Here is a 131,542-nt window from a genome sequence, read left to right as displayed (position 1 = left end):
TTAAAATCTAATTGATCTGATATAAGGATTGCCAATCCTGCTTTCTTCTGATGTCCATTAGCATGGTAAATTCTTTTCCACCACCTCACTTTAAATCTAGAGGTGTCCTCAGGTTTAAAATGAGTTTCTTGTAGGCAACATATAGATGGGCTTTGTTTTTTTATCCATTCTGATACCCTGTGTCTTTTGATTGGGGCATTTAGCCCATTAACATTCAGGGTAACTATTGAGAGATATGAATTTAGTGCCATTGTATTGCCTGTAAGGTGACTGTTACGGTATATTTTTTCTGTTCCTTTCTGATCTACTAGTTTTAGGCTCTCTCTTTGCTTAGAGGACCCCTTTCAATATTTCCTGTAGAGTTGGTTTGGTGTTTGCAAATTCTTTCAGTTTTTATTTGTCCTGGAAGCTTTTAATCTCTCCTTCTATTTTCAATGATAGCCTAGCTGGATATAGTATTCTTGGCTGCATGTTTTTCTCGTTTAGTGCTCTGAATATATCATGCCAGCTCTTTCTGGCCTGCCAGGTCTCTGTGGATAAGTGTGCTGCTAATCTAATATTTTTACCATTGTATGTTACAGACTTCTTTTCCCGGGCTGCTTTCAGGATTTTCTCTTTGTCACTAAGACTTGTAAATTTGACTCTTAGGTGACGGGGTGTGGACCTATTCTTATTGATTTTGAGGGGGGTTCTCTGCACCTCCTGGATTTTGATGCTTGTTCCCTTTGCCATATTAGGGAAATTCTCTCCAATAATTCTCTCCAATATACCTTCTGCTCCCCTCTCTCTTTCTTCTTCTTCTGGAATCCCAATTATTCTAATGTTGTTTCGTCTTATGGTGTCACTTATCTCTCGAATTCTCCCCTCATGGTCCAGTAGCTGTTTGTCCCTCTTTTGCTCAACTTCTTTATTCTCTGTCATTTGGTCTTCTATATCGCTAATTCTTTCTTCTGCCTCATTTATCCTAACAGTGAGAGCCTCCATTTTTTACTGCACCTCACTAATAGCTTTTTTGATTTCAACTTGATTAGATTTTAGTTCTTTTATTTCTCCAGAAAGGGCTTTTATATCTCCGGAGAGAGTTTCTCTAATATCTTCCATGCCTTTTTCGAGCCCGGCTAGAACCTTGAGAATCGTCATTCTGAACTCTAAATCTGACATATTACCAATGTCTGTATTGATTAGGTTCCTAGCCTTTGGTACTGCCTCTTGTTCTTTTTTTTGTGGTGAATTTTTCCGCCTTGTCATTTTGTCCAGGTAAGAGTATATGAAGGAACAAGTAAAATACTAAACGGGTGGCAACAACCCCATGAAAATATGCTTTAACCAAATCAGAAGAGATCCCAAATCGTGAGGCGGGGGGGCAAAAGGGGATATAAAGAGGTTCGGAAAGAAAAAAAAAAAGAAAGAAAGAAAAAAGAAACAAAAAAAGAAAACCAATAATGAAAAAATATAAAAAGGAAAATTATATATATATATATGTATATATATATATATATTAGATAAACTAGTTAAAAAAGAAAAGGGTAAAAGTTAAAAAAATTTAGCAGAAGAAGAGAAAAAAAAATTGAAAAAGAAAAAAAAATTTAACTGCAAGGCTAAAGAATCAAGGGGAGAAAGCCATGAGTTCCGTGCTTTGCTTTCTCCTCCTCTGGAATTCCGCTGCTCTCCTTGGTATTGAAACTGCACTCCTTGGTAGGTGAACTTGGTCCTGGCTGGGTTTCTTGTTGATCTTCTGGGGGAGGGGCCTGTTGTAGTGATTCTCAAGTGTCTTTGCCCCAGGTGGAGTTGCACCGCCCTTACCAGGGGCCGGGCTGAGTAATCCGCTCAGTTCACTTTCGGGAACTTTTGTTCCCTGAGCGCTTTCCGTAGAGTTCCGGAGTATGGGAATGAAGATGGCGGCCTCCCAGTCTCTAGCCCGGAGGAGCCGAGAGTCTGGGACCCCACTCCTCAGTGCGCTCTCAGAGAACTGCGCCCAATTGCTCCCGTCACCCTGGCCTCTGGCAGCGCTCCGAGCTGACCGAGCCTGCGACCGGTTCAAGGTAAACCCGAGCTTAGAGCTCACTCCTCGGCTCTGTCTCTGTAGCCGGCTTCCCCGTTCTAATACCTGTAAGCTCTGCGACACTCAGACACCCCCGATCCTTCTGTGACCCTACGGGACCTGAGGCCACGCTGACCCCGCGTGGGATTCACCCCGGTTAAGCCTCTGGAGCGATGTCCCTCAGCAGAATAGACTTTTAAAAGTCCTGATTTTGTGCTCCGTTGCTCCGCCGCTTGCCGGGAGCCGGCCCCTCCCCCGCGGTCTATCTTCCCGGCGCTTTGGATTCACTTCTCCGCCAGTCCTACCTTTCAGAAAGTGGTTGATTTTCTGTTTCTAGAATTGCTGTTCTTCTTCTCTTCGATCTCCCGTTGGATTTGTAGGTGTTTGCAATCTTTAGATAAGCTATCTAGCTGATCTCCCACTACCTGAAGTAGTCTCAGCCTGCTACTTCTCTGCCATCTTGACTCCTCTCAAGATTTTATTTATTTTATTTGACAGATAGAGATCACAAGTAGGCAGACAGGCAGAGAGAGAGGGAGGAGGAAGAAGGCTCCCTGCTGAGCAGAGAGCCTGATACAGGGCTCAATCCAAGGACCCTGGAATCATGACCTGAGCCGAAGGCGGAGGCTTTAACCTACTGAGCCACCCAGGCACCCCTAAAGAAATTCTTTTAACTGACTTGATTTAGTAGGTCTGCTGGAGATAAATTCTTCCACATTTTGTCTGAAATGTATGTATTCATTGATCTTTATCTGCTATTTACAGTTCTCTTGAAAGCCCAAAAAAATAAAAATGCCTAATGTGATTTTTTTTTATCGTAACATTTCTATTCAGTGCTTTTGAAAATTTCCATCTCTTTATTGAAAGGTATTATTTATTCCCTCATGATACTTACTTCTCAAATTATTTAACATGTCAATCATAATTACCTCAATCCATTTCTGATAATCCCAAAATCTGGATATTTCTGGGTCTGATATCATTTTTATGATAGTAATATGTTTTCACATTTCTTAATATTTCATTCAACGTGAGGGACTTTGTATAAAAAAGCTGATAAAAATTGTTTCCCATAAAAATGAGACAGTTTCATCTGCCACGTTACTCCTCTGGGATTGAAGGACAGAGTGCCTGATGTCTTGTGTAAGGTTCGGCCACCTGTTAACTTTCTCCTGCTCCTCTATATACATCCTTACTCTACCAGGCCCCTTGCTGTCCCTTGACAACAAGTGACCCTTATTCTCATGCCTCAACTCCAGGGAAAGACAGTCATTCACCATGTTTAAATTTCAGCTGCTTTCCTCTTAACAGCATTTAGGGAGGTTTCTTCCTCCTCTCACTTCTCTGTTAAAGGTTAAATCCACCATCGATCTCATCTAGCAGGGGACTTGTTACTTTTCTGTATTCACAGGGTTCATATTCCCATGTCTATATTCTAACGGCATAATATAACTATGACTTTGAGTATTATTTGTCTTGAAATAATTACTGGGTCTCAAGTGGCATTCTTTAATGATCCCTTACTAGCCTGGTACTATTTTAAAAATGGCACGTGGAGATCGGGTCTTAAATTAGTTGTACTTGAAACTACTGTGAAAATGTGTATCAGTACTTGTGCTAAAATACCCACTATGGGTATTTTAGTCACCCCTGACTGTGTCCCCAAAACTTGTAGTTTGCTTGAGCAAACTGTTGGGAATAGAAAAAGGAAAAGACCATGTAACATGTACACTGAGAAATACAGGTTTATGTTTTCTAAGGAATCAGGCCATAAGGCTTCCCAACTGAGTCTAATAGGTGCTGAAAAAAATAGAGTTGATAAGTTTGGGGCCACTCCATATAAACATTCATTCCTGCTATTAGAGTAAAAATGAAAATGAGCCATCTTATAGGAGGTCATTGAGTGGACAATTCTTATATCTTGCCAAATACATATTAATAGAAACACTCTGATTATATACTATGCAAATCAAAAAAAGATGATAATCACCAAAAAATAACAACAAACATAAAAGACATTGGGGTGTATCTGCTTGATCAGTAAAAAGACTTGTCAATTTGAAAAGAGGGAACCAGGCCATACTTTAGAAAAGATAGTTGATTAATAATCAGACGACAACTTATTTTAGTGAAATCCCATTGCTTTAACTTTTGTTTCTCTTGCTTTAGGAGACCTATCTAGAAAGAAGTTGCTATAGCTGATGTCGGAGTTTACTTCCTGAGTTCTCCTATAGTACTTCCATATTCTCCTACGGTTTTATGTGTCACATTTAGGTCTTCAACCCATTTTGAATTAATTTTGGTGTATGGTATAAGAAAATGTTCCACTTTCATTCTTTTGCCTGTTGTTATCAAGTACTTTGTCAAAATAAATCCTTCTGCACAGTGAAGGAAAAAACACACTAAAGGCAAATTACAGAATAGGATAAGATATTTGCAAGTGACAAATTTGATAAAGGGTTAGTATCTAAAATGTATGAAGACCTTAAACTCAAACCCCCAAAATGAATAATCTAATTCAAAAATGGGCAGGAGACATGAATAGCCCTTCTTCCAAAGACATACAAATGGTCAACAGGCATATGAAAAGATACTCACTCAACATCACTGATGATTAGAGATATACAAAACTATAGTCAGCTATCAACTCAAATGTGTCAGAATGACTAACCTCAAGAACAGATGAAATAACAGGCATTGGCAAGGACGTGGAGAAAGGGAACCGATCTTGCATTGCTGGTGGGAGTGTAAAATGGTGAAGCCATTCTGGAAAACAGCATGGAGTTTGGTCAAAAAGTTAAAAATTAAACTACCGTACAATTCAGCAATTTTACTACTAAGTATTTACTCAAAGAATCCAAAAATACCAATTCAAAGGGATACATGGAGCATTATCTACAATAGCCAAATTACAAAAACAGTCCAACCATCTGTCAACTGATGAATGGATGAAGGGGTGGTGCATGGGTGTGTGTGTGTGTGTGTGTGTGTGTGTGTGTGTGTGATTTCATTATTTTTATGGCTGAGTAATATACAGTGGGATATTATTCAGCCATTAAAAAAAAAAAACTTGCCATTCGCAGTGACATGGATGGAGCTAGAATAAGTAATGCTAAATGAAATAAGCCAGTCAGAATAAGACAAATAGCATAGGATTTCAATCATGTGTAGAATTTAAAAATCAAGGGAGCTGAAGAAAAGGAGAGAGAGAAAGACCAAGAGACAGACTCTTAAGAAAAGCAAAAAATGGATGGTAACAAGTGGGAATGGGTGAAATAGGTTACGAGGATTAAGGAGGGCACTTTCGTGATGAGCACAGGGTATCTTACAGAGGTGTTGATTCATTGTATTGTATACCTGCAACTAATATTACACTGTATGTTAACTAGCTAGAATTTAAATAAAAACCTAAATTCATTTTAAGTTACTTTTTTAAGTTCATAGTAGAACACAAATTCATGTAATTCAAGCAAAAATTCATAAGGGAAGAAAAGAATGTAAGAAAAAAGGAAGTGAGTGAATAATGCAGAATTCACATTATTTAGTAATAAAATTATGTATTACGTTGCTATTGTAAATGAGGCAGAAATTGGGCTTTAAAAAATCAAAAAGAAGGGCACCTGGGTGGCTCAGTGGGTTAAGCCTCTACCTTTGGCTCAGGTCATGATCTCAGGGTCCTGGGATCGAGCCCCGCATCGGGCTCTCTGCTCAGCAGGGAGCCTGCTTCCTCCTCTCTCTTTGCCTGCTTCTCTGCCTACTTGTGATCTCTCTCCCTGTCAAATAAATAAATCAAATCTTAAAAAAAAAATCAAAAAGACACTCACCATTGAAAATAGTGAGGAAGAAAAACATGGCTGTCAAGGTGGTCATATTTCCAGAATAAGTTTTTTCAACGATAGATGATAGAACAATTCGAACAGACAAATGTAAACCATAATTTTGAGATGAATGTAATGTTCTAAGACAGTTTTTGATTTTTTGTAATAATGGCCTTACTATATTTTACAACATTTTTAACAACCACAGAAAGAATAAAGTTCTTATCATGCAGAAATCATCATGGTTTTCAAGTACAAAATTCTACAAAATTGTCACCATATCAAATTTATATTTTCAAATAGAAATTACTCTAATTTTATAATCAGCATAATAAAGACTATTGTGTTCACTATTCAGAACCTAAAACAATAGCTTCGATATAGTAGTTGTTACTAAAATTTATAAACAAATAGTTTTTGTTTAAAGGACTATCATTTCTAAAAGCAAAAAAGGAAAACACATCTGTAATCACACTGCAGCCATACTGTTAATTTTTTATCTAAAGCTTCCCAGACTTTTATCATAAATGTGTATGTATATTTAGAATCCTCTTATATCTACACTAAAATGCATATTTTATAGGATTTGAATATACTTCTCAATCCTTCCTAGCACAGTATTTCAGAGATTCTCAAAGCCCGAGCTGGGTTGAAAGAAGGGATGTTTAGCTCTAAACGGTGCTGGAGTCCAAGTATTTAAGGAGCTAAACAAAAACCATTGAAGGGGCTTCCTCATCTTCCTCTGATCTTGCGCACGCTTGAAAATGAAATCCGTTGTTTCACTAATATCAAATCTTTTTCCCCCAAGGGAAAACGTGAATATGAGTGTCCTCCAGCAACTCGGAGTTACATATAAAAATGTTTGTTTTCGAGTTCCAGCACAGAGCGAGGTGAGAAAAGCAGCGCGCCCATGGATCCCAGAGCCCTCCAGGCCCTGCAGCGTGAGGCCGGTGGGTGAACTGGGGGGCCTGGGGACAGGTCGCGGGCTGTGACCTGCAGAGACCCAGCGCCCTCGCCGTGGCTGCCCACTGGTAAGGCCCAGACTGAAGCAGCTGCGAGCTTCTCTGCACCCCGACCTCACCTTGGTGCTGATGGCGGCAGCTTCTGGGACCCCAGACCTCGCCTGCTGCTTACACCTCGGGCGCAACTCTGAGGGGCCTCCGCCAAGCCCCTGCCCAAGCCCCAGGCACGCGGCGCCTTTGGACATCGGGTGTAGAGGAGCGAGAAGAATGGCGGCCACGCGAATGCCGCCCACTAGGCCATCGAGGGTCTGAGAAGGTGGGTCTGCGGGGACGCTAGCTCGGCCACCTTTGGGCCTTGCAGCCCCATAGGTCCGGCCCTGGGAAGACCGCTCTGTCCCCACTGGACGAAACCTCACCTTCCATAGAGAACGGTGGACAGAGGCCCTAACTGGCCAGGAAGGACGGGTGGAACGGTTAACGGGCCACAGGCAGTTGGTCTTCGTTCCACCAAACGTTGATGTTGGAAGATCGACGTGGGAGAATTAGGTACGGCGTTTGGCCAATGGGAAGACCACCCTTCGGGAAGATTTACTGGCCGTTTTAGAAGGCCTGTGTACATAATATGAAAAAGCTGCTCTCAGCTCCCCGCCGCCCAACCTTTCAAAGGAAAACTTTTGCCACATCTAGGCCTTCTAGATGTGAAGAGGTTGAACACATATGATAAAGTAGAGTTAGAAAAATCACACGTCTTGTAAATGCTTATTTTTTTTTTTAATCATAGAAATGTCTTTTGAAAATGACTTTGAAATGGAATTGCTAGACCACCTCTTGAAGGGACATCAGGAGCAACACACATCCACATTTGTTCAGTGGTTAAGAGGACATGAGATAGACGACCTTGAGGAGGAAGAAAAGGTTCTGTGCCAGACTGGTCATATTTAGAAGACATTTTAAATTACAACCATTGTTTTGTGTCTGCATTTTATCCCTCAACTACTGTATATATAGATGACAATGCTAAGTACATTTTTGAAATATCTACTCTTTCCAGATATTCTGAAGTGCCTGATAGGTGTTGAAAATAGAGGTAGTAAAAAGACATGCTAATAAATATCTTTTTGTTAACATTCATATGGAATGCTGTTTAATTTGGGGGGAATGGCCAAAACACCTCTTTGAATAGTACACATTGTGTTTGTGCACTGGTTCAAAGGAGGAGGGAGGAGAGCTCTGCCAGTGTGTTTATAGTGAGGGAAGATTAACCATTGTCCTTTATGTTTCTGCATTTTGGTTTACTTAGTTGTGTATATAGTGTATATACTAGACAAATGAGTTCTAATTTTCAACATCTTGTCTTTCTAGATCTTAAAGAGGTTGGCAGTGTATGACAAATTAGTAAAATTAGCATATTCTGTACACATTGCATTGAAATTCAAAGGAAAGCTTTTCTTCTATAACTGACTTTTGGCTATGAATTTGTTCAACCACCTTTAAACATTACACTTGCCTGTACTTGTCTACTGGATTTGTGGTGGAGAGAAGGAAGTGAGGGAGAGAATAGTTTAGTCCAAAATAATGGTCGTATTTAGAAGATATCTCCGATTATATCCATTGTTAGGTGTGTGCAATTTTATTTTAACAGTGCTGTTGTGTACATAGTGGACAAGTACCTATATGAAATATCTAGTCTTTCTAGTTATTTAGAAATGCTTGATGTATTTAAAAGTAGGGTGATGCTTCCTATAAATAGCTTTTAAAAACTGATGGGAAATATTATCTTTGGAAGTGGAATTTCTAAACCACCTCTCTGAACAGTATACTTGTTCCTTGGTTTGAGGGAAGTGGGAGGGAAGAAATTGCAAAAGATGCTTGGCTAGTGTGTACTAGGAAATTTCAGCTTATCCATCGACCTATATGTCATGTGCATTTAACTTGATTGTATATTTCTTACACAGAAATATACAGAATATACAGAAATATATAGAAATAAAAATAAATTTCTATATATACTAGACAAATAGGTCCTAATTTTATAATATCTAGTCTCTAGATGTGAAAGAGGTAGCCAACATATGACAAAAGTAGAGTTAGTAAACCAACACATTTTGCACACTTTGTGTTAAAATTCATCGAAAGGCTGCCTTCTGAAAAGGACTTGAAGAGATGACATTGTAGTCACATCTAAGTGACACGTGCCTATTTGCACTCACCCGCTGGGTTGCCAGTAGAAAGGAGTTGTGAGAAATGAAGGGTTCTAGACTGGAATGCTCCCATGCAGAAGACACTTTCAGATATAACCCATTGTTCCATGTGTGTAGTTGATTCAACACTACTGTGTATAGAGTGGACAAACTTAAGTCCTTATTTGAAACATTTTAGAAGTGCACAAAGTATGTTAAAAGTAGAGGTAGTAAAATAACACATTTTGGGGGCGCCTGGGTGGCTCAGTGGGTTAAGCCTCTGCCTTCGGCTCAGGTCGTGATCTCAGGGTCCTGGGATCGATCCCACATCGGGCTCTTTGCTCAGCAGGGAACCTGCTTCCCCCTCTCTCTCTGCCTGCCTCTCTGCTTACTTGTGATCTCTCTCTCTCTCTCTGTCAAATAAATAAAATCTTTAAAAAAAAAAATAACACATTTTGTAGATAATCCTTTTGTTAAAATTCATATGAAATATTGTTGTCTTAAAAATGGAATGATCCAAGTGATCAAACCACCTCTCAGAGCAGTACACAATCTATATTTGTGCTGGTTCAGGGAGGAAGGAGAAGAAAGAGCAAAGGAATTTATACCAGTATGTTTATAGTTAGGGAGGATTAACCATTGTCCCGTATGTCTGCATTTTGTTTTACTTAGCTGTGTATGTAGTGTATATAAAGGACAAATGAATCCTAGTTTACAACATCTAGTCTTTCTAGATGTTAAAGAGGTTGCCAGTGTATGACAAAAGTAGTTAGTAAACAAATGCGTTGTGTATGCTTTGTGTTTAAGCTCATAGGAGAGACTATTCTGAAAACAACTAGAGGAAGTGAAATTGTTAAAATCCCCTCTAAGCATTACAGATGCTTATACTTCCCACTAGGTTGATAGAGATGAGAAGAGGAAGGGTGCTAAGCCAGAATATTCTTTCAGTGCTACTATGTATGTAGTGAGCAAATTTTAAATAAATCCTTACTTGAGACATCTAGTCTTCTGGATGTTTCAAAGTGAACATGTTAGAAGTGGAGTTGCAACACCTTTTGTTGTTAATTTATGGGAATGTTTGTATTTTGGGAATGGAGTTGTTAAACTTGATGTCTTGGAGAGTATACTGACTTTTCACTGCGTTCACTAGGGGATGGGGATGGGGGCAGGGAAGGAAGCGAGGAGAAAATGGTTCTGTGCCCATGAGTCTTCAAAGTTCTGTATGTGCATTTTAGTTAACATTGCTGTATGTCAAAGGATAAACAAGTCATAATACCCAAAGTATATTAAAAGTAGAGGTAGTAAATACTCCTTTTATGAATGCCCTTTTGTTAGTTTTTAGGAAGGACTGTTCTGGGATTGTCTGTCAATCACCTCTTAGAGCCAGGTGTAGTCCTAGACTTGGTCATTAAAATGGTGGAGGGAGCAGAGGAGGGGTGAAAGGAAGGGCTTTTTCCTAGTTCTCTCCACATAGAGAAGACCATTTTAGGTTATAACCATAGATCTGTGTGTGCATTGTTATGAAGTGCCTGTGTTTGTTGTGGGCAAGTTTCATTATTTTGTAACACCTAAACTTTTTGGATGTCCTGAGGTGACAATGTGTGATAAAATGTACAGCTAGTAAATCAACACATTTATAAGTTTCTTTTTGTTATTGTTGATAGGAAAGAAACATCTTGGACATAGAATTGTTATGCTGTCTTTGAAATGTCAGGACTCACTAGGTTGGTAGCAGAGGGGCAGAAGGAAGTATAGAGGGAGAGATGTATGTGGATGTGTTCATTCTTCTATTGTAATAACCGTTATTGTGTGTGCATCTCTTTCAATGGAAACATAATAGTCTAGACTGGATAATGAATTATTTTAGAAGCATTATATATTGTGTACTCTTACTTAGGTCTGTTTTAGTTGCACATTAAGGGAATGCAATGTTTTAATTGTAACCCTGCCAGTATCTTTATCTAGAGGCCTGTTGCCATTTTTGTCTTTTCTGAATTTTTTGTCACCAAGAAAGGCAGGATAACATTTTTTTCTTTCAGATGGAGTTGGCATGGTGTATTCTTGGTTATCAAAATACTCATAGTTTGGGGGCTTTGAAATGGTAAATACTCATGGTGTATAAAAAAGCATGATACAGGGGCACCTGGGTGGCTCAGTGGGTTAAGCCTCTGCCTTCGGCCCAGGTCATGATCCCAGTGTCCTGGGATTGAGCCCCGCCTCAGGCTCTCTGCTCAGCCTATGATCTTAATTACATTAAAATGCTTACTTTTGTAGATACACACATGGGACCTAGAAGTCAAACTGTAAACTGCTTGTGATTATGGGTGACTTTGTTCTTTGCTTCTTGTGGTTTTCAATTTCCTTTTATGCACATGTTAACTTTTAAAAAATAAATTTTTTAAAACCTAAAAAATGTTTGTTTTCTTTCTTTCTTTTGCTTACTTTCTTTTATTTGCTTTCTTTCAAAGTTTATTTCTTTGAAAAATGGTTTGCTTTCTATTTAGCCCATCTGGTGTCATAAGAAAACTCACTTTTGGGGCTTCCGGGTGGCTCAGTGGGTTATGCCTCTGGTTTTGGCTCAAGTCATGATCTCAGGGTCCTGGGATTGAGCCCCGCATCAAAATCTGTGCTCAGCGGGGCGTCTGCTAACATTATTAATTTCATAATTAAAATTTCAAAAACAGATATGTATATAGTACATTGATTTGTTTTTTCATATTTAATATACAACAATGGGTATATACATGGCACAAAAAAAATGAGGGATCATAATTGAAACCCGGAGTCCTAGCCCAGTCCCATACTACTTCTCACAAATCTGTTACCTCCTTATCACTGAGTAACATGGTCTGTGTTCTTTATTTATCTTTAGAAATTTTCTCATGACTTACAGCTAGGATGGCTAAGAGTGCAGATCAAATTCACCATCCTGTCACTACTCGTATCATTTTAAATTTTTTACTTCTGGGACATTTAAAAGATATGTTGCAACTTCTTCTTTTTTTTTTTTTTTCCTAACTGGTTAACATGCTGCCTCTTGATTTGCCTCTCAGATGAAGAAAATTCCTCCATCTACAATTCTTTCTCCTTCCCATCAATCCTTTTCTGGCAGTTATAATCTTTATTTTCATGTTGCCTAGGTTGACTAAAATTTACACTGCTGAATATTGACATTTCCAGCCAAGATGAAAAACAATAAATGTTAAAATTCTATGACGTAGAACCATGGTACTTGCATAGGCAGCAGTATCCCGATCTGTGGGTCAGTGTCCTAGCTCTGAGCTACTCAAGAATGGAACTCACATGTTCCTGAAATGGATTCTCTCTTCTTATTCATCATCAAGGTCTCAAAGGTGTGATTTGTTACAGTTAGTTTATACTCAAATCGGGTTTGTATTTTTCCAGATTTTCTATTTCATCTTTTCACCTTTATGCCGTCCTTATTGACTGAAGTAAAGAGAACTTTCTTTAGCGTGGACTATTTATTCCATACATACTTTTTGGTATCTAATTGGTTCCTTTTCTTCAAGACTATTTTTCCTTTAGATGTCACACAACTTATGTTCTTATTATATTAATAATAATAATATGTTCAGACAACATCCTTAAAAAGAAACGAAGATAGAGTAAGAGGCAGGCAGGCAGGAAGATGCACAGAGCGTGGAAGACACAGGAGGAGAGACAACATAGGAGGTAAAATTTCTGTCTGGTGGTCTTAGGAAACAGAGAATTTTAGGTTTGAATCATATTTTACAATCAAAATGTTAAAGATACACCACAATTTTATTTGTAGACTCCACTCTGATGAAAATTTGATGCAGTTCTCCTGAACTTTCTCTCTAGAAACTTAATGCTCTGCATTTCAAAGTTATGTATCAAGGGGAAGGTTTAATTAGTTATATTTTCCACCCATTCTTAAGGGCACTAGGCAATCCTTTTATTGTGAAATTTGTGGGGTGTTTTTCCCCCTCAGCTTTTCTAAATGACTTCTCTGCCTGCTGTAGGTATTTGTCCTTCTCCTTCTTTTCCCCTTTTCTCCACAGCTCAAATTCATGCCATTCATATATGGACACTATTGGAATGCTGCATTAGGCTGTTTTTCTCTCAAAATCAATCTCTCTTAGTCTTCTTAACTCTGAATAAAATTTCCTTTTTTTTTCATTTTTTAATATTTAAAAATTTTTAATTTACATAATGAGAATACAATTTTTAAACTCTCTTCCCCACCCCATCCTACTTTTTTGGTAGTTCATTTTGTATAATATTCTGGCATTATATAACAAATACATTCTTGAGTCATTCTGAAAATATGAATTTGAAATGTTTAAATTTTCTCTTGAAGCCTGCAATTCTAATTGTTTTCATTCCTTTCATGCTATTAGTTCTTCTTGGTCATTCCTTACCCTGCTGCTGATTTGCATCATGCGTGTAGCAATAAGAAGATAATTTAGATTCTGGAACCAGCATCTACCATAGGATCTCTAATTCTTTCAGGAATTGTGATAAATTTCTGTTGAGGTATGTAGTTCTCCACTGACCTGAGTAAAGTCTGTCCTCTGGTTAATCTCTGTCCTCAGTGGAATCTAAAATGGACAGATACAGGATATGGGACCAAGAGTGTGAGTGGAGGGGTGTCACCTATTCCACTTGTTCCATATATGGAATTCCTAGAAACCACTCTCAATCCCTGCTCCCCCCCCCAACCTTTCTGCCTGTCTTGCTTTTTCCAGAGCTGGATCCAGGAGCCTTTCCAGATGACCTGCCTGGCCACTTCCTCCTCTGCTTCATCAGTAAAGAAGTGCCCACCATCTCTTATTCTCCTATAAATAGATTTAATTCTGTTACCCACTGTGCTTCCCATCTCCAGGAGACTCCTACATCCCCAGGTTTCTTGGCTGTGGCAAGTACATTTAATGACTCTCATTTCTAAGTGGGTCTAAAGATGGACACATGTTGATACATGGGCTCAGATTCCTCTTCAACAATTACCTTTGTTCCTATTTTATCCATTCCTCTCTGGAATTTTCATTTTCTATTTTTTGATGAAACATATTATTTTGAAGCTACTGCCTATTTAGAAATAGCACAATAATTTTCAATTAAATAATGTCTTTTAAAAACGTATTACTTATTCTGTCACCATTTCTTCTTAAATCTCTTGTTTCCATTCTAGGCTTAGTTTCGTCTTGGCATAAACCATGTGTAATATGTTCTACCATAGTCTACTAGTAGTAAACATTCTTGTGTGTTCTTTTGTCTGGATATGCTCTTTTTATCCTTATCTTGAATGATACCTTAGTGGCATCTGAACACCTAAATTGTTATCACTGAGCACATGGGAAATGTTCTCTAGGGTCTGGTCTGTATCGTAAACGTGAATCCTGACACTGATCTAAATTTTAGTCACGTTATGTTTAGAATTACTACCTTTCTCTCTGCTTTAATATGCTTTGCTTTAATTTTCTCCTTTTTTTACTATAATGTACTCATATAAGGAGTTCTTACTTATGTGTGTGTGTACATGCATGTGTGTATGGAGAGAGAGATCCATGTATCTCCCTTTCAATATATTTATGGAGAGAATAACTTAAGCTTCCTTAGTGTGAAGATTGATATTTTTCAAAAGCTCTATAAAATTATTATTTTAATGCTGGCTCTTGAAAATTTCTTATTTCATTTTGTTTAATTTATACTATAATTTTCCATTCTATTTTGGTGTCTCTTATCCCATTTTTTCCTATTTCTTGTATTCTTTTAGAAATGATAGTTATTAGATGTGATGGAACCACGAGCTAATTATACAGTGGTAACTGCAGTGCAATATATAGATGGATAAAATCAATATATATACAATGCTGTATGTGGAATAAATGTAAATGAATATGGGGGAATCCCTATGGGACGTGTTGAGGTCAGTTGATCCAGGGCTCCTCACTTACTTTTTAGACTTTATAAAGATACTCTTCAGTTTTGCCCTTTTTTCTAAGTATTCTGCTGAATTTTTAACTTACAAGAACTGTATTTTAACTTGCATAAATTCTAGTGGTTATATTACCCATCTCCTTCCCAGTTTCCCTGGTGTTTAACTTTTTAATATATTTTGTTTTTTAGTTTGTAAGCTAAGTCATTGTAGAGTATTTTCTGTTAATCCCCCCCAATGTTCTTAGATTCATTGTCTATGCCTCCCCTTTTTTTGTTGTTGTTTTTATTTTAATTCCAGCATAGTTAGCACAGAGTGTTAGATTAGTTTCAGGTGTACAATAGAATGAGCAGTTCAGCAATTCTATACATCCCTCAGTGCTCATAGTGATAAGTGTACTCTTTAGTCCCATTGCCTATTCCCTCCTTCCCCTCCACCGGACCTCCACTCTGGTCACCATCAGTTGGCTCTGTATAGTTTGTTTCTTGGTTTCTCTCTCCCTATTTTTTTCCTTGTTCATTTTGTTTTTTTAAATTCTTCCTGGGGTACATCTGGGTGGCTCAGTCAGTTAAGCATCTGCCTTCAGCTCAGCTCATGTTGCCTAGGTCCTGGGGTTGAGTCCTGCATCAGGCTCCTTGCTCAGCAGGGAGTCTTCTTCTTCAGCCTGCTGCCCCCACTGCTTGTGCATGTTCTCTCTCTCTCTCTCTCTCTCACACACACACACACAAATAAATAAATAAAATATTTAAAAAAATTAAAATAATAAATTCTACCCTTTGGGAGTTATATGGTATTTATCTTTCTCCAGTTTCTTTCACTTAACATTATATTCTCTAGCTCCATCCATGCTATGCACATGGCAAGATTTCATTGTTTTTATAGCTTAATATTAATCCATTGTGTGTAATAAGTATGCACACACACACATACATATATGTACACACACACATGCACACACATATACCTTCTTTATCCATTCATCTATCTGTGGACACTGGCTGCTTCCATTCCTTGGCTATTGTAAATAATGCTACAATAAACATAGGAGTGCATGTATCCTTTGAATTAGTTTTTTTGTATTTTGGGAGTAAACACCCAATACTGTGATTACTGGATCACAAGGTAGTATTGTCTTTAACTTTGTATGGAACTTTCATAATGTTTTCCACAGTGGCTGCACTATGAAGGCTTGATTGTAGAGCAGGTGGCTCTGTAGAGCAGGTGGATTTGATCATATTAATATTCTGGTTTGACAGTGTAAGTTCAGACTCTGACTTCTTGGTAGCATAGGCCAGAAGTTTGTTTGTTTGTTTGTTTTCCATAAGTGACAATTTACTTTTTATTCTCTTACCCCTCCTAGAGAACCTTGACCTTGAGTGTGTATTAACCTCCCTCATGGTTTCTTGATCAGTGGCTGGAGCTCTGTCTCCTGTCACTTGGGGCAGACTCAGGTGAATCTGTGTAGAAATCTCATTTGCAGTTCTCTGGTATGTGCAAAGGTAAAGCCATATTTTATAATTTTCTTCCATATTATCCATCATTGTAGGATCTTTTGGTAGAAAAGGGTCTTATTCGGTTCACCATGCCATCAGAGCATTCTTAAGAATAGGTTACAAATAGAATTTTCTGTTTCCCCACACATAAAGATTTTTGTTCTAGATTTGGCTTTTTCTTTAAATGGCTAGATTGCAAGTACTTAAGGCTTTGTGGGTCATACAGTCCTGTATCTACTCTGTAGTTATAGCATGAAAGCAGCCATAAATAATACACAAGATAACTGATTTAGGCTGTATTTCAATAAACCTTCATTTATAAAATCAGCAACTGGGCTGGATTTTTCCCATAGGTCATATTTTGCTGACCTCTGGCTAAGTGAAATTTTTATTCTGATTCTCTAAACAGAAATCAGGAATATATGTTTCTTTATAAGAACATATGAATTTACAAGAGTTTTTTTTTTAATGTGTACAAGTCCAAATATATGCAAATGGGTATAATAGTGTCTGTGCATGAGTATATGGATATAGGTAAGAGTGTGTTGGATGGGATTATGTACATGCGCCAGTGATTTTTTTCCTCTGGAGAAAGTCTATATCTTTTTGCAAATGTTTGAAAATCCAAGGCTTGAAAGATATTAATGACATCATGCAAATATTTCCAAATTCTGAAACTCAAGAATTTGCTGATAAGCTTTTATCTTAACACATTCTCTTTCCAGCATAAAAATAAATCATTGCATTTTAAATGATTTTAATACTCTGGTCCCCCTTTTCACCTGAATGTGGGCAAGGAAGGGAGATCAGGTGGGAGAGAAGTGAAAAGCAGTTAGATAAGACAAGAACATCATTTTTGGTTAATTTTAAAGCCATGCCATGCCATTTAAAGAACTTAAGGTCAACTTATTGAACAAAATACTTGTCTCTCACTAATTTAAACTGCTATTTTTAACCTCCTATCAGCAAAACCACATACTTGATGTTCAACTTGTGATGCAGAGTTCAAACCACCAATCTGGACTGACTACTATGTTCACCATTAATTGTTGGCTCCAAAAATAAAAAAATTGCGTAATTTTAAAAAAATTACACAATTTAAAAAAAAATTTTAAGTACATTTGTAGATAGACACATCAGAAGCTCAGACAGAAATTTTAAAAGAAATTTTAAAAAAATTTTTTTAAAAAATTAAAAAAATTTTTTTTAAAAAAAGCTATATGTAATCATAGCTTTATCTTTTGAATGCAATACACACTTCTCTTTCTTTCTCCTTCCTTCCTTTCTTCTTTCCTTCCTTCCTCTTTCTTTCTTTCTTTCTTTTTCTTTTTCACTTGGGCTAAGATAGATCTACTAGTAAATGCAGGTGTTTATTTCTGACTTTTCTCCAAAGTTTCTGTGTAAGGTGATTGAATCGGATAGGTCATCACTAGCAGGTATTTTTTTGCTTAAGTTGTTTCTTTTTTTTTTTTAATAATCATTTTTTAAAATTTATTTTCAGCATAACAGTATTCATTGTTTTTGTACCACACCCCCTGCTCCATGCAATCCGTGCCCTCTCTAATACCCACCACCTGGTTCCCCCAACCTCCCACCCCCCACCTCTTCAAACCCTTCAGATTGTTTTTCAGAGTCCCTAGTCTCTCATTGTTCACCTCCCCTTCCAATTTCCCCCAAATGCCTTCTCCTAACTCTCCATGTCCTCCATGCTATTTGTTATGCTCCACAAATAAGTGAAACCATATGATAATTGACTCTCTCTGCTTGACTTATTTCACTCAGCATCATCTCTTCCAGTCCCGTCCATGTTGATACAAAAGTTGGGTATTTATCCTTTCTGATGGAGGCATAATACTCCATAGTGTATATGGACCACATCTTCCTTATCCATTCGTCCATTGAAGGGCATCTTGGTTCTTTCCACAGGTTGGCAACCGTGGCCATTGCTGCTATAAACATTGGGGTACAGATGGCCCTTCTTTTCACTACATCTGTATCTTTGGGGTAAATGCCCAGTAGTGCAATTGCAGGGTCATAGGGAAGCTCTATTTTTAATTTCTTGAGGAATCTCCACACTGTTCTCCAAAGTGGCTGCACCAACTCGCATTCCCACCAACAGTGGAAGATGGTTCCCTTCTCTCCACATCCCCTCCAACACATGTTGTTTCCTGTCTTGCTAATTTTGGCCATTCTAACTGGTGTAAGGTGATATCTCAATGTGGTTTTAATTTGAATCTCCCTGACGGCTAGTGATGATGAACATTTTTTCATGTGTCTGATAGCCATTTGTATGTCTTTATTGGAGAGTGTCTGTTCATATCTTCTGCCCATTTTTTTATATGATTGTCTGCTTTGTGTGTGTTGAGTTTGAGGAGTTCTTTGTAGATCCTGGATATCAACCTTTTGTCTGTACTGTCATTTGCAAATAGCTTCTCCCATTCTGTTGGTTGCCTCTTTGTTTTGTTGACTGTTTCCTTTGCTGTGCAGAAGCTTTTGATCTTGATGAAGTCCCAAAAGTTGATCTTCACTTTTGTTTCCTTTGCCTTTCGAGACATACCTTGAAAGAAGTTGCTGTGGCTGATATCAAAGAGGTTACTGCCTATAATCTCCTCTAGGATTCTGATGGATTCCTGTCTCACGTTGAGGTCATTTATCCATTATGAGTTTATCTTTGTGTACGGTGTAAGAGAATGGTCGAGTTTCATTCTTCTACATATAGCTGTCCAGTTTTCCCAGCACCATTTATTGAAGAGACTGTCTTTTTTCCACTGTATATTTTTTCCTGTTTTGTCGAAGATTATTTGAGCACAGAGTTGAGGGTCCATATCCAGGCTCTCGACTCTGTTCCACTGGTCTGTGTGTCTGTTTTTATGCCAGTACCATGCTGTCTTGGTGATCACAGCTTTGTAGTAAATCTTGAAATCAGGTAATGTGATGCCGCCAGTTTTATTTTTGTTTTTCAATATTTCCTTAGCGATTCAGGGTCTCTTCTGATTCCATACAAATTTTAGGATTATTTGCTACAGCTCTTTGAAAAATACCAGTGTTCTGGATTTTTCCATTTTTTTGAGGGAGGCTTGGATGGCTATGTATTTCCCCCTTAGGGCCGTCTTTGCTGTATCCCATAGGTTTTGGACCGAAGTGTCTTCATTCTCATTGGTTTCCATTAATTGTTTCAGTTCTTCTTTGATCTCCTGGTTGATCCAAGCATTCTTAAGCAAGGTGGTCTTTAGCTTCCAGGTGTTTGAGTTCCTTCCGAACTTTTCCTTGTGATTGAGCTCCAGTTTCAAAGCATTGTGATCTGAGAATGTGCAGGGAATAATCTCAGTCTTTTGGTATCGGTTGAGTCCTGATTTGTGACCCAGTATGTGGTCTATTCTTGAGAAGGTTCCATGTGCACTTGAGAAGAATGAGTTTTCTGTTGTTTTAGGGTGGAATGTTCTGTATATATCTATGAGGTCCATCTGGTCCAATGTGTCATTCAATGCTCTTGTTTCTTTATTGATTTTCTGCTTCAATGATCTGTCTATTTCTGAGAGAGGCGTGTTAAGATCTCCTACTATTAATGTATTCATACCAATATGACTCTTTATCTTGATTAACAGTTTTCTTATGTAATTGGCTGCTCCCATATTGGTGGCATGGATATTTACAATTGTTAGATCATCTTGGTGGATAGTCCCTTTAAGAGTGATGTAGTGTCCTTCTGTATCTCTGACTACAGTCTTTAGTTTAAAATCTAATTTATCTGATACAAGAATCGCTACCCCGGCCTTCTTTTGAGGCCCATTGGCATGAAAGATTCTTCTCCATCCCTTCACTTTCAGTCTGGGTGTATCTTTAGGTTCAAAATGGGTCTCTTGTAGACAACATATGGACGGGTCCTGTCGTTTTATCCAATCTGCAACCCTGTGTCATTTTATGGGTGCATTTAGGCCATTCACATTGAGAGTGATTATTGATAGATACGTTTTTATTGACATCGTGTTACCTTTGAAGTCTTTCTTTCTGTAGATTGTCTCTATATTCCTGTTCAATGCTATTCTTAGGATTTTTCCTCTTTTATAGAACCCCCCTTAATATTTCCTGCAGTGTTGGCTTGGTGGTTGCATAGTCTTTTAAGCCTTGCTGGTCTTGGAAACTCTTTATCTCTCCATCCATTTTGAATGTCAGTCTTGCTGGATAAACTATTCTTGGCTGCATGTTCTTCTCATTTAGTGCCCTGAATATATCTTGCCAGCCCTTTCTGGCTTGCCAGGTCTCTGTGGACAGGTCTGACGTTATTCTGATGGGCTTTCCTCTGTAAGTAAGGAGCCTCTTTGTCCTAGCAGCTTTCAAGAAATTATATCTACAATTATGATTCCTCAATTTGACTATGAGGTGCCTTGATGTTTTTCTGGAATCTATAATCTTGGGTGGAGATCGTTCAGCCTCTAGTACATGAATGCTGGTTCCATTTGTGAGACTGGGAAAATTTTCATGAAGAACTTGTTCCACTATATCTTCTAGACTTCTTTCTTTCTCCTCCCCTTCAGGGATTCCAATAATTCTGACGTTGAACGTTTCATGGCATCATTTATTTCCCTGATTCTGTTTTTGTGGCTTCTAAGCTGTTTGTTTCAGGCTTCCTCCTGATCCTTTCTCTCTATCTGTTTGTCCTCCAGATCACTAATTCTATCTTCTGTCTCAGTTACCCTAGCTTTGAGAGAATTTAGATTAGATTGGAACTCATTGAGAGCATTGTGAACCTCAACCCTGGTAGCTTTCCACTCTGCCCTAACATCGTGAACATCATCCGTGGTCGCTTTCAGTTCTGCCCTAATCAATTCCGTTTGGTCATCCATGACTTTCTCCAACCTAGCTATTGCCTGGATAATTGTTAGCCTGAATTCTCTTTCCTACATGTTGTCTATGTTGCAGAAGGCCTATCCTCTGTATTTTTCTTCTGTTGGGCATTCCTCCTTCTAGTCATTTTGGTGAGAGATGGCTGAATGGATGTAGCTGGATATATTGACCGTGGTGCAGTCAAGGTGCACCATGGAACACTTCTGAGCAATCAGGATTCCCCACCCAAACGAGAGAAAAAAGAAAAGAAAAAGAAAAAAAGATAGAGAGACAGGAAAGAAAGGGAAGATAAAAGAGAAGGTTCAGCCCAAATGGGCCCCAAGGTAAAGTTTATGAAGTATACAAACAAAAACAGACAAACCAAAAGACTGATAAAAGTATATGACAAGAGAAAAAAAAATATATATATATAAGCAAATAAAGGAAGAACCTCGTCAAAAAGAACCCCAAGTGTAAGATTTATATACTATCAGGACAAACACAAAAACACAGAAACACTGGTGAAAGAAAAAGATGGGAGAGTGGTTATAAATTCTCAGTGTGGGCGAGGAAGGTTGTGTTGATTCTTCCTGGATGTATCTTGATATCTTTGTTAAAGGATTCAACTTTCCTAAGATAAAGAGGGATTAAAAATTGGTTTACCAAAAAAAATTAAAAAAAAAATTGGTTTACCTATAGGGGTAGCATTGATTGGGGAAAGTGGATTACTTTGAAGTTTAACTCTATATGAATATTAGAAAATAAAAGTAAAAAAGGAATAAACTAAACTAAAATTAAAAAAAAGAAATTTAGGGACGCCTGGGTGGCTCAGTTGGTTAAGCGGCTGCCTTCGGCTCGGGTCATGATCCCAGCGTCCTGGGATCGAGTCCCACATCGGGCTCCTTGCTCGGCGGGGAGCCTGCTTCTCCCTCTGCCTCTGTCTGCCTGTGCTCGCTCGCTCTCCCTCTGTCGCTGAAAAATAAAATCTTTAAAAAAAAAAAAATTTTAAAAATAGAAATGCAAAAGAAAAACACAGGTGTATGTATCAAAAAGTTCAGGTTAGAAGGTTATTATGGAATTTGATGTACTGGACATCTCACTGTGATAGTAAATAGGTTAAAAAATTATCTATATAAAAAAATGAGCCAGAATAGTGGGAACGAATTAAAAATAAAAGTTGTCCTATGAAGTAGTGGTGGTGGTTCTCTTGTAGTCTCTCTCTCTCTCTCTCTCTCTTTTTTTTTTTCTTTCTTTCCTGGTTGGTTTTCTGGGGGAGGGGCCTGCCACGTGGGTTTTCAGTCTCTGAGTTAAGTCCTCCTGCCCCCCCCCCCCAAGGGGATGGGCTCTGAGGAAACTGGTTTTTCCAGGCTTTTGTTCTCTGGAAGTTTTTATGTTTGTTCACTTCTCTCTCTCTCTCTCTCTCTCTCTCTCTCTCTCTCTCTCTCGCCTTGACCGCTTTTGACGGTTTTTGTAGGTTTAGAGGAAAGCAAACTGCACCCTGACCTCCCTCTCAGAGAGAAGCCTCAGTCTGGATGCAGAGCCCAAATAAATTCCCCCTTGGCCACTGGCAGAGCAGGTTCTGAGTCGCAGTCCCTGGGGACGCAGGATTTTTTGCTTGTACCCAAAACCATGGCAGCGGCGGCTGTATGGGGAGCTCCAGACCGCCAGAGAGGTTCCAAGCAGGGATCGCACACTGAGATTTTCCCACTGGCCCGGGCTGGAGTGCCTGGTCTTTCCGGTCCGAGAGCACAGGGCTGGCGCCTATGCGCACCTCTCTCAGGGGAGGGCGTGGGGCGCGACTTGGACTCTGATAGCATGGCACTCGAGTGGGGACTGCAAAAAGGCTGTGCTTCTGCTGGCTGGCAAGGCTCCCAGGCCCTCACGGGAGCCGGACCCCAGGCGCTCTCAGGGATAGTGGACCCCACGCACTGGTGGCTCAGGGACCAAGACCTGGTTTCTCCGCCACACTCTCTCTGGCTCTGCACCAGGGGTGGCTGTCCTGGGTCTGGGGACTTAAGCCCCTGTTCCTAGCCGCCCCGATTCCCACAGTTCCACCCCATGCCCCACCATGATCCTTTGCTCTTTTTGAGTGCTTTCTGCCAGACTGCAAGTTAATGCTGGTCCCTAGACACAGGGCACTCTCCTATTGGGATATTACTTTCCAATGGGTCACCTCTGATGGCTCCCTCCCCCTTTTGTTTATCTTCTGATATTAGTCTGACGTTCCCACTCCGCTTTACCTGCCCACTGGTGTCTTTTGCTCCTGTAGAGATCCAGACGTGTATAATTCTGATCTCAGGCCGATTTCGTGGGTGATCGGAGTTCTTTGGAAGGTAATCAGCTCACTTTAGGGTACAGGTTGAAAGGGCGCCTCCTCCTACTTCCCTGCCATCTTGTCACCTCCCATAAGAGGAGTTTTAATAGGTTGGTTGCCGAGGCCAGAATCAGAATGATATCTCAGGTTTCTCTAACTTAGGCAGTTTCTATAAAACCTGTTCTGTAGACACGGGGAGTGTCATGGTAGATTTTCTTTGGTGTTAAAATGAATTAACCATCATAAATTCCTCCAACTTCAGAAGAAATCAGTAATGTGGGCCACAAATCTTAATCTAAAATTGGATGGACAGTCTTTTATTATAACAGATATGGAGAGGAAGAAATGCCCCAGCTTTGTTCTGTCCGATATGGTGGCCATGAGCCCTGTGTGCCTAGCTGAATTTAAATTTGAATTAAATAAAAAAAAAATTAGTTCCTCAATCACCTTAGCCCATTTTGAGTGCTCAGTAACCACATGTGTCTACTGTATTGGGCAGCACATGCATAGAATTACAAAAAGTTCTATTAGCCAACAGTGTCTCAGATCTTTGCCCAGACCACAAACTGCGGCTATTGTTCCTCCCTTAGTGCAAGACATGGATGTTTGTGTCCTCGGATGACTATGTCCATCTTTAAGAAACAAAAGAATGTATTAAAACTCACTTGGAAGTAGAAGAACTATAAGAAACCCTTCAGGCAAAAGATGGTGGAGGCATTGAACAAGAGTTTGAGAGAGGTGGGGAGGTTAAAGGAAGGAATTAGGAAACACTAAAACCATTCTGTGCCTTGAGTCTTGACTGGTCCTGAGCTTCTGTAGAATACACAGCCCCTAGAGGGGTTTTCCTCAGAGATATGGCCACCCCATGACCCCAGAGATGGAAAAGGATGAGAAAAGCAGGTCTCCCTTAATCAGGGACCCTCTCAGTACTCAATGGTGGAGAAAAGGTTAGTCATGTTGGGCCCATGTTTCAAAAGACAAAGTTGTTATATAGCCAGGCTGGCAATACAGGAAATAGTTCAGGCTTTCTGGAAATAGGTGAGGCATAACCACTCTATCTAACAGCAGCTCCTTAGGTACAGGTCCGTGCAGTCAAAGTCAGTGAATGTTTTAACTCTTAAGCTTAAATATTAGAAAGTATCAGTGATATAAGTCTTTTCTGCAGATTTGGTACAGTGGTTCCACCTTCAGCCCTGCTGGCTAGGGGGCCATGCATATGGGGAAAGGAAGAAATCAGAGGCAGATGGCAAAAAGTGTAATTTTAGCTGCTGTCTGAAAGCCACCTGTGAAGGGAATCACCTTTCTCTTCTGGACTCACTTCCAGGTGCAACTTCAGGGGACGATACTGAAGACACTAGCACCGAGTTCACAGACAGTATCGAGGAGGAAGCTGCACACAGTAGCCAGCAAGTAAGTCCAAGTCAGGTTCTGGGTTCCCAGGGTGGCAGGCTCATAGCCCTTTGGGGTCTGGTAGTCTCCTACAGCCCTTGTAAGCCTAGAGTAAGAAGCTATCTTTTTCTCAAAACCACTTCCCTGATGGCTAGTGATGATGAACATTTTTTCATGTGTCTGATAGCCATTTGTATGTCTTTATTGGAGAGTGTCTGTTCATATCTTCTGCCCATTTTTTTATATGATTGTCTGTTTTGTGTGTGTTGAGTTTGAGGAGTTCTTTATAGATCTTGGATATCAACCTTTTGTCTGTGCTGTCATTTGCAAATATCTTCTCCCATTCCATGGGTTGCCTCTTTGTTTTGTTGACTGTTTCTTTTGCTGTGCAGAAGCTTTTGATTTTGATGAAGTCCCAAAATTTCATTTTCGCTTTTGTTTCCTTTGCCTTTGGAGACATATCTTGAAAGAAGTTGCTGTGGCTGATATCGAAGAGGTTACTGCCTATATTCTCCTCTAAGATTCTGATGGATTCCTGTCTCACGTTGAGGTCTTTTATCCATTTTGAGTTTATCTTTGCATACGGTGTTAAGAGAATGGTCGAGTTTCAAGCCATCAGGGAGATTCAAATTAAAACCACATTGAGATCCCACCTTACATCACTTAGAATGGCCAAAATTAGCAAGACAGGAAACAACATGTGCTGGAGGGGATGTGTAGAAGGGGAACCCTCTTACACTGTTTGTGGGAATGCAAGTTGGTGCAGCCACTTTGGAGAACTGTGTGGAGATTCCTCAAGAAATTAAAAATAGAGCTTCCCTATGACCCTGCAATTGCACTACTGGGTATTTACCCCAAAGATACAGATGTAGTGAAAAGAAAGGCCATCTGTACCCCAATGTTTATAGCAGCAATGGCCACGGTCGCCAAACTGTGGAAAGAACCAAGATGCCCTTCAACGGATGAATGGATAACGAAGATGTGGTCCATATACACTATGGAGTATTATGCCTCCATCAGAAAGGATGAAATACCCAACTTTTGTTGCAACATGGATGGGACTGGAAGAGATTATGCTGAGTGAAATAAGTCAAGCAGAGAGAGTCAATTGTCATATGGTTTCACTGATTTGTGGAGCATAACAAATAGCAAGGTGGACAAGGGGAGAGGGAGAGAAGGGAGTTGAGGTGAACCATGACTCTGAAAAACAATCTGAGGGGTCTGAAGGGGCGGGGGGTGGGAGTTTGGGGGAACCAGGTGGTGGGTATTGGAGAGGGCACGTATTGCATGGAACACTGGGTGTGGTGCAAAAATAATGAATACTGTTTCACTGAAAATAAAAAATAATAAATAAATAAATAAACAAATAAACCCACTTCCCAGTCTTCTTTCTACCCTCCCTGAGCTTCCCAGCCACCTTGCCAGCCAACCCCTATCCTCGCTCCACTTTTCTCTCCAATCCACCTTTTCTCCCCCCCTCCTTCTATCTCTTGCTCCTCCTTCCCACCCTCGCCCCTCTGTACCACCTATGTACCACCTATAGTTCTAGCTTCAGAAAAATTTGTACTTACAACAAGACCATGGACAGTTCCCCTCTTGGGTTTTTGTATCAGAAACACACCACAGAAGACAGGGAGTCATCAGAAGGCTGCTGGGGGAGGTGGCAGGCCTAAGATCCACTTCAGGAAAAGTGCTGAGAACCTCCAAGAGGATTGGAAATGCTTCCAAAGCAGGGATCTGTCTTGGTGAAATCTCGTTACACAAAACAGAAGTCTGTTGGACAACCTGACAGACCACCCAGGTTGGGACACATCAGTGACAAGCAGGTGACACTTCAAGAGCAAGCCCCCATCAAACCTCAGAACTTGGTACCCAGGGCTGAAATACTGTTCACAACAGCCATCACTGAAGGTGTAACCAGCAATTCATAAGCTCAAGAGTTGAATGCCTTGGGCCTCAGAGATTAAGTCACTGACAGTGATCCCAGTGCACTCACTGGCACTCCTGTGTGTCTCCACCTTGCCCAGTGACACTTAGCAATCACACCTCCTGCATGGACCATGCCTGTGGGTCTCTGAGTTATTAAGGAGAAAGTGGATCATTTGGTATCTGTCCTTCTGCAGAAGTAGCTGGGCTTTTCCAGAGATAGCTTCCTTGGAGCTATTAGAGAAACTGCTGGGAAAATGAGGCTCTCGGGGTCTGCCTCTATACCTCCTGTATAATAAAAAGAGGAGACCAACAAAAAGAACCTACATGAGCATTCCTCAAATCTCACTGGACTCAGCACAGTCTTTGGCTCTTGAGGACATGAGTAGTTGGTTGTCTGGGATACCTCACGTCCTCAACACCATTTCTTCCCCTTCTACCAAGATCCCCTTTTTGTTGCTCTAGCTGTACCTGACCCTTACTTCTCCCTTAAATTCTTGCATGAATTCCACTTCTCCTTTTGCTTGAACAGCTTCTTCTAAGTTCTCCTAACCAATGCTTGTGACTTTAATTATGTACAGTATTGCCTCTCCGGACAGATTCCTCTGCCTCCCACTCCTCCCACTGAGGGGCTCTGGGGAGAAGAGAGGGATATGCAAGATAAGCAAATGTCCATTCTAAGAGTTAGATTGGGGTATCAGCCAGTCATGTGATTATTGCTGCTGTGGACAGGATTAGTTCCAGAAAAAGTGAACAAGAGGCACAGATGTGAAGACAGCCAAATTCTGATTGACACGATCTTAACTATGAGTAGTCATGTGAGCCCTTTGCTCTAGTTCTCAGTTGTAGGCAAACAGGTTTGTAAAGTTATTCCTTCTCAACCTTCCTTCCTATAGCCTAGCATGGAGCAAATAACCAGATGACATTTTGAGAAGGTCAGTTCTCAAACTAAAGGACTAAACCTTTTGCATTGGGGCAAGTATATTTCCCTTGCAATGGCTGCCCTACTGCTAGGCAGAGATACTTAATGAATTATTTGTTAGCCTTTGGATAGGGCTCATGATGGACAAATATATATACCTGCTGGATGGAGATATCTTGGGTAAGCATAATTTTTTTTCCATCACCTTTCCATGAAAATCAATGTCTAGTTTTGGGTAAGAGGAACCTTATTGTATGAAATCATTGTAAATTCACTTCAGCTTTTCTGGAGTTTGAGGGCGTGACTGTCCGGCTACCAAATAAATAAAGCTTGTTTTGCCATAACTGTTTTGTGTCCAGATTCTCAAAACTGTGTTTGCTGGTTTCTGGTGAAATAGACTCTTACAGTTAGGTTCTAAGTTCCTCTTTGCCGCATCCTTGGAAGGTAAACTTTATTCAACACCAAGCTACCTTCCTACCTCAAGTATACACAGACGTCCCCTAACAAACGCATCCCACATTGTGTTCCTTCCAAGGTAAGAGCTATCTTTTGGCCAAAGCAAGTTGCTTCATCCTTATTTTTAGACTCATTCACATCTGGAAGTCTCAGGTCTGGCTATGTTGGTAATTTTTCCCCAGGTATCTCCCACAAAATCTCATTCTCAAGCAAATGTAAGGTCTCTAATAAATAACTAGGAAATGCCTGTGAAATGAATCAACCATTGCCTTTCTGCATTTGAATGTGTGCAACAGAAAAAAGTTATCAAGTGTCAAATGCAATGATGGAGAAAAAAGTCAGGAGACTTCATGTGAAGAACTTGAAAAAAATTTATCAATACCTTTCACATGTGTGAGAACTGATTTACATTGTGAAATATATGTCATAGGGTAAAAACAAAACAACGTGATTCAAACAGGAGATCAGACTTGCATATGAATTTCTGTAGGGTAAAAGGAAACCCAGCACACACAAAAGAGGTTTAATTTTACCATGGAAGCAATAGAACAAATGAACTAGGAACTGGCCAGTTGGGCGGAAACTGTATGAGATATAATTAACAATAGACCTAAAGGATTTATACTAACACCACACATACTGAAAGCCCTGGGATTTTATTTGGGAAAAAATATAGAAATGTCAACTTTCCATAGATGAGCAAGAAAAACTGATTAAAAAGCTAAATTCTGAGTCATTTTTCATGCATTTACATTTCAGTTTTAAAGATGTTAGCCTAAAGTAAGCTTCCGCTGACTCAGAACCCAAATTAGCTGGGAAACAAATCATAGCTCTATTTTCTAATTTTAAAGTGGGAAATTAGACCAGGTATACCTTCAGGTCCTTTCTGGTGTAGACATTCCATCGTTCTTTATTTTTTTTTAATTTTTAAAGACACTATGTATATTTAAATCAGTGAAAGATACCATACATTCAGAAGGCAGTATAAAAATAGATAGGTATAGATGGAGAACCTGGGTGGCTCAGTCAGTTACTTGGGCATCCAGGTCTTGATGTTAGCTGAGGTCTTGATCTATAGGTCATGAGTTCAGGCCCCATGTTGTGCTCATCGCTGGGTATGGAGCCCACTTAAAAAAAATATATCATTAAAATGAGATTTTTTTTTTTTAGATTTATTTATTTGAGAGAGAGAGCATGAGCAGGGGGTAGGGGGAGAGCGACAAGCAGACTCCCTGCTGATCAGGGAGCCCAACATGGAGCTCGATCCCAGGACCCTGGGATCATGACCTGAGCCGAAGGCAAACACTTGACCAACTGAGCCACCCAGGAGCCAGAAAGTGAGATGTTATTTTTAAAGAGAAAGAACACTTAGTTTTTAGCAAAGAATAAAGTGCCCATATTCAAAGCTGATGGTAATGTATGTTTATTTTTTTAAAGGTTTTATTTATTTGAGAGAGAGAGAGAGCACAAGCAAGGACAGGGGCAGAGGGGAAAGCAGACTCCCCACTGAGCAGGAAACCCAATGTGGGACTCAGTCCCAGGACCCTGAGATCAAGACCTGAGGCTGAAGGTGGATGCCTAACCGACTGAACCACCCAGGTGCCCTGCCAATGTTTATTTTAGTTAAGTTCGTTGGAAAGGGTTTATATAGAAAGGTAACATCTCATAGTTTAAATGATGGGTTGAAGTCCTAAATTTTCAGAAGTGGTTTTATCCAGTCCCCCTTTCTTTATTTTGTCCCAATTACTTGGTGGCCCATGTGGAGATAGGCCAACCTAACTGAGCCTGGTAGGAGAACAAGAGAGGCAAAAGTCAGGCTCAGAACCCGAGAAAGGCCTGGGAAATGAGCAGCTGTGTCTATGCATCTTTCTTCATTCTCTTTCTTTGCAACCTCAATGGCTGTGTTACTGGCAAATTCATGCTGTGAATCGACTCCACCCATGCAGCCTAGATCTTACCAAGCTCCATTATAAGCAGAAGTCTGTGGCTTTGTGTCAGGCCAAGCAGCTCTGTCAGTCATTGATCCATTTAAGTGGCTCTGGGCCCTGTTCTGTTCTATATATTTGTAACCCGAATGAAGGTATAAAGCATGTAATTAATTCTACAAATCATGCCCAGTTGAGTGGCTACTACTTGATTTATGGAGATGCCCATAAAATATTTTGAAGACTTTGATCATTGAGAAATGATTCTGGATAGCCAGAATGAATTTACCAGTGACAAGTACAAGTCACACTGTTAATACAGATAGAAGAAATACCACAAGCCTGCAATAGCTGTGGTAGCGAGGTGGGAAATTGGGAGGTCAACATAGACCCGAAACTAAGTAGAACCCCAAAGTGTAGTCACCGAGAGGAGAAAGAAGCAACATAGCTATGGGATGTATTAAGATTAATATTGGATGGATGGACAAGAAACCCTAGTCATACATGGAGTGGGTTTTCATACTCAGGTTTTGGTTTCTATACTTTTAAGTGTGTGGGGGAAATTGGAAAGGAACCCAAGATGAACAATAAGAAAGTCTTTAAAAAAATTCTTTGAGGAAAAGCTACATGATCTGCTTGAGTTGATGCACTGAAGAGTAACTTCAGGAGTATCCACGGAGCATAGAAAGGTGTTGGGAAGTTGTTTCCACCTTGTTTTCTCCTCAGGTGCTTAGATTTGTAGAGAGAGTTTGCCTGTCAGCATCAGCACAAGAGTGATAAGCAACAAGTGGGCAGGTGGCCTCACTTTAACTTCTCCAAAGTTATGGGGTGTGATTCTCCTGCTGCCAGTGAAATTAAACTGTTGTTTTACCTGTGGCTGAGTGCCTCCTGTCTCAGTCTTCCTTTTTAGGCATGAGGTGCAGGCTTGGCCTTAGGCTCTGAGAGCTAGTGTCTCAAGCCAAGATCTTTATAGTCAAGGACTTGGATGTTGTGGCATCAAGGAAGTTTCCTGTCTTGTAAGAAGCATCTCAGGATGCTTCTCCCGGTTCCCCAGGGAGAAAAGAATCACAGCATCCACACTCTCTGGTCCTGTGTAAACCTCAATTGTTTGCATTTGGGTTTTTATTTATGATGGGCTTGTGTTTTTTTTCTGACCCACATCTGGATGCGGCTCTTCTGCCTATGGCAGCAGTTCCAAACACTGGCTCTCTCGTGTCCTCCCCATCCAGACCAGTCTCCAGGGCCCTTATGGCTGAGGAAGTCCTTAGGATGAGCTCATTTTAGGGCTGTTTTTTTTTGTTCCCATTAATGGCTGCCTTTGCAATCTGATGTTCCTCTTGAATCCTCTCTCATGACCTAACTTCTTTATAAATTATGATTTTCTTTCAGCTCATCAAGGTGGCCTTGGAGAAAAGCCTAGCAGCTGTGCAGACCCAGAATGTATGTCTTCCCCCTCCTTCCTCAGCAGGAGGGAACAATAACAGAGGTCTTCAGGAGGACTGCGATCCGAGATCCACCAACACTTAGAGGAGAAGAGGAGAGCTGAGGGGGAACTGAAAGAGCTAAAGGCTCAAATTGAGGAAGCAGGATTCTCCTCTGTGGCCCACATCAGGTAGAACACTGCCCAGAGGAGGAGAGTCTGCTAATCCGGATGTCACCAGAGGCAAGGGAGTTCACCTCACTGCAACGAAGGCATTTGTGCTGCTCCAGGGCTTCCTGGTCCACATCCCAAGCTCTGTGCATTAATGGTTCAAATTCTTAAAGAAAACTCAATAATATTGGATAATGGTGATGATTCAAATTATTTAAATCTGGCCTTAATTCCATGTAATAATGCCCATTATTAGCCATAGAGTCACAAGTGAAAATCTGCCAGTGTATGACTGGAACATTTTGAAGAATGTCCTACTACCCATGACTACCCTACATGACTACCCATGACTACCCTACTGCTGCGTGTGGAACCAGAAGAGTCCCTGAGGGAAGATGATGTATACAGGGGCCTCTTTGCTTCCACTCAGCTCTCTCTTAGCAGCATGAATCCCTAAATCATGGAACAGTACATGTAACAATATCTGCTGTTTGTTAACTTTACATAAGTGGTATATAGCTGATTCATTGGTTAGATTGACCACCGTGTGTTTTTTTAAAAATATTTTCTTTATTTATTTGAGAGAGAGACAGAGATAGAGCACAGGTTGGGAGGAGAGGGAGAAGCGGATTCCCTGCTGAGCAGGGAGCCTGACACGGGGCTTGATCCCAGCATCCTGGGATCATGACCTTAGCCTACAGCAGACACTTAGCTGACTGAGCCACCTAGGTGCCCCTGACCACTCTGTTTTTCATGACATTTTTCAAAAAATGCTTAGGGAACAGACTGATAATGTAGGACTAATCCATTCATTTGTTCATCCCTGAGGGTCATAATCATCATGGGGCCTGTTGTTTAGAGCACAGCAGTGCAATTGTACAATTTCTAATTCATGTTCTATAGTTTCCCTGCCTATTATGTGCCACTTACAAGTCCCCAAGTCATAGAATAATATTAATGCTGAAGAGGACCTTGGATTCTAGCCTAATCCTTATTTCATAGTCAAGGAAACTCCAGTCTAAAAAGTTCTAGCAGCTTGCTCAAAGTTGCATATTAGTCCGTGGCTAGATGCCTGCCTCCGAATTTTTAATATCTAAGTCTTTTCTTCTATGCTGTATACTTTTTAGAACATTCTTGGAAATATTCTTGTGATCATCATTCATGCTGGTTCTTTTACATTGAATAATGACATCTCTTCCTTTTTTTAAAGATTTTTATTTATTTGATAGAAATTTAGAGAGAGCACAAGTACATAGAGCAGCAGGCAGAGGGGGAGGGAGAAGCAGGCTCTCTGTTGAGCAGGGAGCCCAATGTAGGGCTCGATCCGAGGACCCTGGGATCATGACCTGAGCTGAAGGCAGACACTTAAAGGACTGAAGACACCCAAGCACCCCTTTCTTCCTTTTTATTTCTTTCTTTTCTTTTTTTACAGAGAAAAAGAGAGTACATGTGAGAGCGTATGCACAAGGAGGGGGAGGGTTGGAAGGAGAGGAGAGAATCTTCCAACAGCCTCCATGCCTGGTGCAGAACCTGATGTGGAGCTCAGTCTCACCTCTGAGATCATGACCTGAGCTGAAATCAAGAGTCAGATGCTTGACAGATTGAGTCACCCAGGTGCCCCCATGATATTTCTTCTACTGAAATGAAATTCTACTTAAGTGAAAGCCTAAGTCATTGTTGTTTAAGTAATCTCTCTGCTCACCATGGGGCTTGAACTCACAACCTCGAGTTCAAGAGTCACATGCTCTTCTGACTGAGCCAGCCAGTTCAGGATTCTAAGAAACTCAATCTAGGGGGAGAACCAACTGCTAATTCTTTAGATATGAATTACTAGTTTCTTGTGCCTCTTCTAGTCAGCAGTTCTCAATACAGCGTGCTTATGGATCACCTGCAGGACTTAAGTAAAATGTAGATCCATAGGCCTTAGCTCTAAATTTGTGGGGGGTTTTGTTTTGTTCTGTTTTACAAGTACCTCATAGAGTTCTGATGTTAGTACTTTTCGGGTCTGCAGCTGGTAGAGCAGAATAAAATGACTCATCTGTTATAGACGCTGAACTGACTAGACCATATATGCAATTCCATTTAAGCATCCAGTAGCTCTACTAGGTATGAGTTATCCTTATTTTATATAAAAGGATACTGAGTGGGGCACCTGGGTGGCTCAGTGGGTTAAAGCCTCTGCCTTCAGTTCAGGTCATGATCCCAGAGTCCTGGGATCAAGCCCCAAATCAGGCTCTCTGCTCAAGTGGTCTCAGAGTAGTTCCACTTCTGTTTGGCAGCTGGCTTCCAAAAGAGTGGAAGGAGAAGTTGCCAAACAGTTCAGAGCTACTCCTTGACTTAGCACAGTGTCACTTCCCTTATTACCTCAGTCACAGTGCTCACAGAGCTCGCCCAGATTTAAGGAGGTGGAGAACAGCCTCTACCTGCCAGTGAGAGAAGGAGCAAAGGCACATTGGCAAAACAGCATGTGGAACAGGAATGTAATGGCCATCTTGGCAAGACAGTCTGCCATAATAGAGATGATCTTCCAAATAGAATAGAATAGGATAGAAATAAAAGATCTTATCTAGACTTAGGATTAAGTGATTCCTTTTTCCCCCCCAAGTTTATGTATTTATTTATTTTACATAATGTCTCCACCCAATGTGGGGCTTGAACTCCCTACTCCGTCATCAAGAGTCGTGAGCTCTTCTTACTGAGCCAGCCAGCCAGGTGTCCCAGGATTAAGTGATTCTAGTCACTGAACTTATTTTTATTTATCGTGTCTATTGAATATCTACTCAAAAAATACATTTAGTGTTTCTTGAGTATCAGCTGTGAATCTACACTCTACTAGTCCCATGAAGAATGTAAAATTGGGCACCATATTTACCTCCACAGGACGTAGTATTTTCCTGGACATAGGGCTAACTTGCACAAAACATTGTAAGAATCACTAAATTGCTAAACTGACATCATGTACCAGAGCAGGATTTACTCTTAAATACTTTGGTTTCTGTGCCAGAATTTTGCCTGGGGAGCTCCTTTGAAATGTTCTCATGGAAATCTCTACTGAAGGCCCATAATTTCACATTCACTCATTTTCATTCTTACTTTTTCCTCTTCTCCCCTATATTAGGAAATATGATTCCCTGATTCAGGATCAGGCCCGAGAGCTGTCGTACCTACGCCAGAAGATACAAAAAGGGAGAGGCATCTGTTACCTTCTCACCCAGCATGCAAAAGATACAGTAAAATCTTTTGAGGACCTTCTTAGGAGCAATAACATAGACAACTACCTGGGGCAGAGCTTCCGAGAGCAACTTGCCCAGGGAAGCCAGTTGACAGAGAGGCTTACCAGCAAACTCAGCACCAGTAAGTTGGCCACAGGGCTTTGGCACACACTCGGTCACTCCCATAGCCCCAGGCCCAGGTGGTCACCACACCTCCACCACAGTCTTTTAACCCAGGTCCTGCTTCCACTTCATTTCCTGGGGCCATTACAGGATCAGAACTAGTTGGTGAGGAACACTGAGGAGAAACACAGGATTTGGAGATTGCAATGGCAGAAACTGGAGCACTCATGGCAAGTGACCTTTATGGAAGCAGGCTGTGTCCATCCAGTGCTAAGGGGGAGAAAAGGAGAAGAGATCGGAGGATGTCATCATAGTGAAAAGAGCCTGACCTGAGAATTGCAAGACCCAAGTGGTAGCCTGGATGCTGCCATTAATTTGCTTTGGGCAATGGTTTAGCCTTTCAGTGTCTCTTTGTTTATCACACGGTGTCATTTGTGAATATAATTCCAATATAGTTAAAGCACCCTGCCCTTTGGACGTGGCTTGGGCACTGAATGTCATAGTGCAAGAGCTAGGAATACGGACTATTATTGGAGTTCTTTACTTAGAAAACATTTCCTGAGAGTACCAAGAGATAGCAGGATCAGTCTTGGGAGCTAACCATCCCACACACTGGTGGCAGGTGCAGAGGTGGGACAGGACAGTTTGTCATCTCTCAGAGCAAGAGTGTGCTCTCCATGAATGCTGTGATGGGACAAAGAGCATGCATCTGGGAGTGAGTCTGTGGCAGGCTTAGAAGGTGGAATATTCCAGAGAGAAGCTGAGCAAGTGCGCTTCAAACTTCTTTGCATTGATTTAGAGTAGAGGAAGTCCTGAGGCTGATCGCCAGCGAGGTCTGCCTGGTGAGTTCAAGAGAGCCCACAGGTCTCCTACATGTCTTGGACATACACAGAGGAATCACCATTCTGTACCCACAGATGCTCTTGCATTTATAATGTAGGAAGTGTGATCTGTTTAATTTCTTACCATGTCTTTCTGAGTTTGGCTTTCAGAGGATCATAAAAGTGAGAAAGATCAAGTTGGACTTGAACCACTGGCCCTCAGGTAACTTGAAATAGGATCTGGTAAAGGAATCAGGAACAAGACCCAAGGGGTCCAGGGTGACTGTAACTTTACAAATTGGGGCAGGGAAATGCTGATTATAACATGTTCATTTATTCATGAGACACTTTAGACTCTCTTTTGCTATAATTCTGTTGATTTCTATCATGTAATTATTCTCCAGGTTGGGTAACCTAGACTCAGTCTGACCCAACAGGAAACTAACCAGGTTCCAGGGGTCTTGGCACCCCCAAGGCTCTCCTCTGCTTTCTTCCCAGGTGTTTAAAGATGAGGCTGTGCTGCTAAGTTGACTTACCCTAAGCTAAGTTGGCAGCTCATTTAGTAATAGTCCAGTTCCCCCGGAGGGAAAAAAGAATTGAAGAACCATAATGTAGTTCCTTAGAAGGGAAAGGCCTCAGTATCGCAGATGCCTGGGAGGCTACAGTCTCTCGGGAACCAGTTTTCAATGAGTCACTGCAGAGAATCTTACCATGTACAGTAAAATATGGGCTCAAAATCCATAGATGTAGCCTCTAGTCCAAGCCTCTCTCTGTCAGAAGCCTGCTTTAGACCACATGGTGCTGCTCCGAGTCCCTGTGGTGCAGAGCAAAGGGTTTTGGTTTTGTTTTCATTGCGAATCCATGCCAGACACATACCTACGCTGTACCTCAATCATCCACATGATCCCATACATCCTGCTCTCGGTTGTCAAAGGCGATGCCAGACTGCTGTGTGTTTGTCACTGCTTACCTTCAGTTATTGTACTTACCTTCTTGGAGACTGGTAACCAGCAGTTCTTGGGGCTGCACTTGGAGCAGCTGTGCCTTACAGGGCTGGCTGAGTCTCTGCTAGTTCCCAGCATCTCCCGTGACCAGTGCCCTGGGTGGTGATTGCCCCTCTTTCTCCCACTGCACCTCACCTACTCTCCGCCCCTCATCAGTGATAGGTTATTTTGATGGTTCTTCAGAGGAAAGGTTCCCTTGACTTAGGTGTTTTTTCCCGTGTGCCTTGGTCAGGACAAGTTGGGCCGGTGCCCTTAGCTTTACCTATTGTCTCCTTCCACCCCACTAGGCTCAGCAGAGAACTGCAGGAGAAGGAGAAGGTGATCGAGGTCCTGCAGGCCAAGCTGGATACCCGGTCCCTCACACCCTCCAGCAGCCATGCCTTGTCGGACTCCCAGGGCTCTCCCAGCAGCTCCTCCTTCCTGTCTGATGAGCTGGAAGCCTGTTCTGACATGGATGTAGCCAGCGAGTACACGCACTACGAAGAGAAGAAGGCTCTGCGTGGTCACTCAGGTAACCTCCTGTTTCTCTAGCCAGGTATTATAGATCCTCTCTGCTGTGTGTCAGGCTGAACGTGTCCCTGGGACCAAGCACCAAGTACAGGCCCCAGTGCCTCAGGATCTTTGCTCTGCTCCTGACTCCGCAGGGTGTTGCTGGGTCTCCACTGCATTTGCAAGCTGGTAGACCCAAGGGGAAGCGCAGTGGGAAGAGAGAACATCCAGGCAGGCTCTTCCCCATTGTCTCATGAGCACAGACCATCTGTCTGACTTCCTTCTTCAAATGGGACATCATCTCCCTCCTGCAGAGGTCTTGCTCATTGCATGTCCTGATCTAGTGTCCCCAGGGTATCTGTCAGCAGTCACGGATGCTGTCATTCCCACCTGGTACTTTTGGAAATGCCATTTTCATGGTTTCTGGGTCTGGGCCCCACTCTCACCTCTAAGGTGGTTTGCCTCCCTCAAGAAGCTATCTGCAAGCAAGGAAATGAACACGGCTCACAGTGTTTGTGCTTGGTGCTTTCCCAGAAAGCCAGGTCCTGCCCTGGTACCCCTGGCTCAATAGAAGGCCAGATTCCAGTTCTTTGTCGACCACCGAACATTTTCTTTCATTCATGGGTTTTGTAGATTCCATCCATCATTTGAGTCATTCCACTGTACTGTCTTCTAAGCCATCAGCAACCAGTGCACCTCGGGGGGTTAAGGCTGAACCGAGCAGCAACCCCATCAGCTTGCCAGCTCCCTAGAACTGCCCCCTCCCCCCAGAAGGGCAGCCAGGCCCATCCAGGTATGCAACAGCCAACACAGCGGGAGGGCTGTCTCCTCTCCCTCAGCAGCCTATTTGACTTTTATTCAGGGACAAATGTTTCCACTGTCAGAGGCTTCTAGGCATCAGACCTAGATGAAATCAAGAGGCCTTCCTAGTCCACCAAGTGTGTCTGCATTTTCTTGGTTCTAAATATTTTAGGCAAATCAGAGATCTGCAGTAGACTTTGATCAGAATACCAATTTTGACCAGTAGTCAGCGAATCCTTTTAAAGTAAACATTTTCATTTCTTTCTTTCATTTCACTCTGGGGAGCAAAGAGGCAAAAGAAGTCTCTCCCATGGTTATAGTCACCACAGAACAAAAAGAAAGTCAATTCATGGCTAGCCTGGAAGCATTACCCGTTTATCTTCAGGGCAAGCCTCTGCAACAACTCGGGATGCTTCTGGATCCTACAAGATTCTGTTCACATTACATGGTCATTCATTCATGGATTTACGAACAGCTGGGCAGCCCTCGATATGTACATAGTGCCTGTCCTGCAGTAAGTGGGAGGGGTACATTTCATTTACCTGCCCCAACCTAATTGCCAGGAGTGTGCTGTTCAGTTAAAGCCCCACACCAATGATGGCAAGAAGAAGGCAAGCCTTGTCCCTGCCTCCTACCTCTTGCCACAACTGGCTGGCTGCCCTCGGTGTGGTTTGTCATAAGGTGCCCACAGAAGGCACATGCTGTCCTTCTGTGGCTCCCATTTCTCCTGAGAGCCCATCATCCAAAATCTTAAGAAGGGGATGTTTCTGACCCTTTCTGAGCTGGGGCTTGAAGTTTTTGGGCCAGAGTAAGCAGCAGCTGGCCCAGGAAGTCATGGGGAAAACCTGTTTGCCTAGTGCTTTAGACATCTATGCAAATGCTCTGGGGTCAAAAAGGAGCAGAAGGCCAGGGGTTTTAAAATCAGAATGCCTACCTGAAGGATGCCTGTGTCACTGGGCAATGTGGGTGTCTTTGCAGTGTTTCTCCGACAGTATATCAGCATCCCGGGGTGAGGGATGTGATTAGAATGTACTCATTGTTTTCCATGGAGGCATTCTCCACAGATCAGTCTTGGTTTCTGCTCCCTCCACAGGCTTCCTGCCATATAACTGTTTTTAGGGAAGAGGAGACAGATTCAGACATCAGAATGTCCCAGGGTCCCTAAAGACTTGTCCATAGATGGGCTACATCATGGTCATCTGTGCAGATCTACTTTAAATGCAAGTTTCCAAGCCCTCCTTCCAAAGTTAATGACTTAGTAGAGCAGAGCCTGAAGCAACAGCACGCATTAAGAATTTTTCCTAAGTGATTTGAATGCCCAGACCGGCATGCAAGCTATAGTGTCTGAGTCACTTTACCAAGACCTTGATTTTTCTTTTGGTGAATGAAAGCATTGATTTGAGATTCTCAGGTTTGTCTCCATGAGACTCAAATGACACGCATGAGGAATGCACATTTCCCCACAGTCCTAGCCCGCTTCTGCCCTCCTCAGGGTGAGCCTTCATACTCTCAGAGGAGTTCCAGGTGTAGAGAGTTTTGTCACAGGGACAAGGACCGACTCACACCCAGGGGTGATTGGGAGCATTAATGTGCGGATGTTCTGACCCCTCTGTGCCTGGGACAGCTGGGAGAGGCTCTCATAGCTGCCTGGGATATAGCTATGCCACCTTGCCTGCTCTAGCCAGTTGTTTCCAAGATGAGCATAGAATATGTATGCCGGAAGTCCCCAGCAAGGGAGAAGGCAGAGGGGTCCGCTAAGCCTGGCTCTTGGGTGGCAACCCTGGCCCTTCGCCTTGTTGGCCATCATTATGCTGAATGATAGCTGCCCCCAAGGAGACATCAGGACAAGAAATAGTTTCATTTTCTCCATCTTTTCCCCATTCCTTTCGTTCTAATGATGTGTCTCCTTTCTTCCCAACTCTGTGTTTCTAGGCTTTCACTTTCCCTCCATACCCATGCTGATTAGCCTTCCCCAGGCACCACTGCCCTCAGCAGCACCCAGCTTCCTGCCTTTCAGCCCCACTGGCCCTCCCCTCCTTGGCTGCTGTGAGACCCCCGTGGTCTCCTTGGCAGAGGCTCAGCAGGAGGTACAGATGCTGCAGAAACAACTGGGAGAAAGTGAGCACTTCCTGTGGCCTTCATGTGCTTGGGCCAGGCTGCTCTGCCCCATGTGGCCCTGCATGGCTTTGGCGTGGCAGCGGAGTTTTGAAAAATGACCTAGGGTATGCACGTCACCAGCAGGGGACTGACAGGTGGCCCTGCTTGCCTTTTTTTTGGGGGGGGGGGGAATACCTTTACTGTTGTCTTTCTGGTGTGTGTGTGACTCATCATTTCATCAGGCCCTACACCTGCTCCTGTCCCACTGCTGCCAGTGTGGGGTACCAGCAAGTCTGCTGAAAGCCTGACACGCCGGAGACATGTCTGCAGGCAGGACACGGGTGAGAGCTTTTGTGCCTTGCCTATATAGGCGAGACAAAGTGGTCATTTCCAGGGGTTCTTTCCATGCCTATGATAGTCTTCTGCTGTGAAACACGCTCTTCATCAAGTTCGGCTCCTGACATCATTAGGTTGAGGGTATGAAGGGTAGTAGCAATAGAGGGATTCAGAAGAGGTGACAAAGCCCCCCTTCCTAGGGCACAAGATTCATTTCTACCCCGGGACAGGTGACAGGTTGGTGGCTCAGACCGGAAGCACAGGCTGTGAAACCTGATTGTAAATTCTGTCCTCTGACTCCCAGAGATCATTGATCGTATTGATTGTAACCATTACAGGCTCTGTATGGTCATCTTTTTGGAAAGGCTTTGATATATGTCTGGGCTGGATGACTCATTGTCAAAATTGTTGGTGGGGTCATTTATAGCTTAGGAAAAAAAGGAAAAACTCAAATGAGGAATTTGCTCTCTAGTAATGCTTAAAAAAACAACAACTAGAAATCAGTTTGATGTTACCTTATTTGCAAATGACAGTACAGACAAAAGGTTGATATCCAGGATCTACAAAGAACTCCTCAAACTCAACACACACAAAACAGACAATCATATAAAAAAAAATGGGCAGAAGATATGAACAGACACTTCTCCAATAAAGACATACAAATGGCTATCAGACACATGAAAAAATGTTCATCATCACTAGCCGTCAGGGAGATTCAAATTAAAACCACATTGAGATATCACCTTACACCAGTTAGAATGGCCAAAATTAGCAAGACAGGAAACAACATGTGTTGGAGGGGATGTGGAGAGAGGGGAACCCTCTTACATTGTTGGTGGGAATGCAAGTTGGTGCAGCCTCTTTGGAGAACAGTGTGGAGATTCCTCAAGAAATTAAAAATAGAGCTTCCCTATGACCCTGCAATTGCACTACTGGGCATTTACCCCAAAGATACAGATGTAGTGAAAAGAAGGGCCATCTGTGCCCCCAATGTTTATAGCAGCAATGGCCACAGTTGCCAAACTGTGGAAAGAACCAAGATGCCCTTTAACGGATGAATGGATAAGGAAGATGTGGTCCATATACTCTATGGAGTATTATGCCTCCATCAGAAAGGATGAATACCCAACTTTTGTATCAACATGGATGGGACTGGAAGAGATGATGCTGAGTGAAATAAGTCAAGCAGAGAGAGTCAATTATCATATGGTTTCACTTATTTGTGGAGCATAACAAATAGCATGGAGGACATGGGGAGTTAGGAGAAGGCATTTGGGGGAAATTGGAAGGGGAGGTGAACAATGAGAGACTAGGGACTCTGAAAAACAATCTGAAGGGTTTGAAGAGGTGGGGGGGTGGGAGGTTGGGGGAACCAGGTGGTGGGTATTAGAGAGGATACGGATTACATGGAGCACTGGGTGTGGTACAAAAACAATGAATACTGTTATGCTGAAAATAAATTTAAAAAATGATTTAAAAAAAACCCGCATTCTGTGCCTTCAATAAATAAATCAAATAAATAAATAAATAAATAAATAAATAAAATAAAATAAAGGCTCAGATGAGCCAGAGATTGATGGTAAGGGAAACCAGGCACAGTGTCCAGTGACCTAGGACCACAGATGAGAATTCATATACCTGAAGCCCCAATTGTCATTTAGTCCAGCTTATTTCTTATTTCTTTTTTTATTTTAAATATGGAATGCTTCACAAATTTGCATGTCATCCTTGTGCAGGGGCCATGCTAATCTTCTCTGTATTGTTCCAATTTTAGTATATGTGCTGCAGAAGTGAGCACAGTCCAGCTTATTTCTTATGTCAATTCTGAAAGTGACCACACTCTCTAGTCTACTCTGTCCCAGTTTGATTTCCAGAACCAATTAGATAACACCCTTTTTAGGAGAGTTTGTACAGCTCCCTTTTTTGCAGGCAGTAACATCTAGAAGACTGCCTCCTGCTTATCACAGCTTTACCCAGGTGTAGCAATCTACACTAACCTAGCAACACAAACCTGGTCTTCCTAAGCCTCACACCACTTGCATGATAGGTGGAGCCCGGGCAGGGAACTAAGGGTCAGGGAAGTAGAGCTACTTGTTTAAGGTTACTAGTAAGTGGGAGAGATGGGCTTGAAACCAGGTCTTCAGCTCACAGTCCTGTGTTTCCATGATACCTTTTCTGTCTAGGATGGTTTTGTTACCATCCTGTTCAGAGATAAGCTCAACAAATTCTGGAAGCCCCTTGAAACAATCTTTTCTCTGTCTCTTTAGAGATCAGTAGATGATTTATCAGGACCTCTGATCTAGAATTTGACATTTTAGCAGTTCTGGAACCAACAGTGGATGGAAAACAATTTTGTCCCATATCAAAATGGCAAGAGAGATCTCTAACTGACTTTTCTTTTCCTTTACCTTTCCATATTTGTCAGTTTGTCCAAAAGGAGAGATAGGAGACATCTGTGCATGAAAAAGGGTCTGTTGATGGGATCAAGTCATACCTAGTCTGACCAATGGCTGGTCCATTGACCGTTTGGATGGTCCCAGCTTTGGTGAGCAAGATGACAGCCCTGTCTTTTCTGTCCTGAAGCACAGGCCTCTCTGAGGGATGGCAGCTTACCAGAGTTTCTTGTCTGCTTGGAAACAAGCATCCTCATGGACACTGGTGCATGGCGGGTTCTTGGGGCACAGTGGGGCAAAGATCTCCTTGTGTTAGAGTCTGTCTGGTGTCTTTTCATGGTTTAGGGCATGTGCTCTCTCATATGTGGCCTGGGCAACCAGGAACGTGAGAATGCTGATCGCTTTTACTGATAGACTTGGAACCTTCTACAGCCTTGGTTAAAATGTAAGCTGTCAACAACCCCTGATTTCCCCCTTTGCCTTGTGTTGGTCTGGGGAGGAAGGGGGTGTGAAAGATGCAGGAAATCACATCTTTACAAATCCCAACTAAAATCTAGATGCTGAGGGTCATGTGGGTAGCCCAGTGACTCTCAGTGAGTTAGGCATCTGACTCTAAATCTCAGCTCAAGTCCTGATCTCAGGGTGATGAGTTCAAGCCCCACACTGGGCTCCACACTGGACATGGAGCCTACCTTTAAAAAAAAGATTCAGATGCTGACACAGTTTATCCCCCAGTTATCCTAATGAACATCTATTATTTTGCAGATTGAGGAAGGAGAGACCCGTGATGGGTGCTTCTCAAACTTTGCTGCCATTAGAATCACCTGGGATGGTTTTAAAACATCCAGTGCCCAAGCTGTATCCCAAGTTAAGGCAAAATCTCTGGGAGGTCCAGTCATCAGTATGTGTTTGTTTACATTTTCCAAGGTGACTGTAGTGTGTAGATAAATTTGAGAACCAGTTACAAATGGAGATAAAAATTGACCAGTAGCCAATTGCATTATCCCCTCTGAGGAGTTTGGCTTAGTTGGAGGGAATGATGACCTCTTCCTCTTTGCTTAGGTCAAGTTACCTGCTTACTATGCTGCCCATGCTGATAATCCTTGAAGGAAAGCCGTCTTCTGAATAGGAATATCCTAAACTACAGACCTGCCCACCTCTCTCTGTCTCTCCCACAGCCTGGACTTCTTTTCACAAAGAAGCAGAGATGATTTGGCCCAGGGAAAAGCCCATGATTTCCTAAGATCTATGAGAGCATCAGCCTATGTTAAATGAAAGTTCCCACATCCCTCCATGGATGCCAGCATTGAGCATATCTACGAATAGGAATGTACTATATCCCCCAACTTTGGGACTGAGTTCTCCTTCCAGAACTTTCCTGGACTGTATCATGACGAATTATAGTAGAAGCCAGGAGTGCAGCCTCTGGACTTTTCCTTTGTGTACACTGGTGACTTCCAGATACTTTGTCCATCCTCCACCTCTTGGTGTCTCATGCCAGCAAACACATGAGGTGAAAGTTATGGCTTCTAGGTTATGGTCTTCATCTAACTGGTATTCCACAATGGACTGGGATTTCTGACATCGTGCATGTCCCCTTTAGTGTCCACTTTTAGCAATCCCACACTTTCTTGCTGGTCCTTCCCTTCCAATCCTCTCTTCCTCACTCTGGTTTCTTTTTGCCCAGGTGTCAGCACCATCCATCCTGCTTCCCCAGCTGCACTGCCAAGCAACCATTTAGAAGCCAGCTCTTCTCACTATCTCAACCCCGCCCAGCCCCACTCTCCACTGAGGGGTGGACCAGAACTGGGCAAAATCCTGGAGCCTGGCTATCTGGGCAGAGGCAGCCAGTGGGATGTGATGAGGCCTCAGAAAGGGAGTGTATCAGGCGACCTGTCCTCTGTGTGTCAGCTTAACTCCAAACCCATAGGTAAAACATAAAGCCAAAAAGGTCGGTCTGCGAAATGAAATCTCATTTAGAGTCTTCTAGCTGGGCAGGGGCATTTTCCATTTCTCTAGTCCCTGGCTCACAGAGTGGGGGTAAAATTAAAGGGTCCTATCTGTGCTGGACCTTCCTAAGTGCCCCACTTCAGCCTCCCTGCCCCAGGGCCTCAGTGCTGTTCGGGGAACTAGGAAAGTCAGGGACACACCTTGTGCTCTCACGTTCATGTCATTAACCACACAGGAGAAGTTTATATCCATGGTCTTCTACTTTATGCCTCCTTTCTGAGGCTGGAGGAAGGGCTTGATGTCTCGGTAAGAATATTTCATCAAGTAACCATAAGAATGTTATCAGGCTAGAGTGAAGTCTTCCCTAACACACTCAGGAGAGAAAGTCACACTCAGGTCACCACACCTTTCCCGATACTTCAGTTATTTTTCTAAACCATGTAAAACTCCCTCACCATCACCAGTTACACTGGTCATTGTACATTTACATTTAAAACTCCCTCACACTTTGGGGTGCCTGGGTTGCTCAGCTGGTTAAGTATTTACCTTCAGCTCAGGTCATTATCTCAGGGTCCTGGGATCAAGCCCCGCATTGAGGGCTCCCTGCTCAGTGGAAAGTCTGCTTCTCCCTCTCCTTCTGCCCCTCCCCACTGCTCATGCACTCTCTCTCTCTCTCTATCTCTCTGTCTCTCTCTCTCTCTCTCTCTCAAATAAATAAATAGTCTTGAAACTCCCTCACACTTAACTGTGTGTAGGAGGAGGCCCCTGGTGCATGCTTCACTCGGGCTGTCCTGGGTTTGACAGCCCATTTCCTCTTTAAGCAAAGTCTCTTTGTTCTTGAGTGCCCATGTGAGAGAATGCAGTTGTTGGAAGGGTGGGGATATTTAGGGATCATGCTGAGGAGCCATTGGCCGTGCCCCACTTCCACCTGAGCCTCGCTGGTGACCAGGATTCCTCATCTCGCACCTCTTCCCGGTCCTGACGGGATGGCTGCAGGGGCTGACGTTCTGGAGGAACATCTCAGAGAGATCCAGAACCTGTGCCAGTGCCTGGAGGAGTCCATCTGCATCAACGACCGGCTGCGGCAGCAGCTTGAACACCGGCTCAGCTGTGCAGCCCGTGGGAGCGGTAGGAGAGGCCCAGAGCCGCTCACACTGTCACAACCCGGGAGCCTCCAGAGGCTGGGCTTCACGCTTTCCAAAGCATGTTCTGGGCTTTCCTCTAATTGCTCCTTCCAAACAGTCCGGCAAGGCAGGGGGGGCAGGTGCTCTTATCCTCTCTTAGAGCTAAGAGAGAACTTTCCTCCTGGCAGAGCTAACGAGGCGTGTCCCAGCCCGTCCTTAGTCTGCTGGTATATGTGCCTGCTGACCTCTCTGCCTTGTCATGGGATTGGCACGTGGTGGAGCCCGCTCAGCGGGCGCCCTCCTGCAACCATTCACCAAGGCGGCCGTTCTCCCAACACTCTCCTCTCAGGCTGCGGTCCCTTGGAGGCCATTCCTTCTACATGCCCTTGTCCTGCCCCCAGCCCCACAGTGGCTCCTGTGGGGACAAGAGCCTCTGGAACAGCTGCAGCTAGGGCATGTGGTAGGGCCCACACGGAAACCAGGCACTTGGCCCACCAGGCTTGAGGTCCAGGCCTTGGGGATGCAGGCACTCCTGCTGGGTTGGGACAGTATTTCTGGAGGGACAGAATGGGTAGTTTCCGGAAAGCATCTGTTACCCTAATGTGTAACATGTCTGCTTACACTTTCTGGAACAGGATCTACCTCCAATTTCTACAGCCCCAGCCTGGAACCCACACCTCAGCTCTACAATAAGAACAGAGTTCTTAAGGAAGAAAACCAGAGCCTTCAGGCTCAGCTGAGTCGTGTTTCTAGAGGTGGGTGGTAAAAGCCACACACTGCGCTCCTTCCCAGTCCCTTTCCTCTGGCCACACCAAACACCTTTTGAAGCCAAGAGAAGAAGGTGGAGATAACAGCTAACCAGATCCACCAACCCAAGGACCCATGTGGTTCTCAGTCTAGAAGGGGCTACTTCCTGAGAGGTCCCAACCATGGGCCCTCACACTCCAAGGTGTAGGGACAAAGATAGCTCTAGGAAACCCACCACCTCTGTGCAACCTATAGATATTCAGATACTCAGTCATTAGTTATGAACTGGATACCAGTTAGATATCTGTTCTACCTGTCCAGACTTTACTGCAGCCTCATGTGTCTCTCCTGGTACTGAGCTGCCATCCCCGTCTCCTCACTGCTTCCCCTCACTCACTCAGGCCGGGCTCCTCTCTGCTTAGTAATCCTCAGGACTCTGTGCCTGGAAGCACCAGCCAGATGTCCTCCAGAGCATTCCCAACACTATTCAATGGGCATCTAAGGGAGATGGGGCATCACTTACTCTGTGACTTGGGGGACAGCTGACCTTAGTGTCAATTGACCTGATCAAATCAATATATGGTCAATAAAAATTATATTTATCTGCAATTATTTATTGAATAGTCATGAAAGACTAATACTTTCCTAAAGGATTAAGCCCAGAATGTTGTGGAACAGGAAGAGACAGCAAGTGATGTTTCTAAATCTGCCTCTTCAGAGCAGGAAGATGTGAGGGGAGAGGTCACTGATGGGGAAGTAATGAGACATCACAGAGAAGAGAGAAGACACAACTGCTAAACCACCATCTCATGCCAGGACAGGCTAACACAGACCTCAGTGGGGAGAAGTCACTAAGATGTGAACAAGTATGGTCAGCCAGGCCCAGGGACTTCCCCCTGGTAGACTGACAGCTCCTGCAGCCTTGTTCTCAGAGTCCCTGTCCTTAGTCTCTGGGAAATCATGCAGGTTATTGAGATTCCACAAGCCCAGAAAAGGACAGATGTGCCCATTTCAAATTGACAAATATAATATATTCTAAAAACTATAGACAAGAAGTCTTGATGTTGCTCTTTAGCAAAATTAAAGAATGGATTATCATAGAGAGGGTATGTGAACTTAGAAAATAATGAGCATTAGAAACCACAGTGTTTGGGGCTCCTGGGTGGCTCAGTGGGTTAAGCCTCTGCCTTGGCCTCAGGTCATGATCCCAGGGTCCTGGGATTGAGCCCCACATCAGGCTCTTTACTCAGCGGGGAACCTGCTTCCCCCTTTCTCTCTGCCTACCTCTCTGCCTACTTGTGATCTCTGTCTGTCAAATAAATAAATAGAATTTGGGGGAAAAAAAAAGAAACCACAGCTTTTGGGGCACCTGGGTGGCTCAGTTGGTTAAGTGACTGCCTTTGGCTCAGATCATGATCCCAGGATCCTGGGATGGAGCCCCCTGCTCAGCAGGGAGAGAAGTCTGCATCTCCCTCTCCCTCTGTTTCCTCCCTGCTGCTCCTGCTCTATCTCTCTCTCTCAAATAAATAAATTCTCAAAAGGAGGGAGGAAGGAACAGAAGAAGGAATGAAGGAAAGAAGGAAGGAAGGAAAGGAGAAAAGAAAGAAACTGCAGCATTTTCTCTAATAGCAGGGTAGACCTTATGAAAGCAGAAGATCAAGGGCATTTCAAAGATGGAGGCTCCACATTCCCCAGGGCATGTGGATATAGTGAGCTGACACCCTCTGCTTTTCTGAGCAACTGCAGCATCAGCTTGCATTCCCGTTGCCTTAGTTCTGCATGTCAGGATGGAGGAGCTTGGGCTCCTTGTCCTGCCAGCCTCTGCCCCCACAGTGTAAGTCGTCCTGTGTTCTGCTCCCCAGAGCACTCCCAGGAGACGGAATGCCTGAGGGAAGCCCTGCTGTCCTCTCGATCCCTGCTTCAAGAGCTGGAGATGGAGCTGGAGCACCAAAAGGGGGAACGGCAGCAGCTTCTGGAAGACTTGAAGGAGAAGCAACAGGAGATCTTGCATTTCCAGGAGGAACGCCTGTCCCTCCAGGAGAAAGAGTCCAGGTAAGGGGGAGCCCAATAAGAAGGAAGGGGGCCCTGTTTTCAGAGTTAATGAGATATTGGCAAGACAGGTATTGGAGCCTTTTGGGGTTCTCAGTTTCCCCTCTGCTATTCCTGATTTATGGATAAATTCGAGCAGAAGGAAGGACTTCTCTGAGAATGCCTTTTCACTCCAAATTTGGGAGAGTAAAACCCTATTTTAGAAGGCTCAGCATATCAGGGGTGGCTGGGTGGCTCTGTCGGTTAAGTGTCTGGCTGTTGATTTTGGCTCAAGTCATGATCTCGGGGTCATGAGAATGAGCCCTGCACTGGGTTTGGCACTCAGCTTGGAGTCTGCTTGGGATTCTTTCCCTCCTCCTCTCTCTCCTCCTCTGCCCCTCCTACCGCTTGCAGGCAAGTGATCTCTCTCTCTCTCTCAGATCAATGTTTTAAAAAAGTGGGGGGGGGGGACGGCTCAGCATATCAGGTCCTGGAGAAAAAAATGTTCTCATCCTTCCCATTAGTTTAAGGATATTGGTCTCACTGTAATGTAGGAAGCATCCCCACCAGCCATCATGTGCATCCCCGACATAAACCCTATGACTGCCTGTCACCGGGAATAGAGCACCATAGGCGCAGGAAGAATACGGAGGTTGAGTGTCTGCTCCCAACTAATGTAGCTAATGGCATGACATCAAGCAAAGTTACTTCACCTCTCAGAGCCTCTGTTTCCACATCCGTAAAGTAAAAGTAATGGTCTTCATGACCTCTGGGTTGACATCTAGGGCTAAAGCCCCGTGATGCGAAGGCTGGCTGACAGCAGGTGGCCTAGAGGGGCAAAGGGGTGCCAGGCGCTCAGAGGGTCCTTGCCTCCCCCGTGCAGGCTGCAGCACAAGCTCGCCCTCCTGCAGCAGCAGTGTGAGGAGAAACAGCAGCTCTTCCAGTCCCTCCAGTCAGAGCTACAAATCTATGAGGCGCTTTATGGCAATTCCAAGAAAGGGCTGAAAGGTATGTGTTCTCCCTCTCCCCTCCCCGGTGAGTTCCCTGCGCTTGCTTAGGATTCTGGTGTGGTCCTTACCCTGGGAGTTGTAGAGCTCTGGAAAGCTACAGAGTTCTGCCTCAGCCAGGTCTGGGGCTCCCAGTAAGAGCAAAGTGGTTCTCTCATGTGCAAAGCCCAGAGGTTGGTGACATGTGCAAGATCCAGCCAAGACATCCTTAAAAGTAGCTGGACAAGAGTCCAACTCTGCCTGCCTAGGTGGCCAGAGAAAAGTTGAGCAAAGTCCAGGTTATATAGGGACTTAAAAAAAAATTCAAAGAACTGTCCTGATGGCACCATCATGTGAGAAGCTCTTGAATATTGTGAGTAATACATATTGCCCCCATGCAGCCAGTAGAGCGGGTGCCCTGCTCCTACCCTGACACATTCCTCAGGGAGAAAGTTAAAAGATGCACAACATTTACAGAAATACCTCTGTTAGGATCTAAATTCCAAGCCTGGATTTAAATTTTAAACTGTTTTATTGAGGACTTTTTGCCACCTGCTAAGATACTGATCTAATGTTGGAGAATCTTCTTCTATTTCTCCATTGTTGTTCAAATGGGGGAGGGTATTGTAAACATCAAGTTAATAACTCCAACCAGGCTGGAACAGAGTACTGATGTCAATATCATGAAATTTAGAAAAGATTGGGGCGCCTGGTGGCTCAGAGTGTGAAGCCTCTTCGGCTCAAGTCATGATCTCAGGGTCCTGGGATGGAGCCCACATCAGGCTCTGTGCTCAGTGGGGAGCCTGCTTCCCCCTCTCTCTCTGCCTGTCTCTCTGCCTGCTTGTGATCTCTGTCAAATAAATCAATAAATCTTATAAAAAATTAAAAATAAAAGAAACTTAGAAAAGATAAAAAAGAAAGAAAGAAAAAGAAACCCTGACTTGATTGAAAATATCAGTGGTAGAGGTACAGGATCAGAAGGTCTGGCTCTCTAGCCATTCATGGACTTGAGAATGGGGAGTTACTTAGAAACCCACTGGGCCAAGGAACTTGTAGGCAAAGGTTGCTACAAAAACCAATTCAACCTGAGACCACAGTAGAGTGAAAGACCATGTCAGAAATATTGTTAGATTGTGGGACACCATCTTGTAAAAGGGACTTTGGCAAACCAGGGAGCAAAGTGAAGACAGGAGCCACCATGCCGGGTGACCAGAAATCTTGAACGTCAGAGAAACTAAACAATTTTCGGCCTGGACAAGATCACAAGGAGATGAGAACTGGTTTTAAATATTTGAAGAACTATCAGGTGAAAAAGAAGAGCTGCTGAGTTTGGCATTGATTTAGACAAGGGTCATCAAAGGATAAAGGGCAGTAGAATTTGGACTTACATCATTCTTATGCCTTCCTGACCACTAGAGATTTCGAGTGATAGAATTGCTAATTTATGAAGGAATAAGCCTCCCATCCAAACCCCATTTAAATAGAAAGGGATGACTTGTCAAGGATCCCATAGAAACAGCTCTTGCTTTGGATGGGATGTCTAAGCCCTTCAATTCTAATTTTTTTTTATTATCTGTTTAAAAATTCCTTAAGCAATACAGAATTTTCAATATTCAGCCAAATTTGAATTTTCATTAAACCTGATTGGATTTCCTAAGTTGCTGATGAGAAGGTGAACCAGAACTTGAAGAAGCATCAGGGGCACCGCAGGCTGAGAGAATAGCTTCTGTGCACTCCTGGGAGCATCGGGTCCAGCCTTCCCCGTGGAGAGCTTTGTATGAGGGAGTGTGAGAAGTCCAGTCAGTTGAGAAGGCTGCTGGTATACAGAGGAGCTATGAAGTACCATGAAAGTTTACATTCTACAGAGTGGGCCATGGAAAATGAGTACGTTTTTCCAAACAAAACAGATAGTTGATGGGAACAGAACTCTCAGACTAGTGGGACACACTGGAGTCGGGAGACACTCCAATCAGGGAAACCCACTGAGTGGGTGTGGTTATGGGGTACTTACATGAGGAGAGTCTGATCTAAGGTGCCGTTGGGAAGATAGAGGAATGGATAGAAGACAACATTTTTAGGATGAGGCAAAACTTTGTGAAGATTTGGATATAGGGAAAGAAAGATAGGAAGGAGCTTCATGGAGCTTTGGGGTTGGTAGATACTAACCATAGACTGCAGGTGCCCCGTGAGGACTTCTCAGGGGGAGTTTCCTCCCGCCTCATGACCTCTGGCCTCCTTATAAGATGCTATAGCAGTATTTAGATACTATGGTGATTATAAAAACATAATGCAAATGAGTAAAAATAGAAAATATGGGATGTTTCCAGAAAATTTCTCATAGTAAACCCTTATCCCTTATAACTTGTAGTAACAACTTGGATGAAGCCTTTCTATACTAACTTCTTGGGAACAGTTTTTCGTTTGTAAATTCAGTATTTTTTTTTCCTTTCAATTTCATTTTTATATGACAGAGGGGGAAAAAAGTCCCTTCATTCTGACTACATCCTCTTTCATGCCTTTCTCCCTTCTTAGAGTTGTTTTAGGAGTCATTTCAAAGCTCCTACCACTGAAACCCCATAGTTTCTTATCCTTAATTCTGTAATCCCATGAGAAACATGAATTCTTGTGGTAGCTCTTTCATATACTCATTTGGTCACAAAACCTGTCTGAACTGACCAAAGACTTTACTTAAACCCACTCAGTGGTAATATTCACCCGGCTCATCACAGAAATATGAATGTATTTGACTAAAGGCCTGTGGCCTAGAGGCAGCCTGGTGTATGGGCTACGTGAGAGATGGCATACGGATCCTATGGCCTTCCTAAACACCAAAACAAATTCTACTTTTTGAAATATATTTGGCTTCAACCTTTCAGATAAGTTATGTGGTTTTGTAGAATATTTCTTAGCTGTCTTCACCTCTAGTACAAAGAAACAGACTGTGGTAACAAATAGAGATTTAAAAAACAAAACAAAACAAAAACAACATGGTGAAGTAGAATAGTTCAGTGAGTTGTGACCCCTGGCCTCTAGCAGAGGCTCCCATTCCTCTAAGCTGCCAAAGGCCTGGTGCCTCCTCTCCTCTCCCTGGTGACCTCTTCCTCCTCTCCACCATAACTCCTGAGGACAGAGGCATCAGCTTTCCTCCTCCTGAACCCCCTGGCTTTCTCTAGCCCAGTGCTGACCCCCCCATCTCTGAAGACCCTGCTCTCTGGCCTATAGGACTAGGGTGACTGTAGAAGTCAAACAATAATAGGCTTTGACCCCACCTGCTCATGGAAGGCTCTCCAGATGCAGGTGGGTCACGTGAGTCTTGGGGCAGTTCTGGTGTGCGGTATCTCTCTCAGTGAGTGCCGAGACCCACGCAGGAAAAGGAGGCAGCTCCGTCCCAAATGCGTTGCCTCCTGGGGCCCTAAGAGGACAGCGGGGTCCCGAGTAGAAAGGAATGCTCCGGAGTGTTCTGACAAATGCTTGGAAAAGCTTGGATCTGAGCCACCAGACCCATTCTCTCTCTATTCTTTCAGCTCCCACCTGGGATGCCTGTCTCCAGGTCCCTTTGAGCAGTGAGCTGAGCCACCTGATGGCAGAGATCCGAGCTTTGTGAGGGCAGCTGGAGCAAAGCATCCAGGTGAACAGCTGTCTGCGATTGCAGCTGGAGCAGCAGTTGCATGGCGGGGGGAGCAAAGCCAGCCTCAGCCCCTCCTCCGCCCACCAGGAGGACCCTGGAAACAAGCAACTGCTCCTCCAAGGTAGGAAGGCAGGGGGACCAGGAAGCCCGTGGCTAGTGGGGCAGTAGCCAGGATGTCTGTGGTGGAAGGGATCTTCCCTCTTCCACACTCCTTAGGGTCCAGGTGAAATCTGAGTCGTTTCAATCTCCAGTCTTGGGTGAGAGGGTGGGATTGAGGGTCCCAGCTGGCTCAGGCCCCAGATTCTGTTTGTGGGTACAGGTTGCTTGCCTTGGGCAAGGTGTTTGAAGTCCCCAGGTACTGAAGCCTTACTTTCCTCATCTTCAGGATGAGGATAATAATCATATGTATCTTATGGACAATCATATGCATGTTATATGGTAATATGGTAATTAAGCCTTAAGTGCAATAATTTACAAGTGCCTGACATGGTAAGCATCACTCAACAGTTGATATCTTGTGAGTTAATATCTATTCCTTGTATTTGTGGAGTGCTTTAAAATTTACCATGAGTTTTCAAACAATTTTCCAAACTGTTTCATCTGAGGTAAAGGAGGTTTTACTTTCATATTTCAACGTGGGAAAACTTCGGGATTGAGACATTAACCAGCTAAGACCCGACCCAGGATTCGAACTGGATGTTTTTATTTCCAGCTACTGGCTTCCTCCTCATGTCCTTCCTCCTCACCAGCCTCTGTCTCGGTGTCTTTTGCCTTCCAGATTCCCATTCCCTGATTGGAGGGGAGCTCAGCTGAGTGGAAACCATTCCTGTCCCGCAGGCAATGCTGGTTGTGGAAAGCAGTGGGATGATAGCCCCCTTTATTCCCAGTGGCTGTCATCCCCTTCCCCTCCCCTCCACATCTGCCCTTCCAGATACTGCCTTGCCTGCTCTCTCCCTCTCTACTCAATGTCCTTCACCCAGCCCCCTTCACCTAGCTTCAGTCTGAATGTTAGTACTGTCCCCCCTCCATCTTGACACACTCATTTCAACTTATTCTTTTCTTTTTTTAATTAACCATCTTCTCTCACCTCCAGGACTCTATTTTCAATTTTATTTCAGTAGGAGCCATTTCTGCTCAGGATTCTCTAAAGATGAGCTTTCAGACACGTCCGGCCTGCTCTTCCTGGGACATGTTAATCCTTAGCTTTTCCCCCTTGTCCTGCTAGATTTTCACTAATTAGGCACTGACCTCACTTGTCAAATGAAGGTGACACTTCCAAGATCCTGTGTTGTGGCCATTAGATGAGAAAGTGTCACATGGACTATGTCCCATAGTAACTGCTGGGCCATAATAGGTGAATACCTGGCTCCCCCTGGGGAGCCGTGATGGTTGTAGTGTTCGGTTATAACTCCCCACTCTGCCCTCCTGGCCAGCTTTCCTCCGTTACTGCATCCCCATGACCCCAGCCAGGACTCAGCCCCAGTGACTCTGACACTGTGCCCGCTCCTTACCCACCACAGTGGCCTGAGCTGGAGAGCTGGTTCTAGGCCACCTCCTGAGCAGGATTTTCTGCCTTCTCTGATATTTTCCAATTCTTCCACTGTAGGATTGCTGCCTGGTCTCCAGGACTGCATCTCTAACCTGCCATGCCTTCTGTCTCTACCCGTCTCATCCTGCTACATTTTTCCGATCACTAACTCATCAGAATGGTGATTGGAATGCTAGTTTAATTGCCCACAAGTCCATTCATACTTTGATTCAGTATTTTTGACACATGTAGTACACATATCTGATGTGGAAATATTGGGGTTCAGAGCTCAAGAAAGAATTCTCGAGAACTTTTCAGTGCAAAAAGGTGTTTTTACGATAGCACAGGGACAGGACCAGTGGGCAGAAAGAGTGGCACTGGGTTTGGGAGGAGCCATTGATTATATACTTTAGAATTGGGGGAGATACAGGCAAAGGGAAGTTTCCAAAAGGACTTTAATATGCTAAAGGACGTTAATATCATGGGATCCTGGAGGCCTGGCTTTTGTCAAGCTAAGACTGTTTTTCCCTTTAGTAGGTCTTTAAGATTAAGACAGTTGGGGTTCCTGTAATGTCTTATTCTACCTGCCTCAAATGTTTATCAATGGACTTCAGGTTATAAGGAAATTTAACTTGATGTACATTTCCTTTTGCCTTTGTTCTCCACATCATGGGTTTAGTTACAAGGCAGTGTACTAAAAATTGCACACATAATTATATTCAAAATGCAGGCTGGAAAAATGCACCTAATAATCTTTCAAACCAGAAGTTGCTTCTCATGGAGCTTGCTTCCATTAAAAGGACATGTTCTTGTTCCAAACTAAGGGATTTGTTTGCTGTTGCTTACCGTCACGGTTGGGGTGTAATGAGGACAAACCATGCTGCCTTAGGTCTCTGCTGGTGACAACTAGGCTGTGTGTGGCTTTGGTTAGTGGTGGTTCCAGGGTTCCTGAAAATAGTTATTGTCTTTATGCCCTAGACTCCATTGCTTCCCTCCAGCCTGAGCAGCTGGCATGAACTCTCCAGCGCTCACATTCCCTAGCCTTTCTGCCGCTGCTCCTGGCTCAGAGACCACCATTTTCAAGAGGACAAATGGTAAATATGGAAATGGAAGGAGTCAGGTATTGATGATGGAAAATTACCAATACAAGTAGCCTTTAGTTACTAATGGGCACATTACCTGATTGTAGAGATTTTTCTCCTTGGGTCCCAAAGTCCTTAGTCCTACTCATTGCACCTTCTGTGGCCACCTGTTTTGCCATTATTCTTCCTCCTGTGGTTTTCCTATTGCTCCGTTGTGCTTCACTGCGCAGTGATCTCTCCGTCCTTGAAAGTGCTGTGTCCAGCTTAATTTCTTTGTCTGTGTCTTCTTTTTTTAAATGGGTTTATTTTTTATTTATTTATTTTTATTTTTATTTTATTTTATTATTTTATTTTTTCAGTGTTCCAAGATTCATTGTTTATGCACCACACCCAGTGCTCCATGCAATACATGCCTTCCTTAATGTCTACCACCAGGCCCTCCCAACCCCTCCCCTCCCTCCCTTCCAGAACCCTTAGTTTGTCTGTCTTCTTAACTGGAAATTTAAAATTTTTTATTAAAATAATATTTGTCCTGGATATTTCATTTGTCAATAAGGATAAAATTTTGCCTCCTGGCAATTTGATCATTATGAGATGATGTAAAAAAGATCATAAAACCATAGAGCCCAGAAATCTATGGACTTCACACCTCACTGTACTTTTTCCAGAGTGCCTTTCCTATTCCTGGCCTCTTTCACTCCTTGATGTCTATTTTAGAATGAGGTGGACTGAGGATATGCTTATCACTGTGGATTCTATGTTGTTGGGGTCTTGTTTTTCAGAGCTGGATTTGGATGCTTCTCCAGTGATGAAGAAACCTCTCAAGCTGGAGGGTGAAGCTACTGATGGCTCCTTTGCCAATAAGCATGGCTGCCATGTCATTGGCCACATTGACGACTACAGTGCCCTAAGACAGCAGATAGGGGAGGGCAAATTGCTGGTCAAAAAGATAGCAGCTCTTGTGAGATTAGCCTGCCTTGAAACTCAGGGCACAGAGGTAATCACACTGTGGTCACATGTAGGTCTTAAGTGCTCCTTTTCCTTGTGCCCTTTCTCCTTCTGATCTTAGCTCCTTCTCCCACTGCATATCCCCCATAGCTGAGTCTACATCTTCTGCTTACACCCAGCTGGGCCTTTCTTCTCCATCTCCTGTTTTCACTATACACTCTGCCCTGACTGACGTTTCCTCTCAGAAACACAGAAGAGCCAGAGGAGAATTGTCATCCTCATCTGTAGGGGATTTGCTGAGTATTGGTTTACGTGTTGTGCTCTACTGAGTACCCTTTGCTCACTTATTATCTGATCCAGTCACCCTGGCACATGGTCATCCATTGGCAGAGTAAAATCACTTAATCAGGTGGCTGGAAATTCAGGATTTGCATCCGCACAGGCCCCATGTTGTGGAAGGGGTGAACCCTGGCAGCCATAGGATTTCTCTGGGCAGACTGAGCAGGGCAGGGAAGCGGGCAGCGCACCTTCTCAGAGCGCTTCCCTGTTCAGAGACCAGGTACCAGCTGCTGTGCTGTTTGAGGCACTGGAGATGCATGGATGTGCAGGGACAGCCCTGTCTGCAAGAGCCTCCACCCCAGAGAGAAGACCACATATCCAAGTAAATAAGGACAACAGAGGATCTGGGCTCAGTGTCGGAAGCCATCCTCTGAGTTGGGACGGTGCAAACACAGAAGGGGTCCTTGGGCCAGGCAAGGAAAGTCACAGGGTTCTAGAGGAACCACTGGCAAGATACACAGCTTCTCTGGGTGGTGGAGGATAGCATTCCAGGTAAAGGGAATGGCATCGCAGTCCTTGGAGCTACAAATGGTTCAGCCCAGTTGAAGCAGAGGTATGATTTAGAGATACGCATGGGGGTGCCAAAGCAAAAATCAGGGACCTTAGACCCGAGAGCACGGAGCAGGACTAGCAGCTTACAGAGAGTATGAGAGAAGTCAGAATCTAGTGATTCTTACAAGTTGGAGGTCACTGCTGAAGTGGAGATCCAGGGCTTCCAGGTTTCAAAACGGTTTCACAGGTTCAAGCAGGTCCATGCCTGTGCCTCACACATGAGGGAAACCTGAGCCCTGTGCTGGGGGAGCCTGAGCAGGGGGAAGAGAATGATCTCTCAGTCTGGTGCCCAGGGCTATCTCCCCCTTCTCCCAGGTGCCGGGCAGCAAAGGCATCCATGAACTTGGGAGCAGCGCCCAGGCCCTGCAGCACACGCTGGACGAGTCGGCCTCCCTCCTCACCATGTTCTGGCGAGCGGCCCTGCCCAGCTCCCCCAGCCCTGTCCTGTCTGACAGCACAGTGAGTGGCAGCCTCCTTCATCACTTCTGCCCCAAATGCCATTCTGCCTCCTCAGTTCCCAAGTCCTAAAGGTCAGGAGCTGGGCAGTTGAGTTGGGACAGGGGGGCTTTAGGAGAGCATCCCGGGGGGGATACCTGTTGTCCATGGTAGTGGCTGGCAGGGCTCCTCCCACCACCAGCAAAGAGGGAAGGACAGAATACGAAGAGGGCAGACATGTGAGAACCCCAGCAACCAGGAGTGTTTGGGTTCTTTCACTTTCTGAACTTAGCTGAGCCGAAAAATGTAGGGACCTGTGAAAATGTCGACATCCCCTTTCCCCACGCCATCCCCACAGAATGTCACCAAGAGATGAGCACCTTCCTGGAGCCACCCACTGCATCCCACACACAGCTTTCCTCATCCCTGGGCCAGGCCCAGAAGAGTCAGCCGCCCCACCACCAGGTGCTCTCAGATATAAGGCCTGGACTCTGGTCAGGGGGAGTGTGACCAACAAATTTTCTCCATCTCCCCCCACCAGCCCTTCCTAGGAGCCTGAGGCCAGATTAAAGCACTAACACCTTATGGGCCCCAACTATGCCGGGTCTGAGGCAGAGGGTGTTCTGCCATCTTTAATTTGCTCCGAAGATTTACAGAATTGCACACTGTCTCCCCGGGCAAAACACGCCCAGCTAGCAAGTCTTATCTGTGAGGCCCGGGTACTAGAACCAATGTCAGCGCTGAATGTGTGCTCTTGGTCCACTGCTGGGAGTCCTGGCACTACCCGGGGATCAGGGCCTCTACAGCCACAGGAATGGAGGCCCGTGTCCATGTGCATGGGGGCTCCCAGGGTCTCAGTGTACTGACCTAATGGCCTTGGTCTAAGCTGGCCTCAGCTGGAGCCTTCTAGTGTCTCTCCTGGAGGGACTCCAGTCCAGAAATCATTGTGAGAGGATTATAGAATCCTGCTTTATATTTTCAAGAGCCACAAAGCGTGGGGAGCTTGAAGTCTTCTGACCTTTGACAGAGAGCCTGTTTCCCTTCCCCAGGGACAGTCCCTGCAAAGGGAACTTCTAGAACTGAGAACCAGACTGTCCAGACAGGAGAGCATCCTTCAGAGCACAGCGGAGCGTCTGACGACCGCCAACCAGCAGAAGGAAAGCATGGAGCAGTTCATCTTCAGTCAGTCCTGAGCCAGGGGATGAGAGAGGAAAGTAGGGGTGGGAAGACTTCCAGACTCCCCACTTGTGCTGCCGATGGACCCTGACCAGACAGACTGGGTGGGGTGGGGAGGAGTGCTGCAGACCAGTGTGATGTCCCCAAACCTCCTGTGCCATGAATAATTGGGGATGCAGAGGGAGGGATGCATGGGGCAGCAGGAGACCCTGATCTGAGCTGCCAGAAAGACCCCCTTTGGAACACAGTAGACAAGTATGGCCCCAGATGGTCACTTCTACCTATTGGGCTGTTTTGTTGTTTTAGTGACCAGGACACATGATATTTTGAAGAAGGAAAGGACTAATTTGGAGGTAAGGACACCACTGCACCTGCCAGAGCCACAGAACCCAGCCCAAATCCATCCCCACCTGTCTCCAGAGTCTGCAGATGATCCCCGACCCACTCTGATCTTTCAGGAGATTTCCAGTTCATTCCTAGGATTCAGTTCCTCAATAAATGTTCTTCTAGCTTCACTCCCCATCACCTCTCCCACCCAAGTCCCTCCCGTGCCATCTCATCTCCCTGTGACATCGTGACCCTCTTCTCTCCTCACCGCACTTCTTCCCTCCTTTAGGCCAAGTCAGGAGTCCGAGGAAAGCAAGTGAGTTGATTCCCAAGACCAGAGGACATGGGGAGTATGCCTCTAAATTATCTTCTAGGAAAGGGGCTCTGGGGCCACTCTAGTGTTTCCTGTAGCCCTTTTCACTTCATGAAAAAATAAACCCGAGATGCCATCAAATCAGTTGATTCTGTTGCACACTCTATTGGCAGAGAATAGCCATTCAATCTTGATCTTTCTTTTTCCAAAGGAAACCAACCTTTGGGTCTTCTTGACCTAAAAGAGAATTTGATAATAAATAAAAATGAAACTTGAAGGGAAACATTTTGTGTATATGGCAGGTATTCTGTACATTTACTTGAAATACTAACCCGATCCCTAGCAAGTAAGCTGAAGTGTACCAAATGGCTTGTAAATCAGAAACTAAACCTTTAGGGGAACCTGGGTGGCTCAGGCAGTTGAGCATCTGACTTGATCTTGGCTCAGGTCTTGATCTCAGGGTTGTGGCTTCAAGCCCTGAGTTGGGCTCCACGCTAGCCATGGAGATTCCTTAAAAAAGAATAGGGAAAGAAACTAAACCCTTCACTGGACATTAAAGTTCTGCCATAAGCAATTGGACCTATTCCTAGGAATGTTCCTAAGAGAATTTTGATCCCATGGCTTGAAAATGGGTTGGGCCATGACTTCACCCTCCCCCCCCTTTTTTTTTCCTAATTCCCTTTTGTTCTTCTCTGATGATTCCTTTCTTTCTTGAGCCTCTTTAGAAGAACACATACAAGATGGCCTCTGTAAAGCCTTATTCCTGCCCCACACAACCACTGGCTTCCCCATGTTTGGAAGTTTCCTCTGCACTTCCCAGAGACCAATGGAAAGGGCCTGAGGCCTGCGTTCCAATCCCAGGCTTGTCACTAACCGGCTCTGTGGCCTTGGCCCATCCATCTGTAAGAGGTGGCACTAGGGGCTGTTGGAGGTCCCTGCTGATGGGGCCCCTCCCTCTCCTCATTAAGTACATGGGACATGAACTGAGCAGGGGACTTCCCTGCATGATGTCCTCTCCTTCCTACAACAGCCTGTTTCTTCATGGGCATGTTTCATACTAAGCACTTCGGTTCCCGCGAAGTCACAGAAGCCATCATTTTGCTCCAAGTGAACTGGGGAGTGGACTGGCGCATGAAGAGGGAGTGTGGGATCTGAGCATCTCATGTGCAGTGGCTCTGAGCGGGACTGTCACTTGCCCGAGGTGGTGGGGAAGCTTCCCTCTCACCTGGTAGCACCAGGGGCTCCTCAGGTCCACACCCCCTCCCCTGGGCTCATCCTTCTGACAGGTTCTCACTGAGCTCCTGGCTCAGCCCCCACCCAGTGCTCACTGCAGCTCAGGGAGCCACCAGCAGAACCTGATACCAGGTTCTCACCTTGTCGTATTTCTGTCTCCAGGTGAAGTCCCTAAGGGCACTGCTGTGCACCCCAGGCTTGTGACCTTTGCCTTCCAGGAGCCACGGAAGAAAAGGAGCCACTGGAGGTCCTTCAAACAGCAGGAAGACTGGGCCTGCCCCCCTCTGGTGCAGATCCCAGTCTGCTGAGGAGACCTGGAGCCCAGTCCTCCACACCTGCCAGAGGGTCCCATCCTCCTCCTGAAGGGCAGACAGCTTCTCCTGTGGCTGAGGAACACCACCCACCAGGGTCTGCTCAGCCCAGCACTAGTCTGTAGAGAAGGTCCTGACACTGCTTCTGTGCAACTCACTGGCCTGGGAACTGGCTGCAGCCAGTCCTCGCTCCGACGCCTGCCCTCAGATGGTCAGCTCAGGGGACACAGGACCCTGCTTCCTACAGATGGGACCCCTGATCCCCAAACAGGAGTTCCTCAGCCCTTTCCGAAGCCCACGAGTGACAGCAGTGCCCTGAGGGCCAGTGGGGCTCAGCCAACACAACTCCCAGATCCACCCTTCCCTGGGTCCGGCTTAGCCCGGCCACCGTTCTGCTGGGCATCCGTCTACACCGAGGCTCCTGAGTGCTTCAAATGCTCCTGGTGAAAGCAGTGGCTTCCCATGTGCCATCTCCTGCTTAGCCTAGCACCTCCTAGTCCCCTTCTTTTATGATCTTCGAAGTGTGGCCACCTCACTCTGAATACGCCATTCCTTTTCATCACCCTAACTCCTCTCTAGGAAACTTGGGCTCAGGGCCAGCCCAAGCCCATTGAAAGTCCTGTAAGACGGGGCGCCTGGGTGGCTCAGTGGGTTAAGCCGCTGCCTTCGGCTCAGGTCATGATCTCAGGGTCCTGGGATCGAGTCCCGCATCGGGCTCTCTGCTCGGCAGGGAGCCTGCTTCCCCCCGCCCTTCCTCTCTCTCTGCCTGCCTCTCTGCCTACCTGTGATCTCTCTCTGTCGAATAAATAAATAAAAATCTTTAAAAAAAAAAAAAAAAAAAAAAGAAAGTCCTGTAAGACACACCAGTGATCATTTTTAAGTGGCACCTGAGAAGCCCCAGTTGTGGGAAATCCTAGTCTGTGTCCTGACAGTGCTTTAGAAGGTGTGTACGTGTGTATAAATGTATGATAGATATTTATATATGTTGCTATAGTAATTTGTCGAGGGCAACATAACTGGCGGACAGGGTCTGTTAGAGGAAATGAAACACAGTCCTTTGGGTGGCTATGAAAGTAAAATGTGTACAAAGAAATAAAAGGTTTTCCTCACCTGCTCTGTTTCTGATTTCCACACCAGTCTTTAGGCTGAGCATGTAAGAGTAGGAAAGACACACTGTCCCTAAGAAGGTCATAGACTATACTGTTGAGGTCTACGCTTAAAAGGAGTTTTGCCTTCTCTGCCATTTTGTAAGAATCCCCAATCTAAAAATATTAGAGAGTGGTTCTTAGGTTTGGGGAGCCTTAGAATCAGCAGTGGAGATCACAGGAGCCACTTCCTGGGCTCCAATCCCAAGTATTTCATTGATGTGTGGCCCCAGAATCTGCATTTCTTACACAAATACCTCAGGTGATTCTCTCTTTTTTTTTTCTTTTGGGTTTCAGAGCTTTTTGTTTTTGTTTTTGTTTTGTTTTTAGCCTTTTTAAAAAAAATTTCTTTTCAGTGTTCCAGAATTCATTGTTTATGGACCACACCCAGTGCTCCATGCAATACGTGCCCTCCATAATACCCACCACCAGGCTCACCCAACCTCCCACCCCCTCCTCTCCAAAACCCTCAGATCATTTCTCAGTTTCCACAGTCTCTCATGGTTCATCTCCCCTCCCCAATTTCCCCCAACTCCCATCTCCTCTCCATCTCCCCATGTCCTCCGTGTTATTCCTTATGTTCCACAAATAAGCAAAACCATATGATAATTGACTCTCTCTGCTTGACTTATTTCACTGAACATAATCTCCTCCAGTCCCATCAATGTTGATACAAAAGTTGGGTATTCATTCTTTCTGATGGAGACATAATACTTCATAGTATATATGGACCACATCTTCCTTATCCATTCATCCATTGAAGAGCATCTTGGTTCTTTCCACAGTTTGGTGACCATGGCCATTGCTGCTATGAATATTGGGGTACAGATGGCCCTTCTTTTCACTACATCTGTATCTTACCCCAGGTGATTCTGATGCAGACCACAGTTTAAAACTGTTGTTCTCCAACATTGACCCAAAAGTATAAATAGATTTGTCTCACTTTGATTGATAACCTTTAACTGAAAAGCATGTAAGTCCTTCCATAAATGTTGGCACAGAGATCTGCAAATATTCCTTGGGAAGAGTCCTTAGTTATGTCCTTTTGCCTTCCAAGAATTACTATAAAGCTATCACTCCACAATTATTTCCTAGAAAGAGGCACAACCAGGGACAACAACAAACAAAATCCTCAAATAGTATCTGACAACCATTACCACCACTGCCACCAGTAACAAAAAGACCCAAAAAAAGACTCCCACCTGAGGTAGGGATGCCCTCTATTTTATTAGTCGATGGAGTGACTCCACATCTGCTCTCCTGCTCTGTTATTCAAGTATTTCCACGAAGGCCTTTGGCTGTCAATACAGAGGAACTCCATGGCCCAATCGGCTGAATGGATGAAAGTCAATAAGCTATTAAGGCAAAGAAACCAAGCATGAGACCATGCCACCCTGTGCTTATTCCAGCATCCCAGCGATTTCTCCTCCATCCCTCTGCCACCAGGGCTGCTGCACTCTGAAGGGATAGTCAGTAATCAGTGAAGAACTCAGACACTGCTTCTACAAAATTCACTTTAAGTACATAACATTTAGGAAAGCAACAGCGTATGATGTCACTCCGCTCAGGATCCAGTCACAGATCAGTTGCTTTTCACCCTTTGTGAAAGGCTGAAAAGTAGCTTTGTGCCTTAAGAGAACTCGTTGCAACAAAAATGTACCTTTGATGGGAACATTGTCCAATATTCACTTCTTTGTAAGTTATGTACTAACCCTCCCTGTGAGAATAACAGAGCCCACTCTTGAAATATCTTTCTGTGTGGCCGCCAATGTCTTCCACTTTGCATAATTCCCATAAGAACCTGGCTGAGCCCCTGCAGGGAACAGACTGTGAATCCTACAGAAAAGAATGGAAAGAAAAAAAAAAAAAAAAGCAGGTGATGAGGAAAGCAAAGGCCAGTGAAATGTAAATAAAAGTAAATTTCCTTACAACCTGCAGCCCATGACAGAAAGAGCAGGATGTCCTCCAGGAACACACAAGTACCCTAACGGTAATGCTTTGCTAGAGGCAAAAAGCAACCTTAGCTAGAAAATAGCCAGACCTCTAGGATCATGAAATCTCTGATAACACCTAAAAATCCCTTTGGAAATGCCTTTATCTCCACCCTCCACTCCCAACATACAGTATATGATCAATCACTCCTCACAATCCCAGGGCACCTCTTCCTGTCCAGGGGTCCTGTCCCTGAACTTTAATAAAAACACCTTTTTTTTGCCCTGAAGAAGCCTCTTGACCATTCGCTCCTGGCCCACATCACATTGGCAGGTACCTAAAAGTAAGACATAAACACGAATAAAACTAGCTCTTGACCTGTGGACCTAAGACAGAAAACCTGCAGAGTTTGTACAGAATTTATCGTATTCCCCAGAACTCATTACCATTGAGTTGAATGAGCTAGATGCTTCTTACTGTGACATCAAGTCACCATGAATGGAGCACATTAAAAGAATATATATAATATATATCTATATAGATATATAGATATATATATTTATCTTACAGTTCTGAGGGTGCAGAGTCCCAACAAGGATCTCACTGGACTAAAATCCAGATGTCCACAGGGCACCTTCCCTTCTAGAGGCTCTAGGAGAGGGTGGAAATTAGTCAAGGGAAACCACACTAAAATGCAGTCCCAAGGTTTTAGCAAGGGAGCTCCTCTGCCCTCCTTACCTCTTAGGGCATTGCAGCCCCAGGGGAGGGACTGATCTGACCTTACAGGGACTTGACATTGCACAGGCATAGGCCTCTACTAACCAGGCCAGAGTAAGAAATGCTAGCTTTGTCCCCCCAGGGAGACGCCAGCTCTCTTCCAACTCACAGTTCACCCCGATGGACTTTTAGAACAATCTTCCCAACTGACCCCTTTCCTCCAAAAAGAAGAGCGTCCCTCCCATTTGTTCTCTGGAGTTGCCTATGGATTTGCCAACGCTGGTTTATCCCTGATCGCCTTTCCCTTTTATTCTCGACAAGTCTCATTTTTGCTGGTAAAATAATTGGCAGTTTGTATTTTTCAGACAGTGTGTCTCTTTGCCTGTTCCAGCTTTTAGAGGCCCCTCCTCCATGCTTAGCCCCAGCCCCAGCAGGGAGAGTCCTCCTCATCCAGCATCCTTTTGACCTTCTCTGCCTCTTCCAGTTTTAAGACCCCCTTGTCATTCAGGGGGTTGCCTGGAGAATCCAGAATCATCTCCCTATCTCAATGTCCTTAACATAAGCATCTCTGCAGGGTCCCTGTTGCTGCTGATGGAACATGTACACAGGTTCCTGGTGATGGGTTTTTTGGAATACAGGTGAGGTTTGGTGGAGTGAGGTCGGGATCCAATGACAAAGAAAGAATTCTTGCAACATCTCTGGTGCAAAATGTTGGTTTTACTAAAACATGGGGACAGGACCCTTGGGCTGAAAGAGCTGCTGCCCTGGGGTTGGGAGCCAAAGCTCATTATACACTTGGGCATTAGGGGTTGGGAGAAAAGGAGATTTTCAAAAGAATATGCTAAAGAGGACCTTCAAGATCCTAGAGGCCTTTGGCATTGTCAAGTTAAAGTTGTTTTTCTCTATAGTTGGTATTACCAATAAGACTGCTGGCAGCTTCCTGGAACTGTCCCAGAGATCTCACCCAGGAGTGGGAGGTCAGGGGCTCAGGAAGTCAGCCTGTGCTTTGTCCTTTAGCTAGCCTTCTGCTTCCTCCTCACTGGCATTAGCATGGGCACCACCTAGGGAGAGGGCATTATTCTGCCCCCCCACCACACTACGAACTAGACAACAACTAATGTTGAATACCCTCCATCCCCCAATCTTTTCAAATTTCAACAATCCAGTAAAAGCAAAGCAGTCCCTCAAGGTGCAATCAAGATGAAGGCAAATCAGGACCCTAGGACACTCCATCCACGGCCATACAATTGCCCAAGTACTGGTCTCTTGGGAGTATTTGTTTTGCTTTGTTTTTCAGACCTGACTTTTTTCCATCAAAAGGCCAACTTTGATGCAGAAATTTCATCCAAGGGAAAGAGCACCTCGGTGGAGGGAGGGAAGGTGGTGGCAGAGCCGGGCCCCTGGAACCTAGCTAACCCCCTGATGTGAACTCTGAGCCCTGTCTAAGGGAGCAGAAGGGATGGTTTCCTTTGGCACTGTCCTCAAAAGCGGGATCCTTGGGCATTCTCTCTCTCTGGCGGCCATGAGGGGCGCCGCATCCCTGCCCTAGGAGCCCGCCTGGTGAAGAAGCCAGCCCTGGTGGTGTTCTCAGGGCCTGGGATGTTGCTGCCAGGTTTCAGCCCAAGGGCTGGCCCAGAGGTTGCTGACTTTGGGTTCCCCGCCCCCTCCCATGGGGTGTCTAGGCCTACGGGTTGTGTGTGGGACTGGCTAGGAGGCTGAGCCCCACAAGTGCAGCCAACGCACTCTGTCTCCTCAAAGCAGGTTCTAAGGAGAGGGAGAGAGAGAGAGAGGGAGAGATGGATCTGTGCTTCTCTGTCTGCTGGAAAGTCCTCCCTCATGTTCCTCTCAGGCTGGGGCAGCCTTCCCTGTGCTGAGTGCTCTGTGTGCCTGCCTGTGTGTGGTGGCGGGGAGACGCCCTGACATCATGGATAGGTGGTGTCTGATGTAAATCAGTTACCCTTAGGTGGCGGTTCTGGGCTGGAGAATTCCTGGGGCAGAGGATGTAGCTTCCATTGCATTAGGAAGACTCCTGTGGAGGGTGAGGATGCTTGGGGCAGGAGTGGGTGCCGAGGGTTTTGGGATGTTGGTTGGTGAGTGAGCGTGTGTGCAGGGTGGACTGTGGGTGAGGCTAGGGTGAGACAGAGGCGGAGGCGGAGAGGGTCAAACTTACCCGGCAGGGGAGATACCATGATCAAGCAGGTCGTTTTCCCAGGATGAGGCTTGTCCATTGCACTGTGGACGTGCTGACCCCTGCGATTTCCCCAAATGTGGGAAACTCGACTCCATAATTGATGGCAGTGGGGGACTGCATTCATGCTCTCCCTGAGTAATAGGGGAGATGCTCTGATTTTTTTTTCTTACAGCTTTATCTTTTAAGAGAACGTTTGCAGGTGTTGCTGTTTTAGCGGTGATTACTCAGTGAATGCATGATTTATAACCCACTTAACTACATTGCTGGTTGATGGGTCTTTCTCACCAGAGACACGCAGGAGTCCTCTATGCACAGTTTTCAGGAAAAGATTGGTCCTCTTGTTTTTCTTGAAGTCTCTCCTGGAGCAGCGTGCCCAGTGTTCTCCAATATTTTGTGTGATTCTGCTTATGTTTTGGTGTCTTGCAGCCCAAGGATTTAGGCGAAGAAGGTGCTTTCTTTCACTCCCCCAGGAAACACAAGCCAGAGTCTGTCCCCCTCTGCTGCCCTCTGGCTCCCCTTTTCCCACCAGCACCCTACAAAGCCTCATGCAATCCCCAGACTCCCTATCCTTAATCAGGCCACTTCTTACCCTTGGCAGCCTTCCTCCAGAGGGCCCTTCAGAGAATATAGACTTTGGAATTTGACGTGCTTTTGTTTATTTATTTAAGTTTATTTAAGCAATCTCTATACCCAGCGGAGGTGGGGGGATCCCGAGCTCAGGACCCCTAGATCCAGAGTCTGGTGTTCTCCGGACTGAGCCAGCCCAACGACCCTTGACAGGCTTCTAAAGAGGCATGTCTGTCCACTTGCAAAGGACACGTTCAGTTGGCACCATAGACCTTTCCCAGACAGCAGGTTAGCTCTTGGGCAAGGGGTGGTGGACCTTCTCCTTGCTCTCAGGCTCAAGCAAAAACTGTCTTCACAGCTGTGTTGCTTTGTAAATCCGAGCTTGAAGGGGTTTCTGGCTTCGTGCTTTCACTGGAGCTGGGGCTTTTTCCCTGTAAAAGCCTCTACTCAGAATCTACATTGACGCTTTCCAACTTTGATTTTTACTTGGGGGGGGCCACACAAATAGGGACCCAAAGGAAGTGGTTTACTCTTCTGGACCATTTAACAAATCAATAAAGCTACACCGGAAATGTTTCCAAATAATTTAAATGCATCGCTAAACAAAGCTTAATATTACAGAAAACAAAAATATGCGGAAACCAACATGATAGCGTTCACAGTGTGTGGCATCCCATCCAATGGTTTGCGGTCTGCAGACAAGTGGGGGAAATGAGCCCTCATGAGGTCACTCATCTGAAAATGACCCAGAGCTGACACCAAGGTGAGAATCACCAGAGGACAAGAAAGCGTTTGTTATAACTGCATCCCATCGGTTCAAAACACTCAGCAGATGCATGGAAAATGTAAAACAAAACAAAACAAACAAACAAACAAAAAATTCACATTAAGAGATGAAAACCACAATGTCTGAGAGGAAATATATTGCAAGGTGCTGGCAGCGATTAGAGAAGGCAGAAGAAAAAAGTTTGATAGGAATCCCACGGAATCTGCAGATCATGGTGTTGCCTTCTTAGCCACTTCAGTTCTTCCAATTGGTGAACACAGGATGTCTTTCCACTTGTTTAGGTTTTCTTTAATCTCTTGCAGCAATGTTTTGTAGTTTTCAGTGGACAGGTTTTGTGCTTCCTTGAATCAATTATTCGTAGATACTATTCTGGTGGGTGCTGTTATAAATGGAATTGTTTTCTTAATTTCCTTTTCTGATTGTTCATTGTTAGGGTATAGAAACACCTGATTTTGTCTGTCTTATACCCTGCAACTCTGCCGATTTAAGTTATGGACTCTAGTAGTTGGGTATTTGGTGTTTTTATCTATGTAGGAGCACGTCGTCTGCAAATACAAATAAAAATTGTCCTTTGAAAAACCCGGGGGTTAGGCATACAGGTTCCCACAATTGAAAATCTGTATATGACTTTCGACTCCCCAAAAACAACTAGTAACAGCCTACTAAAGCCTTACAGATAACAGAAACAGTTGATTAACACATGTTTTATGTTGTTTGTATTACATACTTTATTCTTTCAATACAGTGAGTTAGTGTAAAGAAAATGTCATTGAGAAAATCATGAGGAAGAGAAAATAAGTTGGCAGTACCATACTGTATTTGTAAGAAAAAAAAATCACCCCTTAAGTGGACCTACATTGTTCAGTACAATTCAAACCTGTGTTGTTCCCCAGTCAACTGTAGTTTTCTTGCTTCTTTTTCAAATGTTTCCCCTTGCCTTCAGGTTATTTTAAAACTTGATTTATAGTTGATACACCATGTGACACCAGTTTGACTTGACAAGATAGTGATTGGACAACTCTATAAATTATGTTATGTTCACTGCAAGTGTAGCTACCTTCTGTCACCACCACTCTACCTTGCAGAGCTGTTACTGTATCACCGAGTATATAATCTGACATCTATCCTCTTAATATATTTTTTTTAATCTTCACTGTGGACGGTGTTTTGACAGAGTGTAGAATTATAACCCTGCCTCTCCCCCCACCACTACCATGGGCCTCCTTTGGACTCTGCCAGAGCGAAGCAGTGACACACAGGAGGTTCCCCACATAGGTCACTGCAGCACCTGATCTTGGACGAGGATGCTCAGCCCAGGCCAGGGAAATACAGATTAGCAGGAACCCTTCTTCACAAGCCCAGCTCCAATTTGAAGGACCAGGGTGCCCCCTCTAAGTCCCTGCAGAGATGGCTCAGCACCCAGAAGCTGGCCATATTTAGATGGCCAGAAATGGGAAGATTCCCCTAAACCAGCCCAAACTGTTCCATTTAGACTGAGAAGAATTTTAATAGCAGCATGGGCTCCTTTCCCTATTCTGATGGGGGGAGGGGGGCCTCAGTGCCAGTGCAGGAAGAGCATCAATCATGTCATTATGTCTTTGGCTGTTAACCTAATGGTTGATGGGTAGAGCCCAAATGGCAGACCAAAGCTACTTCAGATCTATCCAGGGGCACCTGGGAGACTCAGTAGGTTAAACATCTGTCTTCAGCTCAGGTCATGATCCCAGAGTCCTGGGATGGAGCCCCCATCAGTCTCCCCAAGCCTGCTTCACCCTCTCCTTCTGTGGCTCCCCCTGCTTGTTCTCTCTTTCTCTCTCTGTCAAATAAATAAATATATAAATAAATGTATAAATAAATCTTTAAAAAAGAAACCTTTCCAGATCTTGCCAGCTGCTTTCATGTGTTCTGCAGCCCTCACTTCCTCCCCAAATCTCCAGGGAGCTGGTTTCCCCCCTTTTTGCCTCCTGCCCCCTGATCTCCTTGTGCCACCCGGAGGTTCCTCCCTTAAGTCATCTTCCCCCTTGTGGAGTTCAGGGAAATTGCGGGGGCCAGAAGCTGAAGGCACAGGCCATGAATCCCTGACTCCAGAGGTGACCTCGGACACCAGGCTCTAAATCACCAACTCCTGGACTCCAGGGTGTGGCACCTCACCAGCTACTGTTTGCCTGGGGACCCCAGGACACACTGAAGTGGGACTGTCACCTTCTTTCTTTTTTTTTTTTTAGGTGAAATTTACATACAAGAATTTCACCCATTGTAAAAGTATCCTACAATGACAGAGTTGTTCAGCTAGGACCCTAGTTTGTTTTAGAGGCTTCCTTCACCTCCCCACACCTCCTCCAGCCCCTCTGCAGACAATCTCTGCTCCTTCTTCCAGCCCCAAACAACGCTGATCTGCTTTCTGTCTCTATACATGGCTCCGTTCTGGACATTGTACATAAATTGAATGAGACAGTGTGTAGTCCTTGGTGACTGGCTTCTTTCACGTAGCATGCTTTTCAGGGTCCTCTATCCTGTAACTTCAATCACATTTCTCTGCCTGTTGTTGCCAAATAGAATTCCATGGTACAGATGGGCCACATTTGTTCATTCACCAGTCAGTGGCCCCCTGTGTTGCTGTCAGGTTTTTCCTATTCTGAGTCTTGCTGACCCGAATGTTTCTGAACAAGGCTTGAGTGGTCAAATGCTTTTATTTCTCTCATATTTCTGGTTTTGGAATTGCTGGGAACTATGGGAAGCTTGTGTTGAACTCTTAAGAACTCTCAAATGACTTCCAAAGTGGCTCTTTCATTTTCGTTCCCCCCCGTTTTATTCCACGTTCTCAGCAACACTTAGTATTGTCTTTTGATCAGAATCGCACTTGTTGATGTAAAATGGTCCCTGGTTTTACATGCATTACCCTGCGGACTAGTAACATTGATGACCTTTTTCTGTGCTTATGAACCATGCATGTGTCTTCTTTGGTAACGTGTATCCAAGTCTTATACTGGCTTTTTATTAACAGTGTGTTCCTTCTGCCCATTCAAAGTACTCTTATGTCTTGTAGATGTGAGTCCTCACTGGGTATTTAATCCACAAATATTGTCTCCTTACCAGTGACTTCTCTGTTCCTTTTCTCAGTGGTAAAGTTTGATGCAAAAAACATGTTTGTCTTAAGTTTTTCTCTTCCATGTTTTGTTCTTGCTGTAGCGACTGAGAACTCTTCACTTAATGCAAAGTCCTGACCATTTTCTATTGTGTTATCATCTGGAATTGTTGTTAAGGCTCTTCTACTTAGGTCTGTGACCATTTTCAGTTCATGGCTGTGAAAGGGGTGGTTTTCAGTAACAACCATGGGGAGAGCTTTGTCCTGACAGGGGCAAGAGAAGCTGGAGGTAATGTGTTTCTCAGTCTCCCCGAGGCCAGGAAAGGGGATTTCACCCTCCTGTACCTATTAATGAAGGGCTGAGTGCCTTTGGGGAGGGGAGTTCAATGGGGCTGGTGGTCATATATGGCACTTATTCCTCATTCTCTGGGACTGGGTACAAAGTAGCTCCAGGAGCCCAGGGCAGTCCTAATCAGAGGTGTCTTTAGGAGCACAAACACACTGAGAGCAAGAGAGGATTACACAGAAAGGATGAAAGAGATCCCAGGGGATCTGATATGGTTTCCTACAGGGTCTTCAATCAGTGGGTGGGAAACAGGACTCCCACCCAGCAGGAACTCAGGAAACATGCCCAGAGGAAGGAGAGCAGATTGAAGGCAATTCCCAGAGTTTGATCTATTTTTGCCAACGTGAAAATCATATGTGCCTGGATATCAAAGGTGCCTGAAGGGACACATGGCTGGCTCAGTCGGTAGTGTGTGCAACTCTTCATCTCAGAGGCCCCACGTTAATAATGGAGACTAGCTAAAAAACAGAAACAAAATAAAAAACAAATAAAAAATAAACAGGAGTGTGAGTCAGGAATCCAGAATTACTCCCCCTAAGGAAAGGACGAGGCAAAGGTGATGGGTGGCTCGGTTGGTTAAGCGGCTGCCTTCAGCTCAGGTCATGATTGCAGGGTCCTGGGATCCAGCCCCACATTGGGACGCTGCTCGGCAGAGAGCCTGCTTCCCTCTCTCTCCCTCTGCCTGCTACTCTGCTTATTTGTGCTCTTTCTCTATCTCCCTGCCAAATAAGTAAATAAAATCTTTAAAAAAATAAAAGAAAGAAAGGATGGGGCAGCTTGGTCCTTGCAGAACAAGAGCCATTCTGAGCCCTAGAGAATCCTAATTGTTGCTATACATTTCCCAAGAGAAACCAGAGACCCTACTTCTTTAGTATTTGCTGGGTTTCCCATGCGTGGTCAGAAGTCCACTGGCTGACTAAAGTTGGCACACTAAGAACAGAAGTAGACCAAGAAACAGAATGTTCCCTGGATGCAACACATTACTCTCTGCGCTCACTGCAGTCTCACTGGAAATGAGAATGGGCAATCGAAATCCCTGGTATTCAGCACAGGTTAGGAAAAAAACGGAAAGTTTGGGTTAACAGATTAAATTATTGTGTCCTTGGAATGAATTTGAAGGCAAGTGTGGAGACTCTGTTGAACGTTTTGTAGCTTCTGTGGTGGAAATGAAGGCTAACAACAAAAGAGTTCTACAAGTCAGAGTAACTTTGGTCACTTAGTATCTTCCCACTGGACAGAGTTTTCTTTCAATCTTCTGATCCCATGGTCTCATGCTTGAATCTAAACATACTTGCACAAGGAAGTTGATGTCATTACCACACCTAAAATCTGTACCACTGCATGTCACAGTGCTCATTCCTAGTGGTACTTTGGGCTCCTTTCTAACTGCCTGTAGCTTCCTTGTGGCTGACTCTGAAGTTAGCCCATTGTACCATTTGTGCTCTTCTCTCTGGCCCCACCTCCAGGTTAAGCAGTGCATCTAGCTGTTTCCATCACTGTGGAAGGATGGAGGTCAGGTAGGTAGTAAAGAGACTTGGGGGTAAACTGGGGGCAGCAAAAGGAAAGTAGGCCTGTAAGTGGGTTGATTCCAGAGAGGACCATTGCATTGTTTTGTTTTGTTTTAGTTTCTTTTCATTGTTCCAGAATTCAGTGTTTATGTACCGCAGCCAGTGCTTCATGCACTATGTGCCCTCCATAATACCCACTACCAGGCTCACCCAGTGTTTTTTAAAAATTATTTTATTTCCTTATTTGAGAGAGAGTGCTTGAGAGAGCAGGAGTGGGGGTGAGGCAAGGGTGAGTAAGAGGGAGAAGCAGACTCACCACTGAGCAGGGAGCTGGACATGCGGCCTATCCCAGAACCCTGGGATCCTGACCTGAGCCAAAGACTGACACTTAAGAGCCACCCAGGTGCCCCTTGAAAATTAAAAAAAAAAAAAAAATCCGCTACACTTAACATACAGTATTGTATTAGTTTCACATAAGATTGTGATTTTTTTCTTTCATTAAAATTTTTATTTATTTATTTATTATTTATAACAGGGTTGATGGGCAGAGGGAGAGGAAGAAGGCAGATAGAAAGAAAGGAAGGAAGGAAAAAAGGAAAAGAAGGAAGGAAGGAAGGAGGGAAAGAAGAAAAGAAAGGAAGAAAGAGAAAGGAGGGAGGGAGGAAGAGAGAAAAAAGAAAGAAAAATAAGAATGGAAGGAAGGAAAGAGGGAGGGAGAGAGGAAGTAGGGAAGAAGTGAGAAACAGAAAGAAAAAGACAGAACTAGAAAGAAAGAGAGAGAGAGAGAGAAAGAAGAAAGAGGAAGTACCCTGGTCAGTTTTCCTCGTTAACATCTAGTGAAGACCCTGTTAGCAAAACCCGAATGCTGGTGACCCCTGGGAGGGCCCCTCTCTGGCATGCTCTAAGGATGGTGTATATGATGTGTATAGAACTATTTAAGGAACAAAATTTAGAATCTATTGATTAATATGGCCACATTCCCTAGGAACTGTCACATCAGCTATGTAAGCATGGCCATGGGAAATCACCCCAAACAGCTCCATTGTGTGCACCTGGGTGACTCAGTGGTTAAGTGTCTGCCTTTGGCTCAGGTCATGATCTCAGGGTCCTGGGATTGAGCCACACATCAGGCTCCCTGCTCAGCAGGAAGCCTGCTTCTCCCTCTCCCACACCTCCTGCTTGTGTTCCCTCTCTCATTGTTTGTCTCTCTCTGTCAAATAAATAAGTAAATTTTTTTTAAAAGTTAAAGAAAACTTAGAGATAATCTATGTTTCGTCTGGGTCAGAGCGTGTCCTCCTATGGGAAGCAGGTTCCTGCAGTTAGTGCAGCTGGGGTCTCAGGTGCTTTGCTGGTACCTCAACATTTGAACCCTTGAAAATGTGAGTAAAACTTGATACTGGAGATGATTTATGATTTAGGGGGACTGATTTGGCAATACACTCCTTATGTCACCCCCATATTGGTTGGATGTAATCTTATGCAAGTCTCTGATGTTTTCTGAAATACTTGCCATTGGCCAAAGTTAAAGCAGGATAATCTCTGTACAGAGTAACTGGTGGGTCATGGATTTTGTGGCTGTGATGGCCAAGTTTGTTGCTGAGCTCTCTTCCAAAACCAGGTATCATGCCTTTGCACGTGCCCATTTGCAACTTGAAAAGCCCAAAGTCATATTGGCCTGCAGCTTTGTGGTCCTTGTCATCAATTCCTTGGAAGTTCAGGATCATAATAGCTGTCAATATATTTTTTAAGATTTATTTATGTCATTGACAGAGACACAGAGAGAGAATACAAGGAGGGGGAACCACAAGGGAGAGGTTGAAGCAGGCTCCCCACCAAGCAGGGAGTGCAATGTGGTGTTCGATCCCAGGGATCATGACCTCAGCTGAGGGCAGACGCTAAACTGACTCAGCCACAGAGGCACCCCGAGCTCTTACTAAATCCCAAACCTCATTTATCATATCTTGTATCTTGTTTTATACAATCTCCAATAGGCAGGGTCTGCAACTCAGGGGCAATTATTTGAAAGCAGTAGAGGGACAGGGCCTGGAGCTCTCACAGTAGAAATGACCCCTAATCAGGAGACAGATCAGTCATCTGAACATAACCCAGAGCTGATGCAGATGGGAGAGCCACAAGAAAAGGACATGAAAACATTTATTGTAACAATTTTCCATCACTTGAAAATGAAAAATAGATAAATATGAACAAGACCCTATCCATCTTTAAGAGATGAAAATGACGATGTCTGAAAGGTAGGGTACTCCAAGAGACTGACAGCAACTAGAAAATGCAGAGTAAAAATATTGATAGAACCATATTGACTCTGTAGCTCCCTGTATAGTATTGCCATAGGAACTACAGTAAATCATCCATACATGCACACAGTGGCTTTTCCCATTAGGTCTTTAATCTCCTACAGCAGTGTTTTATACATTTCAATGAACAAGTCTTATTTCTCCTACAATGAATTTATACCTAAATATTTTACTGTTTTCAGTGCTGCTGTAAATGGAATTGTTTTCATTTCCTTCTCAGATTGTTCAGTGGTAGTGCATAGAAACACAAGTGATTTTTGTATAAATAGTACCCTGAAACCTTATGGAATGAGTTTATGGACTCTAATATTTTTGTGTGTGGATGCTTTGAAATTTTTCTATATTTAAGCATGTCCCCTGTAAATAGAGATGCAGGTTGACACTTAAAAGAATGCAGGGTTAAGGGTGCTGACTCTCAAGGTCAAAAATCTGTGTATACCTTTTGACTCCCCCAAGACTGAGCTACTAATAGTCACCTGTGGACTGGAAGCCTTAATGAAAACATAAGGAGTCAATTAACTGCTCTTTTGCAACTTATATGGATTCTACACTGTATTCATAAAATAAAGTAAGCTAGAGGGAAAAAAATGTTATAAGGACAATCATAAGGAAGAGAACATATATTTAAAGTGGTAAGCTTTGTTTGTAAAAAATGCACCTGTAAGTGGACACATGCTGTTCTAACCTGTGGTGTATAAGATCGACTGTAGTTTTCTTTCTTCCTTCCCACACTTCTTTTTTCTCACTTTCCATTTCAAAAGATATTCTGGCTGGGTATAGAATTCTATCTCTCTGCCTTGGGCCACCCCTGCATTTTGCCAGCGGTGAGGAGCAGGGACAGATGGGAGGTCACCTCAGCCCCGGAGTCTCGGATAAGCACCCATAGGGATAGAAAGACTACAGGAGTCCTTGTTCTTGGCACACGTGCTCCAACCAGAAGGACCACAGTGTCCTGGAGGCCACTGCAAGGGCGGCTCAGGGCTCTGGAGCTGCCCCCAACAAGAGGTCAGAGGCAATCTCTCCCTCTCACCTTCTCAACTTCCCTCTCATTCCCCCAACACTTCATGTTGCCGACCTCCCCCACCCCCAATCATCCTTTTGCTGCTTTTCAGTATTCCATGGGCACACCTCTCCCTGCCACCAGCATCCGAGGCTAAGGCAGCAGAGCTCTTCTGGGTGGGGAGCTCAGTGTTGTTCCAAGTGTTGCCTTCTAAATATTTTCTCCCATGCTTGCTTGAATCTAAATCAGCTGCATGTCACAGACTTGTAAACACTTTTGCCAACAAGAAAACTGGAGGGTGTGTGTGTGTCTGTGTGTGTGTGTTGCCTTGGAAATCGTAAGGTGCTGCATCAGGAATCTGGAGTTCCTTCTCAGTAAAGGATAAGGGAATTATCTTGGTCCTTGCAGATCAAGAGTCATTCTGAGCCCTGAGAGAATTCTAAATGTTGACTGAAACTTCCCAAGATCAACCCGAGATCCTATACTTTTAGTATTTGTTGGGTTTCCCATGTGTGCTCAGAGGTCCACTGGCAGACAAAAGTTGGCACACTAAGTAGAGAAGTAGACCAAGATACAGAATATTCCCTGGATGACCACATTACTCTCTGCCCTCACTGCAGTCTCTCTGAAAATGGGAAAGGGCAATCAAAAGACCTTGCATTCAGTACAGGATAGAACAAAAGGTGGAATATTGGAGTAATAGTTCAAATTATTATATTTTTAGACTCTATTTGAGGGCATGAGGAAACTCTACTGAAAAGTTTTCTGGGCTATGCCCGTGGGCAGGAGGGGCTAATGGAGACTGCAATTACGCAACTCAGTATAATTTAATAACGTAATATCTTTCCCTCTTTGTAGGGTTTTTCTTTCATTTTGTCTGATGCCAGGCCTGAATCTAAACATATTTGTAAAAAGAAGTTTATATCACAGAAAGCTTTAAAAATCCACACCACTGAGGGGGAGGAGTCAAGATGGCGGAGAAGTAGCAGGCTGAGACTACTTCAGGTAGCGGGAGATCAGCTAGATAGCTTATCTAAAGATTGCAAACACCTACAAATCCAACGGGAGATTGAAGAGAAGAAGAACAGCAATTCTAGAAACAGAAAATCAACCACTTTCTGAAAGGTAGGACTGGCGGAGAAGTGAATCCAAAGCGACGGGAAGATAGAGGGCGGGGGGAGGGGCCAGCTCCCGGCAAGCGGTGGAGCAACGGAGCACAAAATCAGGACTTTTAAAAGTCTGTTCCGGGGAGGGACATCACTCCAGAGGCTTAACCGGGGTGAAGCCTACGCGGGGTCTGCGTGGCCTCAGGTCCCGCAGGGTCACAGAAGGATCGGGGGTGTCTGAGTGTCGCAGAGCTTGCAGGTATTAGAACGGGGAAGCCGGCTACAGAGACAGAGCCGAGGAGTGAGCTCTAAGCTCGGGTTTACCTTGAACTGCTCCCAGGCTCGGTCAGCTCGGAGCGCGGCCAGAGGCCAGGGTGATGGGAGCAATTGGGCGCTGTTCTCTGAGGGCGCACTGAGGAGTGGGGCCCCAGACTCTCGGCTCCTCCGGGCTAGAGACTGGGAGGCCGCCATCTTCATTCCCATACTCCGGAACTCTACGGAAAGCGCTCAGGGAACAAAAGCTCCCGAAAGCAACCCGAGCGGATTACTCAGCCTGGCCCCTGGTAAGGGCGGTGCAACTCTGCCTGGGGCAAAGGCACTTGAGAATCACTACAACAGGCCCCTCCCCCAGAAGATCAACAAGAAACCCAGCCGGGACCAAGTTCACCTACCAAGGAGTGCAGTTTCAATACCAAGGAGAGCAGCGGAATTCCAGAGGAGGAGAAAGCAAAGCACGGAACTCATGGCTTTCTCCCCATGATTCTTTAGCCTTGCAGTTAATTTAATTTTTTTTTCTTTTTCAATTTTTTTTTCTCTTCTTCTCCTAATTTTTTTTTAACTTTTACCCTTTTCTTTTTTAACATTTTTTAACTAGTTTATCTAATATATATATATTTTTTTCTTCCGTTTTATATTTTTTCATTATTGGTTTTCTTTTTTTATTTGTTTCTCTTTTTTTTCTTTTTTCTTTCTTTCTGAACCACGTTATATCCCCTTTCCCCCCCACCCTCACGATTTGGGATCTCTTCTGATTTGGCTAAAGCATATTTTCCTGGGGTTGTTGCCACCCTTTTAGTATTTTACTTGTTCCTTCATATACTCTTATCTGGACAAAATGACAAGGCGGAAAAATTCACCACAAAAAAAAGAACAAGAGGCAGTACCAAAGGCTAGGGACCTAATCAATACAGACATTGGTAATGTGTCAGATCTAGAGTTCAGAATGACGATTCTCAAGGTTCTAGCCGGGCTTGAAAAAGGCATGGAAGATATTAGAGAAACCCTCTCGGGAGATATAAAAGCCCTTTCTGGAGAAATAAAAGAACTAAAATCTAATCAAGTTGAAATCAAAAAAGCTATTAATGAGGTGCAATCAAAAATGGAGGTTCTCACTGCTACGATAAATGAGGCAGAAGAAAGAATTAGCGATATAGAAGACCAAATGACAGAGAATAAAGAAGCTGAGCAAAAGAGGGACAAACAGCTACTGGACCATGAGGGCAGAATTCGAGAGATAAGTGACACCATAAGACGAAACAACATTAGAATAATTGGGATTCCAGAAGAAGAAGAAAGAGAGAGGGGAGCAGAAGGTATATTGGAGAGAATTATTGGAGAGAATTTCCCCAATATGGCAAAGGGAACAAGCATCAAAATCCAGGAGGTTCAGAGAACACCACTCAAAATCAGTAAGAATAGGTCCACACCCCGTCACCTAATAGTCAAATTTACAAGTCTTAGTGACAAAGAGAAAATCTTGAAAGCAGCCCGGGAAAAGAAGTCTGTAACATACAATGGTAAAAATATTCGATTGGCAGCAGACTTATCCACAGAGACCTGGCAGGCCAGAAAGAGCTAGCATGATATATTCAGAGTACTAAACGAGAAAAACATGCAGCCAAGAATACTATATCCAGCTAGGCTATCATTGAAAATAGAAGGAGAGATTAAAAGCTTCCAGGACAAACAAAAACTGAAAGAATTTGCAAACACCAAACCAGCTCTACAGGAAATATTGAAAGGGGTCCTCTAAGCAAAGAGAGACCCTAAAACTAGTAGATCAGAAAGGAACAGAAACAATATACCGTAACAGTCACCTTACAGGCAATACAATGGCACTAAATTCATATCTCTCAATAGTTACCCTGAATGTTAATGGGCTAAATGCCCCAATTAAAAGACACAGGGTATCAGAATGGATAAAAAAACAAAACCCATCTATATGTTGCCTACAAGAAACTCATTTTAAACCTGAAGACACCTTCAGATTTAAACTGAGGGGGTGGAAAACAATTTACCATGCTAATGGACATCAGAAGAAAGCAGGAGTGGCAATCCTTATATCAGATCAATTAGATTTTAAGCCAAAGACTATAATAAGAGATGAGGAAGGACACTATATCATACTCAAAGGATCTGTCCAACAAGAAGATCTAACAATTGTAAATATCTATGCCCCTAATGTGGGAGCAGCCAACTATATAAACCAATTAATAACAAAATCAAAGAAACACATCAACAATAATACAATAATAGTAGGGGACTTTAACACTCCCCTCACTGAAATGGACAGATCATCCAAGCAAAAGATCAACAAGGAAATAAAGGCCTTAAATGACACACTGGACCAGATGGATATCACAGATATATTCAGAACATTACATCCCAAAGCAACAGAATACACATTCTTCTCTAGTGCACATGGAACATTCTCCAGAATAGATCACATCCTCGGTCCTAAATCAGGTCTCAACCGGTATCAAAAGATTGGGATCATTCCCTGCATATTTTCAGACCACAATGCTCTGAAGCTAGAACTCAATCACAAGAGGAAATTTGGAAAGAACCCAAATACATGGAGACTGAACAGCATCCTTCTAAAGAATGAATGGGTCAACCAGGAAATTAAAGAAGAATTGAAAAAATTCATGGAAACAAATGATAATGAAAATACAACAGTTCAAAATCTGTGGGACACAACAAAGGCAGTCCTGAGAGGAAAATATATAGCGGTACAAGCCTTTCTCAAGAAACAAGAAAGGTCTCAGGTACACAACTTAACCCTACACCTAAAGGAGCTGGAGAAAGGACAAGAAAGAAACCCTAAACCCAGCAGGAGAAGAGAAATCATAAAGATCAGAGCAGAAATCAATGAAATAGAAACCAAAAAAACAATAGAACAAATCAACGAAACTAGGAGCTGGTTCTTTGAAAGAATTAATAAGATTGATAAACCCCTGGCCAGACTTATCAAAAAGAAAAGAGAAAGGACCCAAATAAATAAAATCATGAATGAAAGAGGAGAGATCACAACGAACACCAAAGAAATACAGACAATCATAAGAACATATTATGAGCCACTCTATGCCAACAAATTTGACAATCTGGAAGAAATGGATGCATTCCTAGAGACATATAAACTACCACAACTGAACCAGGAAGAAATAGAAAGCCTGAACAGACCCATAACCAGTAAGGAGATTGAAACAGTCATCAAAAATCTCCAAACAAACAAAAGCCCAGGGCCAGACGGCTTCCCGGGGGAATTCTACCAAACATTTAAGGAAGAACTAATTCCTATTCTCCTGAAACTGTTCCAAAAAATAGAAATGGAAGGAAAACTTCCAAACTCCTTTTATGAGGCCAGCATCACCTTGATCCCAAAACCAGACAAGGATCCCATCAAAAAAGAGAACTACAGACCAATATCCTTGATGAACACAGATGCAAAGATCCTCACCAAAATACTAGCCAATAGGATTCAACAGTACATTAAAAGGATTATTCACCACGACCAAGTGGGATTTATTCCAGGGCTGCAAGGTTGGTTCAACATCCGCAAATCAATCAATGTGATACAACACATTAATAAAAGAAAGAACAAGAACCATATGATACTCTCCATAGATGCTGAAAAAGCATTTGACAAAGTACAGCATCCCTTCCTGATCAAAACTCTTCAAAGTGTAGGGATAGAGGGCACATACCTCAATATTTTCAAAGCCATCTATGAAAAACCCATCGCAAATATCATTCTCAATGGAGAAAACCTGAAAGCATTTCCGCTAAGGTCAGGAACACAGCAGGGATGTCCGTTATCACCACTGCTATTCAACATAGTACTAGAAGTCCTAGCCTCAGCAATCAGACAACAAAAAGAAATTAAAGGCATCCAAATTGGCAAAGAAGAAGTCAAACTATCACTCTTCGCAGATGATATGATACTATATGTGGAAAACCCAAAAGACTCCACTCCAAAACTGCTAGAACTGGTACAGGAATTCAGTAAAGTGTCAGGATATAAAATCAATGCACAGAAATCAGTAGCATTTCTCTACACCAATAACAAGACAGAAGAAAGAGAAATTAAGGAGTCAATCCCATTTACAATTGCACCCAAAACTATAAGATACCTAGGAATAAACCTAACCAAAGAGACTAAGAATATATACACAGAAAACTATAAAGTACTCATGAAAGAAATTGAGGAAGACACAAAGAAATGGAAAAATGTTCCATGCTCCTGGATTGGAAGAATAAATATTGTGAAAATGTCTATGCTACCTAAAGCAATCTACACATTTAATGCAATTCCTATCAAAGTACCATCCATTTTTTTCAAAGAAATGGAACAAATAATCCTAAAATTTATATGGAACCAGAAAAGACCACGAATAGCCAAAGGAATATTGAAAAAGAAAGCCAAAGTTGGTGGCATCACAATTCCAGACTTCAAGCTCTACTACAAAGCTGTCATCATCAAGACAGCATGGTACTGGCACAAAAACAGACACATAGATCAATGGAACAGAATAGAGAGCCCAGAAATAGACCCTCAGCTCTATGGTCAACTAATCTTCGACAAAGCAGGAAAGAATGTCCGATGGAAAAAAGACGGCCTCTTCAATAAATGGTGTTGGGAATATTGGACAGCCACATGCAGAAAAATGAAATTGGATCATTTCCTTACACCACACACAAAAATAGACTCAAAATGGATGAAGGACCTCAATGTGAGAAAGGAATCCATCAAAATCCTTGAGGAGAATACAGGCAGCAACCTCTTCGACCTCAGCCGCAGCAACATCTTCCTAGGAACATCGCCAAAGGCAAGGGAAGCATGGGCAAAAATGAACTATTGGGATTTTATCAAGATCAAAAGCTTTTGCACAGCAAAGGAAACAGTTAACAAATCCAAAAGACAACTGACAGAATGGGAGAAGATATTTGCAAACGACATATCAGATAAAGGGCTAGTGTCCAAAATCTATAAAGAACTTAGCAAACTCAACACCCAAAGAACAAATAATCCAATCAAGAAATGGGCAGAAGACATGAACAGACATTTCTGCAAAGAAGACATCCAGATGGCCAACAGACACATGAAAAAGTGCTCCATGTCACTCGGCATCAGGGAAATACAAATCAAAACCACAATGAGATACCACCTCACACCAGTCAGAATGGCTAAAATTAACAAGTCCGGAAATGACAGATGCTGGCGAGGATGCGGAGAAAGGGGAACCCTCCTACACTGTTGGTGGGAAAGCAAGCTGGTGCAACCACTCTGGAAAACAGCATGGAGGTTCCTCAAAATGTTGAAAATAGAACTACCCTATGACCCAGCAATTGCACTGCTGGGTATTTACCCTAAAGATACAAACGTAGTGATCCAATGGGGCACATGCACCCGAATGTTTATAGCAGCAATGTCTACAATAGCCAAACTATGGAAAGAACCTAGATGTCCATCAACAGACGAATGGATAAAGAAGATGTGGTATATATACACAATGGAATACTATGCAGCCATCAAAAGAAATGAAATCTTGCCATTTGCGACGACGTGGATGGAACTAGAGGGTATCATGCTTAGCGAAATAAGTCAATTGGAGAAAGACAACTATCATATGATCTCCCTGATATGAGGGAGAGGAGATGCAACATGGGGGGTTAATGGGGTAGGAGAAGAGTAAATGAAGCAAGATGGGATTGGGAGGGAGATAAACCATAAGTGACTCTTAATCTCACAAAACAAACTGAGGGTTGCTGGGGGGAGGGGGGCTGGGGGGGTTATTATGGACATTGGGGAGGGTATGTGCTATGGTGAGTGCGGTGAAGTGTCTAAACCTGGCGAATCACAGACCTGTACCCCTGGGGAAAAAATATATATATGTTTATAAAAAATTAAAAAAAATTTTTTTAAAAATTAAAAAAAAAATCCACACCACTGATTTGATGGTACTATTTCCTAATGGTGCTCTAGGCTGGCTTATGACCACATGTAGCCACATCATGGCTGACTCTGAATGCAGCCCCCTTCTAGGCATCTGTATGGTTGTCCTTGGCCCCACTTGCAGGTTAAGCAGTCCCTCTGAGCTGGGTGAATCACTGGGGGAAGGATGTTGGTCAAACAGGTAATAAAGGGAAATGGAGGTATGGGGAGCCAGCAAAAAGAAAGCATGCTCCTAGGTGGGTGGGTTCCAGAGAGGATCCTGCTCTTTCTTCTAGCAATATGCATAGCTCTCTGTCAGAAATCCAGCACTGACCAATAAGCAATGCTGGGAGACAGCAGTGTGCCTTTTCTCAGAAGAAGAATCTTGAATCCCTGCTGCTTTATAAGCTGTGCCTAAAAACTCCCCCTAGACAATTTGGGGAAGAGAGGAGAAACTGTGTTCCTTTTAGGTGTTATGATTTCCCTTCAGTGGGGCTAGCCTGGGAAACAAATGTACCCCAGTCAATTTTCCTTGGAAACATCTGGTGAAGAACCTCTTGGGATGCCCACGAATGGTGGTTACCTTAGGAGAGTTCTTACCTATGGCATGCTTTTAGTAGGATGTATGTGGTGTGTGCAGAACCTTTTAGGGAATCAAATTTAGAATCTATGGCTTTCTGTGCCTCAGTTCCTTGGAACCTGTCACATCAATTATGTATCTGCATAGGAGATGACCCAGAACAGCTTCATCTTGTGTAAGCGATGATCTCATATACCACATACATACCACATATGTTCAACGTGGGCCAGAACATGTCCTAACGTGGAAAAGAGGTTCTCACAAATAGGAAACATATTACTAATATACCTTTCATGTCATGTGCAGAGGCTTTAACAAGCAAATAGGAAGTGCAACACAGCCATCTTACCTTGAAAAACTATGGGCATTGTTGAATACCCATGGTAGCATTCACTAGTTAACCTGTGCTGCCCTGGCATAAGCCTTGTCCACTTTACACTGCACATTCGTGGTCTCTAGGACTCACACGTGTGCACACAGACACACACTCTCTCCTCCAGTCCCTCAGAGCAGAACTTGTGGACAAAACATGTGCCAGTCCTAGAGTAGTAGGTCCCAGAGCCTGTGAGCAGCAAATGCCTAAACAGCAGCTCAGTCCCGCCTTTTCTACAGAAGACTCACCCATTGTGCGGTCCCTTTCCTAGTTACCTTCTCTCTTCTCCATGACCCCCAGGCCCACAGCGTGTCCCACCCACCCCACCCTCTGGCCAGTGTCCAGCCACTGACCAGGCAGAAGTGATGTTGATGTTGACATCCCCGGGTTTAGGCCTCCCCTGGTTCCTGTGGGATCACTGGAACTGATGTAGAACACTCTTGAAACTCTCAGATCACTGGAACTGCCATGTAGAAAACTCTTGAAAGTGAAAACTGTAATAGTAGGAATAAGAGCAACAACCAAAAGACTCGTAGAATAATGAGAAGGGTATATTCTGGAAATCAGAGTGAAAATTGTAAGAGAACAAACGGAGAAGAAAGATAGACCCATAAGGTGTGTGTGGTAAGTCCAGGTGTGGAAGAGGATTTGCAGTGGAACAAGAGATGTGACGCGAGTGTCATCCTCAGCTGGGGGGAATGCATGGGGACCAGGTTTCCAAAGGTTCCTGGGAAGAGGGAGGGAAGGAAGGGCCTGAAAGGAGACCCCATAGAGCCATCCAGTCCTGGATGCATTTAGCTGTGACAGGCAGCATGAACACTAGGAGCTCGGCCTCTGTCACAGATTCAGAGGAATGCAATCCGAACAGCATGCAGTTAAATACAGTTAAATAGGGTGGAGTGGTGACATCTTGCTACTGACTGATCCCTGAAAGAAATGTAGCATTTCCTTCTGAATGTGGCAAGCAAGAGTCCTTTCATTTTGTCATCAATGCAAAATTCCAGTTCTATGATACCGCATCCCGGTAGATACTGTGACATGGTTTTGGGCTCAGTGTCTGCTGAGCTGATGCAGTTAGACAAGGAATGAGAGTCCAGAGTGGCAGCTTGGGGCTAGAGAGACCACAGAGAGGACCAGCACCTGCCTCTGTTTGGGTCATCAGAGAGCTCACTCCTCTGCTAAGGGAAAGGTTGGAGTGTCCAGCCCAGCTAGGAATACCGGTTCATAACTAATCCGAGGCCTTATTAAGCTATACTGTGGTGCACATTCTGTTGTAGCTAGCTCTTTCCTAACTTATCCTCGATGGTATTTTTACTTTTTTTTTTTAATTTTTAAAAGATTTTATTTATTTATTTATTTGAGAGAGAGACCAAGATTTAGCTCCAATGCAAGCCTGCAAGTGGTGGGAATAGGCAAAGTGAGAGGGAGATGGAGAGAATCTGAAGAGGTCTCTGCACTAATCCCTGTGGAAACCTGAGATAATGACCTGAGCCAATACCAAGAGTTGGAGGGTTAAACAACTCAGCCATCAAGGTGCTCCATATTTTTCAACATTTCATTAAAGATATTGTTTTTGAGTAATCTGTGCATCCAACGTGTTGCTCGACTCTCAACCCTGAGACCAAGAGCAATCTCTGTTTTAAACAGAGGTAGGAAAATCTGCCCAAACAGCAAGTTTCATGTTAGTTACTAAAGGGGTTTGGTAGAAAGAGCCCTTTTCTTTTCCTTTTTTTTTTTTTCCGTTTTTTTTTTCTTTTTTTTCCGTTTTTTTTTTTTTTCCCTTTTTTTTTTCTTTTTTTTTTTTTCCCTTTAAGAGATTAAAGCAAGTTCTGGAGTTCTGGAGCCTGGGCATCTCATAGACAATATAAACTGTATTTCTGATGCTGTGTTTTTGGGGTGTTGTTGTTGTTGTTGTTGTTGTTTTTCAGTGTTCTAGAATTCATTGTTTATGCACCACACCCAGTGCTCCATGCAATACATGTCCTCCTTAATACTCACCACCAGGCTCACCCAGCCCTCAAATCCCCTCCCCTCCAAAACCCTCAGTTTGTTTCTCAGAGTCCACACCCTAAGGTCTCAGTAAGATTACCTTTTCAAGGATTTGGACTTTGGGTAGGTGATGTCGGGGAGCATGGAAAGATGCAAGGTTTGTTTATGGAACACTATCAGCACTGGCAATTCTATGAATGTAGTAAAGAAGTAATAGTTGTTTCCTATGGAGACAGGACAATATTTGGGATGCAGGTTGCACTATGACCTTGTTTTCATCTTTCCTAAACAATATTGTGAGGTAACCTTGTATTGTCTCATTTTATCAAGGTCTCAAAGCAGTCTTGTCTGAGGTTGATATTCTGCATGCATGATTATTTATTTCAAACATGAGAAAATACAGTCAGGCTGGGAGTGTCAGTTGAGGCCATCAGAGGCTGACATTGTTTCTTCTCACTAGAAATCCCTAACACAGAGAACAAGAAAAGAGAGAGCTCTGGTTTCAGAGCTATAGGGGCAAACCTGACTGGGAAAGTGTGACTTTGACTAAGCATCTTGAATTTCCTGTGTCTCAATTTCTAAAGGACTTGTTCTTGCATGGGTTGTCCCAGGTGTGAAGTTGGTAGAAGAGGCAGCTAGATATGAGCCATAGGCCCGGATGGTGGTACACAGTGCTTTCGTGGTTTCCCACTTCCTGGGCTATCAGATCAAGAACAGCAGGTGCAGAGCCTGTGTTCTCCTTTCCAGCCGGGTCCTACCAATAACCTCTGGCTTCATTATACTTTCATGGTGGTTTTGATCCTCCAGTGGGGACAGATGGCAATGACAGTTCCAGGAAGAACTTTGTTAGAGCCCAAACTGTCTCTATTGACTAATAGGATGAGTCCCCTAGATGACTGGAAACAACTTCAGTTGGAGGCCACCCGGTGACAGCTGGGTCAGCTGACTGTGTTTTAGTCAACTAGAGAAGTTCTTAAGAAATGGGGAGCAATCCAAGCCCACAATGAAAACAGAAAACATTGTGAAAATGAATCATTTGTCATTGACCAAATGGGTAATAGAGCTCTCTTCAGCACTTTCTGCTTTTCCCTTGGTGCCACATTGGAATTCACAGCCCCCAAGTATTCAGAATTACCTGAGGGCAACTGACTCCTGTCCTTTCAGCCCCTCCTGATCCATTTGCTTTTCTGCAAATAAACAGAGAAAGAGTTACAGTAAGAAGATCCCCCCTCGAATGCAAGCTTGGTGCAACCACTCTGGAAAACAGTGTGGAGGTTCCTCAAAAAACTGAAAATAGAGCTACCCTATGACCCAGCGATTGCACTACAGGTATACACCCTAAAGATACAAACGTGGTGCTCCGAAGGGGCACGTACACCTGAATGTTTATAGAAGCAATGTCCACAATAGCCAAACTATGGAAAGAACCTAGATGTCCATCAACAGATGAATGGATAAAGAAGATGTTGTATATATATACAATGGAATACTATGCAACCATCAAAAGAAATGAAATCTTGCCATTTGCGATGACGTGGATGGAACTAGAGGGTATTATTCTTAGCGAAATAAGTCAATCAGAGAAGGACAACTATTATATGATCTCCCTGATATGAGGAAGGGGGGCTTGGGGGGTAGGAAAAGAAAAAATGAAAGAAGATGGGATTGGGAGGGAGACAAACCATAAAAGATTCAATCTCCAAAAACAGACTGAGGGTTGCTGGAGGGAGGGGGGACAGGAGAGGGTGGTAGGGATATGGACATTGGGGAGGGTATGTGCTATGATGAGTGCTGTGAAATGTGTAAACCTGGTGATTCACAGACCTGTACCCCTGGGAATAAAAATACATTATATGTTTATTAAAATAATAAATAAATTAATTAATTATAATTAATTTATAATAAATAATAAATTAATTAATTTAAAAAGATCCCCCCTCACAAATGTCCACTCCTATGTTCCATGTAGCACAGAACAAAAATATAAGCAGCATAATTATAGGCATCTGTGAGACAAATCATCCCAGAAAGCATTGCTCTCTTGAGCCATTAAACAAATGTCCTGATATGAAAGGCCATCATCAGAGTATCCTGTCTTGAGTCCATGTAAACAACAAATTATTCTTTTCCCCAAGATTGGGGGAACTACCCGGCTCCTTCCTAGAATGTTGCTGCAATATTCAGGCTTTTCCATCTGAAATGCTGTTGGTTAATGGTTTAGAGGAATCAGCCATTGTGATTAAACCAACGAATGGAATCTGCACACCATCAAATCAGAATAATCTTCAAAGCCACAAAGAAACAGGGACTGTTTATGGGTAAGGGAATTTCAGGATCCTGCCTTGTTCCAGAGAAACATACACTGTATGATATCATGGGTCTAGTTCTGATTCTCCGGTGACTTGAGATAAGAGAAATGAAGAGATCAATTCAGTGAGTACAGTGACCCATGGTAGTGGCATCTCCAAAGATATAAAGAAGGCTGCCAACAGCCTTGGCAGGCATTGAAATTCAGGGATATGAGTTAAGAATGGAAATTAGATCCTTGCAAGAGATGCAAGGGATGAGTTCAAAATAGGAGGTCTGGAAGTGACCTCATGTGCCTGGGCTAGAGAGATACATGATTCTGTCAGGGCTGCCTTGAGATCAGTGATGGATAGTGGCCCAGACATAAAGGTGTTGTGGCTTAGACAGGAGTTGAGCAAAACTCACTGACTCATTAAATGTCTTATTTCAAATTCAAATTTAGAGCCTGAATCAAAAGAGTTTGTAAGTATATGACTGACTTATGGGGGGTCAAGTCACTGAGTCTACACAGCATGTGAGGAACAAGATATATGATCATTACCTGGGGGACCACGCAAGGTTTCATCCCCTTTGGAATGGGACCATTCAGAGGCTACATCCAGAGAAGAACCAAGTTCCTGATCATCAAATGGGAATTTTCCATCACTGTAACACTGGTTGCTTTCATACCCTTCTTCCAGAATTGAGGAGTCAAAACACATTCATGCACTGTGTTTCATAAGACTTCCTTCTTTTCAACTTCATGCTGCTCCCTGCTGTGCTGGTTGAGATAGGAATGATGAAAGATCAAATCAGGAGGTTCAGACACCATGTCTTCCTAGCTGGTACTGATGGGAGTTAATAGGTTGTGCTCACAGAAAGCAACTTGGCTGTCCCTTTGAAGGGAAAAACTATCCTCCTATATGAGGATAAAAGTGTGGTTTCCTATTTGGGGATCAGAGAGAGAGCTGTAATGCTCTGTGCACTGGCCTCACAACCAAGTGATGGAGGAGGAGACTAAACTCTCCCTGTCACAGTCATGACTCCCAGCACACAGAAGGAATCCAAACCAGTGGCTACAACCCTTCTGCATACATTGCATTGACTTTTATCAGCAGTGCCCAAATGACTATAGTTCCTGAGGCCTTACAGACTCTCAGGCATTCTGACTCCAATGAACATTTTCTCACTATTTTGATATGGCATGCATTTATTCTTCCATCTCCTCCCTTGCTATCAAAAATCCTGTCAACAGGATGGTATCAAACAGACACAAAGCTGATATGCTTCTCACCTGTGCTTTCACCACTGAGGAGAGAACAGCTGATTACAGGAATCCTTGGGCTGGTTCAGCTATGTGTGTCTACTCTTTGTAGGTTACTCAACATGAGAGGGAGTAAGAAATTGAGGCCTGCACAACTACCACATGGAAATAGAGGACACGGTTGAAGGGTATATTCTACTATTGGCTGAACGGATGAAATAGTTCTAGGCAACACTTTCTTTTTATCCCTGGATGTGAGGTCTCTAGGGGTCACTAGGAAAATTCATAGTCCACAGTCTTCAGTTACCTGGGGCACATTGGCTGTTGTCCATTTCCTTCCCCAAGTTCATCAAGACTTTCTGTAAGGAAGTTCGGAGGCAGAAGGTCACACTAAGGAAATCACACTTTCTATGTTACCAACACAGTGACCACACACACTGCAAGGACATTAAGATTCTCAGTGTAAAACCATACTCTTGTGGCAGGGATATTCCAGGATGCCCAAGGGTAAGCCTTCAGAGAATTAGACAGGACTGTGCCCTGACCAGCTGGGGAAATTCTCTTCCTTGTCCCCTACAAATTATCCCAATATCCTCCTCTAATATGAGTCTGTGAGAAGAAGTTATAATATATTTTCCCCCAGAGATGCAGGGGAAGAACCCAGGCACCTGCTAGAAATGTTGCTGCTGATGCTTCTTAGGAATTTATACTTGAGACTAGACTAATGAAGCAATTGTAGAAACCCTCAAATCAAAAAGAATCTGCGGTCTTCTTCTAAAACAAAAGCCATTTGTGGTTTGAGTGATGCCAGAGCCCCACCTTGCTTCGCAGAAGCAAACACACAAGGTAATGACACAGTTGTTTTCAGGTGACTGCTTAGCTAAGTTGAGCCAGCATAGAGAAGAGAGCAACTGGGAGTGCGAGCAGTGAAATGAGGGAAAGCCCCTTATGTCAGCCAACAATGTTGGACAGACCTAGAACCTCAAGAGAGATTGATCATAAAGAGAAAGTATCAGTGCATATTTGCAAAAGACATCTGATCCAAGTAGGGTATCTGACAACACCTTTGTGGATGTCCTAAAGAGGTGGATAGAGTTTGTCGCCCCAAGCACAGGTACAATGGCTTGACACTCGGGTCATGGAGGCCAAGGCATGACCCCTACCTAGGATGGTTGAAGACTCCCTGACCCACTTGAGCTCTGTGTTTCCAAATTCATTATGTCCTGATTTAAAGCAATGTGTGTCTATAGGGCCTCTGTATAGAGATGACCTTCCGCAGTGTAGACAAGGTGTGCGGAACAAACAATATGGACACTACCTGAGGGAGCACATGGAGTTTCATCCCCTTTGGAATGGGAGCATTCACAGGTTAAATCTGGAGCAGAGCCGAATTCCTGTCCATCTAATGGGAATCTACCATCACTGTAGAACTGGTCGCTGTCACACCCTTCTTGCAGTGTTGAAGGAGTCAGAACACATTCATCCTCTGTGTCCTGTGGGACTTCCTTCTTTTCAACTTCCTGCAGCTCCCTGCTGTGCTGTGTAACACAGGAATGACAGAAGATCAAACCAGGAGGATCAGACAGTGTGGCTTCCTAGCTGGTGTTGATGAGAGTTAGTAGGGTGTGTCAGTAGAAGCAAAGGGCCGTTGCCTAGAGAGGGAAAAAGCTATCCATTCTACAAGAGACAGAGTGTGGCTGCCACGGGGTGGGAGAGTAGCAGCAGCAGATACTCAGAGCACCAGACACAGAAGGACTTACAAGGCATGAGACTCAAACCATCCCAGTATGGTACAGTCACCACATGAAGCACAGATGGAGACCAGCCCAGAGGCAACCATCATGTTTCTGAGTCCGGTTGACTTTAACATAGATTGATCAAGTTGTTCCAGCTCTGGAGTGTTTTCAGACGGCAGGAACTTATGCCTTCTAGGTACCTTTGTATAAATAGTGTCACATGACTCCCCGTGTTTTTGTTTTTTTGTTAGGTACTTCTCCTGGTGTTTAATGGTAGTTGTCTCTTTAGCAATTCCTTTGCTGCTCACCTTCCTACCATGGATCTTAGAGAACCATGTAGGGAATAGATATGCATCTCCTCCCTGTGCCCATTTACAGGGACGAACAGCTATTATGTAGGTATGGGGAACCCTAAGGCTGCTAATTCATCTTAGTCTTACAAGCCCCATAGAAACAACAGAAAGCCAGGCTCACAGGGCATCCGGGGTTGACCCTCTGCAGTCTTGCATATCCTTGCATCTGGCACCTGAGAATCTCTTGACCTCACTTACTTTTCTTTCTATGTCCACGTACATTTTTACCTACACATTACCAGTTCCTGAATATTCATTGTCACCTGGGGGTCAGTGTTTCTTCTTCTTCTTCATCCTCCTCATTGTCATAATTTTCTGCAAAGAAATCCAGAATTGTCCCTTCAGCTATTTCCCACATCATCACTATAAGCACAGCAGCTTCTATGGCCTTAGAGACATAAGTGTCTTTGCATGACTAGATGTTCTACTGAGTTTAGGGCAGTGTCTTTAAGAACTGCTGTGACCTGGGTTTCTGATCCATCAGGCAGGGTGTCTGTGATTCTGAGGCTCAGCATCACTGAACCTGGGCAACTGTTTCTACTGTCTCTTGTCATCCATACCAGGGGATTGTTGTCCAGGTTCAGTCTTAACTTCCACAACCGTGTCTTGCAGCAGGCCCCAAATCCCACCCCAGGCACAGACTCTGTGCATTCACGGCACTCACACAGAGCTTCCTCTGTGTCCTCATAACAGGACACCCACCCTGTCCTACATCCCTCCACCAGGGACTTCATGGACCCCCTCATGGGCTTCAGTGTCCTCAAGGGGACATCTGTCTATGAAAAGTGTTCCAGTCTAAACTGCATTCCCACCTCCAAGTCTTATTGCATCCAGTACCTCATCCACCTCCACACGGTCAGGGTCTTTCTTTTTTACTCTAGTGCATTCAAGAATTTTCCCATTTGATCACTATAGGGACAACATTTTATTTCATATACATTGTAGATGAGGAAACAGTAATGGAGAAAGTAGAACTCACTCTCTCACCCACAGTTAATACAAACCAGGCTGAGTCTAGGAAGCTCCCACATCTTCAGGGATCCTTGCATACTAACAAGCTGCCTCCTGTCACATTCCCCTTTCCAGGCTCTAACACTGTTTGATGCTGCCTCCTACCCAAAAGGCTGCATCCCCTCAGGGAGGAAGAAGAAAGGTGGACCACGTGACCTCCACCCTGTGCATTGTTTCTCTCTGCTACCACCTCCCAGTCCTGGTCTTCTCATGGCCCCACATGTGATGGGGAACCCAGGACAGCCACTGCAAACAGTATGAGGGCAGGTGAGGAGACTCTTGGGAGCTCAGGGGCTTGGAGCAGTGCAGTGCAATCAGAGTATCTTACCTGAGCTGAGCTTTCGGGCAAGGCACTTGGCCAACCTGCATCCCTCAGCCAATTGCTCTTGGAAGCCTTTCCGTTGGGAATGCTCAGCATCATCATGGGTGAGGTGGTCCTAGAGGTGCTTATTGAGTAGTTGGGAAACATCTTTCCCCTCCCGTAACTTCTGATACAAATGGGTCAGTTCTTTAGCCTGATATTTAATTAGGATATAATATTGCCTAAGGTGGGACAGAGAGAAAATTGTAAAATGCAAAGAGTTGAATAATAGATTATACGAGCTTTTGTGAAGATTTCTGGCAGAATTTCCTCAAGGAGCCCTCGATGCAGAATTCTGGCCTCTGTGGTCACCTGTCTGTGGCAGAGAAAGCAGAAAGTTAATCAAGGCCTCCTCTCTATCAGAGTATGCTCCTGTTCATGGCCTGGACATCCTGTGCAACTTTCCTTCTGTAAACAAAGCCAGGGGTCCTCCAAAGCACACTTCAGAGAGATGCTCCTTCCGCTGCTCACTTGGGGCACACATTTCCCTGGAAAGCTACATATAGTGCAGCGTGTAGTGAATGGACACAGCACCAGACACAGAAGCACCAGGCACAGGACCAGACTCAGAAGCGTGGACAGTGCAGCTGGCATTAACTGGTGGGTGCAGGAGAATGGCAGGTCAAGAAGACAGCATTTTCTGAGAGAAAGGATGGCAGGCTGTAGTCAGCCAAGTCCTCACAGTGTGAAAGGTAAATGAGGTGTTAATCTCACAACACTGTCAATGTGCTAAATGTCACAAATTGTTCCCTTGAATTTGGTGAATTTGATTTTTTTTTCAAAAGAGAGAATGAGGCTCTGAGTCATCGGAGTCTGTGGTTTACTAATCACTGTTGCCTAAATTATTTTAGATATGTTTGTATAGTGTGCCTGCCATGACGGTTTCTGCCCTTCTCCAGGCCCAGACTTCCTGCTACCCCAAGTCAGAGATGCCCACAGCTTCCCTCAGCCACCCACACAGAGCCCTCCTTACCTGAGCTTCTCAGCCAATGTGTCTGCCTGCTTGCCTGTCTCAAACAGCATCTCCTTCTCCAACACAGATTCAGTGATGCTGGTGGACTGTTCACACTCTGAGAAACAGAGATGGCTGCCTCAGTGGAAAGCTGGACATGCTGCTAAGCTCGCTGCCTTCAAGGGAGGAGGCAGGCTGCACCCCACGACAAATGGAACCCGGCAACCAGGCTCTGTGCTGGGAGCTCCACGTCTCATTCCTCAGCCTCCCAACTACAGGACACTGGATTACTCCCTGTTTTAGATCCCAGGAAAGAACAGCCTCAGGGCACAGAGAGGAACTAGATGCCCTGACTAACTGGTATTTGGCAGAGTTGGAATTCATATCCCCTGACGCCAACCCTGGTCTTGGCCACTTTAGCAAGCTTTGCAGACTCTTAAGGAAAACACTAAGCAGGGACATGATATCAGGCCCCCAGGACTACAGGACCAATGAATCCCCTGAGCTGGGATTTCTATAGTGAACAAGTGTCTCAAAGGTAAACATTCATCCAGATAGAACTGTGTGAACTACAATGCATAAAACCAGAAGGACCTGAAAGGACCATGGCCAAATCCTAATAAATTTTGTGTCATTAGAAATACTAGAATTATGAACAGAGTTTACATGGTGCCAGACTCTGCTGTGAAAGCTTTACAAGAAATTATTCAGTATTCATTTTGACTCTGAGAAGAAAGTCTTTTGACAGTAATAGAGGCCCAGGAAGATAGGCAGCATTGATTTGAGTCCAGGCCGACTGACCCAATGCCCATGCTCTTCACCCCTGTGCCATGTTACTTCCACCCATGACCTCAGTAATAAAATGTTTTCATCATCTTCCCAACTGGTTTTCCACAGCTATGTGATGATTATCAGGAAAGTTGGAATCAAAACTTTGTTGTTCTTCACTAAAAGCTCATCATCTCTTCACTTTCTCTAGAGCAGGTTCCAATTTTTGCTTTTTTCAGCCTCAGTCATTTTTAATTATACCTCCCCTTATTGTATTGAAAGCAAACTGTGAGAAAATGACAAAAATTCAGGCTCATAGTTGTCAGGATTCCTTCCTGTCATTCAGCTGTGCACGTGCCCCATTCTCATGGTTCCTTCTGTCACCACAGCCCCCTCCTAATGAACAGGCAGCTGAACTCCCCATTTCAGGATGACTCTGGGGGAGGGCTTGCCACACACACTGGCTTGGATGGTTTCTGGGGCTGTGGTTTCCCCACTCACCCTCATTCTAACTTGCCCACATGTCTCATGGTCCAGGCCTGGAACTGCTGCCTGTCCTGCCTCACTGAAGGTTCCCCAGCTCAGGCAGGGACAGAGGAGGTAGCACAGATTGTCTGATGTTCCCCAAAATACCCCCAGCCTTCCCACTGGGTATCAAATAGCCTCCATGTACTCGGGAAGCAGAGTCTGAGCAGGGGTTCCCTCTCAACAAAGGGGTCACTGTGTGGATGGTGTCCCTCATGGATACCACAGTTTCAGGGAAAGCAGACCCCACTTCCATCTCATTGAAAGTAGATCGTGTCACCTGCTATAGTTCTCTCCCCACCCCACAAACCTGGCACCGTGTGTACAATCAGCATGTTTCCCCACTGTAGGTAGCTTGGTGCTTTGCCAATGGGACATCAGAGAAGCACGACTTGAAGCACAACCTTAGTCCCAGACACTTGGGCCAATGGTGATGAAGGATCTGCTACAGGACAAAGAGGATCCTGACAGGACCAGTCATCTCTGTGTCTGCACCAGGAATCAATCACTGGGATGAAAACTCTAACCCAACCTATAGGTCACTGCTAACCTGGTAACTGTCTTCAGTTTTCCCATTCTCAGCAAACTGAGGGTCACATACCCACTCCTAACTTTCCTGTATTGTGGTCAGAATGAAATTTAGGGTGACATTGGAAATGGAGAAGAAAGCATCTGGAGAGAGAGAGAGAGGCTTTTCATTTCTTAGAAGGAATACAGACAGCCATGACTTTGGTGGCCAGGACCTTGTAGGACTTACTGTATTTGTGCAGTTGGTTGACCAGGGAGTAGGCAATAGTTTCTGATATAAAGAGTTTCTCCTTGAAGTCTCGGAAGTCCTGCTTGATTTTCTACAGCTGCGATTGAAGCTCCAGTTTGATTTCCCAGAGGCTGATTTCTGCCCCTGCCTGGGACAGAATGGCCCTCTGGCCAAGAGGTGCTGCCACGGTGATGTGTGGCAGAAAAGGTAGAGCTGGGGTCTGAGGAGAAGAAACCCAAACACACAATGGGTTAAATTCCAGTGACATTAAGTTGGTTTAATCAGGACTGAGAGGTAAAGATACAGAAATTCTTTACTTACTGTCAGGAACAGTTCAAAAAACACCCCACAGCACTTGAGAGTCAGTAACCACAAAAACAAAGTTCAAGATGGCAGAGGTGTGAGCTGGAGGCACTGCTCGCATAGCTCAGACTCCAACCGGAATGACCAAGGGAGCACCCAGAATGCCAGCTAATGGTCTGCACTTGCACTAACAGAATGGAATGTCCAGGGTGTCAGTGGAACCTGGGGAGACCCTACCTTCTGGTTGCTGATGCCATGCTGATACACAAGACTGCCTGGTCTCCCCTGAAGGTCACTACTAATGGGGCCCACCCCTCAGTGGCCACTCTCAGTGGTTGTCTACCCTTGTGCTGATAGCACAGTTCCCATCTCTTTCTAAAACATTATCTCAGCTTAGTTCTCATTGTTCAATATTATGTGTGTATAAAGTCATCAAGGCAGAAATAACTTCCCAAGATGTTTTCTTTCTTTTATTTTTTCTTTCACTTTTTTTATTGATTTCAGAAAGAGCGAATGGGGGATGGGTAGAAGGAGAGAGGGTGATAAGGGCCTCAATGTCACAACCCATTAGATCATGACCCTAGCCTAAACTCAAAGGTCAGATGCTCAACTAACTGAACAGTTCAGGCACTCCTCCCAACAGGTGTTCTTAAGGGCTCTCATAAACTCAGCCCACTTCTCTTTAAGGTAAAACAGATCTTAAGGCTTTTCCAATAAGGGAAATTTTCTAAAGTCATAGATTATCATGATGTTCTTCTCTAGGTCTTCTCTGGTTTTCTTCTCTATCCATTAGAAACACAAGAGAAACATGATAGCAGTTTAGTTATCTTTAGTTGCTTTGTACTTGAAAAGCTTTTCAATTTATTTATATCTTCCTCCATTTCAATACTTTCTTAGGATGTATGTAGTAAATCTTTAAAGCAAAAACAAAGCAAAACCCCCCAAAAATCTAAAACAAAAACATGAGAAAAACCAGAGTTAGTTTATGCAATTAATTTTGGAAAACTGTTTTCTGTCCCAACTCTCTCAAAATTCTTCTTCCTGCATCTGTGTTAGGTGGGCTTCTTTTTGCCTTACGTGAATGTATAATTTCAATTTTCTTAGCTATTTTCCTAGGAGTGGAATTTCTGTGACCTACATAACCCTGTGTTTAACTTTTTGAGGAACTGCCAAACTATTTTCCAAAGCAAAGCAAGGACACCATTTTACATTCCCACCAGGAACATGTAAAAATTCCATTTCTTTCAAGCTTCCCGACATGTGTATTGTCTCCTTGTTTGAAGTCATACTAGTGAGGTGAAGTGGGATCTCACTATGCTTTAGATTTGTATTTTCCTAATGACCCATGATATTGAGCCTCTTTTCATGTATTCACTGTTGCATTGGTATTATCCTTTAGAGAAATTCTACTCAAACTCTTTTCCCCATTCTTATATTGACTGTCTTATTACTACTTAGTTGTAAGAGGGTTCTTTCAATGTATTCTAGATAGCAGACCTCCATCAGATATACAATTTGCAACTATTTCTCCCGCTCTGTGGGTTGCCTTTTAACTTCCTTCATAGGAAGTTCCTTTGAAACAAAAAAAAACTTTTAACTTTAATGAAATCCAGTTTATCTATTTGTTGTTGGGTTAGTTGTGCATTTAAGAAGCGAGGTTCTAACCCCAAATCATGAAGATGCATAAGTGTATGTTCCTCAAAACATTGCTCTTGAATGAGAACTCTCCTGGGTCTTAGTGGATGGTGGTGATTACTTAATAATGTCTCTTGTCTGTTGATTGATATTTCTCTCAATTCATATTCCTGTGCCTGTTTTCCCTCCTGTGGAACATGCCATGGCCTGTAACAGAGATTTTGGAAATGGTATCTATCAATATCCTGGCTTAGATTCAGGGGCGAGTCCTGACCTGGTCTTACCTCACTCACAGTTTCACAAATTGCTCAGGGCCTTTAGAGGTAAGTAGTTGATGATCTTTCTGAGGTACACTTAATTGTCCAGTAATCCAGATCATTCTAAGGCTAGAGTGGACTTCCTCAGTCCCCTCCAGGCCAAGAAGACTGCCAGGGTTGGAACTAGTCAAAACTTTCATCTCTGGTCTAAATGGAAAGTAGACATGCTTCAGGGTTTTGGGAAAGTTGTTCCTTACAAATTGGTTCCTCTCCAATCTTTTTATTATATACATGATTTCTTCCAACTTGTCTGTTCTTTGCCAATTGTCTGTCTGTGCTTTTAAAAATGTGTAAAGAAGAATCCAAGGTCAAATATATCCTTAGCAAAAAGCATAGTTCCTGTACACTATCAGGTGATCATACTTAATACTAGGAACTATTTTATTACCCAGATGTTATCATTTTCCTGATGAGGGAAAAAAAGACTCAGAAAGATGACAAAGCTTCACAAGGTCACAGATCTAGTGAAGAGAGGAGGGAGCATTAGAAATCATTTCTGGAGGCACCTGGTGACTCAGACAGTTAAACATCCAACTCTTTTTTTTTTTCTTTATCCATTTGTCTATTTTTTAAATTATTTTTATTATTTTTTTAAATTTTTTATTTCTTTTCAGCGTAACAGTGTTCATTTTTTTGCACCACACCCAGTGCTCCATGCAATCCGTGCCCTCTCTAATACCCACCACCTGGTTCCCCCAACCTCCCACCCCCTGCCCCTTCAAAACCCTCAGATTGTTTTTCAGAGTCCATAGTCTCTCATGGTTCACCTCCCCTTCCAATTTCCCTCAACTCCCTTCTCCTCTCTAACTCCCCTTGTCCTCCATGCTATTTGTTATGCTCCACAAATAAGTGAAACCATATGATAATTGACTCTCTCTGCTTGACTTATTTCACTCAGCATCATCTCTTCCAGTCCCGTCCATGTTGATACAAAAGTTGGGCATTCATCCTTTCTGATGGAGGCATAATACTCCATAGTGTATATAGACCACATCTTCCTTATCCATTCGTCCATTGAAGGGCATCTTGGTTCTTTCCACAGTTTGGCGATCGTGGCCATTGCTGCTATAAACATTGGGGTACAGATGGCCCTTCTTTTCACTACATCTGTATCTTTGGGGTAAATGCCCAGTAGTGCAATTGCAGGGTCATAGGGAAGCTCTATTTTTAATTTCTTGAGGAATCTCCACACTGTTCTCCAAAGAGGCTGCACCAACTTGCATTCCCACCAACAGTGTAAGAGGGTTCCCCTTTCTCCACATCCCCTCCAACACGTGTTGTTTACTGTCTTGCTAATTTTGGCCATTCTAACTGGTGTAAGGTGGTATCTCAATGTGGTTTTAATTTGAATCTCCCTGATGGCTAGTGATGATGAACATTTTTTCATGTGTCTGATAGCCATTTGTATGTCTTCATTGGAGAAGTGTCTGTTCATATTTTCTGCCCATTTTTTTATATGATTGTCTGTTTTGTGTGTGTTGAGATCAGGAACATGACAAGGATGTCCACTCTCACCACTCTTGTTCAACATAGTATTAGAAGTCCTAGCAACAGCAATCAGAAAACAAAGAGAAATAAAAGGTATCTAAATTGGCAATGAAGAAGTCAAACTCTTTCTCTTCACAGATGACATGATTCTTTCTATGGAAAACCCAAAAGATTCCACCCCCAAACTACTAGAACTCATACAACAATTCAGCAACATGGCAGGATACAAAGTCAATATACGGAAATCAGTGGCTTTCTTATACACTAACAATGAAAATACAGAAAAGGAAATTAGAGAATCGATTCCATTTACTATAGCACCAAGAACCATAAGATACCTGGGAATAAACCAAAGAGGTAAAGGAACTGTACTCGAGGAACTACAGAACACTCATGAAAGAAATTGAAAAAGACACAAAAAGATGGAAGACCATTCCATGCTCTTGGATCGGAAGAATAAACATTGTTAAAATGTCTATACTGCCTAGAGCAATCTATACTTTTAATGCCATTCCGATCAAAATTCCACTGGTATTTTTCAAAGAGCTGTAGCAAATAATCCTAAAATTTGTATGGAATCAGAAGAGACCCTGAATCACTAAGGAAATGTTGAAAAACAAAAATAAAACTGGGGGCATCACGTTACCTGATTTCAAGCTTTACTATAAAGCTGTGATCACCAAGACAGCATGGTACTGGCATAAAAACATCCAACTCTTGATCACAGTTCAGGTCTTAATCTCACTGTTGTGAACTGGAGACCCGTGTTGGGGCCCACTTGAAAAGAAAGAGAGAGAGAGAGAGAGAGAAACCATAGGCTTATGAATCATTTGGATATCTTCTTTTGGGATAAGCTTTTTTTTTTTAAGATTTTATTTATTTACTTATTTCTCAGAGAGAGAGAGAGAGAGAGAGAGAGAGAGAGAGAGCAAATGCAGGCAGAGGCAGAGAGAGAAGTGGACTCCCTGCTGAGCAAGGAGCCTGATGTGGGACTCCATCCCAGGACCCTGGTATCATGACCTGAGCTGAAGCGGTGGCTTAACTGACTGAGCCACCCAGGTGTCCCTTGGGATAGGCTTTTTAAAATATTTTTCTCATTAATATACAGGTTATTTCTCATTTTCTTTGTGATTTGTAAGAGTCTTTCATATATTTTAGATGGGTGTTTTGTCAGATATATGTTTTGAAAATCATCATTCCCGGCCTATTGATGGCCTTTTCATTTCTAAAGACTGTCTTATATGCACCCCAATATTCACAGCAGCAATGTCCACAGTCACCAAACTGTGGAAAAAGCCAAGATGCCCTTCAACAGATGAATGGATAAAGAAGATAATATCCATATATACAATGGAATATTATGCCCCCATCGGAAAGGATGAATACTCAACTTTTCTATCAACAGGTACAGGACTAGAGGAGGATATATTGAATGAAATAAGTTCAGCAGAGAGAGTCAATTATCATATAGTTTCACTTACTTGTGGAACATAAGGAATAACATGGAGGACATTAGGAGAAGGCAAGGAAAAGTGACTTGGGGGAAATTGGAGGGGGTATATAGCATGAGAGACTGAGGACTCTGAGAAACAAACTGAGGGTTTTGGAGGGGAAGGGAAGGGAGTGGACGGATGGGTGAGGCTGGTGGTAGGTATTAAAGGAGGGCATGTATTGAGTGGAGCACTGGTTGTGGTGCATAAACAATGAATCTTGAAACACTGAAAAAATAAAATTAAAAAAATAAAAACTGTCTTATTATGTAAACAGAAGAATTTGTTTCCTTTGAAGTACAATTTTTTTATTTTCTATGAAGTACAATTTAATTGATTTTTTTAAGGATTTTATTTATTTATTTATTTGACATACAGAGATCACAAGTAGGCAGAAAAGCAGGAGGGGTGGGGGTACAGAGGGGAGAAGGCTCCCTGTCAAGCAGAAAGCCTGATGCGGGGCTCAATCCCAGGACCCTGAGATCACGACCTGAGCCTAAGGCAGAGGCTTTAACCCACTGAGCCACCCAGGCGCCCCAATTTAATTGATTTTTTTATGGTGAGTGCTGTTGTGTCCTGTTTTAGAAATATTTTCCTATGCCAAGATTATGAATATTTCCTATTATTCTTTTATAAACTTTGTAAATTTTGCTTTATATCTCCAATTAATTTCAATATATGGTGGAACTGTTAATATTTACTTTTTAAAAAAATTTTTTTTGGCTCTAGTACAAGAATATGGATATATATATACACACATAAATAAAATCAAAGAACTGTACTTATTTTATGGATGTATGTTTAAATCTTTATTCTTTCACTTTGATATATTTATGTTTATTCCCACCATACTAGTTTTTTGTTGTTTTTTTTTTTTAATTACTGGAGCTATAGAGTGAGTTTTGAAATTACGTGGAGTCCGCCATGTGAGTGCTTTTTCAAGATTGTCTGTCTTATTTAGGTTCATTGATTTTCTTTTCTTTTTTTTTAAAGATTTTTATTTATTTATTTATCTGACAGAGATCACAAGTAGGCAGAGAGGCAGGCAGAGAGAGGTTCACTGATTTTCATATACATTTGTCAGAAAGAAAAAGCCAGCACAAGCAGGGGGAGCTGCAGGCAGAGGGAGAAGCAGGCTCCCCGCAGAGCAGGGAGCCCACTGCAGGATCCATCCTGGATCCCGGGATGCTAGGATCATGACCTAAGTTGAAATCAGATGCTTAACCCACTGAGCCACCCAGTTGTCCCTTCATATACATTTTAAAATTGGCTTGTCATTTTCTTCACAAATACCTACAGCAATATTGATCAGAGTAATGTTCATTTGTTATCCTAATAAATCAGTATTACAATCAATGTACATGCTACCTATTTTTCTGTTTACTAGTCTTCTTCAGTTTCAGCAGTAGATTTTAGGGGTCTTATGTCTGCTTCATTTTATATATTCTTAAGCATTTAATAACTTTGGATATTACTCTCTATTGGGCTTTACTGAATTTCATTTTCTCACTATTCATTGTCAGTGTGGAGAGACACAATAGACTTGTGAGATCAGCTTTATTTAGGTATAATTTAGATATAGTAGGCTACATGGCTTTAAATCATACAACTAAAATGCATTTTGGTAGAGGTACACACCGATGCAGGCTTCTGCTACAGTCATGATACAGGCATTTCCACTACATCACAACTTCCCTTGGGCCCCTTTGCTGTCCATCACTGCCTCCACCCTCAGACTCAGGGAACCATGGCTACTAGAGATCACTGCATTTTTAACAACTTCATATAATGGGAAACATACATATACTCTTTCATGTCTGCCTTCTTTCATACACTGCAGTGCACTGATTTTGAAATTCATCTATATTCCAGAACACCTGGGTGGCTCAGTTGGTTAAGCGTCTAACTTTGGCTCAGGTCATGATCTCAGGGTCTTGAGGGTCAAGGCCCATGTCCATTTCGCTGATCCACATGGAACCTGCTCTCCTGCTCCCTCTGCTGCTCCCCCTACTTGTGCTCTCTCACTCTATGAAATAAAATCTTTAAAAAAATAAATTCATCCATATTCCCACCTGCATCAATATTTCCTGACATTTTTATTGCTGGGTAGGATTTCAAGGGTTTTATGTTTGTTGATACATTCATCTGTTACTGGACTTTTGTGTTACTTCCGGTTTGAGACAGTTGTAATTCAGGCATAATAATAAAACTGTTATGAACATTCTCATGCTAATCATTCTGTAGACATATTGTGTAAATACCTAGAAATATAATGACTGTCCATAGGATTTGTGTTTGTTTAGTCTTATAAGTATCTCAAAGTCAGATTTTCTAAGTAGTACTATTTTTCATTCCCACAGCTACATGAGACTTCCAGGTGTTTTATGTGAGATTTCAGACTTTCTGACATTAGCCATTCCAGTAGATACACGATGGTATCTCTTTGTATACTGATTTCTTTTCCTCCTGACTAATGGGTTGTGTCTCTTTTCATGTGCTAATAAACCATTCATATATCTTGTTTTGTGAAGTTCTATTTAAGTCTTTTGACCATTTCTTTCATTGTGTTGATCCTCTTCTTAGACATGATACCTAATTCTAGAGAAAAGTCCTGTGTTGGGTATAAACATACTTCTATACAGTGACTTCCCTTTATGTTCTCTTAAGGTTTTCTTTTCTTTGACAGTTACATATAAAAAGATAAAGATACATAAATTCATTTTCATATCCAAAGGAATAATTCATTGCCTACTTTAAACTGGCTATGCTTGATTTTTTTTTTTTTTGAAACTGTAAAAAAACACTTACTGAATTTCAGGGTATGAAAGCTTTTTTGTATTTTAAACTGTTTCAACAGGTATATTAAGATATAATTTAGACAAAATAAAGTACATATAATTAAGTCTAATATTTAATAAGTTTGAATACATATATGCATCACCTAGATAGTGGACATATCTATCACTCCCAAAAGTTTCCTTATGCTTCTAGAAATTCCCACTTCACATTCCCATGTCAGGAAACCAGTGATTGGCTTTCTATTACAATAGAATTATTTGCAATTTCTAAGGTTTTATATTAATGAAATAATATGCCATGTACATTATTTTGATGGTCTTTTGCTCAGAATAATTATCTGGGGAAAAAAGGGTTTTTTACCCATTTTGTTATGCATGCGAAGAGATTACTCTGCAAAACTGAATAGTATTCCATGAGCTATATATGCCACAATTTGTTTTGGTCATTTCCCTGTGGATGGATTTGAATGACAATTAAAAATTGAGTTTCTATCAATATATTTTTGTGAATATATCCTTTTGTTTTTCTTAATTTGAGTGGAATGGTGATGTCCTATGGTAGGTATAGGTTTAACATTTTAAAGAATTCCCCAACTGTTGGGGTGCTTGGGTGACTGAGTCAGTTAAGCATCTGACATTAATTCTGGCTCAGGTCATGATCTCATTGGTGGTGAGACAGAGCCCCAAGTAGGGCTCAGTGCTCAGCAGGGAGTCTGCTTGAGATTCTGTCCTTTTCCCTCTCCCTCTGCCCCCCTCCACTCACTTACACTCCCTCTTTCTCAAATAAATCAATCTTAAAGACAAACAAAAATGGAATTTCCAAACTATTTTCTAGAGTAGTTGCAGAATTTCACATTCCCATAAGCAGTGTATGAGAAATTTAGCTCATCCTTGCCACTACTTGGAATAGAGATGCTTTTCATTTTTGCCATTTTCACTGGCAGAGAGTGGATTAAATTTTCATTTTCCTAATAACTAATGATGTAGATCTTGTAATGTTCCTACATGGCTTCCATATATATTCTTTTCTGATCTGTCTTTACAAATCTTTTACCCATTTTATTTTATTTTATTTTTATTTTATTTTTAAAAGGTTTTACTTATTTATTTGAAAGAGAGGGAGGAAGAGCAAGAGCGGGGCTGTGGGGTAGGGTGAAGAGGCCAGAGGAGAGAAGAAGCACATCCCCCATCAGTGAGGAGACTGACAGAGGGGCACCGGGGTTAGATCTCAGGACCCTGAGATCATGAACTGAGCCAAAGTCAGCTGCTTCAGCAACTAAGACACCCAGGCACTTTTCTTTACCCATTTTAAATTGGATTGTTTGTCTTCTTATTGACTTTTGAGAGTTCTTTCAATATTCTCTTAGACCTTCATCAGATATGTAATTTATAACTATTTTCTCCCTATGTGTGACTTGACTTTGCATTCTCTCACCTATGTCTTCTGAAGAACAAAAGTTTTGAATTTTGATGAAGTGCAATTTATCAATTTGTTCTTTCATTAATCACAATTTTAAAATCATATCTAAGAAATCAATGTCTGGGGCACCTGGGTGGCTCATGATCCCAGGGTCCCAAGGATCCAGTCCTGCATTAGGCTCTTTGCTCAGTAGGGAGCCTGCTTCTCCCTCTCCCTCTGCTGCTCCCCTACTTGTGTTCTTTGTCTGCCATATAAATTAATAAAATCTTTCTTAAAAAAAAAAGAAATCATTGTCCAACTTAAGGTTATAAAAGTTTTTCTTAGGAGCTATTTTTGGGGGGCATCTAGGAGGTTCAGTTCTTTACACATGTGCCTTTGACTGAGGTCATGATCTCAAGGTCTTGGTATTGAGAACCCCCTCCCCTGCCCTGCCCTTGTCAGGCTCCCTGCTCAGCAGAGTCTGCTTTTCCCTCTACTTCTGCCTGCTCCTCTGCTTGTGTTCTCCCTCTCTCTCAAATAAATAATTTAAATTTAGAGAGAGTGACAGAGAGAAAGCAAGTGGGAAGGAGAGAGAGAGAGAAATTGAAGCCGATTCCTCGCTAAGAGTACAGCCAACTCTGGGCTTGATCCCACAACCCATGAGATCATGACCTGAAACAACATCATGGGTCGCATAAGTCACCAACTGTATGACCCAGGTGCTCCTAAAGGTTTTTCTAATATGTTGTCTTCTACAAGTTTTCAAATATTAAGGTATATTTTTAGGCCCATACTCCATATTAGGCTAATTTCTGTATAATGTGAGTTATGAAACTAATTTTATGTATTTATTTATTTTCATATACATATACATGTGTCATATCCATATTCATGTGTTGAAAGATTACACTTTCCCACTTGTTGAAAGATTATGCTTTTTTAAAAGATTTATTTATTTATGTTGGGGGAGGGCAGAGGAAGAGAGAGAGAATCCCAAACAGATCCCCTGCTGAGCATGGAGCCTGACACAGGGCTAGATCCCAAGATCCTGAAATCATGACCTGAGCCAAAATCAAAGGTCAGATGCTTCACCAACTGAGTCAGGTGCTCCAAAAGATTTTACTTTTTACAATGCTTTGCTTCTCATATTTGTCAAAAATCTGTTCTCTATATAAGTATTAGTTTATTTTTGGATTCTGTAATCCATTTCATGGATCTAGTTATCTGTCATATGCCAGTACCAATCTGTTTTGATTCGTCTAACTTCAGAATGGTTCTTCAAATCAGGTACAGCTAACCCTAAAACTTGGTTCTTCGTTTCCCAAGTGTTTGGCCATACTAGGTCATTTATATCTTTATATTAAATTTAAAATCAACCTGTCACTTTCTACCAATGATACAGGCTGAGATTTTGAGAGAGATTGAATTGAATATATAGATCAAATGGGGAAAGTTGATGTTTGAACAGTATTGATTCTTGTCACCCCCAAATAAGGAAATTCTCTTCATTTGCTAAGGCTTCATTCACTTCTCTGTGAAATAGTCTGTGATTTCCAATCTGCTCTGTCCCTCAGTATTTCAAGCTTCACACTATTACAAATGATACTACTTTTCACATTTCAGTTAGGCATTGCAATCACATAAATCACACCTGAATTTTATATGTTGATGTTGGATCTTGATACAAAGAAACATATTTCAGATTCAAGCTGGATCTGGCAGTGACCATATCTTTGGAGATTTAGGTATTTGCCAGGTGAGAAGGATCTGATTCCATTCCCTTTCACTTTTCTCAGCAGCCCAAGGAAAAGGAATAATACAACCCACATGCAGTCCTGTGGCTGGGCAGATTGTACAGAGTCTTGTGGACCAATGCATGCGAAATGTTTTGTATGTCCATTAATACACTTTCCTTGAGCGTAAACCTTCAGTTGGCAAGGCTGCAAATTTATCTTGTGCTTAGCTCTAATACCACAGTTGCAAAATTTAGAGGCCAATGTTCTCTATTATTATTTAACTTAGTCTCCAATAATGTATTGCTGGCATTATGCACTGCCAGAAACTTTGGAACAGTATGCAATGATATATCCATCAAATGCCATGAGTTTGTACCCAAATCTGATTTCTCTCATTTCTGATGTGGTCTATTATAAAATGACACCAGCAACATGAAAATAAGTAATAGTGGCAGGCTGAGGGCTGGGTGTGACTGAATTATGTGACTGAGCTGTGTGACTCAGTTGCCTCAGGAAACAATGGCTCCTACTCCAAATCTGAAGTAGGTGTCCATTCCCATCTGCCCATAAGCACCGGGCCCTGATTCTGCAACAGAATCTGTAGTCCTTTTTGTCAGCTTCATTCCCTCAAGAAAGAGTGAAAGATCTTTGCTTTGAGTAATGATTGGTGTGTGTAGCATATTTCAGTGACCTCTTTAACCATTAAACTTAACATCCTATCAGGTAAAACTTGCTCACCTGTATAACTCACAAGGTCACATTCCTGTGGCTCAGGTGACATGTTTCAAAGAAATCAAAGTATCCATTCAGTGTTAGGTGTCTCTCCTAAAGTTTACCCCTGATGGACTAAAATGTGGCTCACAAACAGCTTTAAGTGTGTTTGATTTAGGTTTGTCTAATGGTTTTCTAAAGTCCAACTACACAAATGACTTTCAGGCCAATTTTTGTTTCCCAGTGCCCTGCCTATTTTGACAGGACCTACAGGTCAATATAAACATAGATTTATTCTAATTTGATTATAACCAACCAATCATTGTGTACATTATGTATAATTCCATACATTCCTTCTTTTACCTATTTACTTTTGATGTTGATATGATACGATGTTACTCACCTCTTCCACTGACATCCTGAATTTCAATTCTGCTCTCTGTTGAAAAACAAAACAAAACAAAAAGCTGCTCTACCTTGTTATTCATCAAAGTCATCATAGGATGTGTTTATATCTGCATATTTTTGAGCATCAGTATTTTTAAATGATTTTATTTATTGTAGGGAGAAAGAGTAGTGCTATCTGGGAGAACAGAGGGGGATGGAGAAGGAGACGGAAGCTAAAGTAGACTCCGTGCTGAGCATGGAGCCCAACTCGGGTGTTGATCCCACTACCACCTGATCCTGACTGAGCTGGAACCAAGAGTCAGACACTTCACTGACTGAGCCACCCAGGAACCCCTTGGTATTTCTAAGACTAGGAAATTCATTTTTAGTTGAAGCCAATAGTGGATAATCTGTAAAAGAATGACTGTAGATCATGGACTAAATATTTATAGTGTCCATAAATCCAAAATTGTGCTAGACATATTTTCCCAAGATTGTGTAATGTTACCATGAGCCTGCCCACCTGCAACTTCAAACCCCAAACCTTTCTTTTCCAAGACCTAGGGGAAATTGTCACAAACTCAATCCATCCCCTTCTTGGGCCACCAGCCTCGTGATCTGTTTTATTGCATGACCCTATAAACAGACACTTCCCAGTTATTATGTGCATTAAGGGCCCCCTGTTTCTGTCCAAACAATGGAAGTAAGAGGTTTGCTTTGTTATTTGGCATCTAGAGCCATGATTAGAGTCAGGTTTGTTTCCCCAGAAGTCATTAGGTGCTGTTAAATGCAGGAACTTTTCTCCCACTCTACAACACTTGACTCCACTCATGTATTCTATTCTGTAAAATTTCACTTTCTGATTAGATCCTTGACCCTTTTTATGCATGGACCATCAGGGAGCATTACTAAGAATATTATTAATATCATGTGGCTTCAGATGGAAGGGTTCCCTACCCTTGCCCTTCCTGACCTTAGGGTAGAACTCTCTGCAGTAAGAATAGACATCTCCAACCCTTATCCAAACATTACTGATTTCTCTAAGCCCACACTTACTTAGAAGACATCCACCATGAGGGCAGCTCCAAGGTTGAAGCCAGGGCTCTGGAGCAGAGCCTCATGTTCACATCCTCCTCCTCTTGGAACTGGTGTTTCCCAGAAGTACAATTTGACATACAGGGCACCTCGGCACATGTGCAGTTTCACAGTGGACTAACTTGTTCTCCTAGTCCTCACTGGTCAGCTCAGGCTGCTCCTTGCAGAGTTGGATGTTGCTATATGCATTCCTCAGTTTCCCCTGATTTTTCTGAACTTGACTTGTCCCTATTATTTCCTCTGTTGGCAACCACTTGCTCCACCATTGCCTTGTCCTTCTTTGGGTTATTCTTATCACCCAAAACTGCTGATTTTCTGTCTTCCATCTCTCCCTCCATTCTCTGTTTTCAGTCTGGGGTCAGCTCAGGCTCCTGCAGGGGACACACAGAGAAAGGCCCAAGTCAGGTCTCAGCTGCAGTCCCCAAAGCTACTTTACAGCCACCTGAGATCCTCACACACTCATAGAAACTGAGCAGGAAGGGAATTGGGAGAATGTGAATACCAATTTTAGCTTACACATGAGGAAACTGATGCCCAGAGAAATTAGGAGCCAGGGCAGGAAGTAGAATGTGGCCTCAGTGGGAACTCTGGCTGCTCCAGACTGAGTTCAAGTAACAGAATTGCCATGACTTTTCCCAGGCTCTTCAGTGTCTCCACTCTCATTCGGTCTGCATTCTCAGTTCATTGAGGAGGTACATTGGTGTTACAGCAGTGGCATTTAATGAGGACCTTGATCTTGTACAGAAACTCTTCATGGACAAGATTACAGAATACAGAATGAAGCTATGGGCATCTGGAGGACATGCCAATAGTGGCCCAGAGCCCCAGCAAGACCTAGAGAGGGAGCTTTAGAAACTTAAGCAAATGTATGGTCAAGCAGATATAAATATGTCCCATGCTTTAAGTGTGAAGATCCTAAATTTGGAGTAATCAAAAAGCCCCAGACCTGAAAAAAATAAGGTGAAATTTCTTTGGTAATTTGACCCAGATTAGTTCTACAACTGGTTCAGAATAAACACACATTTCTCAACTGTCAAATGTTCAATTCTGATTCCAAATAAATTATTTGGTGATGCTGATGTAAAAAACAAAAAATAAAAAACCACAGTAAAAATGTGTTCCTCAGCTTCAGGTGATGCTCCCTAGTCCTTGTAACATGAAGGACCCTGTGAAGGGCATTTCCCATCTATAACAGATTCTTTCGACACCCTGTTCCTGAGACCCTGGGGTGTGTGCATTCTGGCTGCAAGGAATAAAAACCTTAACTTGTTTCTAGTAGGTGTTCCTGGTGATTTGGCTTTTAGGGAATTACCATCAGCCTAAGGCTCTCCTAGGGCAGCAGGGAACCATTTTTCACATATGCATGGTTATGTGCATATTTCAAAAAAAAAAAAAACAAAACAATTTCAAGGTAAATTGCTCTCTGTACTTCCTCTTTTCTTACCCCTGCTGTTTTCCTAACTATGGGAAATTGTATAAAACAAGACAGTGAGTTAATGATAGACTTGGTTTGGGAATTAATAAGAGCTGTTGGGGTACCTGCATGGCTCAGTCAGTTAAGCCTCTGCCTTGAGCTTAGGTCATGATCCCAGGGTCCTGGGATTGAGCCTCACACTGGGATCTCTGCTAGGCAGAAGCCTGTTTCTTCCTCTCCCTCTGCTGCTTCCCCTGCTTGTTCTCTTTCTCTGTGAAATAAAAAAATAATAATAATGTCTTTTTTTAAAAAGTTAAAAAGATACATTCAGATCCTGCCCGCTGTCTTCATGTGTCCGGCAGCCCTCACTTCCTCCCCAAATCTCCAGCCACCTGGTTCCCTCCTGTCTTTGCCTGCTGCCCCCTTGTCTTGTGCCACATGGAGGTCTCCTCCCTTAAGTCGTCTGCCTCCTTGTGGAGTTCAGGGGAACTGCTGGGCCAGAGGCTGAAGGCACAGGCCCTGAATCCCTGAGTCCAGCTGTGAGGTCAGAAACCAGGTTCTAACTCACCACCTGCTGGGACTCCAAGATGCAGCACCTCACCAGGCAGTGTTAGCCTGGGGACCCCAGAACCCACTGATGTCGGACTGTTGCCTTCTTTTTTTGGTGAAATTTATATACAAGAATTTCACACAATGCAAAAGTATCCTACAATGACAGAGTTGTTCAGCTAGGACCCTAGTTTGTTTTAGAGGCTTCCTTCACCTCCCCACACCTCCTCCAGCCCCCTGCAGACAATAGATGCTCCCTTCTCAAGCCCCAAGCAACGCTGATCTGCTTTCTGTCTCTATACATGGCTCCTTACTGGATGTTGTATATGAATCAAATGAGACAGAATGTAGTTCTTGGTGACTGGCTTCCTTCACTTAGCATGTTTTTCAGGTTCCTCCACGCTGTGGCTTCAATCCGATTTCTCTCCCCTTGTTGCCAAATAGAATTCCATGGTACAGATGGGCCACCTTTCTTCATGCAGCTGTCGGTGGTCCTTTGTGTTGCTGTCAGGTTCTTCCTATAGTGACTAATGCTGACCTGGATGTTTCTGAACAAAGCTTGAATTGACAAATGTTTTTTTTATTTCTCTCAGATAGATTTCTCATTGTGGAAACACTGGGTCCTTGGAAGCTTGTGTTGAACTCTTAAGAACTCTCAATGTGGCTTCCAAAGTGGTTCTTTTATTTTTGTTCCCCCTAGCAATCTAGGAGGGTCCACTTTCTCCACGTTCTCAGCAACACTTGGTATTGTCTTTTGATCAGAATCACACTTGTTAGTGTAAAGTGGTCCCCAGTTTTACATGAATTGTCCTGTGGACTAGTAACATTGATGACCTTTTTATTTGCTTATGAATCATGCATGTGTCTTCTTCAGTAACGTGTATTTAAGTCTTATACTGTTTTTTTTTGTGAAAGGTGTGTTGCTTCTGCCCATTAAGTGAGTTCAGAGTACCCTTATGTCTTGTGGATGTGAGTCCTCATTGGGTATTTAATCTGCAAATATTGTCTCCTTATCAGTTGCTTCTCTGTTCCTTTTCTCAGTGGTAAAGTTGGATGCAAAAAAAGTTGTTCATCTTAAGTTTTTCTCTTACATATTGGGCTCTTGCTGTAGTGACAGAACTCTTCACTTAATGCAAAGTCCTGACCATTTTCTCTATTCTCCTTGAATGGTTGGTTGCTTTGGCTCTTCTACTTAGATCTGTGACCATTTTCAGTTCATGGCTGTGAAAGGGGTGGTTTTCAGTAACAACCATGGGAGAGCTTTGTCCTGACAGGGACAAGAGAACCTAGAGGTAACGTGTTTCTCAGTTAGTCTCCCCCAGGCCAGGAAAGGGGATTTCACCCTCCTGTACCTATTAATGAAGGGCTGAGTGCCTTTGGGGAGGGGAGTTCAATGGGGCTGGTGGTCATATATGGCACTTACTCCTCATTCTCTGGGACTGGGTACAAAGTAGCTCCAGGAGCCCAGGGCAGTCCTAGTCAGAGGTGTCTTTAGGAGCACAAACACACTGAGAGCAAGAGAGGATTTTACGGAAAGGATGAAAGAGATCCCAGGGGATCTGATACAGTTTCCTACAGGGTCTTCCATCAGTGGGTGGGAAACAGGGCTCCCACACAGCAGGAACTCAGGAAACATGCCTAGAGGGAGTGGAGCAGATTGAAGGCAAATCCCATAGTTTAAACTATTTTGGCCAACATGAAAATCAAGGTATGTGCCTGGACATCAAAGGTGTCTGGAGGGACATATGGCTGGCTCAGTCATTAGAGCGTGCCAACTCTTCTTCTCAGAGTTATGAGTTAGAGCCCATGTTGGTGTTGGAGACTAGCTAAAATTTAAAAATAAATAAAACATAAACAGGTGCATGCATCAGGAATCTGGAATTACTCCCCCTAAGGAAAGGATGGAGCAGCTCCCTTGGTCCTTCCTTTTGAGTCCTGGAGAATCCTAAATGTTGGAAATCCTACATTTCCCAAGATAAACCCAGAGACCCTACACTTTAATAGTTGTTGGCTTTCCCATGTGTGGTCAGAGGTCCACTGGCCGACTAAAGTTGGCACACTAAGAACAGAAGTAGACCAAGAAACAGAATATTCCCTGGATGCACCACATTACTCTCTGCACTCACTGCAGTCTCACTGGAAATGGGAATGGGCAATCAAAATCCCTGGTATTCAACACAGGTTAGGGGAAAAAAATGGAAAGTTTGGGTTAAGAGTTTAAATTACTGTGTCCTCAGATTAAGTTTGAAGACAAGAAGAGACTCTGTTGAACATTTTCTAGGTTCTGTGGTGGAAAGGAAGGCTAACAGACAAAACAATTCTACAACTCAGAGTTAGTGTTGCTGGGGGTCTCGGATGCTTTGCTGGTACCTCACAATTCTACCCTTGAAAATGTAAGTAAAACTTGATATTGAATACAATTTATGGTTTGGGGGTACTGATTTGGCAATACAATCTTTTATGTCATCCCCATATTTGTTGGCTGTGCTCTTATGCAAGTCTCTGATGTTTCTTGAAATAGTTGCCATTGGCCAAACTTAAAGCAGGATAATCTGTGTACAGAGTGACTGGTGGATCATTGGTTTCATGGCTGTGATGGCCAAATTTGTTGCTGAGCTATCTTCCAAAACCATGTATCATTCCCTTGCACGTGCCCATTTGCAACTCGAAAAGCCCAAAGGCATATTGCCCTGCTACTTCGTGGTCCTTGTCATCAATTCCCTGAAGTTCAGGATTATAACAGCTATCAATATTTTTTCTTAAGATTTTACTTATTTATTTATTTATTTGACAGAGACAGAAGGAGAGAGAACACAAGGAGGGGGAGCAGCAGAGGGAGAGGGAAAAGCATGCTCACCGCCAAGCAGGGAGCCCAAAGTGGGGCTGGATCCCAGGACCCTGGGATCATGACCTGAGCTGAGGGCAGAAGCTTAACCCACTGAGCCACACAGGCTCCCCAACAGCTTTTATTATCCCAAAACTCATCTATCATAACTCACTTTCTTATTTTATACAATTTCCCATGGTTAGGAAAACAGCAGGGATAAGAACAGAGGAAGTACAGTGAGCAATCTTACCTTGAAAAAGTACATTCATTTTTGGAAAACCTTCCACACCACGCACGTGTGAAAAATGGTTCTCTGCCGTCCTGGCAGAGCTTAGCTGGTGGCAATTCCCTTAAGCCAAGTCATCCAGAACACACGTCCCAGGAAACAAGTTAGGGTTTTTATTCCTTGTAGCCAGAAAGCACACACCCCATGGTCTCAGGAAGAGGGTGCTGGAAAGAACCTATTGTAGATGGAAATGCCCTTCAGAGTGTCCTTCATGTTACAAGGGCTAGGGAACATCACCAGAAGGGAAGGAAAAGAATTTTTCTGTGGGTTTTTTTTTTTTTTTTACATCAACATCACCAAATAATTTATTTGGAATCAGAATTAAAGAACATTTGGTAGTTGACAAATGTGTGTTTATTCTGATCCAGTTGTACAACTAATCTGGCTCAAATTACCAAAGAAATTTCACCTTATTCCTTCAGGATTTACCACCAGGACATACCACCAGGCAGTGATGTAATTAAGTGTGCTAAAAACCATGCGTTCATTAAGTAACTGCGAGGGCCAAAACACCAACAACTATAAGCATTGTCTTAAAAGAGAAAAACCTATGAGAACACAAAGAAAAGAGTATTCTATCTTTGAACAGTTACCATCTAAGGAGAGCGTGAATGCAGTTCCTTATTATCACAAATCAGGCAGTCAAGTTTCCCACATTTGGAATGGACAAGCCTCAACCTGGGAAAACCATCTACTTTGATACAGATATCTTCTCTGTGAGGTAATTATGAATGGTTCCGCCTCCGCTGGCCCCATACCAGCCTCACCCGCCATCCGCCCTGCACACACACTCACTCGCCAACCAACACCCCAAAACCCTCGGCACCCATTCCTGCCCCAAGCATCCTCACCCTCCACAGGAGTCTTCCTAATGCAATGGAAGCCACAGTACGGCTTCATCCTCTGCCCCAGGAATTGTCCCGCCCAGAACCGCCGCCTAACGGTAACTGATTTACATCAGACACGCCCTGTCCGTGAGGTCAGAAACACACGCACGCACGCACGCACACAGAGCACTCAGCGCAGGGAAGGCTGCCCCAGCCTGAGAGGAACATGAGGGAGGACTTTCCAGCAGAGAAGCACAGACCCATCTCTCTCTCTCTCTCTCTCTCCTGCTCCTTAGAACCTGCTTTGAGGAGACAGAGTGCGTTGGCTGCACTTGTGGGGCTCAGCCTCCTAGCCAGTCCTCCACACAACCCCCAGGTCTGGACACCCTGCGGGATGGGGCAGGGAACCAAAAGTCAGCAATCTCTGGGCTGGCCCTCTGGCTGACACCTGGCAGCAACGTCCCAGGCCCTGAGAACACCACCAGGGCTGGCTTCTTCACCAGGCGGGCTCCTTGGGCAGGGACGCGCGCCCCCTCGTGGCCGCCGGAGAGAGAACGCCCAAGGATCCCGCTTTTGAGGACAGGGCCAAAGGAAACCATCCCTTCTGCTCCCTTAGACTGGGCTCAGAATTCACAGCAGGGGGTTAGCGGGGTACCAGGCCACCCCCTCTGCCACCGCCTTCCCTCCCTCCAGCGCGGGGCGTTTCCCCTTGGATGAGATTTCGGCAACAAAGTCGGCCTGTGGACAGAAAATATCCAGGTCTGGGAAACAAAGCAAAACAAATACTCCCAAGAGACCAGTACTTGGGCAATTGTATGGCCCTGGATGGAGTGTCCTAGGGTCCTGATTTGCCTTCATCTTGATTGCGCCTTGAGGAAGGGCTTTCCTTTTACCAGATTGTTGAAATTAGAAAAGATTGGGGAACAGAGGGGCACTCAACTTTAGTTGTCACCTGAGCTCATAGTGCGGCACTGAGCAGAATAATGCTCCCTCCCTAGGAGGTGTCCATGGTAATGACAGAGGAGGAAGCAGAAAGCTAGCTAAAGGACAAAGCACAGGCTGACTCTCTGAACCCCTGACCTCCTACTCCTGGGTGGGATCTCCATGACAGTTCCAGGAAGCTGCCAAGCTGTCTTATCAGTAATACCTTACTATAGGGAAAATCAACCTAATATGACAATGGCAAAGGCCTCTAGTATCTTGTAGGTCTTCTTAGAATATGAAAGTTCACTTGAAAACCTCCCTTTCTCCCTACCCCTAATGCCCAAGTGTATAATGGGCCTTGGATCCCAACCCCAGGGCAGCAGCTCTTTCTGCCCAAGGGTCCTGTCCCATGCTTTAATAAAACCAACATTTTGCACCAGAGACATTGTAAGAATAACATCATAAGAATTCTTTCTTCGTCATTAGCTCCTTACCACACTCCACCAAACCTCACCTGTATTCCAAATCTCCATCACCAGGAACTTCTGCGCATGTTCCATCAGCAGCAAAAGGGACCCTGCAGAGATGCTTATGTTAAGGACTTTGAGATGGGGAGATGATCCTGGATTTTCTAGCAGCCCCTGGAATAATAAGGGAGTCTTAAAACTGGAAGAGGCAGAGAAGGAGGTCAGAAGGATGCTGGATGAGGAGGACTCTGCCTGCTGGGGCTGAGCATGGAGGAGGGGCCTCTAAAAGCTGGAACAGGCAAAGAGACACACCGCCTGGTTCACCTAAAAAAATAGAAACTGCTGGTTATTTTACCAGCAAAAATGGAATTTGTTGGGAATTAAAGGGGGAGGCAATCTTGGACAAACCAACATTGGCAAATCCATAGGCGAGTCCAGAGAACAAATGGGAGGGACACTCTTCATTTTAGAGGAAAGGGGTCAGTTGGGAAGATTGTTCTAAAAGTCCGTTGGTGTGAACTGTGAGTCGGAAGAGTGTTGGTGTCTCCCTGGGAGGAAAAGCTAGCGTTTCTTCCTCTGGCCAGGTTAGTAGAGGTCTATGCCTGTGCAATGTCAAGTCCCTATAAGGTCAGATCAGCCCCTCTCCTGGGGCTGCAATGCCCTAGGAGGTAAGGAGGGCAGAGGAGCTCCCTTGCTAAAACCTTGGGACTGCATTTTAGTGTGGTTTCCCTTGACTAATTCCCACCCTCTCCTAGAGCCTCTAGAAGGGAAGATCCCTGTGGACATCTGGATTTTAGTCCAATGAGATCCTTGTTGGGACCTTGCACTCTCAGAACTGTAAGGTAAAAAATGTGTGTGAGTGGAGCCCTTTTTCTGGTCTCCTGGGACCAGCAGGGGAGTGTCTGGATGGGAGCTGGGAATCCCTGGCCCTCCTTTAGCACCAGCCTTGCAGTCCAGGGCTTTGACACAACTCGGGGCTCTCCCTTTCTCCTAGGGAACAGAAGTCAGCCCTGGGCTCAATGTTACCCATGAGACACCCTAGAAAGTCTGTGAGAAACCCACACTTCCCATGAGGCCACGTGGTCTTCATGCTCATCCTTCCTGGGGAGGACACTGGAGAGAAGAGAAATGAGCAGGGCAGGCTCAGGAGCTCTAAAGAGCCATGCCCACTGGCACAGGAGGGCTCTTCACCACAGACCTCAGGGCAGCATCCTCTCGGCCCCCGCACAATGGGCAGGGGGATCCTGCCCTCTCCCCCAGTGTCAAGGAAAAACTGTCTCAGAAAAGCTGATGAGATGGCAGCAGTGGAGCAGCAGAACAAGCTCACCTTCCCCAGGTTCTGCCTCAGCCCCCAGGTGCACCTCCATGGGCTCTGGGACTGGACCTCAGAGCAGGGTCTGCCACCGCACAGTGCCCCCCAGTGGTGGAGGCTGACCCCTCTTGACTCAGTGCTGAAGCCCCTGGGCAAGGCCAGGAAGGAGGCCCCCCCATGGACAACCCCAGGTGGTTAAGGTGCACCTACCAGACCTGATTCTCCTGCCAGAGATGGTGGGCAGCAGGGAGACTGCCTACAATGGCTAGACGTTCAACCAGGAGGAAATCAAGCTACTATGTGAGCGAGGTCTCCATCACCTCCAACCTGGAAAGCAGGGCAGCCCTGCATGGGGGTCCTGGGGCCACTCAGTCCTCCTGCTTCATCCTTCTCAAGTAGCCTGTTGGGCCCATAAGGGCACAGGCTTCTCTTAAAAAGAAAAAAAGTACACAACAAAGGCTGCCCTTTGGTCTGACTCAGTGCTTTGTAAACACAAACTTATAAGGGTTTTCTTACTTCAAGGTTTCACCCTGGCTCTGGTTCTACATTCTGTACAAGTCTGTATTCAGAATCTAGATGACCTTTCCCAGCTTGATTTTAAAATACGGGAGCCACCCCAATAGGGACCCCACACAACTGCAATTTACCCTCCTGCCTGAAACAACAAAGCAACTGCAAAGACACACAAGATGCAAGAAATGCAGATTTCCAAGTTTCTGGGCATCAGGGAAAGAAGAGAACCTTCTGAAACAGGGAAGCACACAGGTGAGTGGAGTCCTACATCTGCTCCAAGGAACTGGCTCCAGAGAATTTCCAAGTGAGGCCACAGGGAAGGGGAACCTGAGGAGGAGCCCCATGGACCTCCTGGAGGTGAGGACACTGAGCTGTGAGACCCCAGAACACTGTCCCCAGGAGGACAGGGTTATGGAAAGTCACCTAGCCAGAGCTTTGGAGGGGCACTGGGGCGACGTGCAGCACGGTCCTGCTCAGGGCCTCCATGGACAGCAAGATCTGCAACTCAGGGGCAGTTATTTGAAAGCAGTAGAGGGAACTGGGCCTGGAGCTCTCACAGGAGAAATGACCCCTAATCAGGAGGCAGATCAGTCATCTGAACAGAACCCAGAGCTGGTGTAGATGGGAGAACCACCAGAAAAGGACATGAGAACATTTAGTGTAAGTGTTTACCATCCATTGAAAATGTGAAATAGATAAATGGAAAATATAAAAAAGACCCCATCTAAGAGCCAAAAGAGACAATGTCTGAAAGGAAAGGTACTGCAAGAGATTGATAGCAACTAGAAAATGTAGAATAGAAATTCTGATAGAATGATGTTGACTTTGTAGATCCTTGTGAGTAGTATCGCCATAGGAACTACAGTAATTCAGCCATACATGCACACAGCAGTCTTTCCCATTAGATCTGTAATCTCCTACAGCAATGTTTTCTACTATTCAGTGAACAGGTCTTACTTCTCCTTGAGTGAATTGATGCCTAAATATTCTACTGTTTTGGGTGCCACTGTCAATGAAATTGCTTTCGTAATCTCTTTCTCTGATCGCTCATTGCTAGTGCATAGAAACACAACTGATGTGTGTATACATGGTCCCTGCAACCTTACAGAATGAGTTTATAGATGCTAATATTTTTGTGTGTGGATGACTTGAGATTTTTCTATGTTTAGGAGCATGTCCTCTGTAAATAAAGATGCAGGCTGACCCTTGAAGAATGCAGGGTTAAGGGTGCTGACTCTCAAGGTCAAAAATCTGTGTATAACTTTTGACTCTCCTGAGACTGAACTACTAATAGTCAACTGTGGACTGGAAGCCTTAGTGAAAACATAATTGATCCCTCTTTTGCAAGTTATTTGTATTCTATACTATATACATATAATAAAGTAAGATAGAGAAAAAAATGTTAGGACAATCATAAGGAAGGGAACATATAGTTACAGCAGTATGCTTTGTTTATAAAAAGTGCACCCGAAAGTGTATATGTGTTGTTCCAACCTGTGTTGTACAAGGTCGACTGTAGTTTTATTTCTTCCTTCCCACACGATTTTTACGCACTTGGAGATTTGAAAGATATTCTAGCTGAATATAGAATTCTATCCTTCTGCGTGGGGCCACCCCTGGATTTTGCCCTCAGTGAGGAGGAGCAACAGATGGTAGGTACCTCACCCCAGAGCCTTGGATCAGCACCCACAGGGATAGAAAGACTACAGGAGCCATTGCTCTTTGCACATCCGCTCCAACTGGAAGGACCATAATGTCCCCGGAGGCCACTGCAAGGAGGACTCAGGGCTCTGGAGCTGCTCCCAGCAGGAGGCCAGGCCAGAGCAATCGCACCCTCTCACCTTCCCAACTTCCCTCTCTCTTTCCCCCCACACACCATGTTGCCGACCTCCCCCCTCCCCACCATCCTCTTGCTCCTTTTCAGCATTCCATAGGCATGCCTCTCCCTGTCACCAGCATCCCAGGCTGAGGCCTCGGAGCTCTTCTGGGTGGGGAGCTCAGTGTTTTCCAAGTGTTGCCCTCTATATAGTTCTCCCACACTTCCTTGAATCTAACTCAGCTGCATGTCACACAATTGTAAAGATTTTTGCCAACAAGAAAATAGTGGAGGGTGTGTGTGCGTCTGTGTGTGTGTGTTGCCTTTGAAATCGTAAGGTGCTGCGTCAGGAATCTGGAGTTCCTTCTCTCAGGAAAGGATAGGGGAATTATCTTGGTCCTTGCAGATCAAGAGCCATTCTGAGCCCTGAGAGAATTCTAAATGTTGGCTGACACTTCCCAAGATCAACCCAGAGACCCTATACTTTCAGTACTTGTTGGGTTTCCATATGTGCTCAGAAGTCCACTGGCCAACAAAAGTTGGCACGCTAAGTAGGGAAGTAGACCAAGAAACAGAATGTTCCCTGGATGGCCACATTACTCTCTGCCCTCACTGCAGTCTCTCTGAAAATGGGAATGGGCAGTCGAAATACCTTGCATTCAGTAGAGGATAGGGGGAAAAGTGGAACAGTGGGAGAATAGTTCAAATTATTATATCTTTAGACTCTATTTGAGGGCACGTGGAAACTCTACTGAAAAGTTTTGAGAGCTATGCCCATGGGGGGGGGGGCGGTTAATGGAGACTGCAATTACACAACTCAGTATAATTTAATAATGTAATATCTTTCCCACTTCACAGGGTTTTTCTTTTATTTTGTTTGATGCCAGGCCTAAATCTAAACATATTTATAAAAAGAAGTTTATATCAAAAAAGGTGTAAAAAACCCATAACACTAAATTTGATGGAACAATTTCCTAATGGTGCTCTAGGCTGGCTTATGACTGCATGAAGCCACATCATGGCTGACTCTGAATGCAGCCCCTTTCTAGGCATGTGTATACTTGTCCTTGGCCCCACCTGCAGGTTAAGCAGTGCCTCTGAGCTGGGTGCATCACTGGGGGAAGGATGTTGGTCAAATAGGTAATGAAGGGAAATGGGGGTATGGGGAGCCAGCAAAAAGAAAGCATGTTCCTATGTGGTGGGTTCCAGAGAGGGTCGTGCTATTTCTTCTATAAATATGCCTAGCTCTCTATCAGAAATCTGGCACTGACAAAAGAGCAATGCTGGGAGAAACCAGTGTACCCTTTGTCAGGAAATAAACTTGAATCCCTGCTGCTTTTTAAGCTGTGCCTAAAAACTCCCCCTAGACAATTTGGGGAAGAGAGAAGAAACTGTGATCCTTTTAGGTGTTATGATGTCCCTTCAGTGGGGCTGGCCAAGGAAACAAATGTATTCTGGCAGAATATCTGGAAGAAGATAATTGTAAATGACATATCAGATAAAGAGCTAGTATCCAAAATCTATAAGGAACTTATCAGACTCAATATCCAAAGAACAAATAATTCCATCAAGAAATGGGCAAAGGACACGAACAGACATTTCTGCAAAGAAGACATCAAGATGGCCAACAGACACATGAAAAAGTGCTCCACATCACTCGGCATCAGGGAAATACAAATCAAAACCACAATGAGATACCACTTCAATGCCAGTCAGAATGGCTAAAATTAACAAGTCAGGAAATGACAGATGCTGGCAAGGATGCGGAGAAAGGGGAACCCTCCTACACTGTTGGCGGGAATGCAACCTTGTTCAGCCACTCTGGAAAATGGCATGGAGGTTCCTCAAAATGTTGAAAATAGAGCTACCCTATGACCCAGCAATTGCACTACTGGGTATTTACACTAAAGATACAAATGTAGTGATCCGAAGGGGCACATGCATCTGAATGTTTACAGCAGCAATGTCCACAATAGCCAAACTATGGAAAGAACCTAGATGCCCACCAACAGATGAATAGATAAAGAAGAGGTGGTATATATATATATGTGTATACATATATATACACACACAATGGAATAATATGTAGCCATCAAAGGAAATGAAATCTTGCCATTTGCGACAACATGGTTGGAATGAGAGGGTATTATGCTGAGCAAAATAAATCAATCAGAGAAAGACAATTATCATGTGATCTCCCTGATATGAGGAATTTGAGAGGTAGTGTGGGGGACTTGTGGGGTAGGGAAGGAAAAAATGAAACAAGATGGGATCAGAAGGGACACAAACCATAAAAGACACTTAATCTCACAAAACAAACTGAGGGTTGTCAGGGGGAGGGTAGTAGGGAGAGGGTGGTTGGGTTATGGACTTTGGGGAGGGTATGTGCTATGGTGAGTGCTGTGAAGTGTGTAAACATGGCGATTCACAGACCTGTACCCCTGGGGATAATAATACATTATATGTTAATAAGAAATAAAAAATAAAAAAATTTGGGGGCACCTGGGTGGCTCAGTTGTTAAGCGACTGCCTTCAGCTCAGGTCATGATCCCAGGGTCCTGGGATCAAGTCCCACATAGGTCTCCCTGCTCAGCGGGGAGCCTGCTTCTCCCTCTCCCTCTGCTGCTCTGCCTGCTTGTGTCTCTCACTCTCTCTGTCAAATAAATAAAATCTTTAAAAATAAATAAATAAATAAATAAATAAATAAATAAATTTTTAAAAATGGATAAGGACCTGAATAGATATCTTTCCAAAGGATCATGGAAATGCAAATCAAAACCACAATGAAATATTATGTCACAGTTAGAATTGCTAATATAAAAAAGATAACAAGTGTTGGCAAGGTTGTGGGGAAAATGGAACCCTTGTACACTAGTAGAGATGTTCATTGATACAGCCTTTTTTTTTCTCCCCCAAAAGAATGAAAGTAAAACTACCATGTGATGCAGCAATCCCACTTTGGGGTGTATATCCAAAGGAAATGAAAACACATCTCAAAGAGATATCTGCGCCCCATGTTCACTTCAGCATTGTTCACAATAGCCAAGACATTGAAACAACCTAAGTGTTGCATGGGTGAAGAAAATGTGGGTCATGGACATCAAAAGTCTAGCACAAAGAATATAGTTAATGATATTTTCATAACAGGGTATAGTGACAGATGCTGATTACACTTATTGTGTAATACTGAATAGTGTTTATAATTGTCAAATTAATGTGTTGTACACCTGAAACTAATATAATATTGTATATTCATTATATTTTAATGATAAAGAAAATGTAAATATTATTTTGTCAAGAAAAAGAAGGAAATTCTGCTATTTGTGTCAACATGGGTGAAACTGGAGGACATTATATTAAGTGAAAAAAGCCAGAAAGACAAATACTGTGTGCTCTCATCTATACATGGATTTTAAAAACTAAAGAAAGAGGGAGGAGTCAAGATGGCGGAGAAGTAGCAGGCTGAGACTACATCAGGAAGCAGAAGATCAGCTAGATAGCTTATCTAAAGATTGCAAACACCTACAAATCCAATGGGAGATTGAAGAGAAGAACAGCAATTCTAGAAACAGAAAATCAACCACTTTCTGAAAGGTAGGACTGGTGGAGAAGTGAATCCAAAGAGACGGGAAGATAGACCACTGGGTGGGGGGGAGGCTGGCTCCTGGAAAGTGGCAGAGCAATGGAGCACTAAATCAGGACTTTTAAAAGGCTGTTCCACTGAGGGGCGCCTGGGTGGCTCAGTGAGTTAAAGCCTCTGCCTTCGGCTCAGGTCATGATCCCAGGGTCATGGGATCAAGCCCCACATCAGGCTCTCTGCCTGGTGGGGAACCTGCTTCCTCCTCTCTCTCTGCCTGCTTCTCTGCCTACTTGTGATCTCTGTCTGTCAAATAAATATATAAAACCTTTAAAAAAAAAAAGTCTGTTCCACTGAGGGACATTACTCCAGAGGCTAAACCGGGGTGAAGCCCATGTGGGGTCAGCGTGGCCCCAGGTCCCGCAGGGTCACAGAAGGACCGGGGGTGTCTGAGTATCGCAGAGCTTGCAGGTATTAGAATGGGGAAGCAAGCTACAGAGACAGAGCCGAGGAGTGAGCTCTCAGATCGGGGTTACACAACCTGTCGCAGGTTGGGTGAGCTCGGAGTGCGTCCTGAGGCCAGGGAGACAGGAGTGATTGGGCGCTATTCTCTGAGGGCACACTGAGAGTGAGGCCCCGAGCTCTCGGCTCCTCCAGGCCGGAGACTGGGAGGCCGCCATTTTCATTCCCTTCCTCCAGAACTCTGCGGAAAGTGCTCAGGGAATAAAAGCTCCCAAAAGCAAACCCGAGGGTTACTCAGCCTGGTCCCTGGTAAGTGCGGTTCAATTCCGCCTGGGGCAAAGACACTTGAGAATCACTGCAACAGGCCCCTTCCCCAGAAGATCAACAAGAAATCCAGCCAGGACAAGTTCACCTAGCAAGGAGTACAGTTTCAATACCAAGAAGAGCAGTGGAATTCCAGAGGAGGAGAAAGCAAAGCATGGAACTCATGGCTTTCTCCCCATGATTCTTTAGTCTTGCAGTTAATTTAATTCTTTTTTCAATTTTTTTTCTTCTGCTGCTAAATTTTTTTTTGCTTTTACCCTTTTCTTTTTTAAACTTTTTAACTAGTTTATCTAATATATATATATATTTTTTTCCTTTTTATATTTTTTCTTTATTCATTTTCTTTTTTTTTTAATTTTTTTTTCTGAACCTCTTTTTATCCCCTTTCGCCTCCCCCACGATTTGGGGTCCCTTCTGATTTGGTTAAAGCGTATTTTCCTGCAGTCTTTGCCACCCTTTTAGTATTTTACTTGCTCCTTCATATACTCTTATCTGGACAAAATGACAAGGCAGAAAAATTCACCACAAAAAAAAGAACAAGAGGCAGTACCGAAGGCTAGGGACCTAATCAATACAGACATTGGTAATATGTCAGATCTAGAGTTCAGAATGACGATTCTCAAGGTTCTAGCCGGGCTCGAAACAGCATGGAAGATATTACAGAAACTCTCTCCGGAGATATAAAAGCCCTTTCTGGAGAAATAAAAGAAATAAAATCTAACCAAGTTGAAATAAAAAAAAGCTATTAATGAGGTGCAATCAAAAATGGAGGCTCTCATTGCTACAATAAATGAGGCAGAAGAAAGAATTAGTGATATAGAAGACCAAATGACAGAGAATAAAGAAGCTGAGCAAATGAGAGACAAATAGCTACTGGACCACGAGGAGAGAATTCGAGAGATAAGTGACACCATAAGACGAAACAACATTAGAATAATTGGGATTCCAGAAGAAGAAGAAAGAGAGAGGGGAGCAAAAGGTATATTGGAGAGAATTATTGGAGAGAATTTCCCTAATATGGCAAAGGGAACAAGCATCAAAATCCAGGAGGTGCAGAGAACCCCCCTCAAAATTAACAAGAATAGGTCCACACCCCATCACCTAAAATTTACAAATCTTAGTGACAAAGAGAAAATCCTGAAAGCAGCCCAGGAAAAGAAGTCTGTAACATACAATGGTAAAAATATTAGATTGGCAGCAGACTTATCCACAGAGACCTGGCAGGCCAGAAAGAGCTGGCATGATATATTCAGAGCACTAAATGAGAAAAACATGCAGCCAAGAATACTATATCCAGCTAGGCTATCATTGAAAATAGAAGGAGAGATTAAAAGCTTCCAGGACAAACAAAAACTGAAAGAATTTGCAAACACCAAACCAGCTCTACAGGAAATATTGAAAGGGGTCCTCTAAGCAAAGAGAGACCCTAAAACTAGTAGATCAGAAAGGAACAGAGACAATATACAGTAACAGTCACCTTACAGGCAACACAATGGCACTAAATTCATGTCTCTCAATAGTTACCCTGAATGTTAATGGGCTAAATGTCCCAATCAAAAGACACAGGGTATCAGAATGGATTAAAAAAACAAAACCCATCTATATGTTGACTACAAGAAACTCATTTTAGACCCGAAGACACCTCCAGATTTAAAGTGAGGGGGTGGAAAACAATTTACCATGCTAATGGACATCAGAAGAAAGGAGGGGTGGCAATCCTTATATCAGATCAATTAGATTTTAAGCCAAAGACTATAATAAGAGATGAGGAAGGACACTATATCATACTCAAAGGATCTGTCCAATAAGAAGATCTAACAATTTTAAGTATCTATGCCCCTAATGTGGGAGCAGTCAACTATATAAACCAATTAATAACAAAATCAAAGAAACACATCAACAATAATACAATAATAGTAGGGGACTTTAAAACCCCCCCTCACTGAAATGGACAGATCATCCAAGCAAAAGATCAATAAGGAAATAAAGGTCTTAAATGACACACTGGACAAGATGGACATCACAGATATATTCAGAACATTTCATCCCAAAGCAACAGAATACACATTCTTCTCTGGTGCACATGGAACATTCTCCAGAATAGATCACATCCTTGGTCCTAAATCAGGTCTCAACTGGTATCAAAAGTTTGGGATCATTCCCTGCATATTTTCAGACCACAATGCTCTGAAGCTAGAACTCAATCACAAGAGGAAATTTGGAAAGAACCCAAATACATGGAGACTAAACAGCATCCTTCTAAAGAATGAATGGGTCAACCAGGAAATTAAAGAAGAATTGAAAAAATTCATGGAAACAAATGATAATGAAAACACAACAGTTCAAAATCTGTGGGACACAGCAAAGGCAGTCCTGAGAGGAAAACATATAGTGGTACCAACCTTTCTCAAGAAACAAGAAAGGTCTCAAGTACACAACCTAACCCTACACCTAAAGGAGCTGGAGAAAGAACAAGAAAGAAACCCTAAACCCAGCAGGAGAAGAGAAATCATAAAGATCAGAGCAGAAATCAATGAAATAGAAACCAAAAAAACAATAGAACAAATCAACGAAACTAGGAGCTGGTTCTTTGAAAGAATTAATAAGATTGATAAACCCCTGGCCAGACTTATCAAAAAGAAAAGAGAAAGGACCCAAATAAATAAAATCATGAATGAAAGAGGAGAGATCACAACCAACACCAAAGAAATACAAACAATTATAAGAACATACTATGAGCAACTCTACGCAAACAAATTTGACAATCTGGAAGAAATGGATGCATTCCTAGAGACATATAAACCACCACAACTGAACCAGGAAGAAATAGAAAGCCTGAACAGACCCATAACCAGTAAGGAGATTGAAACAGTCATCAAAAATCTCCAAACAAACAAAAGCCCAGGGCCAGACGGCTTCCCGGGGGAATTCTACCAAACATTTAAAGAAGATTTCTTCTTTAAATATATAATTCCTTTAAATATATAATAGGAATAATTCCTATTCTCCTGAAACTGTTCCAAAAAATAGAAATGGAAGGAAAACTTCCAAACTCATTTTATGAGGCTAGCATCACCTTGATACCAAAACCGGACAAGGATCCCATCAAAAAAGAGAACTACAGGCCAATATCCTTGATGAACACAGATGCAAAAATCCTCACCAAAATACTAGCCAATAGGATTCAACAGTACATTAAAAGGATTATTCACCACGACCAAGTGGGATTTATTCCAGGGCTGCAAGGTTGGTTCAACATCCACAAATCAATCAATGTGATACAACACATTAATAAAAGAAAGAACAAGAACCATATGATACTCTGAATAGATGCTGCAAAAGCATTTGACAAAGTACAGCATCCCTTCCTGATCAAAACTCTTCAAAGTGTGGGGATAGAGAGCACATACCTCAATATTATCAAAGCCATCTATGAAAAACCCCCCGCAAATATCATTCTCAATGGAGAAAAACTGAAAGCTTTTCCGCTAAGGTCAGGAACACGGCAAGGATGTCCATTATCACCACTGCTATTCAACATAGTACTAGAAGTCCTAGCCTCAGCAATCAGACAACAAAAGGAAATCAAAGGCATCCAAATCGGCAAAGAAGAAGTCAAACTATCACTCTTCGCAGATGATATGATACTATATGTGGAAAACCCAAAAGACTCCACTCCAAAACTGCTAGAACTTGTACAGGAATTCAGTAAAGTGTCAGGATATAAAATCAATGCACAGAAATCAGTTGCATTTCTCTACACCAACAACAAGACGGAAGAAAGAGAAATTAAGGAGTCAGTCCCATTTACAGTTGCACCCAAAACTATAAGATACCTAGGAATAAACCTAACCAAAGAAGCTAAGAATCTATACTCAGAATACTATAAAGTACTCATGAAAGAAATTGAGGAAGACACAAAGAAATGGAAAAATGTTCCATGTTCCTGGATTGGAAGAATAAATATTGTGAAAATGTCTATGCTACCTAAAGCAATCTACACATTTAATGCAATTCCTATCAAAATACCACCCAATTTTTTTTCAAGGAAATAGAACAAAAAATCCTAAAATTTACATGGAACCAGAAAAGACCTCGAATAGCCAAAGGAATATTGAAAAAGAAAGCCAAAGTTGGTGGCATCACAATCCCGGACTTCAAGCTCTATTACAAAGGTGTCATCATCAAGACAGCATGGTACTGGCACAAAAACAGACACATAGATCAATGGAACAGAATAGAGAGCCCAGAAATAGACCCTCAACTCTATGGTCAACTAATCTTCAACAAAGCAGAAAAGAATGTCCAATGGAAAAAAAAACAGCCTCTTCAATAAATGGTGTTGGGAAAATTGGGCAGCCACATGCAGAAAAATGAAATTGGACCATTTCCTTACACCACACAGGAAAATAGACTCAAAATGGATGAAGGACCTCGACGTGAGAAAGGAATCCATCAAAATCCTTGAGGAGAATACAGGCAGCAACCTCTTCGACCTCAGCCACAGCAACATCTTCCTAGGAACATTGCCAAAGGCAAGGGAAGCAAGGGCAAAAATGAACTATTGGGATTTTATCAAGATCAAAAGCTTTTGCACAGCAAAGGAAACAGTTCACAAAACCAAAAGACAACTGACAGAATGGGAGAAGATATTTGCAAACGACATATCAGATAAAGGTCTAGTGTCCAAAATCTATAAAGAACTTAGCAAACTCAACACCCTAAGAACAAATAATCCAATCAAGAAATGGGCAGAAGACATGAACAGACATTTCTGCAAAGAAGACATCCAGATGGCCAACAGACACATGAAAAGTGCTCCGCATCACTCGGCATCAGGGAAATACAAATCAAAACCACAATGAGATATCACCTCACACCAGTCAGAATGGCTAAAATTAACAAGTCAGGAAATGACAGATGCTGGCAAGGATGCGGAGAAAGGGGAACCCTCCTACACTGTTGGTGGGAATGCAAGCTGGTGCAACCACTCTGGAAAACAGCATGGAGGTTCCTCAAAATGTTGAAAATAGAACTACCCTATGACCTAGCAATTGCACTACTGGGTATTTACCCTACAGATACAAGCGTAGTGATCCAAAGGGGCACGTGCACCCGAATGTTTATAGCAGCAATGTCTACAATAGCCAAACTATGGAAAGAACCTAGATGTCCATCCACAGATGAATGGATAAAGAAGATGTGGTATATATACACAATGGAATACTATGCAGCCATCAAAAGAAATGAAATCTTGCCATTTGCGACAACGT

At 43.4% G+C, this 131,542-nt stretch overlaps 2 protein-coding genes, 1 long non-coding RNA gene, 2 other non-coding genes and 2 pseudogenes across 5 annotated transcripts in view; 4 read left to right on the top strand and 3 right to left on the bottom strand.

Moving 5' to 3' along the window:
• Positions 1-3,421, top strand: part of LOC116861548 (neuroblastoma breakpoint family member 6-like) — a 37,841-nt gene extending 34,420 nt beyond the window's left edge. Inside the window, 1 exon segment of the mRNA XM_032848189.1 lies at positions 3,395-3,421. Within this exon segment, the coding sequence (XP_032704080.1) occupies positions 3,395-3,421 (27 nt within the window).
• Positions 3,422-13,589: 10,168 nt separating this feature from the next.
• On the top strand, positions 13,590-61,787 carry LOC116861547 (myomegalin-like). The gene is given in 22 exon segments (XM_032848188.1): positions 13,590-13,620; positions 24,718-24,962; positions 31,560-31,665; positions 31,668-31,783; positions 34,131-34,216; positions 34,880-35,115; positions 36,089-36,140; positions 37,209-37,432; positions 40,144-40,329; positions 44,725-44,967; positions 45,984-46,115; positions 46,747-46,866; positions 48,721-48,910; positions 49,770-49,894; positions 53,397-53,621; positions 56,007-56,030; positions 56,033-56,122; positions 56,893-57,107; positions 58,265-58,408; positions 59,434-59,570; positions 59,867-59,913; positions 61,652-61,787. Coding segments are annotated over 21 exon segments (2,943 nt in total). The 3' UTR covers positions 59,883-59,913; positions 61,652-61,787.
• LOC116861553 lies at positions 42,336-42,442 on the bottom strand. The gene has a single exon (XR_004381511.1). It is a non-coding gene; the product is annotated as a U6 spliceosomal RNA (small nuclear RNA).
• A 5,913-nt stretch (positions 61,788-67,700) lies between the features above and the next one.
• On the top strand, positions 67,701-67,864 carry LOC116861550. The gene has a single exon (XR_004381509.1). It is a non-coding gene; the product is annotated as a U1 spliceosomal RNA (small nuclear RNA).
• Positions 67,865-98,664: 30,800 nt separating this feature from the next.
• LOC116861523 lies at positions 98,665-116,959 on the bottom strand. The gene is made up of 3 exons (XR_004381505.1): positions 116,899-116,959; positions 109,893-109,924; positions 98,665-98,697 (listed from the first exon to the last, which is right to left on the bottom strand). It is a non-coding gene; the product is annotated as an uncharacterized LOC116861523 (long non-coding RNA).
• LOC116861522 lies at positions 111,597-111,921 on the top strand (annotated as a pseudogene).
• On the bottom strand, positions 116,644-116,776 carry LOC116861551 (annotated as a pseudogene).
• Positions 116,960-131,542: the final 14,583 nt, after the last annotated feature.

Source organism: Lontra canadensis, unplaced genomic scaffold (assembly GCF_010015895.1).
Source record: "Lontra canadensis isolate GAN:19392208 unplaced genomic scaffold, GSC_riverotter_1.0 scaffold200, whole genome shotgun sequence".
Classification (NCBI taxonomy): domain Eukaryota; kingdom Metazoa; phylum Chordata; class Mammalia; order Carnivora; family Mustelidae; genus Lontra; species Lontra canadensis.
This window is presented reverse-complemented; position numbering and strand designations above follow the sequence as displayed.